This window comes from Pongo abelii, chromosome 20 (genome assembly GCF_028885655.2).
Source record: "Pongo abelii isolate AG06213 chromosome 20, NHGRI_mPonAbe1-v2.0_pri, whole genome shotgun sequence".
Classification (NCBI taxonomy): domain Eukaryota; kingdom Metazoa; phylum Chordata; class Mammalia; order Primates; family Hominidae; genus Pongo; species Pongo abelii.
The window spans coordinates 6635967-6736927 of record NC_072005.2 but is presented as its reverse complement, the minus strand read 5'-3'; the positions used below and the strand labels follow the sequence as shown (position 1 = coordinate 6736927).

Below are 100961 nucleotides of genomic sequence, written 5' to 3'. Positions count from 1 at the left end.
TATGCAGCACCTGACACATAGGCATGCCCCTTAAATACCTGTTGAATGAATAAATAATTGAAAGCTCTGTTGACTGCACCTGACATTTATCCCAAATCCATCCCTTTATCACCATGTCCATGGTCACCACCCAAATCCAAGCCACCATCATCCCTCTCCTTATAGACTACAATAGTGTCTTTTTTTTTTTTTTTTTTTTGGTTTTGCTCTATGGACCAGGCTGGAGTGCAGTGGTGCATCTCGGCTCATTGCAACCTCCGCCTCCCAGGTTCAAGCGATTCTCCTGCCTCAGCCTCCCAAGTAGCTGGGATTATAGGTGTCACCATGCGTGGCTAAATTTTTGTATTTTCAGTAGAGACAGGGTTTCGCCATGTTGCCCAGGCTGGTCTCAAACTCCTGGCCTCAAGTGATCCACCTGCCTCAGCCTCCCAAAGTGGTGGGATTACAGGCACAAGCCACTGTGCCAGGCTTACAGTGTCTTTCATTAACTCATTCAACAAACATGTACTGGCTTCCCAGCCATTACCTTATCATTAGCTGAAATCATCTTCATGAGATTAGGTCTCTGTGACCCCATCCCTAGCTTCCATCCCAGTAGAATGTAAGCAGGGCCCTCCCCCCTCCACCTAACACGTGGCCCTCGTCATGGAGTTTCTTTTTAAATTATCATTATTATTATTCTTAGGAGACAGAGTTTCACTCTGGTTGCCCAGGCTAGTGTCCAATGGTGCAATCTCTGCCCACAGCAACCTCTGCCTCCCAGGTTCAAGTGATTCTCCTTCCTCAGCCTCCCTAGTAGCTGCGATTACAGGTGCATGCCGCCACACCCAGCTAATCTGCTCACAGCAACCTCCGCCTCCCAGGTTCAAGTGATTCTCCTTCCTCAGCCTCCCCAGTAGCTGGGATTACAGGTATGTGCCACCACACCCAGCTAATTTTGTATTTAGTAGAGACGGTTTCACCATGTTGGTCAGGCTGGTCTGGAACTCCTGACCTCAGGTGATCTGCCCACCTCAGCCTCCCAAAGTGCTGGGCCCTCTTTTTAAATTATTATAACCACGAGGAGGCGCTAGACCCCTTCCCTGGACAGGCCCCTACCTTCTGACTGTACCAATGCTAGACCGGTGGGGGATAAGGAAGAGACTTTCTTCCCCTCTTGAGCCTGGAGTCTCTTTCATATTTGCCAGGGCCGGTTGGGGGAGCCCAGTCTGGAAATTCCCTGCTTTGCAACCTACAGGCATCAAAACTTTTCATCCCCAAGCATCCTTGGCCCTCTAGGCCTCAATTTCCTCATGTGCAAAATGGTGAGTGAGTAACTTTCACCGCAAAGCAGCATCGTGGAGAAAGTGGGCATCCGAAGATTGAAAGGGAGGCAGACAGGATAAAGCTCCAGAGCTCTGGGTTTGAATTTCGCCTCTACCACTTACAAGCCAGGTTAACTTGGACAAATGGTTTAGTTGCCCTGTGCCTCAGTTTCTTCATCTGGAAAATGGAAGTGATGAAAATACTACCTACCACCCTTACAGGGTGGTCTGTTTGAAAATTAAAATAGAGGCCTCATGCCTGTAACCCCAGCACTTTGGGAGGCCGAGGCAGGTGGATCACATGAGGTCAGGAGTTTGAGACCACTCTGGCCAACATGGTGAAACCCCGTCTCTACTAAAAATACAAAAATTAGCCTGTAATCCCAGCTACTTGGGTGTCTGCAGCAGGAGAATCGCTTGAACCCGGGAGGTGGAGCTTGCAGTGAGCTGAGACTGCTGCCACTGCACTCCAGTCTGGGCAACGAGAGTGAAACTCCATCTCAAAAACTAAACTAAAATAAAATATAAAATAAAAATAAAATAAAATAAAGGCAAGTTGACAGAACAGCCCTTGTGAACAGTAAGTGTTCAATAAATGTTAGCTGCTGCTACTGCTTTTAAGACTATGGTGACTGGGGCCAAGCACAGTGGCTCATGCTTGTAATCTCAGCGATCTGGGAGGCCAAGGCAGGAAGATCGTATGAGCCCAGGAGTTCCAGAGACTGGGCAGCATAGTAAGACCCCATCTCTACAAAAAATAAAATAAAATCAGCTGGGCGTGGTGGTGTGCACCTTTAGTCTCAGCTGCTTGGAAGGCTGAAGCGGGAGGATAGCTTGAGCCCAGGAGGTTAAGGCTACAGTGAGCTATGATCACGCCACTGCACTCCGGCCTGGGCAATATAGCAAGACCCTGTCTCTACAAGACAAGACTGATGTTAATATGAGGAACTCATCAATAAACGTGGCCAAAGCGTCCTCTCTCTTGCACTAGGTCCCTGTCACCTTTTCTCTTGTTCGTCTCCAGGCACCACGATGGAAGTCCCCCCCCACCCTTCTTCCCACCTGGGAAACCACCTGAATGATTTGCCTTCCACCTCCCCCAAAGTCCCGCCCCGCTCCAGCGTGCTGTCACTGAAGGAAGCTGTCGCGTTTTCCCGGACGTCTCTCCACAAAACCCGCCACCCAAATGGGGCTTCTTTCCGGAAAATCCGGGAGGGCGGTCTGGAGGAAGCGCACTCCTCCTTACGTCACAGCGGCCGCAGCTACCCCAGCCTGGCGTAAGAGCCGGAGGGAGTTGCCCTGCCCTGACCCGGAGCCTTGGCGGGGAGGGGAGAGAGACACCCCACCTCACCCCGCCCTGGTACCAAAGGGCCATGGGTGCCTGGGGCCGCCTGGGTGGAAGGGAGGGGCAGGGTTCTAAGGGGCGGGAACGTTGGGATGAAATTTGTTCTTTTTCCCTAAGGGGCGGGGCTAAGAAGGAGGTGGTTGCGGGTGGTCGTGGCTATGTACAAGGGGCGGGGCCATTGGCAGGAAAGGATGCGCGGCGCTCCCCTAGTGGGCAGGGTCTATGGAGAAAGCGGTGCGATGCAAAAGGAGGCGTGGCTAGTAGCAAAAAATTGTTTTTAAGGGGGCGGAGCAAGGGCCTGGGAAGTTAGTTTGAGGCGGGGCCCGCAGGGGGCGGGATCTGCAGGAGGTGTGGTCAGGTAACTGGTCTGGGTTCCCACTAGGTGTGGTCTGGGAAGGCTGGGGCGGTGGCAAGGTGGAGGGCGGGGGTGACAGCAACCTGGAGCCGCAGAGCCTCAGCTTCCGCCTGGACCCAGCCTCGTGGGAGCCCCGCGGGTCCTGCCCAGGTGAGTGGAGCCCCAGGACAGATCCAGAACCAGGATTATTGGGATGGGGAGTCCTCTCTTTCCAGGTGGGGCCACCGGCTGGCAGGGAGGATCTGGGGTAGAAGAAGTCGCCTCGCCAATGAGTGGGTCGCTGTGCGCTACGCGTGTCGGTGTGCCCGGGCTCACCTGGGCGTGCCTCTCTAAGTGTATTTCCTGTGCAGCACAGAAAGCCATTGTTTCCATTTTTGCCTGAGTGATCCTTTTAAACGGCGAATTAGATCGGGCCCCTCCTTCACTTAAAACCCTTGGGTCATAGAGGTTAAAATTCAAAGTCCACCAGTTTTTGCCTGGTCTCTCCTCCTAATCTCTCTAACCTCGTTGCCCTCCTATCTACCCCTTGCTCATCGTATTCCGGCTACACCAGCCGCCTTGATGATGTAAAATATAAAAAGCAAGTCCATCTCAGCTCCAGGCCTTTGCCCTTACTGTACCCCTCACCCAGGCGACTCCTCCAAATCTTTGCCTAACTGCCTCCTTTTGTACTGAGGTCTCAGTTCCAATGTCACTTTATAGGAGAGGCTGTCCTGTCTAGCCTCCTCTATCACATCTCCCTGGCTTATCACTTTCATTGATAACTCTTAGAAATGGTCTGTCTTCTCCATTCATCTTGTGCTTGTTTGCAGTCTGTCTTGCCCAGCCGACTGCAAGCTCTAGAGGGCAGGGCGGTGCCGGGCTTTAATCTCCTTAGTCACTGTATCTCTAGGTCCTAGAACAGAGCCTGGTGCACAGCAAGTGCTCCGGCAATGGTCGTCCAACATCAAAAGCGAGTCCTGCCTACATCTGTGTTTGTGTTGCCTGTGCTGGTGGTTCCCACCCTCCACGTCCTCCCCACACGTGGACACATGTTTATGATCCAACTGGAACATGAATAATCCCCTCTCGCCTCTCCCTATGCTTGGTCTGATTCCTGATTCTGCCCCCTTCTCTTCCGTGCCTGAATAAATGATCCCAAAGGACTCAGAGGCAGGAGGATGACTTAGTTGGTCTTTGGCTGACCTATGGCCACCCTGTGTCCCCAAACTAACCAGAACCTTGCCATTGACTCAACTTCACTCTCACTAAGGGAGACAGGAACCCCAAGACAGGAACTTGGGGTTGGGAGACTCTGCAACCGAGGCTAGCCCTGGTCCAGGTGACAAACAGGAAGTGCACAGGCATTCCAAAGACACACCTGGCTTCAGGTATGCGGCACTGGCAGCTGGCTCCCTGCCCAGCGCTCCTCCCCTGAAGCCACCTAGGGCTGGTCTGGGAACTTCCTGCTGACTCAGGAGGCAGGAATTTCTCTGCAGACCCTACCAGAAGACTTTGTAGGGCTGCGGGGAGAACTTACAGGAGAGTAAAAAGCAGATTATCTTCTTCTGGACCATCCAGAGAAATCTCCCCCACCAGATACCTGAGACACACTGGCCCTGAGGCCTTGTGAGATTATCAGGAAACTACCAAAATGTCTGAGATTTAATTCGATCATCATGATAACCACATGTATGGTCTCCGAAATAGAAGGATCTGCAAAGGCAACATTGCTGTTTGCTGACATTGCTACAAAATGTGACCTTTAAAAAATCTTAACCCTGGGGTTACATTCTTTTTTTTTTTTTTTTTTTTCGAGACGGAGTCTTGCTCTGTCGCCCAGGCTGGAGTGCAGTGGTGTGATCTCAGCTCACTGCAGGGTCTGCCTCCCGGATTCAAGCCATTCTCTCTCCTCAGCCTCCTGAGTAGCTGGGACTACAGGCACACGCCACCAAGCCTGGCTAATTTTTGTATTTTTAGTAGAGACGGGGTTTCACTGTGTTGACCAGGCTGGTCTCAAACTCCTGACCTCAGATGATCCACCCGCCTCTGCCTCCCAAAGTGCTAGGATTACAAGAGTGAGCCACTGCGCCTGGCCCCCAGCGTTGCATTCTAAAGCAAAGAATAGGGGTTAGATTTGCACCTATCCTGAGAACCTCTGAGTGTGAGCATAGGTTGCCGAGAAGCCATGGATGTTTGTAAGTTAAATTCCCCCTGACTGGGATGTTTTTTCACCCAGAGAGTCACCTGGCACACTCCCCAGAATTCTTTCCAGACTTTACTCAATGAGACCTTCCTGGCCACATGATCAAAAATGTTCACCCAGCCTGGGCAACACTGCAAGACCCGATCTCTACATATATATATTTAAAAATTAGCCAGGCATGGCCAGATGCAGTGGCTCATGCTGGTAATCCCAGTGCTTTGGGAGGCTGAGGCGGGTGGATCACCTGAGGTCAGGAGTTCAAGACCAGCCTGGCCAACATGGAGAAATTCCATCTCTATTAAAAATGTTTTAAAAATTAGCCGGGCATGGTGGCACACACCTGTAGTCCCAGCTACTCAGGAGGCTGAGGCACGAGAATTGCTTGAACCCAGCAGGCGGAAGTTGCAATGAACTGAGATCATGCAACTGCACTCCAGCCTGGGCAACAGAGTGAGACTCGGTCTCAAAAAAAAAAAAAAAAATCAGCCAGGTACAGTGGGCCACGCTCATAGTCCCAGCTACTCAGAAAGATGAGCTGAGAGGATCACTTGAGCCCAGGAGGTCAAGGCTGCAATGAGCTGTGATTGCACCACTGCAGTCCAGCCTGGGCAATAAAGCAAGACCGTGTCTCAAAAAAAAAAAAAAAAAAAAAGAGTGTTCACCCCAGCACCGGTACTTTCATTATATCCTATCCATGGTTTAGTTTTTTTGTCTAGCACTCACTCATGTACGCCATCATCTAGTTCTTTTCTGCGGTGCTGCTCCCCAGTAGAATGTCAGCTCCCAAGGACAGAGATTTCCATCTGTTTTGTTCAATGCTATGTCTCTAGGGCCTAGAACAGAGCCTGGGACCCCATAAGGTGCTGAATAAATAGGGGTTCAGTGAATTCATGAATTACATTTCTGCAAGATGGGGTGGCATGATGTCATCTTCAGTCCTTTTTTTTTCTTCAATTGCATTATATTTGGAACAGGCACGATGGTGACATCTGTAATCCCAACTACTTGGGAGGCTGAGGCTAGAGATTCCTTGAGCCCAGGAATTCAAGGCTAAAGTGTGCTATGATCACACCTGTGAATAGCACTGCACTCCAGCCTGGGCAACACATAAGACCTCTCTCTTTAAATGTAAAAAAAAAAAGTCTGCATGCAGTGGCTTATGCCTGTAATCCCAGCACTTTGGGAGGCTGAAGCGGGTGGATCACCTGAGATCAGGAGTTCAAGACCAGCCTGGCGAACACAGTGAAACCCTGTCTCTACTAAAAATACAAAAAAAGAAAAAAAAAATTAGCTGGGTGTGGCGGTGCATGCCTGTAATCCCAGCTACTTGGGAGGCTAAGGCAGGAGAATCGCTTGAACCTGGGAGGCAGAGGTTGCAGTGAGCCAAGATCGTACCATTGCACTCCAGCCTGGGTGATAGAATGAGACTGTCTCAAAAAACAAAAAAAATTTGATGGCACTGTCTCCAAAATTAAGAAGAGGATGGAAGGAGCTGACCCAGACACTCAAGATGCAGGGCTAATTATTCCCATTTTACAGATGTGGAAGACTGAGGCCTGTTGAAAGTGCAGAGCTCAGCCCTGGCACCTTCTGTCCTCAAGAGCTCCATGCAGGTGCCACAGGATGGAGAAGACCTTGTTGGCCAACCCTGGTACCACGGCCTCCTGTCCCGCCAGGTACCACCCACAGCAGGCCCTCAGCACCGTCTGGTAGGGAGCCTCTCCCACCCTTGCTGAGGACTCCTGGGTCCCTGGATGAGGGACTTAGTGCCAAGGTCTATTGGGACAGGTGGCAGAGGGCTGGGGACTGTCTTGAAGGTTGGCTGGCTGGGGACTGTCACTATATTTAAATTATCACTTTCTTTGGGATGATGAGATTGGTCGTGGAGCTTAAGGAGAGTCCTAATGCCCCCAAACTACTCTTGGCTCTGGCTGTCTCTCCCTCTGAACTCCATCTACCTCCTGGTATTTCCCTCTAAATGTGAGGCTCCCAAGCCAGGCATGGTGGCTCATGCCTGTAATCCCAACACTTTGAGAGGCCGAGGTGGACGGATCACTTGAAGTCAGGAGTTCAAGACCAGCCTGGCCAACATGGTGAAACCCCGTCTCTACTAAAAATACAAAAATTAGCCAGACGTGGTGGTATGTGCCTGTAGTCCCAGCTACTTGGGAGGCTGAGGCAGGAGAATCTCTTGAACCCAGTCAGCCAAAATTGTGCCACTGTACTCCAGACTGGGTGACAGAGCGAGACTCTGTCAAAAACAATAAATAAACAAACAAATAAATAAATCTGAGGCTCCCACCTCCATCTGAAACTCAGTTGTCACCCCCAAAAATTCTGGGACCCTGAGCATCTCATGAAATCATGAGAGGCAGTAGAGCTTAATAGTTAAAATCCCATAATCTAGACCCAGACACCCTAGGTTCAAATCCAAACCCTACAACTTATATTGTGTGTGACCTTGGGCAGGATATTTGACCTCTCTGGGCCTCAGTCTCCCCATCTTTAACATAGGGATAGCAGGCCAGGCATGTTGGCTCATGCCTGTAATCCCAGCACTTGGGGAGGCTGAGGCAGGAGGATCACTTGAGGCCAGGAGTTCCAAACCAGTCTGGGCAACACAGCAGAACTCTGTCTCTACAAAAAAAAAAAAAAAAAATGCAAAAATTAGCCAGGCATGGGTGGCATGTACCTGTTGTTCCAACTACTCAGGAGGCTGAGATGGGAGGATTGCTTAAGCCCAGGAGGTCAAGGCTGTGAGTAAGCCATGATTGCTCCACTGCACTCAGCCTGGGCAATCGAGAGAGACCTTGACTCAAAAAAAAAAAAAAAAAAAAAAGGCTGAAAGAAAAAAATGGGCCAGGCACGGTGACTCATGCCTGTAATCCCAGCACTTTGGGAGGCCAAGGTGGGTAGATCACCTGAGGTCAGGAGTTTGAGACCAGCCTGACCTATATGATGAAACCCCATCTCTACTAAAAATACAAAAAATTAGCCGGGCATGGTGGCATGCGCCTGTAATCCCAGCTACTCGGGAGGCTGAGACAGGAGAATTGCTTGAACCCAGGAGGCGGAGGTTGCAGTGAGCCGAGATTGTGCCATTGTACTCCAGCCTGGGCAACAAGAGTGAAACTCCGTCTCAAAGAACAACAACAACAAAAAAGGTATAATAATACCCACCACCCTTGTTACAGGAATTACAGGAGTTAATACCCTTTACATTTAAAGCAGTGCTTGACATATAGTAAGGGCTACACACGTGTGTCTGCTACATCTATTATTCAGTCCCCAGACCCCACGTTCAGCTCTACTTTGCCTCTCTCTGGGGTCCTGGCCCTTCTACCTGCCTCCCCAAGCCTTTTTTTTTTTTTTTTTGAGACATGATCTCACTCTGTCACCCATGCTGGAGTGCAATGGCTCCATCTTGGCTCACTGCAACCTCTGCCTCCTGGGTTCAAGTGATTCTCCCACCTCAGCCTTCTGAGTAGCTGGAATGACAGGTGCACACCACCACGCCCAGCTAATTTTTGTATTTTTTGGTAGAGACGGGGTTTTGCCATGTTGCCCAGGCTGGTCTCAAACTCCTGATCTCAAGTGATCTGCCTACCTCAGCCTCCCAAAGTGCTGGGATTACAGGTGTGAGCCACTGTGCCCCACCCTTCCTACCCTATTTTGACGCCAGCCACCACAGCTGGCATAAGACTGCTTGCAAATGTTTATAAAAGAGGGGGCCCCAATCTGGAAGCATCCAGCTAATGGCTTCTCTTGAAGCCACATTTGCATGACAAGCCCAGCGCATTTACCAAATTAGATGTTGCATTGGTCAGCATCAGCTAGTGGCTGTAACAAACATTCCCAAGATATCACCAGCTAAACACAGTCAACATGTTAATGTCATAGTCCAAGGTGGTTGAGAAGTGGAGATGCAAAGCTCCATAAATCAGTCGGGAGCCAAGTGCATCTTGTAGCTCTGTCATCCCTCTGGGCTTTGAGGGATATCAGCTGACAGATAGGGGACACAGCCTATAAGATTGTGCAGCAGGCTTTTATGGGCCTGGTCTGGATATTTCCCATAGCCCTTCTACCCCATATCCCATTGGCCAGTTCTCATCACATGACAACCCTAGCTGCAAGGGAGCCTGGGAAATGTAGTCTACATAGGTGCCAGGAGAAAGGAGGACAGAACTTAGTGTGAAAGTTCCCAGTCTTTGCCTGCCACAGAAGTTTCACTGGTGTAGCTTTTCTTGGGTGGTGGGGGTGATAGTGGGGGCAGCCACCATTAACCACTGCTCTGAACTCATTCCTAATTCACCGGCCCCCTGACCTCCATCCACAGAAGGCTGAAGCTCTTCTTCAGCAAGATGGCGACTTCCTGGTTCGTGCCTCTGGGTCCCGTGGGGGCAACCCCGTGGTCTCCTGCCGCTGGAGGGGCTCCGCCCTCCATTTTGAGGTGTTCCGTGTGGCCCTGCGTCCCCGGCCAGGCCGACCCACAGCCCTCTTTCAACTGGAGGATGAGCAATTCTCCAGCATACCAGCTCTGGTTCACAGTTATATGACAGGCAGGCGCCCGCTGTCCCAGGCCACAGGGGCTGTGGTCTCCAGGCCTGTGACTTGGCAGGGGCCTCTACGACGCAGCTTTAGCGAGGACACCCTGATGGATGGCCCAGCTCGGATAGAGCCTCTCAGGTACTCACAGTCTCCCTACCTCCTTGAGAACACCCAACACTCCCAGGGTTTTCCAACTCAATGGTTGACTTTTTTTTTTTTTTTTTTTTGACTGAGTCTCACTCTGTTGCCCAGGCTGGAGTGCAGTGGCATGATCTCAGCTCACTGCAACCTCCACCTCTCAGGTTCAAGCGATTCTCCTGCCTCAGCCTCCTGAGTAGCTGGGATTACAGGAGTGCACCACCACGCCCAGCTAATTTTTTTACTTTTTTATTTTTTATTTTTTTCTTGAGTCAAAGTCTCACTATGTCGCCCAGGCTGGAGTGCAAAGGCACAATCTCAGCTCACTGCAACCTCCGCCTCCCGGGTTCAAGCAATTCTCCTGTCTCAGCTTCCCGAGTAGCTGAGATTACAGGGGTGCACCACCATGCCTGGCTGATTTTTTGTATTTTTAATAGAGACAGGGTTTCACCATGTTGGCCAGGCTGGTCTCAAACTCCTGACCTCAAGTGATCCACCCACCTCAGCCTCCCAAAGTGCTGGGATTACAGGCATGAGCCACCACGCCCGGCTAATTTTTTGTATTTTTAGTAGAGACAGGGTTTCACCATGTTGGCCTGGCTGGTCTTGAACTCTTGACCTCACGTGACCGCCCGCCTCAGCCTCCCATAGTGCTGGGATTCCAGGTGTGAGCCACTGCACCCGGCCTTGGTTGACTTTTGAGGCCCGAACATTCTTAGTTGTTGGGGAGGAGGTGGAGATGTCCTGTGCATTGTAGGATGCTGAGCAGCATTCCTGAGCTGAGATGCTCAGGACTAGTCGTGACAACTAAAGATGTCTCCACACGTTGCTAAGAGTCCCCTGGACATAGGTCACCTTGGTTGGTTGAGACTCACTGGTACAGAGTAACTGGACACAGGGTTTTCCAGATATTGGTGGGGGACACTGCTTAGATGGGGACTACAGGTCTCTCCCACTTCTGTCCCCCAGGGCAAGGAAGTGGAGCAACAGTCAGCCTGCAGATTTGGCACACATGGGGCGGTCAAGAGAAGACCCCGCTGGGATGGGTGAGTGTCTGCCAGAATGGCCTGTGGCTCAGGGATTGGCTCTGCCACTCACCACCTAAGAGATCTTGGTCAGGTGCAGGAACCTCATGGAGCCTCAATTTCTTGCTTTAGAAAATGATGACAATCACGATGACTTAAAACACGCAGGGACTTTGTGGGTGCTTAAAATGTGTGTTTCCAAAGCTGAGTGCAGTGGCTCATGCCTGTAATCCCAGCACTTTGGGAGGCCGAGGCTGGTGGATCATTTGAGGTCAGGAATTCGAGACCAGCCTGACCAACATGGTGAAACCCCATCTCCACTAAAAACAAAATTAGCCGAGCATGGTGGCACGCACCTGTAATCCCAGCTACTCTGGAGGCTGCGGCAGGAGAATCACTTGAACCCGGGAGGCGGAGGTTGCAGTGAGCCGAGATGGCGCCACTACACTTCAGACTGGGTGACAGGACAAAACTCCATCTCAAAAAAAAAAAAAAAGTGTTTACAATTATTCTAAGGAGCTGTACCTGTTCTGACCACAGCTTACCTTGCTAACAACTTCTGCTACATACCCTCCTCATGCTGGTTACACAGCCCTCCTTGCAGTTGTTCGAACCCTCAGGCTTTTATTTCCTCCTCAGGGCCTTTGCATGTTACATTTCCACCAGTGACGGGAACATTCGCATTCCCCTAATTTTTTCCTGAGTGGCTCCTCTCCATCCAGGGTGAGTTCCTCAAAGCAGTTGAGTCTGACGGTCTTACCTAAAGGAGGACTCACCTGAATGCCCCCTCATGCCCCTTTTTTCCCATCCTTCTCCCAACCCCATTCAACATGAGCCCTCCCTGCATCCCAGGCCCTGCACGGAGTGCTAGGATAGATCAACGAACCAGAAAGAGACAAAGATCCCTGCCCAATGGGAGCCAACAGTCTACGAGAGGACAACAAACCATGAACCACAAAAATAAGGCAATTTTGTTTGCTTCAAGATGAAAATTAAAACAGTAAGGGAAGGCCAGGCACAGTGGCTCAGGCCTGTAATCCCAGCACTTTGGAAGGCCGAGGTGGGTGGATCACCTGAGGTCAGGAGTTTGAGACCAGCCTGGCCAACATGGTGAAACCCCGTCTCTACTAAAACTACAAAAATTAGCCAGGCGTGGTGGCACATGCCTGTAATCCCAGCTACACGGGAGGCTGAGGCATGAGAATTGCTTGAACCCAGGAGGCGGAGGTTGCCATGAGCCAAGATCGCGCCACTGCACTCCAGCCTGGACAACAGAGTGAGACTCTGTCTCAAAAAAGAGACAAACAAAAAACAGACAAACAAAAAACAGTAAGGGAAGGGTGAGGTGGCTCAGGTCTGTAATCCTAGCACTTTGGGAGGCCAAGGTGGGCAGATCACTTGAGGTCAGGAGTTCGACACCAGCCTGGCCAACATGGTGAAAACCCATCTCTACTTAAAAAAAAAAAAAAAAAAAAAAAAAAAAAAAATTAGCCAGGTGTAGTGGCATATGCCTGTAATCCCAGCTACTTGGGACGCCGAGGCAAGAGAATTGCTTGAACCCGGGAGGTGGAAGTTGCAGTAAGCCGAGATTGTGCCACTGCACTCCAGCCTGGGCGACAGAGTGAGACTCTGTCTCAAAAAAACCAAAAAAAAAAAAAACAAAACAAAACAAAAAAAACAGAGTAAGGGAGATAGAGACTATAAAGATGGAGATGTATATTGCAATTTTATTTTATTTTTATTTATTTATTTTTGAGATAGAGTTTTGCTCTTGTTGCCCAGGATGGAGTGCAATGGCGTGATATCGGCTCACTGCAACCTCCACCTTCTGGGTTCAAGCGATTTTCCTGCCTCAGCCTCCCGAGTAGCTGGGATTACAGGCATGTGCCACCATGCCCGGCTAATTTTGTATTTTTAGTAGAGACGGGGTTTCACCACGTTGGTTAGGCTGGTCTCGAACTCCTGACCTCAGGTGATCCACCCACCTCGACCTCCCAAAGTGCTGGGATTACAGGCGTGAGCCATTGTACCCGGGCAAGCAATTTTAAATAGTAGTCAGGAAAGGCCCCATTGCAGAAAAAAATAAAATAAAATTGAAAGAAATGAGGGAGGGAACAAGGTGGATAACTGGGAGATAAGCAGGCAGGAGGAAGAGGGAGTGCAAAGGCTCTTGGGTCAGAACAAGAATTTAAGCTGTTCATTCAACCAAAAAATGAGTGGGTAGCTGGGTGTGGTGTTGCACGCCTATGGTCCTAGCCACTTGGGAGGTTGAAGCAGGAGGACTCCTTGAACCCAGGAAGTCAAGGCTGCAGTGAGCTGTGATCGCACCATTGCACTCCAGCCTGGGCCACAGAGTGAGACCCTGTCTCAAATTAAAAAAAAAAAAAGAAGAAGAAGAAAAGAAAGGGCTGGGTGCAGTGGCTCAAGCCTGTAATCCCAGCACTTTGGGAGGCCGAAGCGGGCGGATCACAAGGTCAAGAGACCAAGACCATCCTGGCCAACATGGTGAAACCCCGTCTCTACTAAAAATACAAAAATTAGCCGGGTGTGGTGGTGCCTGTGGTCCCAGCTACTCGGGAGGCTGAAGCAGGAGAATCACTTGAACCCGGGAGGCAGAGGTTGCAATAAGCCGAGATGGCGCCACTGCACTCCAGCCTGGTGACAGAGTGAGACTCCGTCAAGAAAAAGAAAGAAAAGGAAGGAAGGAAGGGAGGGAGGGAGGGAGGGAAGGAGGGACAGATGAGTGTAGCTGAAGCAGAGGGAATGAGGGCAGAGTCAGAGAGAGAGACCCTGGGGCTCGGATTTTTCAGCTACTGTGAGCACTTTGGACCTTAACTCAGAGTGAGCCAGGCACTGTTGGATGATTTCAAGTTCCTAGAAAAGAGCCTATTCAAAGGCATGGTAAATACAGTCTCCCAAAAGTCTTAGTACAGTTTTAAGTACTAATAGTCCAGGAGGTCAACATGCCACCAACTTACAAAGGACATCATTTGAAAGTTTACGGTGAGGGGAGGGAACTTAGAGGAGGGGTCAGTAGGTGCAGCAAACCACCATGGCACACGGATACTCAACCTGAACATTCTGCACGTGTATCTTGTTTTTTTGTTTTTTTTTTAGAAGAAATAAAAAAGAAAAAAGAAAGTTTAATAAGCTTGGTTTCTTTGACACTTATCTGAGTGTCATACCATACATAGCTTTGTGAATTTTTTATACTTTCTGTCTCTCTATAGATATCTATATTAATTATATATATTTTATATAGGTATACCTATGGAGAGATATATATTATCACAAAAAAAGTAAAATATCTATCATATGTAAATGTAATTATATATAGGATCTAGGGCAACATACATTTAATGTTAATTTTATTTAACATATACTTAATTTAAATATATATTATATATTTATATAATATATAGATATCTATCTCTATAGATATGATATAGAGAGATATATCTATACTTAATTGTAGATAGATAGATACCTCTTTTTTTTTTTTTCGAGACAGGGTCTCACTCTGTCATCCAAGCTGGAGTGCAGTGGTGCAGTCATACCTCACTGCAGCCTCTGTCTCAAGTGATCCTCCCACCTCCGCCTCCCAAGTAGCTGGGACCACAGGTGCATGCCACCATGCCCAGCTAATTTTCTAACTTTTTGTAGAGACAAGATCTTGTTACGTTGCCCAGGCTGGTCTGGAATCCCTAGCCTCAAGCAATCCTCTCACCTTGGCCTCCCAAAATGCTGAGATCACAGGCGTCAGCCACCACGCTCATCCTTTTTTTAAAAAAATTTTTAATTTTGTTGGGTCACTGCTTACCATCTTTCGTCAGAGGGGCAAAAACAAAGAATTCAAATTTAAAATGTAGTATTCAGAATTCATAGGGTCAGGTAAGGTGGCACATGCCTGTGATCCTAGCACTTTGGGAGGCCGAGGAGGAAGGATTGCTTGAGACTAGGAATTCCAGACCAGCCTGGGCAACACAGTGAGATCCCATCTCTATAAAATAAAATAAAATTTTAAAAACATAATTTACAGAACTATAGAGATGCCAAAGTTTTCCAACCATGTGTAAGCATGTAACATTTCTACTGTCGAGGTGGTTGAAATTCAAAACTGCACCTGGATAGGTTGTTATACCCCATTATTGGAATGAGTGGATGGATCAGGTGGGGTGGTAGCCGATGAAGCTCTCACCCCCGCCCATTCAGCAATCTTCTCTGTGTATTCCCATTGACCCCTCTTGTATGACTTCTAGGAGCCTCCACCACGCCCGTATCTGCCTTGCCCCGAACGAGCAGTGACCCTGTGTTGCTGAAGGCCCCTGCTTCCCTGGGAACTGTTGCCGACAGTCTCAGGGCCTCCAATGGGCAGCTTCAAGCCAAGGCACCAACGAAGCCCCCCCGGACACCCTCCTTCGAACTGCCTGATGCCTCTGAACGTCCCCCAACGTACTGCGAGCTGGTGCCCCGAGTGCCCAGTGTCCAGGGAACATCCCCGAGCCAAAGCTGCCCAGAGCCAGAGGCCCCATGGTGGGAGGCCGAGGAAGATGAGGAGGAAGAGAATAGATGTTTTACAAGACCACAGGCTGAGATCTCTTTCTGCCCCCGAGATGCCCCCTCCTGCCTGCTGGGGCCCCAGAATCGGCCCCTGGAACCCCAAGTCCTGCATACTCTCCGTGGCCTCTTCCTGGAGCACCATCCTGGGAGCACCGCCCTTCACCTGCTATTGGTAGACTGCCAGGTGGGTCACCTCCTGGGATGCTCCTCCCCAGGCCCAGGGCAAGACCCAACCATACCTACATAATCACTCTTCACCCGACTTCCCCATTCCCTTCTGCAGGCCACAGGCCTCCTGGGAGTGACCAGGGATCAGCGGGGCAACATGGGAGTCTCATCTGGCCTGGAGCTGCTCACTCTTCCCCATGGACACCGCTTGAGGTTGGAACTGCTGGAGAGGTGAGCCAGCAGCTTGGAATCTTGGTTGGGGGAGGCCAATTCCCCCCACTTCCCAAGGTCTCCAAACAGCTCCCCACTCATTGCTCCCCATGGAAGAAGGGAGATGGGGCAATGCCACCTCCTGTCCCCCCTCACCCCTGCATTACAAACCTCCCCACTTCCCCCAGACCCTTGCCCTCCGCCTCTGCAGGCATGAGACACTGGCGCTGGCCGGGGCGCTGGCGGTGCTGGGCTGCTCGGGGCCGCTGGAGGAGCGCGCAGCCGCACTGAGGGGACTGGTAGAGCTGGCGCTGGCGCTGCGGCCAGGGGCGGCGGGGGACCTGCCCGGGCTGGCTGCGGTCATGGGCGCCCTGCTCATGCCCCAGGTTCGTGGGGAGCAGGGACTGGAGGAAGCTGGAGTGCGGGTGACTGGGAAGACTGGAGAGGAGGCATGCGCAGGTCTCTTCTCCCAGGTGTCCCGGTTGGAGCACACGTGGCGCCAGCTCCGAAGGAGCCACACGGAGGCTGCGCTGGCCTTTGAGCAGGAGCTGAAGCCGCTGATGCGGGCTCTGGATGAGGGCGCTGGTGAGTGAAGGTCTGGGGCTTGGCATCCCCTGGGGGCCCAGACCAAATTTAACAGGACTCAATCTAGTCCTATGCCCAGTCCCTGCATCTGTTCTAGGCCCGGTCCTTTCACCATAGGCCCCGCCCTCCACATGAGGGTTGGTCCTGGCCCATTCCCTAGGCCCCGCCCTCCACACGAGACTTGTTCCTAGGCCACGCCCCCCACCAGCCTTGGTCCCAGCCCCTTTCCCTAGACCACGCCCCTTCGCCACAGACCCCGCCCTCCATACGGGGCGTGTGGTCCTGGCCTCTCTCCACAGACCCCGCTGTCGCTCAGTCCTAAGCCCCGCCCCTGCATTTGTCCTAGGTTCCGTCTCCGCCCTATGCCCCATCTACTGCCCCAAACCTTGATCAGACCCTCCCCCCCCGCAGGACCCTGCGACCCCGGCGAGGTGGCGCTGCCACACGTGGCACCCATGGTGCGCCTACTGGAGGGCGAGGAAGTCGCGGGGCCGCTGGACGAGAGCTGTGAGCGGCTGTTGCGCACCCTGCACGGGGCGCGTCACATGGCCCGGGACGCACCCAAATTCCGCAAGGTGGCAGCCCAGCGCCTGCGAGGTGAGCGTTCCCTCTGCGCTGGACTGCAGACTTCAGAGCACCCTGCAGGTTCTAACCGGATCCCCCAAACCCAGCCTGTCCCAGGAGGGGAGCCTCTCGCCACGCCTCCCGGAGCCCCACCCAAACTGGGACGGCTCCACTCCAGGAAGGTTCTCACCCCAAGCAAACGCTGCATCCAGCTGTATTGATAGGAACAGGGCCGTCCACCTCAAAACGGGCTGTCCTGCCCCCAGAGCCACCTCCGGGGGTCCCCACTCCCCCTTCCCACCTAAGAACCTAAGACGATCCCACCCCCCAGGGATCTCGATCCCCAAGAACGCCCTGCTCCCTCCAAAATGACTCCTCCCTCCTATCCTAGGGCAGCCCACCCGGCAAGATCCCCCACCTTCCCCGACAAGCTGGGATCCCGTCCCCGGGGCAGCCCCACGTCCAGGCACAGCCCCTAAGGCGGGACCCCCAGGATCTGGCACCTGGAACAGGCCACCCCCTTGCACTGCGGTAGAGCCCCTCAGGCACCCCACCCCCATTCCTGCAGAGAGCTGGAAGCCCCCTCCCCTCTGACCCCGCCTAGTCATCCGGCAGGTGGGGCAGGTCCCTCCCGGGCCCCTGTTGGGTCAAAGTCCTCTGAGGAAAGGAAGGTGCGGGGAGGTTGGGAGGGGCGAGGCGGGCGCCTGGGCCCCGCCCCCAGCCCACCTGACCTTGCTTCCAGGATTCCGGCCTAACCCGGAGCTGAGGGAGGCCCTGACCACCGGCTTCGTGCGGAGGCTGCTCTGGGGTAGCCGGGGCGCGGGAGCTCCGCGCGCTGAACGCTTTGAGAAGTTCCAGCGCGTCCTCGGCGTCCTGTCGCAGCGCCTGGAGCCTGACCGCTGAGAGCGCAGACACCCTTCTTCACACCCGGGACCCCCAGGTTTTTGCGAACCCCAGAAGAGACCAAAGGAGTCGTCCCAGGCGCCTCACGCCTCGGGTGGAATCCTGCCCTGTGCCTCACAGAAGAGGTGGGGAGCGCAGTCAGGGTCACCAGGGTCTTGGTGAACATGTGACCTGCAGATCTGGCATCAGAGGCCAGAGTTCAAATGTGACTCCACCTCTTAAAAGCCGTGATTTCTAGCAGATGACTTCACCTCTCTGTGTCTGCCTTTAACAAAATCATAGCCGTACAGCAGCTCAGGCCTGTAATCTCAGCACTTTGGGAGGCCGAGGCGGAAGGAAGACTTGAGGCCAAGAGTTCAAGACCAGCCAGGGCAACATGGTGAGACCTCATCTCTACAAAAACTGAAAAATAAAAAACTTTTAAAAAATGTAAAAGTTGAGGCTGTGTACTTTCTAAGAACTGGGGCCGGGAATGAGACCGCTGGTGGAGGATGCCTGGCACACAGCAGGTCTTCAATAAGTGCTACCCATTCTCAGAAGCTGCAGTGCATTCAGAAGGAATGAAACTTGGTGTCCTGGCCAGGCGCGGTGGCTCACGCCCATAATCCCAGCACTTTAGGAGGCCGAGGCAGATGGATCACTTGAGGTCAGGAGTTCGAGACCAGCCTGGCCAACATGGCAAAACCCTGTCTCTACAAAAAATACAAAAAATTAGCCGGGCATGATGGTGTGTGCCTGTAATCCCAGCTACTTGGGAGGCTGAGGCAGAATTGCTTGAACTCGGGAGATGGAGTCTGCAGTGAGCTGAGATCACGCACGCCACTGCACTCCAGCCTGGGCAACTGGGTGAGACTATCTCAAAAAGAAAAAAAAAAAAAAGAAACTTGGTATCCTTCTCCCTACCTGAGTCACAAGCAGACACCCACTGACAATGACATAGGCCAACTTCCAGAAAGGGGCAGGGTTGACCCAAGGTGTGCCCAAGATCACCTCCCCTTCCCCCTTCCCTGTGTGGCCTGTAAGAAACGTGGTGTTAGATACTTCCAGTCCCAGTATTTAAATCCTCTAATCAGACACCGACTCCAGGAACTTTATATAATTTCTTTTTTTTTTTTTTCCATTTTTGTATAAAACAAAATGGCCGGAGCCGAGCGGCAGGAAGAAAAGATGTAAAACATGAGTATGTACATCAATGGTGGAACGATGTAGAAGGCACAGCGGGTCCGTCCGGAGTGACAGGTGGGATTGGGTTGGGGGTGGAGGGGGCAGCAGGTTACACAGGTCTCAGCCGAAGCCACGGGGTCAGAAATAAAGTGCATAGGTCCTGGGGCCCCCCGTGGCCCAGAAGCAGCAGCCGACAGCCCCCCTCTTCCCATCTCTGGCAGGGTTCAATTGAGCGTGACTCGGAGGTAGGAGGTGGGCACGTAGCCCTCGCCTCCCTCTTTCCGCCTGACCCGGGTCCAGCCGTCCCCTTTGTCTTCTTCCATAAGACTGAGGTCTTCACCCTCGGCCATAGAGATGGTGCCCTCGCTGGACCCTGTGATGGGGGTGGGGATGGGCCCAGATCTCCTTTAGGCAAATTTATTATTTTTATTTTTTATTTTTGAGACAGAGTCTCACTCTGTCGCCCAGGCTGGAGTGCAGTGGCGCGATCTCGGCTCCCTGCAACCTCCGCCTCCCAGGTTCAAGGGATTCTCCTGCCTCAGCCTCCTGAGTAGCTGGGATCACAGGCGTGCGCCACCACACCTGGCTAATTTTTGTATTTTCAGTAGAGATAGGGTTTCACCGTGTTCGCCAGGCTGGTATGGAATTCTTGACCTCAAGTGATCTGCCTGCCTCATCCTCCCAAAGTGCTGGGATCACAAGCCTGAGCCACCCGCCCGGACCTCCTTTAGGCGAATTTAAACTGAACCTAGCCAGAGACACTGCCGCCCATCCCCCGCCAAGCCCACTCTGGCCGTTCTCACCTTCAAAGTGGTAGATGGCCACACAGTGACCTATGGGGGATGTGGGTTCCTCCTCGAAATCCTCATCAAACTCCGTGTAAATGGGGGTGTCCTGGCTCTCTTCTGAGGGAGGCTCTTCAGAGCTGTTTGGGGAGAATTCGGCAGATAAAGACAGGCCCTCCTGGGACCCTGGGAACAGACCCACTCTGGCGTCACCCCTCACCTCTCCTTGGTGTCCTGTGATGCGCTGTTGCTGCTGCTGTCTGGCGGGGCGCTAGTCGGGGGGTCGGGAGGCCGGGCGTGCCGGCTCAGGCTGTCTCCCCGGTTGCTAAGGACTCGACTTTCAGCTTCTGCCAGCCACGCCTGGGAGGAGGGGACAGGAAAATCGTTCCAGGGCAGAGCTCCGGGGTCAGCCCGCTCTGGACCCAGAGGTTCCCTGAGATCACCCATGCACAGCCAAGGCTGTGATGGAAAACAGCTGGAGACCCCCCGCTCCGAACACCTCGCCTGTCCCCGAGCCCCCACCCCACCCAGCAGTGACTCAGCCAGGCCCGCTGGCTCCCGCCCCTCCCCAGGGTCTTTCCTGACCTCATACTTCTGTACTTCCAATTTCAGCCGTTCAATGTTGCTCAGGGTTTCAGTGATCTGGGGCTCCAAGCTGGCGGGGTCCCCCATCTGGGGTGTCTTCTCATAGACATCCTTCATTTTCTTTAGGGCTTCCCTATGACAAGGGAGACAGGATAGACAGGAAAACATAGTTCTGTGTGAGTTTTTTTGTTGCTGTTGTTTTGTTTTGTTTGAGTCAGGGTCTCGCTCTGACTCTTTCCCCAGGCTGGTGTGCGGTGGTGCAATCATGGCTGACTGCAACCTTAACCTCCCGGGCTCAAGCGATACTCCTGCCTCAGCCTCCTGAGTAACTGGGACTATAGACCCGCATCACCACACTTGCCTGATTTTTCAAAAATTTTTAGTAGAGATGGGGTCTCGCTATGTTGCCCAGGCTGGTCTCAAACTTCTGAGTTCAAGGGATCCTCCTGCCTCAGCCTCCAAAAGTGCTGGGATTAGAGGCATGAGCCACAGCACCGGGCTCCATGTGATTTAACAAGCAAAAAACAGGGGTTTTGCATCAAGGAGCAAATAGCAAGGCAGGACAATGGTTAAGGATGCAAATACTAGTGCCCGACTGCCTGGGTTCAAATCTCAGTTTGAATATTTCCTAATTGTGTGAGCTTGGCTTAAATCATTGAACCCCCACTGCTGTTTGCTTATTTTGGAAATGGAGATAATGATCCTAATATCTCATGTGGGTCACTGTGAGGATTAATACAATGCCTGATACCTAGTAAGTCCTCACTATTACTCATATACATATTGAGTATCTACGGCATACAGGTCCTACTCCAAGCATCAGAAATATAACACTGGGCTGGCCGTGGTGGCTCACATCTGTAATCCCAGCATTATTTTGGGAGGCTGAGGTGGAAGGATCACTTGAGGCCAGGAGTTCAAGACCAGCCTGGGCAACGGTATGAGACTTTGTCTCTAGTAAAAAATCAAAATAATTTTTAAAAAATAAAAAAAAACGGGGGGGCTGGGGAAAAAATAAATAAAGATAAATATAACACTAAACAAGACAGGATCTTAAGTCTGCATACAATCTCTCAGGAAAACTTGAAAATTCGAATAAATCCATGTACACTGTTTCAAATAGTGCCTAGAATACAGTAAGTGACTAATAAATACTGTTACCATTATCATTAGTTTCTCATCCCTGTTTCCTCTGTGTCTGTATGTACAGGTAGTCATGACTATAACGGACCTTTGGAAAAGACCAGATCTGAGCTCAACTTCCTTCCAGTTATTTTTTATCTTTTTCTGAGATACAGTCTCACTCTGTCGCCCAGGCTGGAGTGCAGTGGCGCAATCTCGGCTCACAGCAACCTGTGCCTCCCGCGGTCAAGTGATTCTTGTGCCTCAGCCTCTGGAGTAGCTGGGACTACAGGCACACGCCACCATGCCTGGCTAATTTTTATATTTTTAGTAGAGACAGGATTTCCATACGTTGGCCAAGCTGGTCTCAAACTCCTGGCCTCAAGCCATCTGCCTGCCTCGGCCTCCCAAAGTGCTTGGATTACAGGCGTAAACCACTGCACCCGGCCAACTTCATTCCAGTTCTAATACCTGATCCACTTTACAGATGGAGAAACTGAGGAATTAAAAGGTAAAACAAGCTGCCCAACACCTGAGATGAAGCTGGAAATCAAGTCCAGTTTGTCGTGACTCTAGAACATGCACCCTTAACCCCTCCACCATAGAAACTCAGGAACTAGAGAGTTCTGAATGGAACTTTACACCAATAAAAGCCATTCTGTCCAAGACGTTACATGCAAATGGCAAAATATAATTTGGCTGCCTGTTTGCAAGTGGCAAACATCATTCCTATTATGTAACAGGACTGGGAAGAGGATTTTGTTGCTTGGAAAGAGTGAGTAAAGATTTTTTTTTTTTAATCTGCCAGATTTTTTTATTGTCAATATTTTAAGTGTTTGAGCTATTAAATAGATAACCATATGCTGCTTTTTTTTCTTTTAGCCAATTACTGTGGTGAACTAGGTGGACACATTTTTTGATATTGAACTATCTTTGCATTATTGGGATAAAACCCAACCAATGGTGGATTTTTTTTTTTTTTTTTAGTTTTTAAAAAAATTTATTTGGGTGTTTCTTCTTCTTCTTTTAAGAGATGGGGTTTTACCATGTTGCCCAGGCTGGCCTTGAATTTCTAGGCTCAAGCGATCCTTCTACCCAGCCTTCCAAAGTGCTGGGCTTATAGGCATGAGCCACTGTGCTTGGCTAATGTATTATTATTATTATCGTTATTATTATTATTATTATTATTTGAGGTAGAGACTTGCTGTGTTGCCCAGGTTGGAGCGCAGTGGTGCAATCTTGACTCACTGCAACCTCCGCCTCCCAGGTTCAAGCGATTCTCCTGCCTCAGCCTCCCGAGTAGCTGGAATTACAGGTGCGTGCCACAATGCCCAGCCAGTTTTTGTATTTTTAGTAGAGACGGGGTTTCACCATGTTGGTCAGGCTGGTCTCGAACTCCTGACCTCACGTGATCTGCCCTCCTTGGCCTCCCAAAGTGATGTATTATTTTTTAAACACTGGATTTGCTTGGCTAGGATTTTGCCTCTATGATCATAAATAAGGTAAAATGAGCCCTCAATTTTATCTTATTGAATTCTTGGCCACTGATTTGGGAATCAGGATTCTTCAGCCTAAAGAGGTTGACAGCTTTCACTCTTTTTCTGTTTGCTGGAATGACTTGTATAAGACAAGAAGTAACTGTTTCTTTTTTTCTTTTTGAAACAGGGTCTCACTCTGACACCCAGGCTGAAGTGCAAGTGGTGCAGTCACAGCTCACTGCAGTCTCAATTTCCCAGGCTTAAGCCATCCTCCCACCTCAGCCTCCCAAGTGGCTGGGACTACAGACACAAACCACCACACCCAGTTAATTTTTTTATTTTTGCTAGAAATGGGGTCTCACTCTGTTGCCCAGGCAGGTCTCAAACTCCTAGGCTCAGGTGATCCTCCTGCCTCAACCTCCCAAAATGCTGGGATTGCAGGCATGAGCCACTGCACCTGGCCAAGAAGTAACTGTCTAAGTGTGGTAGGAATCACCTGTAAAACCGTCGGGGCTGTGGGATTACTGGGGAGATCTTTGAGTACCATTTAAATGTCATTCATTCACAGACCAGGGCAGTGGCTCATGCCTATAATCCCAGCACTATGGGAGGCTGAGGCAGGCAGATCAACTGAGGCCAGGAGTTCAAGACAGCCTGGTCAAGATGGGGAAACCCCGCCTCTATTAAAAATTTAAAAATTAGCTGGTGCGTGCCTGTGGTCCTAGCTAATCGGCAGGCTGAGGCACAAGAATCGCTTGAACCTGGGATGTGGAGATTGCAGTGAGCTAAGATCACGGCACTGCACTCCAGTCTGGGTGACAGAGTAAGACCCTGTCACAAAATAAAATATAATAAAAGAAATAAAAGAAAATAATAAACAAATAAATGAAATTCATTTACTATTTTATCATGTTCCTTGCCTGTCCTCCCTTACCCCACCACCTTACCTCTGGTCAACCTCCTTCTGAAGTTCACGACTGCGTTCTTCCAACTGCTGTTGAAGCCGCTTTCGCTGCTGCTCTGGGGGCAAGTGGCTAAAATCCTCGGTCACCACTGTCTGCAAGGTGGGTAGACGGCTGAATTTGGGATCAAGGGGTCTAGGCTGCCAGACTCTGCACCCTTCTGAGATATTTCACTCCCTTCCCCAGCCATGGTTCTTGGCAGCGAGGCCATGCACAGAGCAAAGCAGGTCTGGGTTGGGCAACCAGGTAAGAGGGGCCCAGCCAGCGGGAGGAAGCGAGCCCAGGGTCCCGCCACCCGCCGCTGGGCAGGCTAGGGCCACCACCTCCTCCTGCCCCGAGGCCTCACTTACCCCACGGCTGCCTCGAAGGCTGCGGAAGGATGCTAGCCTCGGTTTGACCGACTTACTGATCTCGCTCAGTATGGCCAAGGGGTCACGGCCGGAGCGGGGGGACGGGGGTCCGTTAGGCAATGCCGAGGGTACGGGGCCCCCCAGGGGGGAGAGGGGTGGGGGGCGAGGCTACCGGCAGGGGCCGGGGAGGGGGATAGGTTGAAGGGATGGGGGGGCATAGGAGGATGTAGAGAATGAGGACGAATGGACGGAGGGATGGACGCACGGATGGACGGATGGACGCAAAAAAGAAAAAAGGAAAAACAAAATGGAGAAAGAAAAAAACGGTAAGAAAACCACAACTCAAGATGCACAACCACACAGAGAAAACACATGCAGAAGCGACACAAAAAAATCTGGAAGGTGGCGGGGAGGATGTTGAACTGTAAGCCCGAAAGCCAGAACGCTCACTCCCCCGATATCTCCTAGGTCTCTGGAATGTTATGTCCGGGAGCAAGCATGGGCCCAGGAGGCAGGGAGGCCCGTGTCTCTCTGTCCACTTAACTTTCTGGGCTGACAGTCTAGAAGACGCATGCAGGAATCAAGGTCTCAGACAGGTATGAGGCCACAGAGGACAAAAATAAATAAACAAAAATAAAACCACAAGCTGAGAGGGAGTGGAAGGCAGGAAAATGAGAGGGGTTAGGGGCATCAGAGGTTTAAGCTCGGGGATCACAGGTGTAAGTCAAGGAGAGGTATGAGAGTGTAAGTCAAGAGGGACCCAAAGTATAAATCAAAGGTATAAACCAAGGGTGCTAAGGTATATTAAAATCCAAAAACCCAAGAAAACAGGACGTGCAGGGCGGCTCCCAGAGTCCCATCAGCAGGATGGAGAGAGAAACTCGGGGAGTCCCCAGGGATGGTGTCACCAGCCCTCAGGCCAGCCCTGAATTCCACCAGCAGGTTTTCTCCCAGCATCCCGAGAAGCAGCAGACAAACGCCACAGACCTCCCCACCCTGCCCCCGCCTTTGCCTCGGGGGACTCCCAGGCCAATCGGCCCGCCCACCTTCCTTCCCTCCAGCCCAGGCTGGCAGCCAAGAGGAAAATTCCTGCCCGGGACTCGGTGTTCAGGCGGCTGGGGCTGACTCAATAGGGGCCCCACTGTCCCCACTTCACTGTCCTTCTCCCCCCACCATCCCAAGGGTCCCGGCCCCCACCTTGTTCTTCTTGCCAAAAGGCCAGCGCTTGGTGCGGCTGCGGCCCGGGCCTCGGAGTTCAGGCCGTCCATCCGAGGGGGTGCCCAGACTGCTGTCCGAGGGTGCACGGTTCATGGGCTGGCTGAAGTCCTCGAATTCCACGTCGCCCGGGCGGGCAAAACCTGACTTGTGCAGCTCTATAAGGACTTGGGAGTCCTGGGGGAGGGGGACGGTGGATGAGTAGTCAAGTGCCTAGCCTATGGGGACCTCCCTCTGCCCTTCCCATAGCCCAGTGGACCCAGACCAGGCACCCACGTTCTTGGGATCCACAGCATTTGCAGCCACCTTCATGCCCTCCAAGCACTTGGCTATGATGGGCACCACCTCCAGCTCAGCCTCCGACAGGAGCCCATACCCGGCACCCAGGCGGGTGGCCCTGCGTTCATCCATGTCTTGGAGCTTCTGTAAGGATGGGGACAAGGGTGGCTCAGGGGTGCTAACAGAGGGACTAGAAGCACAGTGATTCACTCTGCAAATATGATCGCGCTCCACGCTGGCCCCAGCCCCAAGCCAGTCTGGAGGGGAAGACAGAGTCGGGAAGAGAGACTCCAGCCCAGTGTGGTTGGGGAAGAGACAGGGCCAGGGGGATCTCAGAGGGGGACACCTGCCTAGGGGGTCAGCAAAGGCTTCTCAAAGGAGGAGACAAGGGAGCAGGGATTTGAAGAAAAAGCAGAACCAGCCCTGATACTCCCAGGGCCAGGGATGGGACAGAGAGTGGAGCGCTAGATTGAAACAGTAGAGGGGAAATTCGAGACCTTTCAGAGGGGTTGTTAGAGGTGGAGTTTAGAAGAATAAGTAGAAATTTCAAAAGGAAAGAAAGGTCGCTTGAGCACAGGGGTTCCAGGCTGCAGTGAGCTGTGATTACGCCACTGCACTCCTGCCAGGGTGACAGAGCCAGGCCCCATCTCTCTATAGAAGTAAATAAACAAACAAGTAAAAGCATGCCCAGCAGGAAGAACAGCTGACTAAAAGCACAGCTCACTGTTACTATAGGTTTCTAGATTCCCTTTCAATCTAGGGACTGGGACATTGCAGCTGGGGTTTTGATGAATGTATAAGAGTTGGCTAACATTTGGAGGCTTTCGGGAAGGTAGGTCTGAGAACTGGGAGCACTCACATCGAATATCTGCGGCATCTGTGAAAAATAGAAGTGGGCTTGGTCTCGGTTGAAGCGCTGCAGTTGAGCTGCATATTCGTTTTTGCTTTCTTCAGCCATATGACTCCGAAGGTGGGCTTGCTGCTTGGCCTGAGGAATGCAGAGGTGGAAGGTACTGCCAGGTTCCGGTCACGTCCCACTCGGACCCCCCCCAAGCTTGTCCCAGACCCCGCCCTCCAACACACACCTTCTCCACATCAGCCTTGGTGGCGTTGATATCCTGGTCTAGCCGTTCAGCAGTCTGGGCTGCCTTCTCTGCCTCCCGGCAGTCCCGCTCAAATTTACGCTTACTCTGTGTAGGGGACAGAACCAGAGTGAGGGAGCCACCATCCCAAAGACAGCAGGGTGGGAAACCAAGGTTTCGGGGATTATTGGGATGTCATCCAGTAAGTAGGGGACAAGGGCATACTGGAAGCCTATGGGGGAGGGAAGGTCCAGGTCTGTCAAAGAGGGCAGCTCCCTGACTCCGGGATCCGCAACCCTGCCCCCGTGCCTCCGGGCTACAGTCACTGCCACCTCTGCAAACTCACATTCTCCAGCTGTTTGAAGCCGTTTTCCAGCTGCTGCTGGGCCCGCCGCCCTTCTTGGAAGTGCTACAGAAAGAAGAGTGATAAGGCTCACCAGGGTTCCAGCAGAAGCCCTTTGCAAAACCTGAATTGGGGGGGGGGGGGGGGGGGGGGCTCCTCACCATCTTCCTCTCCTGTTTCATCTCTTGTGAGTACTTGGTCAGCTCAAGACATACACGGACACTGAGGTTCTCGGCCACCAGCTCCCGCTGGCCTGCAAAGTCATTCACCTCCTGGAGAATCTGTACGAAGGACTGTTGCTGGCTGAACCTGGGGTTGGATGAGAATCGGGGAACAGGGAGTCAGGCCCCCCACCTGAGCAGGCTGATGCCCCAGGACGCACCTCCAGGTGGAAAAGGGTTAAGCCCCAAGAACGTAATCCTTGAAGCAATGACAAATTCTGGTCCATATTCCTTAACCCCAACCCTTGAGTAGAATTTTTTTTTTTTTTTTTTTTTTTGAGACAGGGTCTTGCTGTCACCCAGGCTGCAGTGCAGCGGCATGATCGCGTCTCACTGCAGCCTCAAACTCCTGGGCTCAAGTGATCCTCCCACCTCAGGCTCCCTAATAGCTGGGACCACAGGCACATGCCATCACACCTGGCTAATTTTTTTTTTTTTTTCCCAGATGAAGTCTCAAACTCCAATCCCCGCAAACTCCGCATCTTCCCACCTCGGCCTCCCGAAGTGCTGGGAGTACAGGTGTGAGCCACTGCATTGGACCTCGAATGTATATTGGAACACAGAATTTTCCAGTTTTTAAAGATGGTGTACAAGGCTTATACCATCTTTTATGCATCATCTCAGTGGGGTTGGGGACATCATTTTGTAATCAAACACCGTATCTATTTTTTTTTGGAGACAGAGTCTCACTCTGTCGCCCAGGCTGGAGTGCAGTGGTGCAATCTTGGCTCACTGCAACCTCCGCCTCCCGGGTTCAAGCGATTCTCATGCTTTAGCCTCCTGAGTAGCTGGGATTACAGGCACGCACCACAAGGCCTGGCTAATTTTTGTATTTTTAGAAGAGACAAGGTTTACACCATGTTGGCCAGGCTGCTCTCGAACTCCTGACCTCAAGTGATCCACCGGCTCACCCTCCCAATGTGCTGGGATTACAGGTGTGAGCCACTGCGCCCAACCCTATTTTTTTATTTTATTTTACAATGAGAGGTGTTAACATTCACACTAAGTGGGATAAAAGTCAAAACTACAATTACCAGCCTGGCTAACATGGTGAAACCCTGTCTCTATTAAAAATATAAAAATTAGCTGGGCATGGTGGCAGGTGACTGTAATCCCAGCTACTAGGGAGGCTGAGGCAGGAGAATCGCTTGAACCTGGGAGGCGGAAGTTGCAGTGAGCTGAGATGGCGCCATTGCACTCCAGCCTGGGCTGGGCAACAGAGTGAAACTCTGTCAAAAAAAAAAAAAACAACTACAATTAACAAAAAGTTCAGGTCAGAGATTGCCGCCAAACAAGTGACCAAAACAACTTGATTTCCAGGGCTTTTTTGGATTTTGGAATTGGGGACTCAAAGTCAAATGCTCCTTACGGCGTTTAACATGGACTGCACACTGTTTTAACACATTAACTCAGCTCGTGTTCATGAAAGCCCCACAAAGCTGGAGGAATCGTCGTCATTCCATTTCACAGGTGAGGAAAACAGAGGCGCACAACTTTAAGTCATCTGCCCAAAGTTACTGGTTTTGTAACTGCTGGGCCCTCTGTATGTAACCGTTAAGGAAAATAGTGGCAGAAAACCTGAGTCACAAGCCCAAGTCAATTCATCTACATAGTAGTGGACTCAGGATTCCAAACCAGATAATCCCGCATCTTGCATCCATGCTCTCATCTCTAGAAGGGGAAGTGAGAGGAGCGGTGGGGTGTCCCAGCTGAGGGAGGGGAAGTGAGACCCATGCACCGCCTTTCCCCACAAATCTAGCCCTGCAGCCCCTCTCCAACCTTACTTGGACTCAGGATCATCCTTGGCAGGTCTCTTGGGCAGATATTTTTTCACCAGGCTCCTAAGGGGAGACAGAGGTAGGAGGGCTGAGCCCGCAGCCCTCCCACCGCTCCCCGTCGCCCCAGGCGCGTCCTCCGTAGCGTCCACCCCGGGGTCTCACCGCAGTTGTTTGGCGTAAGCCTGTTCCACTTCGGTGCGTTCTTTCACGAACTTTACATATCTGTCCAACAGGTCCAGCCCCCACTGCGTGTGGCGCTCGAGCACCTCGAACTGATCCTGACATGGGAGATGGTGGGGGAGGAGGGGAGAGGGGCTGGGGTCACGATTTTGGGACCCCACAGCCCGCCGACCAGACTCCCAGGGAGCGCCAAGGCTCTGCGCTCCTAGAAGGAGTGGCTTCCCGGCGCCGCCCCGGCGTGGCGCGGGGGGAGGCAGGAAACTGGCGGGAACCCCCTCCCCTTCCCGGGAAGGGCCGGAGAACAGCGCCCAGGCCCCAGCCATCCCGGCCGGTAGATGGAGGTCTCCGACATAGGACCGCCAAGAGGGGCGTGGAAGGGGACAGGGCCACTCCCCCAGCTCGGGCTCCCCTAATCCCCCCGGATTCCGGAAAATCCGGCCGGCCCGGCGTGAGTCAAGGCCAGAGGGACAGGGTTTCTGGCAGATTGGGGGCCCCTGAGTGGCCAGGGGGCAGGCACCAGGTACCCTGAATCTCCCTGCTTCCAGGGATCCCCCGATGGGTGACTCAATTTACCCCACTGACCCCACTACACATCCAAAAGAAATCGCAGAGTTGGAGGAGGGGGTGGCAGTCTAGTTACCCCCGCTGCACTAAGAACTCAGGGATTCCACCGCCCCCAGGAAGGGGAGGGGTCAGAGGTCCGGCTAGGATAGGGGGAAATTTCTGGGGCTTCCAGGGCTGAGGTTAGGGGGCGGTCCCGCCCTGGGCCTGGGGTGAGCAGGGGGAAGCCAGGGAGGGGGATCAGGCCGAGCTTAGCATCCCCCTTCCCCTCCATAAGCGTCCCCAGCCCCTAGGTGTTGATTAAAGGCGAGGGAAAGGGCGGTCAGGACTTCTAGGTCCCACGTGGGTGGGGATGAGGATGACCAGAGGGTCCCCTCCCCCCTCCCAGCCGGACAGGCGGACGACGGGCAGGGACCCAGGGGCGGTAAGATAAGCCGCCTGCCCGGCCAGGGCGCCCAAAATAGGTGACCTCTCTCAGCCGCCCAGGCCTGGCCCCAGGATTCCTTCTGCCCGCCTCATTCGCAACCCCGTGCCTCAGTTTCCCCACGCCGGTCCGGCAAAGTCGCCCTTCGCCCCTGAGCGTGCTGAGACTCCCAGATAAACTTCGAAAGAGGGCGGGGACCCAGGGGTCGGTGGAAGGGAAAGGCGCGGAGCCCCCTCTAAGATACACTGGGGACAAAAGGGGGGTGCCTGGACCCCAGCAAAGGGGAACTTACAGGCGGGCCGATTGGACTTACCCACAGCTCAGTGCCCCAATCCATGCTGCTCCCGCTGCCGCCGCCGCCGCAGCCACCACCGCACCCGGTCACCGCCGCCCGCCGCCCTCCGCCCTCCCCGGGGAGACTCAGCCGAGGGCGGTGCGCCTGGCCCCGCCCCACCCCGCCCGGCCCCGCCCACCCCAGACTCTTCCACGCCCCGCTGCACGCTCTGCCACGCCCCCACCCGCTCGGAGCCCAAACCCTGCGCTTCGAGGGCGGGGCCCAACGGACGCTCCGCCCCCTTTTAAAGCAAAGTTGCCACTCGACGCCGCTGGACTGACCCCTTAAAGAACCCCCACCCATTTTTTCCAAATCCCCGGGGTCCCTCTCGTCCTCTCATCTTCCTTCCCTGCTCCAAACGGTTCTTCCTATCTCCTCTTCCCCTTTCCCCGCAATTATTCCTTAAAGGGCCAAGACACTAAAACCCCAAACTCAAGAAGTCCTTCCTCAACCCCATTGCAGGGGCAACCTGAGGTCACCCCGTTCTTGCGAGCCGGCCCGGCTCCAGGCGTCTAGGTTCGTCCCACTAATGGTCTGGTCCCTCCGGCCACAGGGCGGATGAGAGGGCTTCGATCCAACCCAGGACGCGCCTCCGCCAAGGCCGGGTCCATTAGCTCCCGCACCGCATCCTGCCTTCCCTCCCCCAGAGTCTCCGCTGGGAAACTGAGGACAGGCTGTCCTTGGGGCGCCAGGCCCAGGCCCTTCCCCAGCTGCCTTCCAGTTCGCGCCTGCATCTGCCCATTTTCCAGTTTAACCTGGTTTCATTCTCAGTACTGCCCCTGAGATTCCGACTCCGCCCCTCCCCCAGACATCTGGGCCATCTGGGCCCTGGAGAAGAGAAGTCTGTCACCTCTCCCATAAAAGTCTGTTCACACCTTGTAAATCCCTTTGAGGTGCTGGGATGAGAGGAGAGGAGGCACTGGGGATTCCCACTCCCACTCTCTCCGGCCTTTGGCGCTTTCTCTGCAGCCTTAGACAAGGCGGGGCGTCTTGCAGGGGGGCCCTTGGGGATACTTCCCCTTACACAGAGAACCCAGGCTCCCAGAACAGAGAGATACGGCTGAGCCCAGGAGGAGAGCTTCGGGAGCCCACACTGGGACTGATGTCTCTGCTGAGACCTGGCCCCACCTGCTGGTGGCTTCTGAGCTAGAAAATGTCTGATTGCAGTTGGGCAATTGAACCCAGTGAGTTCAGTGGCTCGTCTCAAATGGGGCTCAGCCTAAGTTCTGAGTTCACCTCTGCTCAGAGACTCAAACTGGAATTGGGGTTCAGCCCAGCTCAGCACCACCGTGGGGATAGGGTCTCAAACTGAGGCCAGAGGCTTAACCAGAAGGATTAGCAACCCGATAAGGGGTCAGGTCCAATCTGGAGTCAGGTCTAGTCCAGATTGGTGGCCTAAACCAGAGATTAAGCCTCAGTGTGTGGTGTGGGGGACAAGGGGGTGTTAGAGTTTCAGGCTGAAGTTAGGACTCAACTTGCAGAGACGGAGTTCACCTGGGGTCAGAGTTCAGCCCGGAGTCCGGTCTAGCCTGGAATCTGGGGGTGGGGCTCCAATTGCCTCACTCTGGAATAAAAGGCTTAGCCTAAGGCTGGGGTCTCAGCCTGGGGTCATAGGTCATCCTAAGGTCAAACTTTAACCTGAGGCCAGCTTTAGGCCTCTCTGTGGACCAGGAAGATTAGGAAAACAGGTCAGGCCTGAACAGATGGGTGTGTTTACCAAAAGCCTGAGCTCTGGCTGGGAGCCACATCCCTGGGGCAAGAAGAGGAAGTCCGTCCTTGGGGATACTGGGAAATGTAGTTTAGTTAATGCTTTGTGGCCCTTGTCTGCTCCCACTGCATTCTGGGTAATGTAGTCCCGGACCGTTAAGAGTGGGCGGAGAAATTCCGCTTTAAGGGCCGTATATCAGATCCATGACAATTGGTTAGATAAACTGCTCATTAAAATCACATCCGGACAATCTTTATAGCGATTGGTGAGAGTGAGCTGGGGGTTAAGCGTTATCGGCACTCCCATTCGGAATCGATGCTGTCCATCGGGTGACGTAAGCAGGCGGGCTTGCGGAGAGCAATTGCTGATTGGTTGGCGGACTGGAAACCCCGAAGCGCCGGGCCCCACCGTGCGGCGATTGGCTCATCGGTGGGCGGGCTTGGGCGCCAGAGGCGGAGTCGGGGAGGCGGTGGCTCCAGAGATGGCAGTGAGCGAGAGGAGGGGGCTCGGTCGCGGGAGCCCCGCGGAGTGGGGGCAGCGGCTACTTCTGCTGCTGCTGTTGGGTGGCTGCTCCGGGCGCATCCACCGGCTGGCGCTGACGGTGAGGCCCGCCGCGCGAGGCTCTGGGGTCGGGGGCTCAACTTTGTCTCGGAGAAGCCCCCTGGCTTGGAGTGGTCTCGTCCGCCCTCCCCCGCCCCCGACGCGGTGGAGTGGTCCGGCGCCCCCCGTTTCCGGGCCCGGAGTGGTCTCGTCCCGGGATCCCCTTCGGTCCTCCGGATGGAGTTGCCGGGCCCGCCTCGCTGGGGTCGGCCCCCTCCCTTCGGGGGCGGGGCTCCATCTCTTGGGTACTACACCCCCTCCCCCCCCACTGGGTCTTAGTCCTTTAAATTCTTGGAATCACTTTTGGGGCGTTAGAGACCCTGGAGCCGCACAGCGGGGTCCTGGGGGGCTATAGAGTGGGGTCCTCTGGGCACTTAATGAGATTTGGGGGGTTCCGTTGAAATGTTGCTGGGAGCTCAACTGGAATCTAAAAGTTCTTCGGGAAGGTGAAGGCCAGGCACGCCGAGGTGAATAACTGTTCTCCGGGTGGTGCTCACCCCAGTGGGGAGACTTCCAGGTGCCCCAGGATCTCAGTTCCTGGGCTCTCAGAACAGAGGTCGGAGAACGCAGGGCCACCCTTTCCCTGCAGGGAGGAAGTCCCTCTCAACTTTCTCTTGTCATCCTCTGGGCCTGTCCTAAATAGAGGGGTACCAGGAGGCCCTTCTGGAGGTCCTCGTGCCAGACCCCTGGGGCTGGGCAGGCGGAAAGAGGTCTGAACTGCCTCTGCCTCCTTGGTCTCCGGCAGGGGGAGAAGCGAGCGGACATCCAGCTGAACAGCTTCGGTTTCTACACCAATGGCTCCCTGGAGGTGGAGTTGAGCCTCCTGCGGCTGGGCCTCCGGGAGGCAGAAGAGAAGTCCCTGCTGGTGAGGGACCTTGAGGAGTTTGCTGGAGGAGAGCAGGGTGCAATCCCGCGGTTCTGGGTTCCCAGTTCTGCCGCTACCCATGTGATCTTGTACAAGTCCTGTGATCTCTGAGCCTGTTTCGTCATCTGTAACTGGGAGTAATGATGTCTTACACAGGATGTGCTAGGGACTTTTCTTAAGACTTGGGGGACAGGCGGGGCGCGGTGGCTCAGGCTTTGTAGTCCTAGCACTTTGGGAGGCCAAGGTGGGAGGATTGCCTGAGGCCAGGAGTTCAAGACCAGCCTGGGCAACATAGTGAGAACCCCCGCCTCTACAAAAAGTTTTTTAAATTAGCCGGGCATGGTGAGGTGTGCCTGTAGTCCCAGCCAGTCGGGAGGCCGAGGTGAGAGGATCGTTTGAACCCGGGAGTTCGAGGCTGTAGTGAGCTATGATCCTGCCACTGTATTCCAGCTTGAGAAACAGAATGAGGTCCACCCACCACCCCAACTCTAAAAAAGAAAAAGAGCGTGTGGGATCTAGCACATGTTAGGTGTTCAGTAAATGTGAGGTTAGGTTTCTATTGCTACTGAAAGGGATAGCTGGGAGGTCTCTACTGTCCCTCACACCCTCCCCTTTTTTTTTTCCACCCACCAGGTGGGGTTCAGTCTCAGCCGGGTTCGATCTGGCAGAGTTCACACCTATTCAGTGAGTGGAGGGAATGGGGAACATGGGAGAAGGGGCTGGAGGGAGGGGGTAGGGTCTGTCCTCTGCACCTGTAACCCAAGGGCCCCTGTTCTTTGTCAGAGGCAGGAGCAGGAAGATCCCGTGGGTGGACAGGGAGGGAGGCAGGGTGGAGCTGGACCAGGAGAGGAGTAACCAAGACTCCCTCCTGCTCACCCCCCAGACCCGGGATTTCCAGGACTGCCCTCTCCAGAAAAACAGTAGCAGTTTCCTGGTCCTGTTCCTCATCAACACCAAGGATCTGCAGTGAGTTGGGGACCGGGGGCTCGCTCAGATGCTTCATCTGTGTTTCCCTGGTGTGATGCCCACAGGCACCTGGGCTGATCAGATGGGATGAGAAGCAGAGAGAGAAAGCCACTTACTTTTTAGTTTTGCTTTCAAGTCTTCTGATTGTTGGAAGGAAGGAGAGAGGGACTCAGCAGGTGTTGGTGTCTCAGGGCAGAAGACCCGGATACAGAGGGTTGTTGTGAGAATGAATAACAATTATTCGCACATGTTGGGTGCTTCCGGTGTCCCGGAGCTTTAACACATTAACTCATCCATTCCTTATCCCGTGATCATCTCCGCTCTTCAGACAAGAAAACTGAGTCCCAGGAAGTGGGATTCTGGGGCCAGGGTCTGACAAAACCATGTTGCTTTTCTGTAGGTAAAATGTTTTGTTTTTAAATAATATACTTAGGGGCAGGCAGTGGCTTATGCCTGTAATCCCAGTACTTTGGGAGGCCAAGGCAAACGGATTGCTTGGGCCCAGGAATTGTAGACCAGCCTGGGCAACACGGCAAAACCTTGTCTTTACTAAAAAAGCAAAAAATGTACAGGAATTAGGCAGGCATGGTGGTGCACGCCTGTAGTCCCAGCTACTCTAGAAGCTGAGGTGAGAGGATCTCCTGAGCTGGGGAGGTGGAGGTTGCAGTGAGCCAAGTTTGCACTGCTGCACTCCAGCCTGGATGACAGATCAACAGCCTGTCTCAAAATAATAATAATAATAATAATAATAATAATAAAAGTAGGGCTGGCCATGGTGGCTCGTGCCATTAATTCCAGTGCTTTGGGAGGCTGGCTGAGCCAGGAGGATCACTTGAAGCCAGGAGTTCGAGACCAGCCTGGGCAACATAGGGAGACCCCTGTCTCTATAGAAAATTTAAAAATTAGCCAAGCATGGTGGTGTGCGCCTGTGGTCCCATCTACTCCGGAGGCTGAGGTGGGAGGATTGCCTGATCCCAGGAATTTGAGGCTGCAGTGAGCTGTGATTGCACCACAGCGCTCCAGCTTGGGCGACAGAGCAAGACCCTGTCTCTAAAGAAAAGAGAAAAAGAGTAGATTGATGTCATGGGGACTGACAAATAATTGCTGATGCAGGCAGCACAGGAAGGTGGCAGCCGCCTTGACCGGTGGGAACCAGAGGCTGAAACTCAGTGATAACTGACTCAGCTGGACCCCGCCCCTCAGGGAGGACACGCAGAGGGTCCCAGAGGCTACTGAGTCCTTTGCCGGTGCCTGAGCCAGGTTCAGCCCCCCAGCCTCATGCCCCACCCCACCCTCACCCCAGGGTCCAGGTGCGGAAGTATGGAGAGCAGAAGACGTTGTTTATCTTTCCCGGGCTCCTCCCGGAAGCACCCTCCAAACCAGGGCTCCCGAAGCCACAGGCCACAGTCCCCCGCAAGGTGGATGGCGGTGAGTCAGGCTGGCTGTGCAGACGGGTGGATGGGCAGGTCGGCCCTTTGCACCCCCGCCATCCCATTTTGCCACTGTCCCTCTATCCATCCATCTCTTAAAATCACTGCCCTGTCTCTTACAGGAGGGACCTCTGCAGCCAGCAAGCCCAAGTCAACACCCGCAGTGATTCAGGTTTCGGGGAGGCGGGGCAGGAGGGAAGACGCACACCCCAGGGCCCTGCAGGGACCCAGAACCAGCTGATGGAGGGGCTCTGTCCCTTCAGGGTCCTAGTGGGAAGGACAAGGACCTGGTGTTGGGCCTGAGCCACCTCAACAACTCCTACAACTTCAGTGTGAGTGTTTGCAGCGCCTGCGGCCCTACCGTCACCCCAGAGCATGGGACCCCCAAGCTGAACCTTCCTGTGGCCCTACCATCACCCCAGAGCACGGGACCTCCAAGCTGAGCCCTCCTGCAGTCCTACCGTTGCCCCAGAGCACAGGACCCGCAAGCTGAGCCCTCCTGCAGCCCTACCGTCACCCCAGACCACGGGACCCCCAAGCTGATTGTCGCCCCAGACCACGGGTCCCCCAGGCTGAGCCCTCCTCTCTTCCCCCCGCCCAGTTCCATGTGGTGATCGGCTCTCAGGCAGAAGAAGGCCAGTACAGCCTGAACTTCCACAACTGCAACAATTCAGTGCCGGGAAAGGAGCATCCATTCGACATCACAGTGAGCAGAGGGGAGGGCAGCAGAGCCAGGGAGCGCCCCCTGCAGGCCACTGCTGGCCCGGAGCACCTCGCCCCGCTTAGCTTCTCCCAGCCCTCCCGGGTGCGAAGTGGGAGCTGTCATACCCATTTGAGAGATGGGGCCAACTGAGGCTCAGAGTGGATGAGTGGCCTAGTAGAAAGTGAGAGAGCTGGAGACCCCCACTCGCTGCTCTCCCAGGCCAGCAGTCGGGCTGTGCCCCTGCCGCCGCCGCCCACCACTGTCCCCTCCGCAGGTGATGATCCGGGAGAAGAACCCCGATGGCTTCCTGTCGGCGGCGGAGATGCCCCTTTTCAAGCTCTACATGGTCATGTCCGCCTGCTTCCTGGCCGCCGGCATCTTCTGGGTGTCCATCCTCTGCAGGAACACGTAATGCCCCTGCCCCTGGGGGTCCCCCACGTCCCTTCACCAGACCCCCATCCCTATGTCCTGCTGCTGCCCCTCACCCCCGTCTCCCTGACCCTCCCACCAGGTACAGTGTGTTCAAGATCCACTGGCTCATGGCGGGCTTGGCCTTCACCAAGAGCATCTCTCTCCTCTTCCACAGCGTGAGAGCCTTGGACCGGGGAGCAGCGGGGGGTGGGCTGAAAGGAAGAGACCATTCGGGCCATCCCCCAAATCTCTGCAGACCCTGGGCTTGTGGGAGGGCCATCCGCCAGCTGTCCACGTGTCCACCCATTTTACCAGTGTGGCCAGCCGCCCGTCCCCTCTGTCCGCCAGTCCTGCGGGGCAGCTCTGTCCACCACTGTCCCTTGGTTCAGCTGTGACTGTCCGTCTCTGATTGTCCAACCATTCACCCCTCCAGCTGTGACTGTTCCCTCCATTTTTTCAGCCCCGATTACCAGTTTTGAGTCCCACCCACCGTCCTCATTATTCAACTTTCTGACCACCCATCTGCTGGTGACGGTCCGTGTTCCTAATTCCCCACCAGCACCACCAGCCTCCCACCCCTCTGTGCGCCTCACTGTCCGTCTGTCCGTCCACCCCCAGATCAACTACTACTTCATCAACAGCCAGGGCCACCCCATCGAAGGCCTTGCCATCATGTACTACATCGCACACCTGTGAGTGTCCCCCACTCTGCTGGGCAGCTGGGGGGAGGCGGGCAGGGGAGGGTGGGCCCCCCACCTCATCATCACGCCCTCCCCTGCTCCTTCAGGCTGAAGGGCGCCCTCCTCTTCATCACCATCGCCCTGATCGGCTCAGGCTGGGCCTTCATCAAGTACGTCCTGTCGGATAAGGAGAAGAAGGTCTTTGGGATCGTGATCCCCATGCAGGTGCGGATGGAGCAGCCTCCGGAGCAGGGCGGGGAGGGCTGCACAGGGTGGTGGGGGCAGAGGGGAGCATGCCAGGCAGTGCCCACCCACCCCCGCCGCCTGCGCAGGTCCTGGCCAACGTGGCCTACATCGTCATCGAGTCCCGCGAGGAGGGCGCCAGCGACTACGTGCTGTGGAAGGAGATTTTGTTCCTGGTGGACCTCATCTGCTGCGGCGCCATCCTGTTCCCTGTAGTCTGGTGAGGACCCTGCCCCCGGGCTGAGGTTCTGCCCTGTGCACATGGGCGATGTCTGCGCTGACCACACCCTGTGTCCTCCACTTGTCCCAGGTCCATCCGGCATCTCCAGGACGCGTCTGGCACAGATGGGAAGGGTGAGGCCCTACGCCTGCAGGCCCTCTGCTCATGGCCGCCTTCCTCCCCCCGGGCCCTTCTTTCTGCCCCTTGGATGCCCCTCCTGGCCTCTCTGCCCAGCCCCCAGGCCTCTGCCTCCCTGGACACCCCAGTCTGGCCTCTCTTTCCCCCAAATGCCTCTATCTGGCCTCTCTGCCCTGTTGGGTGGCCCTTCCCTCCTCTCTGATATCCCCCTTCGGCCTTTCTGCCCCACCTAATGTCCCCTCCAGACTTTCTGTTCCTTGGACACTCCCTCAGATGTTCTGTTTGTCGCCTCTCCCAGCCCCCGGCCCCTCCGCTCCCTCCCACCCTCAGTCTCCCCTGACCGCCCTCTGTGTCCACCCTCAGTGGCGGTGAACCTGGCCAAGCTGAAGCTGTTCCGGCATTACTATGTCATGGTAGGAGCCCACCTCACTCACAGCGGGTTTGGGGAGATTACCGGCCTGCTGCGCGCCCACCCCAGCCCCTCAGCTGCTGCCCCATCCCGAGGCCCCCATCCATGCTCTCCAGCCCGCAGTCCTGCAGTCCTGCAGTCCAGCCCCATGCCTGCCCGTGCCCTTACAGTCCTGGCCCCACGCCTGCTCGCGCCCCTGCAGGTCATCTGCTACATCTACTTCACCCGCATCATCGCCATCCTGCTGCAGGTGGCTGTGCCCTTTCAGTGGCAGTGGCTGTACCAGGTGAGCCCGAGGCCCAGGTGGGATGGGAGGGCAACCACGGTGGGGGTGGGGGTGCACCTGACGCCCCCACTCTGCCCTGTCCACCAGCTCTTGGTGGAGGGCTCCACCCTAGCCTTCTTCGTGCTCACGGGCTACAAGTTCCAGCCCACAGGGAACAACCCGTACCTGCAGCTGCCCCAGGAGGACGAGGAGGATGTTCAGATGGAGCAAGTGTGAGCGGGGCACCATGGGCAGGGCCGGCGGCTCTGGGGGTGGAGTAGGGGGTGGGCAGCTCTAAGGGCAGGGTGGGCGGGGGGAGGGACTGTAGCAGCCCTGGGGGCAGTGTTAGGGCAGAGCCTGCTGTTGAGGAGGGATGGAGGGGAGATGGGGGGCAGCCAGGGCACATGTGCAGGTGGGGACTGGACAGCTGTGGAATACCTAAGGCCAGGCTGAGCTAGGGGTGGGGTTACGGCCGCTAGGGAGACACCCAGGGCTGCTCTGGGGGCGGGGGTGGGCGGGGCCTAGGTAGTTCGGGTAGAACGGGTGGGGCCTGGGCTGCTGTGGGGGTAAGGTGGGCGGGGCCTGAGTGGTTACGGGTAGAGCGGGTGGGGCCTGGGCTGCTGTGGGGGTAAGGTGGGCGGGGCCTGAGTGGTTACGGGTAGAGCGGGTGGGGCCTGGGCTGCTGTGGGGGTAAGGTGGGCGGGGCCTGAGTGGTTACGGGTAGAGCGGGTGGGGCCAGGGCTGCTGGGGGCGGGGCCTAGGTGGTTGGGGTAGAAGGGTAGGGCCTGCGCTGCTGTGGGAGTGAGGTGGGTGCGGCCTGGGTGAGTCTGGGGTAGAGTGGGCAAGGCCAGGGCTGCTGTGGTTGGGGGGGTGGGGCGGGGCCTGAGTTGTTACGGGTAGAGTGGGTGGGGCCTGCTGCCCTGCAACGCTGGACGCCTCCTTGCTGTCTGCCCCCAGAATGACGGACTCTGGGTTCCGGGAAGGCCTCTCCAAAGTCAACAAAACAGCCAGCGGGCGGGAACTGTTATGATCACCTCCACATCTCAGACCAAAGGGTCCTCCTCCCCCAGCATTTCTCACTCCTGCCCTTCTTCCACAGCATATGTGGGGAGGTGGAGGGGGTCCATGTGGACCAGGCGCCCAGCTCCCCGGGACCCCGGCTCCCGGACAAGTCCATTTAGAAGAAGAGTCCCTTCCTCCCCCCAAATATTGGGCAGCGCTGTCCTTACCCGGGGACCACCCCTCCCTCCCAGCTATGTGTACAATAATGACCAAACTGTTTGGCTACGCCGGTGTCTTGCCTTTTTGGGGGTTGGGGTCTACACGGAGGTTGTGTTTACAATGTAGAAACCTGTTTTCGCTGTGTGTGGCGGGGGCGCGGGCACAGGGTCCGTGGCTTTGCATATTCAATAAATATTCATTCAGTAACCGCTGCATGCAGGGCCCAAAGCCAGGCGCTGGGACGGAGCGGTCACAAAGACCCACCTGCTCCCAGCCCTCAAGGGGCTCCCAGTGCCCAGGGTGGGGGTCAGGCAGAGGGACATGTTACCTGGCAGCGCCATCACTGGGCCATCAGCGCCGTGACCGGAACTGCACAGGGCTCTGACCCAGCCTTAGGGGTCAGGAAAGGTCAGTAGGAACATGGCGGAAGAGCTCATGCCCAGATGAGGGAACCGCGGGCATGAGAGCTGGGGGAGAGGGGAGAACGGGGATTTGAAGGCCCCCAAGTGGCTCAGGCTACAGAGGAAAAGAAAGAATAGGCTGGGCGTGGTGGTTCACGCCTGTAATCCCAGCACTTTGGGAGTCCAAGGCGGACGGATCGTTTGAGGTCAGGAGTTCGAGACCAGCCTGGTCAACATGGTGAAACCCCGTCTCTACTAAAAATACAAAAATTTGCCAAGTGTGGTGGCAGGTGCCTGTAATCCCAGCTACTCAGGAGGCTGAAATGGGAGAATCGCTTGAGCCAGGGAGGCAGAGGTTGCAGTGAGCAGAGATTGCACCATTGCACTCCAGCCTGGGCAACAGAGCAAGACTCCATCTCAAAAACAAATAATAATAGAAGCTAACCGGGCACAGTGACAAGTGCCTGTAGTAGTTCCAGCTACTCGGAGGCCAGTGCAGGAGTATCACTCAAGCCCAGGAGTTAAAGACCAGCCGGGGCAACAAGCGAGACCCTATCTCAAGAAAAGAAAAAATAATACGAGGTAACAGAGTGATTGCTACGCTGCGCTGTATGTTAAGGCTTCTGTGGATTTTAATTTGTTAAAAAGCCTGCGAGGCACAGAGAGGGTAAGAAACCTCCTTGAGGTCACACAGCTAATGAGTGAGTGGGAGACTCCAGGCTCAAAGCCAGACACTGACTATATGCATTGCTGCTCCGTAGCTCGACTCCCTGGGACCAAATCTCTCAGCCTGTTGCCATTTGCTGTGTGACCCTGGATCACTGGCTTACTCTCTCTGTTTCCTTGCATATAACATGGGGCCTCCTAAGTTCGTTGAGTATCACATACAATAGCAGGCACAGCACCCAGCTGCACAGCCTCGACCTGACTTCTAGGGAAGCAGCCCTGAATCTTGAGGGGCGACTGAGGAATTGGAGATCTGCTTGTGTGCACACTTAAGGGCAGGTTCCCAAGATGGGTCTCCACCCCCGACCCACCTTCCCTTCAACTAGAGCATCCAGAATGCCTTTTGGAGCTTGGAGAAACCTTCCTCACTGGAGACCACAAGCATGGGACAGCGGCAGGGAACAGGGCTGGGGTGAAGACTTCCTGTAAGCAGAAACAAATATAGCTGGGGCCCAGATGAATAAATAGCCCGGTCAGACAAAGAAGGAAGTGGGAGGTATCGCAGACTGGGGAAGTGACATGAACACGGCGGGGAAGGCTGGGATGGCCCGCGAGGCTGGAGGGGGCAGGAGGAGGGTGAGAGAAGCTGGCAGAGGCCTAAGGACAGGCAGGCATCTGGGGCTTCATCCAGGGGTCCACAGGAGGCATGGAGGAATTTAAGGCAGGGAGGAGCATGGCCAGAGAGACTGCATGTGCATGCTGCAGTCGGCTGAGTCATGTTCCCCTCAAAGATGGGCACATCCAGCCGGCGTGGTGGCTCACACCTGTCATCCCAGCACTTTGGGAGACCAAGGCAGACGGATCACTTGTCAGGAGTTCAAGACCAGCCTGGCCAAAATGGCGAAACCCCATCTCTACTAAAAATAAAAAATTAGCTGGGCGTGGTGGTGGGCACCTGTAATTCCAGCTACTCGGGAGGCTGAGGCAGGAGAATCACTTGAACCCAGGAGGTGGAGGTTGTAGTAAGCTGAGATCGCACCACTGTACTCCAGCCTTGGTGACAGAGCGAGAGACCTGTCTCAAAAAAAAAAACACATCCAAATCCTCAAGACCTGTGGATATGATATGTTCTGTCACACGGCAAAAGGGACTTTGTGCGTGGGATTAAGGCTCTTAAAATGGGGGAGATTATCTTGGATTATCTGGATATGCCCAATATTGTCACAGGGGTCTTTATAAGAGGGAGGTGGGAGGGTCAGAGTTAGAGAAGGAGACGCAGTGACAGAGGCAGAGGCTGCAGTGATTCCAAGAAAGGGGCCACCAGCCAAGTAATGCAGGCGGCTCCTAGACACTGAAAAAGGCAAGGAAATGGGTTCATCTGTTTCCTCCAGAAGGGAACACAGTCCTGTGGACACCTTGATTTTAGACGTCTGACCTCCAGAACTGTAAGATAATAAACATGCTGTTTTAACGCACCAAGTTTGCAGTCATCTTTTGCTGCAGCAGTTAAGAACTCATGCAGTTTAAGAGCACGTACTCTATAGGGCCCAGCTGTCTGAGTTCAGATTCCGGCACTTACCAGTCGCAGGATCTCGGGCAAGCGGCCAAAGCGTCTGTTTCTTCGTCTGTAAAATGGGGCAATGATAGCACCTACGGCATGTGGCATAAACAAGGGTTAAAATACGTGAAATAGATAAGTTGCCGCCACTCGCATCTCATAGGCGTTTGTGAGCGTAAGCGCGCATTCCTGTGTTATACATCATGATCGGTCAAAGGAATACAAAGGTAGGGTTTTTGTTGTTGTTGTTGTTTGAGACAGTCTCGCCCTGTCGCCCAGGCTGAAGTGCAATAGTGCGATCTCGGCTCACTGCAACCTCCACCTCCTGGGTTCAAGTGATTCTCCCGCCTCAGCCTCCTGAGTAGCTGGGATTACAGGCATGTGCCACCACGCCCGGCTAATTCTGTATTTTTAGTAGAGACGGGGTTTCACCCTGTTGGCCAGGCTGGTCTCAAAATCCTGGCCACAAGTGAGCCACCCATCTCGGCCTCCCAAAGTGCTGGGATTATAGGCGTGAGCCACCATGCCCAGCCCAAAGGTGGATTTTAGAAAGGAAGGAGTCCCCAAGCCAGGCATGGTGACGTGCACCTTGTAGTCCCAGCTACTCAGGAGGCTGAGGCGGGAGGATTGCTTGAGCCCAGTAGTTTGAGGCCAGAGTGGGCTATGATTGCACCACTGCACTCCAGCCTGGGCAACAGGGCCATACCCTGCTTTTAAAAGAATAAAATAAGGCTGGGCGCGGTGGCTCACGCCTGTAATCCCAGCACTTTGGAAGGCCCAGGTGGGCAGATCATTTGAGGTCAGGAGTTCAAGACCAGCCTGGCCAACATGGTGAAACTCCGTCTCTACTAAAAATACGAAAAATTAGCCGGGCGTGGTGGCTTGTGCCTGTAATCCCAGCTACTCGGGAGGCTGAGGCAGTAGAATTGTTTGAACCCAGGAGGCGGAGGTTGCAGTGAGCTGAGATCACACCATTGCACTCCAGCCTGGGCGACAGAGCGAGACTCCGTCTCACAAATAAATAAATAAATAAAATTAAAAAAAATAAATTAAATAAAAGTAAAGCATCCCCAGCTGCTGCAGAGTAAATGGGCTGGTAGGGAGGAGGCTGGGGCAGAGGTGAGGGCAGAGGTCACAGGTGTGGAGAGGGAGGATAAGCCGGGAGATTCTAGGCAGGGGCTTGGCCAGCAGGTGAATTCTGGGAATGAGAGGAAGGAAGGAGTCCAGCTTGGAAGCCTGGTGGGGCCGTCACCCAAGCAAGGCTGGGGTAGAAGACACGGGTGTTAGCAAAAATAAAAATACAGTTCATCAGGAGTTCGAGATCAGCCTGGCCAACATGGTGAAACCCTGTCTCTACTAAAAATATAAAAATCAGCCGGGTGCGGTGGCGGGCGCCTGTAATCTCAGCTACTTGGGAGGCTGAGGCAGAAGAATTGCTGGAACCCAGGCGGTGGAGGTTGCAGTGAGCCAAGATCGTGCCATTGCACTCCAGCCCGGGCCGACAACAGCGAGACTCTGTCTCAAAAAACAAAAACAAAAACAAAAAATACAGTTCAAGTGTACTGAGCGCTCAGTATGCGCAGGGCGCTGGGCTAAGGATTGTTTCCTGGGTGCCACTTGGGACTTCCACTCCAAGACTAGAAAGGAGGCTCTAGGCTGTGGATCTCCAGTTGACAGACTAGGAACCGAGGCTGGGAGGAGAGGTTGGACCTTCCCAGGGGCCCTGCAGAGCTGGAATCAAAACCCACTGCTCTCCATTTTCCCAGGGCGGGAGTCTACAGGGCCCCAGCTTGTTTCTGCTGAGTGTACCAGAGGGAGAGGAGGGAAAGAGCCATTGTTGCCAGGCAGATAGATTGATTCAGTCAGTCAGGTCAAGGTTAACTTGAATTAATCAGTAATAGGGTGGGAGAAGGGGATGGCCTGGCTGTGGGTCCTGGAGAAAAATTCTAGGAAAGCAGGCACTTCAACCTGGAATTAGATGATGGGACAGGGGTTTCCCAGCTGCTCCCAGGCCTGGCTGCCCCTTTGTTGGGGAAGGGGAGGGATGGGATATAGGGGACAGTGAGTGAACTCAGGCAGGTGTGAGCCGGGGGCACCTGGGTCCCCCACCCAGAAATCATTCCCACTTCCTTCCTCTCATTTTCTTTCTTTTTCCTTTGTCTTGCTCTGTCATCCAGGCTGGGGGGCAGTGGTGCAGTCATAACAGCGCAGCCTCTAACTCCTCCTGCCTCAGCCTCCCGAGGAGCTGGGACTGCAGGCACGCCACCATGCCCTGCTAATTTTTTTTTTTTTTTTCAATTGTAGAGACGAAGTCTCACTGTATTTCTCAGGCTGGTCTCGAACTCCTGGACTCAAACGGTGCTCTCACCTCGGCCTCCCGAAAGTGCTGGGATTACAAGCACGAGCCACCGCACCCTGGCCCCGTCTCATTTTCCCCTTGCACCCCAGCTAGGATTGCCAAACAGAATACAGGACGCTCAGTTACATTTGAATTTCAGATAAATAACAACTACTTTTTCAGTACATGTAGCTTCCAGATAACCCACGATTGGTCAACCCAGGTGGCCGCACTCTCCCTCCTTCATTCCGGGAATGCTGGGCTGGGTGGGCCTGCAAATGGAAAGTACCCCAACACACACCCAGACCTCCTTCTCTCCCTCCTCTGCCGGCTCATCTTTGTGCACCATCCCCCCCTCCAAACCTCTGGACACCAATGCACATCTCCCAGAAAACAGTCACGAGGTTCTGAAGAATTCCCCGTCTCATCTGCCTCCCTCCCTCCCTCCCAGCAGGCTACCATCCGTTCCAGCCTCCAACTCCCTCACTTGTCATCCTGCCCCTCCCACTGGTCACTTCTTGGAGGTCAGGGTACGGCCAGACCCTTTCCAGGTTCAAGTGATTCTCCTGCCTCAGCCTCCCGAGTAGCTGGGATTATAGGCACCTGCCACCATGCCCAGCTAATTTTTTGTTGTTGTTGTTTGTTTTGTTTTTTGTTGTTTTTTTTTTTTTTTTTTTTTTTTTTTGAGACAGAGTCTCGCTCTTGTCGCCCAGGCTAGAGTGCAGTGGCACGATCTCGGCTCACTGCAACCTCCGCCTCCCAGGTTCAAGTGATTCTCTTGCCTCGGCCTCCCCAGTAGCTGGGATTACAGGTGCCCGCCACCACGCCTGGTTAATTTTTGTATTTTTAGTAGAGATGGGGTTTCACCATGTTGGCCAGGCTGGTCTTGAACTCCTGACCTCAGGTGATCTGCCCACCTCGGCCTTCCAAGGTGCTGGGATGACAGGTGTGAGCCACCGTGCCTAGCCAGCTAATTTTTGCATTTTTTAGTAGAAACAGGGTTTCACCATGTTGGCCAGGCTGGTCTCGAACCCCTGACCTCCAGCAATCCCCCAGCCTCAGCCTCCCAAAGTCCTGGGATGACAGGCGTGAGCCACCGCACCTGGCCGCTCTGAGCCTGGTGGCTTCTAGGCATCCTGGTTTCTTTGTCACAACAACCAGAACTATCTTGTCGCATTGTTTAGTTGGATTAACCGAGGCTCAGAGAAAAGAGGAACCCAGGCTTGCCGCTAGACAGAGGCCAGACAGGAATTCCTTCTCAAGGTTGTCAAACCACAGGGCCGAATGCTTGAGTCTAGAATGAAACCAGGAAATGGGGTGGCTTGAGGAGAAAGTGGGGGATAGAAGATGGAATGGGGCAATTGGGAGATCCAGTTTCTTTCCTTTTTTTTATTTTTATTTTTTTGGGCAACAGGGTCTCTCTCTGTCACCCAGGCTGGAGTGCAGTGGTGCAATCTCAGCTCACTGCAACCTCTGCCTCCCAGGTTCAAGTGATTCTCCTGCCTCAGCCTCCCGAGTAGCTGGGATTACAGGCATGCACCACCACGCCCAGCTAATTTTTGTATTTTTAGTAAAGACGGGGTTTCACCATGTTGGCCAGGCTGGTCTCCAACTCCTGGCCTCAAGTGATCTGCCTGCCTTGGCCTCCCAAAGTGCTGGGATTACAGACGTGAGCCACTGCACCTGGCAAGGGGATGCAGTTTCAAAAGCTGAACCCCAATTCTGGAGAGCAAGCAGGTGTTTTCATTCTCTCTCCTCCTCCTCCTCCTCTTCCAAAGAGTGTGTCGCAATCAGTGCAGACAGACGCCAGGTCTGTTCTCATGCTCCACGCCTCCCCCTACCCCTGGCACGGAAAAGAATGTGGTTTACAGGAAATCAGAGAAAACTCCCCATTAACCCCTTCAGTGAGGTTTCAGAAACCGCCTCTCCAGGGATAAGGGGGCCCCACCCACAGACCCTTCTCCTGCCTTCACCATCCACCTCCTATGCCTGGACAGCAGTGCTGCAGAACATCAGAGGAATGCCAGTTAAAATGACACCGGCCACCAGAGTGTGGTGGCTCACATCTGTAATCCCAGCACTCTGGGAGGCCGAGGTGGGTTGATCACCTGAGGTCAGGAGTTTGAGACCAGCCTGGCCAACATGGCGAAACCCTTTCTGTACTAAAAATACAAAAAATAAAAAATAAAAATAAAATTAGCCAGGTGTAGTGGCGCATGCCTATGATCCCAGCTCTTTGGGAGGCTGAGGCAGGAGAATCACTTGAATCCGGGAGGCAGAGGTTGCAGTGAGCCGAGATGGCCCCACTGCACTCCACCCTGGGTGACAGCGCAAGACTCCATTTAAAAAAAACAAAACAAAACAAATGACACCAGGATACCAGTTTTCACCCATAAGGCTGGCAAAAATCTTCAAGTTTATCAACTGCCCTTGTGATGAGGCAGTGGAAGAAACTGACAGTTCATTTCATGCAGGGCTTATAAGTGTGTAAATCAATACAGTTTCTGTGCAGGGGAATCTGGCAATATCTAGCAAGATTACCAATGCATTCAGAGATTGACCCAACGTATTTCTTTTCATTGCAACAACTCTGTGAAGTAGGTGGTAAGGGTTTCCTTTTCCATGAACAAACTGAGGCTCAGGGCGGTAATCAGTAGCTTGCCCAAAGATCACAGCTAGTTGCAGAGCTAGAAAATAATGCAGGTTCAAACTTATTCACTACAGAGAGCCTGGTGTGAAGCCACAGATGTCAGTCTCTCCATCAATAAGAGGCTTGTGGCTGGACGGACACAGTGGCTCACGCCTGTAATTCCAACACTTTGGGAGGCCGAGGTAGGTGGATCACTTGAAGTCAGGAGTTCGAGACCAGCCTGGCCAACATGGTGAAACCCCGTGTCCACTAAAAATATAAAAATTGCCAGACATGGTGGTGCTCACCTATAATTTCAGCCACTCCAGAGGCTGAGGCAGGAGAATCGTTTGAACCTGGGAGGTGGAGGGTGCAGTGAGCTGAGATAGCGCCACTGCCCTCCAGCCTGGGTGACACAGCAAGACTCTAAAAAAAAACAAAACCCCAAACAAACAAAATATCCCCCAAAAAATAGCAGGCTGGTTACTTTCTCACAATATAACAAGAGGCCTGTAACCTGTAAGAATGAGGAAGTTGTTTGCGCACTGAGGTGAAATAGCCTCTGAGGTATATTGTTCATGAAAAAACAAAACAAAACAAAACCCAAGATTTAACTGAAGAGACCAGGAAGAATAGTATGTACTATGTGCTGTCCACAGGGTACGGTGATTCACACCAGCACTTTGTGAGGCTGCTACGGGAGGATCACTTGAGCCCAGGAGTTCAAGACTGGACTGGGCAACATCGTGGGACCCGCATCTCCACAAAAATAAAAAAATTATCCGGGCATGGTGGCACCCACCTGTAGTCCCGGCTACTCGGGCGGTTGAGCCAGGATGATCACTTGACCCCAGGAGGTTGAGGCTGCAGTGAGCTGTGATTGCACCACTGCGATTTAGCCTGAGTGACAGAATGAGAAAAAAATTTTAAAAAGGAAAACACAAAAAGAATATGCTGTCAACAGGAGTGGGCAGAAGACTACCTTTCCCGCTATACACATTTGTACCTTTTAGATGTTGATCAATATGAATATATTATACACACACACACACACACACACACACACAATACAATTTAATATCCTAAGAGGATGTTGACATAAGACAGGTACAAAAGCTCTAGAAATGAGGACTTTCCTCAGTGATGACTTTTTTCACCACCAAAGTCACTCAGGCATCCTGACAAGGGTAAGTGAGGGGAGCTTCCTTGGAAAATAAACTCGCTTGGATAGTGAACTCCTACACATACCTCAAAGCCCATCTGAAATGTCCCCTCCTACAGGAAGTTTTCCCTGACTCTCCAAGAAGCAGAGTTCTATTTCACTGGGGAAAACATTTCTTCTTCTTCTTTTTGTTTCCCTGCCCTGCACATGAGCTAGAAAACATTTCATGAGACTGGGAGTTTCTGTGCTGGGCTCTGTCCCTCCATCCTACTTCCCCTCCCTCAGCATGGAAGCCTCTGGAAGTGGGGCTCTGACTCCCAGCCTACAGAGACATTCCTAGGAAGGGTTCGACTGATAAACGCATGGCCAAAAGTGAACTGGGGATGAGGTCCAAGACATCTGCAGTGGGGGGTTCTCCAGACCTTAGTGTTCTTCCATTACAAAGTGGGTCCAACAGTGAAAGGTCTGTGTTCACCAGGTGGCCCTGACCCTGTGAGAGTCCAGGGCAGGGTGCAGCTGCATTCATGCTGCTGGGGAACATGCCCTCAGGTTACTCACCCCACGGACATGTTGGCCCCAGGGACTGAAAAACTTAGGAAATGGTATTGAGAAATCTGGGGCAGCCCCAAAAGGGGAGAGGCCATGGGGAGAAGGGGGGGCTGAGTGGGGGAAAGGCAGGAGCCAGATAAAAAGCCAGCTCCAGCAGGCACTGCTCACTCCTCCCCATTCTCTCCTTCTGTCCCTCTGTCCTTCTGTCCCTCTGACCCTGCACTGTCCCAGCACCATGGGACCCACCTCAGGTCTCAGCCTGCTGCTCCTGCTACTAACCCACCTCCCCCTGGCTCTGGGGAGTCCCATGTGAGTGGTTATGACTCTACCCACAAACAGGGCTGCTTCTGGGGTGGAAGCAGGCATTTGGGGGTCCAGGTCCCTAAAGAATTCAGGGTACATTTGGGTGTTTGTGGATTCAGGGGTTAGCAGGTTGGGAATGTTTATATAAATTTGGGCTGCCTGTGAGTTTGGGTGTTTATGGTTGAGTGTTTGTGGAATCCAGGTATCGTGAAATTGGAGTTTATGTACATTTGGGCTGCCTGCGAGTTTGGGTATTTGTGGTTGGGTGTTTGTGGAATCCAGGTATCGTGGAATTGGAGTTTATATACATTTGGGCTGCCTGAGAGTTTGGGTGTTTATGGGTTGGGTGTTTGTGGAATCCAGGTATGGTGGAATTGGAGTTTGGGATGTTTCTAGAATCGAGGTCATCTGTTGGTTTAGGGTGTATGTGGTGTTCATTGATGGTGCGGTTGGGGTGATTTGGAGACTCAGAGGTTTGGACTTTACAAGATTTGGGAGTTTGCAGCTTGGGGACTTACAATTTTCAGTGTGGGTTTAAAGATTGGCTACTTCGGGTTCATGTATAGTTGGGGCATTTGGAATTGGTTGTATTTATTAGGACTGGGGTGTTGGAGGTTTAGGCTGGGTTTGGGGTGCTCTAAGATTTGAGGCTTAGAGGTTTTGGTGTATGTGGGTTTGGGTATGTAGAGTTTAGGGTGTCTGGGAGTTCGAGTGTTTACATATTTGGAGTGTTTAGAGAGGTAGAGGTTTAGGGTTTGGGGCATGTGTGGGTTTAGGCGATTGTGGGTCTGGAAGTCCAGATACTTGGAGGAGTTGCTGACGCTGGTTTGGAGGTTCAGGGGTTGGTGGGATGCATGGCCCCTCGTTGCCCAGGCTTTCAAAGGCCAGGCTCAGCTGGCTGAGAGTGGGAGTCATGGTGGCTGCTGTCCTGCCCATATAGTTGAGACGGTGGCAGTGCCCAGAGAAGATATTGGCATTCGCAAGTGCGCCAGCAGTCACTGGATCCTCTCCAGGACCAGGGGCTGGGGCACACAGCCTGCCAGGCGCTGACTCCAGTGAGGACTGGCGTCTCACATCCCTGGAATAACAACCCCACTCCCGTGCCCCACTCCGACAGGTACTCTATCATCACCCCCAACATCTTGCGGCTGGAGAGTGAGGAGACCGTGGTGCTGGAGGCCCACGGCGTGCAAGGGGATGTTCCGGTCACTGTTACTGTCCACGACTTCCCAGGCAAAAAACTAGTGCTGTCCAGTGAGAAGACAGTGCTGACCCCTGCCACCAGCCACATGGGCAACGTCACCTTCACGGTAAGTGCAGACTGGCGCAGGACCCGGCTGACACCCACAGCCACGCCCACTCCCCCTCCTTCTGAGCCCCTCCTCTTCTGTCTTCTCCCTTTCTAAGCCCTGCCCTTCCCTGAGACTCCACCCCTTCGGAGTCGCCTCTCCTTCTAAGCCCCTCCTTTCTCTGAGACTCCACCCCTTCTGAGTCTCCTCCCCTTATAATCCGCTCCCTTTTCTGAGACCCCACCCCTTCTGAATCTCCTCCCCTTCTAAGCCCTGACCTTCCCTGAGACTCCACCCCTTCTGAGTCTCCTCCCCCTCTAAGTCCCTCCCACTGAATTCCTTTTCCAAGCCCCTCCCCCTCAAAGTCTCCTCTTCTGAACTCCTCCCCTCTTGGTCTCCATCACTTTCTAAGTTCCCTCACCTGAGTCCCTCCCCCTTTCTGAGCCCCTCCCACGTCAGCCCCTCCCCTTTCTGAGTCCCCGCCCCTTCTGAGCCCCTCCTCCTAGAAGCTCTGTCTTCCTTGTGAGCTCTTGTTTTTGAGTTCCCTCCCTGGTCCCCCCTCTCCCCTCGCACCTCCTTCACATGCCCTTCCCTCCCCAAAACGGCGACCCCGGGAGACCAAGAATAATGCGCAGGCAAGGAGGGACCCAGCCCAAGAACCGGAAGCTGGACCGTGGGCAGTGGGGCCTTGGAACAGACCCCTGACGATGCCCTACCCACGCCTAGATCCCAGCCAACAGGGAGTTCAAGTCAGAAAAGGGGCGCAACAAGTTCGTGACCGTGCAGGCCACCTTCGGGCCCCAAGTGGTGGAGAAGGTGGTGCTGGTCAGCCTTCAGAGCGGGTACCTCTTCATCCAGACAGACAAGACCATCTACACCCCTGGCTCCACAGGTGAGGCTGGGGGCAGTTGGAGAGGGCGGGGCACCGGCGTGGGTGGGCTAGGGTCTCAGGAGGCCTCCTTGTCTCTCCCCAGTTCTCTATCGGATCTTCACCGTCAACCACAAGCTGCTACCCGTGGGCCGGACGGTGATGGTCAACATTGAGGTACCAGCCAGAGGGGACCCCAGGGGCAGCAGGGACACAGGCTTACGAGAGGCAAAGAGATCGAGAGAGACAGAGAAAGACACACCGGAAGGGGTGCAGTGGCAGAGACACAGAGGCAAAGAGATATGCAGACACACACCCACACAACACACACACATATGGCACACAACGCGCACACACACAGCACACAACACACACACAGAGGCAAAGAGCTATGCAGACACATGTGCACATACAATGCACACACACAAGGCAACACACACAAACACACAACATACACGACCACACAACACACACAATACACACAACACAACGTGCATAACCACACCAACAACACACAACACAACACACACAACACAATACACACAACATACAGAACCATGCAATACACACAAAACACACACAACACAACACAACATACATAACCACACCACACACAACACAATCACACACAACACACACCACACACAACACACAGCACACACAAAACACAACACACACAACATACACAACCACACAACATACAACCACACAACATACACAACCACACAACACAATGCACACAAGCACAGCACACACAACACACAACCCAACACACAACCACACAATACACCATATGGCGCATGCACACACACACACACACACACACACACACACACAGGCTGAGAGACAAGATGGAGATCCAGGGAGACCCCAGGGAGCAGTGCAGGTGTCCGTGGATTCTGCTTTCAGTTAAACCCCTGATCACTTCACCTCCCTGAGCCTCAGTTACCTTATCTGAATATTGGGATCATGACAGATAATTCTATGTCATCTATTCTACCGACGGCAGCCAGAGGACTCCTGTGAGCACCTGAGTCAGGGCCCATCCCTCCTCCGCCTACAGCCCTCCATGGCTCCCACCTTCCTATGGGTGAAAGCCCAAGTCCTCCCTGCAGTCCACAAGGCCCTGCACACCCTGCCCTGTCCCTTCCCTGTCCTCCCTCCTCCCTCTCTCCCCCTCATTCACTCTGCTCCAGCCATACGGGCCTCCTCCCTGTTCCTCCAACACCCAGGTGCAGTCCTGCCTTGGAGCCTTGGCCCGGGCTGTGCCCTCTTCTCAAGAAAACCCTCTTCTTCCAAATATCCACACAGCTCATCTTCTCTCCTCCTCTAAGTCTTTGCTCAAATGTCACCAATGTCTCAATTTTACAATAAAGTCTCTCTGAGTAACCTATAAAGTCGCAAATACCCACCCTGAGCACCCCCCCTCCGCCCCCCCCCACACACCCCTCCTTCCTGCCATGTCCTGCAAATGAGATTTATTCATTTGATAATTGCTTCTCCCCTCGCCTCGCCCTCTATTGAACCTAAATCCGTCCAGGAAGGAATTGTTATGTTTGTTGAGGGTTTTGTCACCTGAACTCAGCACAATGCTGGTATATAGTTGGGCTTAATAAAAAACTTACCGGAAGAAGCGAGAAGGATGGGAGGAGAGAAGGGGAAGGAGGGTGTTCCCATAGAATTATCATGAGGATATATTGAAATCATACAAGGCTAGATGCAGTGGCTCACACTTGTAATCCCAGCTGTTTGGGAGGCCAAGGCAGGGGGATCGCTTGAGCCCAAGAGTCCGAGACCAGCCTGGGCAACATAGCCAGACCCTGTCTCTACAAAAAAGAAAAGTTAAAAACAAACAAAAAAACAGCTGTGTGTAGTGGTGCTTGCCTGTAGTAGCAGCTACCCCAGGAGGCTGAGGCAGGAGGATCACTTGAGCCCAGGAATTCCAGGCTGCAGTGAGCCGTGATCGCACCACTGCACTCCAGCCTGGGTGGCAGAGTGAGACCCTGTCTCAAAACATAATTGGGGCAAATGCCATGGCTCAAGCCTGTAATTCCAACACTTTGGAGGCAGAGGTGGGAAGACTGCTCGAGGCCAAGAGTTCAAGACCAGCCTGGGAAAGCTAGGGAGACTGCATCTCTACAAAAAAATTTTAAAATTATCTAGATTTAGGGATTGACGTGGTCTGTGGGGAACAGAGACCACACACCTCTTATAAAGGCACAACAGTTGCCCAGCTCCAATTAGATGTCTCCTGCTAACCAGAGTACACTATCCACAGAATTTCGTTGTTTCCAACAGAAGCTAGAAAAACAGACTTTTGGCCAGGCGGTGGCTCACTCCTGTAATCCCAGCACTTTGGGAGGCGGAGGCGGGCAGATCACGAGGTCAGGAGATCGAGACCATCCTAGCTAACACGGTGAAACCCCGTCTCTACTAAAAGTACAAAAAAATTAGCTGGGCGTGGTGGCAGGCGCCTGTAATCCCAGCTACTCGAGAGGCTGAGGCAGGAGAATGGTGTGAACCCGGGAGGCGGAGCTTGCAGTGAGCCGAGATCTCACCACTGCACTCCAGCCGGGGTGACAGAGCAAGACTCCGTCTCAAAAAAAAAAAAAAGAAAAACAGATTTTTATGTGTTTTAATTCCTAAAGCCAGCTCACGGCCTTCAGACATGCCACTTGCCTGATCCCTGTTACCTCTGTACAATTTCTTTTATTTATTCATTCATTCATTATTATTATTTTTGAGACAGGGTCTCTTCTGTTGCCCAGGCTAGAGTGCAGTGGCACAATCACAGCTCACTTCAGCATTGACCTCCTGGGCCCACGTGATCCTCCTGTCTCAGCCTCCAGGGTAGCTGCGACCACAGACGTGCGCCACCACATCCAGCTAATTTTAAAAATTGTTTGTAGAGATGGAGTCTCGCTGTGTTTCCCAGGCTGGTCTTGAACTCTTGACCTTGAGCAATCTTCCCACCTCTGCCTCTCAAAGTGCTGGGATTACAGGCTTGAGCCATTGCGCTCGCCCTAATAAATTATTTTTTGAGATGGGGTCTCGCTCTTTCACCCAGGCTGGAGTGCAGTGGTGCAGTGATGTCTCATGATGTTTAAATGTTGGCAGCAAATGAAATGACACTACTAGTTATTAGTATTCAGACAGACACTGAAAAAATGAGCCCCTACTCATACGAACTATATCCCAAGCCAATACAGTAGGTGCCATTATTATCTCCTGTTTCTAGATTTGCACATTGAGCACAGAGAGGTTAGGTAACTTGCCCAGGGTCACACAGCTTGTAAGTGGCACAGTAGGGATTCAAACCTAAGGTTGACTGACTCAGGTCCTTTTTTTTTTTTTTTTTTTTTTTTGAGACAGATTCTCACTCTGTCTCCCAGGCTGGAGTGCAGTGGAGTGATCTTGGCTCACTGCAATCTCCGCCTCCCGGGTTCAAGCGATTCTCCTGCCTCAGCCTCCTGAGTAGCTGGGATTACAGGTGCCCACCACCATGCCTGGCTAATTTTTGTATTTTTAGCAGAGACGGGGTTTCACCATGTTGGCCAGGCTGGTCTTGAACTCCTGACCTCAGGTGATCCGCCCACCTCAGCCTCCCAGAGTGCTGGGATGACAGGCGTGAGCCGCCGCGCCCACCCAGGTCCCTGTTCTTAACCACAGTAGACACTGTGCACAGACAATGTCCAGACACAGAGAGGTCAGGGAGAGCTGAGAGGCTAAGCCCAGCCTCTGAAGAACCACTTTATCCCCTATCCTTCCCTCCTGCCTCCCACAGAACCCGGACGGCGTCCCGGTCAAGCAGGACTCCTTGTCTTCTCAGAACCAGTTTGGCATCTTGCCCTTGTCTTGGGACATTCCAGAACTCGTCAAGTATGTCGGGTTCTTGAGGAGGGGGCTCAGGGCTCCCCTATCCCAGGAGAGGGAGCGGGGGGGGGGGCTTCGAGGCCTGAGCAGACCACTCATCCGCCCTCCTCACAGCATGGGCCAGTGGAAGATCCAAGCCTACTATGAAAATTCACCGCAGCAGGTCTTCTCCGCTGAGTTTGAGGTGAAGGAGTACGGTAAGAGGAGGAGGGGCTGGGGGGAGGCAGCGCCCAGAACGCCTGGCCCAGCGCCGGCCCCACCAACGCCGTCTCTCCCCCAGTGCTGCCGAGTTTCGAGGTCATAGTAGAGCCTACAGAGAAATTCTACTACATCTATAACGAGAAGGGCCTGGAGGTCACCATCACCGCCAGGTGAGGGACTGGGGGTGGGGCCAGGTGGGAGGCTGCAGGTGGGGTAAGGTGAGGGGCTGGGGGTGGAGTCAGGTGAGGGGCTGGGGGTGGAGTCAGCTTGGGGGCTGGGGGTGGGGCCAGGTGAGGGGCTGGGGGTGGAGTCAGGTGGGGGGCTGGGGGTGGGACCAGGTGGGGGGCTGGGGGTGGGACCAGGTGAGGGACTGGGGGTGGGGCCAGGTGGGAGGCTGCAGGTGGGGGTAAGGTGAGGGGCTGGGGGTGGAGTCAGCTGGGGGCTGGGGGTGGGGCCAGGTGAGGGGCTGGGGGTGGAGTCAGGTGGGGGGCTGGGGGTGGGACCAGGTGGGGGGCTGGGGGTGGGACCAGGTGGGGGGCTGGGGGGTGGAGTCAGGTGGGGGGCTGGGAGTGGGGAAGGTGGGGGGCTGGGGGTGGGGCCAGGTGAGGGGCTGGGGGTGGGGCCAGGTGAGAGGCCAGCAGTGGGTTGGGGGCTCCAGTCTTCAGCACAGGCAGGAGAAGCTAGGGGAGATCCCGTTCTCCAGGAGGGACAGACCTGAAGCCCTCCCTGTCTGGCCCGTAGGTTCCTCTACGGGAAGAAAGTGGAGGGAACTGCCTTTGTCATCTTCGGGATCCAGGATGGCGAACAGAGGATTTCCCTGCCTGAATCCCTCAAGCGCATTCCGGTACCACAGACAGAGGCCACTTTGATCCTTGTCCCAGTCCCCGCCTCCTCTGAGCCGGCTCCCCTCTCTGAGCCCTCCTCTCCCTTCCCAGATTGAGGATGGCTCGGGGGACGCCGTGCTGAGCCGGAAGGTACTGCTGGACGGGGTGCAGAACCCCCGAGCGGAAGACCTGGTGGGGAAATCTTTGTACGTGTCTGTCACCGTCATCTTGCACTCAGGTGAGGCTCAGTCTGAAGGCCAGGCTCAGGACCACCAAGTGGGCCGGTCTGAGAGGGGAGACCAGGTCAGAAGAGAAAGCCTAGTCTAAGGAGGGAGGCTCAGAGTGAAAGTGGGGTGCAGTCTGGTGGGGTAGGCCCAGTCTGAGAGCAGAGGCCGAGTATGAAGATGGAGTCCAGTCTGATGGGGGAGTCAGGGCCAGTATAAAGGTGGGGTCCGTGCTGATGGGGGCACAGGCCCAGTGTGAAGCCTGTGTCCAGTCTGATGAGGGAGGCAGGGCCAGTATAAAGATGGGTCCAGTCTGATGGGGGAGGGAGGGCCAGTATAAAGGTGGGGTCCAGGCCGATGGGGGCACAGGCCCAGTATGAAGTCTGTGCCCAGTCTGATGGAGGAGGCAAGGCCAGTATAAAGGTGGAGTCCAGTCTGATGGGGGCACAGGCCCAGTATGAAAGTGGACTCCACTCTGAGGGAGGAGGCCTAGTCTGACGGTGGGGTCCATTCTGAGGGAGGAGGTCTAATCCTGAGGGGTGGCCCAGGAGCCTACACTCACAGCTGGTCCCCTCAGGCAGTGACATGGTGCAGGCGGAGCGCAGCGGGATCCCCATCGTGACCTCTCCCTACCAGATCCATTTCACCAAGACACCCAAGTACTTCAAACCAGGAATGCCCTTTGACCTCATGGTGAGACCCAGGGCGGGAAGAGGTCCCACTCCTCCCTTCGGGGACACCGGCCACACCCCTGAGCCTGCCTGAACTTCCCCCACCTGCACCCCACATCACAGGTGTTCGTGACGAACCCCGATGGCTCTCCAGCCTACCGAGTCCCCGTGGCAGTCCAGGGTGAGGACGCTGTGCAGTCTCTAACCCAAGGAGACGGCATGGCCAAACTCAGCATCAACACACACCCCAGCCAGAAGCCCTTGAGCATCACGGTGCGTCTGGGCTCAGCCTCAGAACCCCATCACTGGGAAGACGGTACAGGGGTCCTGGTGTTTGCAGAGTGGGGTCCTGTCATTTGCATAGAGATATTCTCATCTGCATAGAGGGGTTCTCTCCTGCGCAGTGGGGTCCTGTCATTTGCATAGAGATATTCTCATCTGTATAGAGGTTCTCTCCTGCAGAGTGGCATCCTGCCATTTGCATAGAGATATTCTCATTTGCATAGAGGGGTTCTCTGCTGCACGGTGGGATCTTGCCATTTGCATAGAGATATTCTCATCTGCATAGAGGGGTTCTCTCCTGCACAGTGGGGTCCTGCCATTTGCATAAACATTCTCATTTGCCTAGAGGGGTTCTGTCCTGCACAGTGGGGTCCTGCTGTCTGCATAGAGGGGTCCACAGTTTGAGGAAACAGGAATCTTCCTCCTGCATGCCGTGTTCCTTCCACTTACACGGAGAGGCGCTCCATCCATGCACAATCTTTCCACTCCCACGGGGGAAGGAGTCTGAATCTCACAAGGAGGGTTGTGTAGTGTTTGGGACAGGCCCATTGTTGTGAGGTGGTCTCAGTTCTGGCTTCTGTGCACGTGGCGCTGTTGCCCCTCACTGGGAGGGAAGCAAGGCTCACGACAGCTGCGGAGGTTGCAGATGGCCTCCCAGTCCCTCTGCAGCTCCCAGGCTGCGCACCCCACTTACCCCTCACTGTGCTCAGCCTGTGCATGAATTTCCTGGGGCTGCCATGACAGATGGCCACAGCCTAGTGATCTAAAGCAACACATGTTTATGGGTCTGTAGTTTGAGAGGTCAGAAGTCCTGGCTCTGGGGGAAAGTTCGCTCCCTTGCTTTTTCCAGTGTCGCAAGGGCACCCTAAAGGCCTGGCTCATGGCCCCTTCCTCCCCCTTTAAAGGCAGCAGCATAGCATCTTCCAGTGTCTCTCTCTTTCTCTCTGTCTCTGTCTCTCCTTTCTCCCCTGCCCCTGCTTAATAAAGACCCTTATGATTACATTAGCTCCATCTACATAATCCAGGATAATGATTCCATCTCCAGATCCCTAACTTAATCCCATCTGCAAAGTCCCTTTTGTTAATAAAGGACACCAATTCCCAGGTCTCAGGGATTCGGGTGTGGGTATCCTTGGGCGGCGACCAGCATGCATCCCTCTTTCCCCACCCAGGTGCGCACGAAGAAGCAGGAGCTCTCGGAGGCAGAGCAGGCTACCAGGACCATGCAGGCTCAGCCCTACAGCACCGTGGGCAACTCCAACAATTACCTGCATCTCTCAGTGCCACGTACAGAGCTCAGACCCGGGGAGACCCTCAACGTCAACTTCCTCCTGCGAATGGACCGCGCCCACGAGGCCAAGATCGGCTACTACACCTACCTGGTCCGTGGCCACCTGGAAACCTCAGCCCCCGCCTCCTCCTTGCTTCTTCCGCACCCCCGGGACCCCTTCCCCCATCCCGGATCCCTCCCTGCATTCCCTCCCACTCACCCTCCGCAGCCTGATGCCAGCCTGTCCCCCCAGATCATGAACAAGGGCAAGCTGTTGAAGGCGGGACGCCAAGTGCGAGAGCCGGGCCAGGACCTGGTGGTGCTGCCCTTGTCCATCACCACCGACTTCATCCCTTCCTTCCGCCTGGTGGCATACTACACGCTGATCGGCGCCAGCGGCCAGAGGGAGGTGGTGGCCGACTCCGTGTGGGTGGACGTCAAGGACTCCTGCGTGGGCTCGGTAAGTGTGCCCTGGGCTCGCTCACCCCCTCTCTCCCTCTCCCTACTCCTCTCTCTCTCTCCCTGTCTCCTCTTTCTCTCTCTTTCCCTTTCTCGTTTTCTCTCTCCTTTCTCTCTCTCTTCCTCTCCCTTTCTCTCCTCCCTCTCTGTCTCTCAACTGTCTCTGTTTTTCTTTCTCTTTCCCTCTCTCTACATCTCTCTTTCCCTCTCTCTTTATTTCTCTTTCCTTCTCTCTCTCCCTCTCTCGCTCTCTCTTTCTCTCTCTTTATCTCTCTCCTTTTCTCTCTCCCTCTCTCTCCTTTTCTCTCTCCCTGTCTCTTTCCCTTTCCCTCTCTCTCCCCTCCCTCTCTCCCTTTCTCTCTCTCTCTCCCCTCCCTCTCTCCCTTTCTCTCTCTCTCTCTCTCTCCCCCACTCCCCACCCCCACGGCTCCCTCCAACCTTTCTGTCTTTCCACTCTAGTCCAGCACCCCCTCCATCCCAGGCACTCCTCTCTCCCAGGGCTGACTTCTTTCTGCGTCTCTGCCCTCCCCACAGCTGGTGGTAAAAAGCGGCCAGACAGAAGACCGGCAGCCTGTACCTGGGCAGCAGATGACCCTGAAGATAGAGGGTGACCACGGGGCCCGGGTGGGACTGGTGGCCGTGGACAAGGGCGTGTTCGTGCTGAATAAGAAGAACAAACTGACGCAGAGTAAGGTAAGGGCCAGTGACCCAAGGCTGCTGAGAAGAGACGGAGGCACAGAGCTGGGGCTGGGGGAGGTGGGTGGGACTGGAGAGGGCAGTGCAGTGGGGGGCGTGGGCTGAAAGCAGAGATCGGAGCAGACCAGACACAGGGATGGTTGAAGCTGAAGATGGGAATGAGGTTGGACATGGGTTCCAACTGCGGATGGTCATGAGAATTGGACTTTTTTTTCTGTTTGTTTGTTTTTGAGACAGAGTCTCTCTCTGTCACCAGGCTGGAGTGCAGTGGCACAATCTCGGCTCACTGCAACCTCCGCCTCCCAGGTTCAAGCGATTCTCCTGCTTCAGCTTCCCTAGTAGCTGGGAATACAGGCGCCCATCACCACGCCCAGCTAATTTTTGTATTTTTAGTGAAGACGGGGTTTCACCATGTTGGCCAGGATGGTCTCGATCTCTTGACCTTGTGATCCGCCCGCCTCGGCCTCCCAAAGTGTTGGGATTACAGGCGTGAGCCACTGCGCCCAGCTGAGAATTGGACACTTTCAACTGGGGCTTTGAGAGTCCGGTGGCAGCACGCCCAGGGTCATCCAGTGGTGAAGGTTTCCGGAGTAGGGACGAAGATGGAGATGGGGTTGGCCTGGGATCAGGAGTGAGGATGGAATCAGAGGGGGAATGGAGGTAAGATCTGGAATGGAGGCCGGGTGGGGAGGCTCACGTCTGGAATCCCAGCACTTTGGGAGGTCAAGATGGGAGGATCACTTGAGGCCAGGAGTTCCAGACCAGCTTGGGCAACATGGCAAGACCCAAACTCTACAGAAAAATTTTAAAATAGCCGGGCATGATGGCGCATGCCTGCAGTCCCATCTGCTCAGGAGGCGGAGGTGCGAGGATTGCTTAAGCCCAGGAATTTGAGGCTGCAGTGAGCTATGCTTGCACCATTGCACTCCAGCCTGGGAGACAGTGGAAAATCTCAACTTAAAAAAAAAAAAAGAATGGAAAGAAAGGAGAAAAAAAAAGAAGAGAGAGAGAAACAGAGAGAAAGGAAAGGAAAGGAGATAAAGAGGAAGGGAGGGAGGGAGGGAATGAAGAATGAAGGAAGGAAAGAAGGAAGGAGGGAAGGAGGGAAGGAGAGAAGGAGGGAAGGAAAGGAGGAGCAAAGGAAGGAGGAAAGGAGGAATGGAGGGAGGGAGAAGAAGGAAGGGAAAGAAAGAAGACAGAAAGAAAAGAAAAAGAGGGCGGGGCATGGTGGCTCACTCCTATAATCCCAGCACTTTGGGAGGCCAAGAGAGGCGAATCATTTCAGGTCAGGAGTTCGAGACCAGGCTGGCCAATATGGTGAAACCCCGTCTCTACTAAATATACAAAAATTAGCTGGGCATGGTGGCGTGCACCTGTAGTCCCAGATGCTCAGGAGGCTGAGGCAGGAGAATCGCCTGAACCTGGGAGTTGGAGGTTACAGTGAGCGGAGATCACACCACTGCACTCCAGCCTGGGTGACAGAGCAAGACTCCATCTCGAAAGAAAGAAAGAAAGAGAGAGAGAGAGAAAGACAGAAAGAAAGAAAGAGATAAAAAGAGAGAGAGAAAGAGAGAAAGAGAAAGAAAAAGAGAGAGAAGGAGAGAGAGAGAAGGAAGGAAGGAAGGAAGGAAGGAGAGAAAGAGAGAAAGGAAGGGCAGAAGCAGGAATGGGGGAGAGGAGAGCGGGACAGGGTGGGGTCATTTGGGAAGAGATACGAAGGTGCATATGTGGGGGATCCCAATTGTCAGCCTGGCCTCCCTGCGTCCTGCCACCCCTATGCCCCCCGCAGATCTGGGACGTGGTGGAGAAGGCAGACATCGGCTGCACCCCGGGCAGTGGGAAGGATTACGCCGGTGTCTTCTCGGATGCAGGGCTGACCTTCACGAGCAGCACCGGCCAGCAGACCGCCCAGAGGGCAGGTGAGGTCGCCGCCAGGGGCCAGTGCAGGCACAGACAGCTCCTCCACCTCCCAGATGCTGGGAGCAGAGCTCTGGAATCCGGGGGCCTGGGTTCAAGCCCCGCCTCCACCACCACCTAGTAAATCCCTCCCCTCTGAGCCTCAGTTTGCTCTTCCATCAAATGGGAGCAGGAACACCCCCACCTCACACGATCGTGAGGGGTGAACCGAGGACACCTAGTAGGTGCCTCATCCATCTTCTCCTCGGTCCGCCTGCCCTGCAGAACTTCAGTGCCCGCAGCCAGCCACCCGCCGACGCCGTTCGGTGCAGCTCACAGAGAAGAGAATGGACAAAGGTGGGAGCCTTTCCTACCCACTCCTGCCCCTGAGCCCCACCCTGGCCGTGCAGGAGCTACAGAGGGAGGAGGGGAGGCCCTGGCGGCGAAGTCCTCCCTGGGGTCCATCCCGCGTCCCTCCTGCTGCCGGCCCCAGGCTGAGGGTGTGGCCTGGGGGAATGTGCTCCCGCAGTCGGCAAGTACCCCAAGGAGCTGCGCAAGTGCTGCGAGGACGGCATGCGGGAGAACCGCATGAGGTTCTCGTGCCAGCGCCGGACCCGTTTCATCTCCCTGGGCGAGGCGTGCAAGAAGGCCTTCCTGGACTGCTGCAACTACATGACAGAGCTGCGGCGGCAGCACACGCGGGCCAGCCACCTGGGCCTGGCCAGGAGTAGGTCCCACGGGGTGGGGGCGGGGGGTCCATCTGATGGGGGAGGAGACTCCTGTCTGAGGAGGGAGGATGCCCTGTCTGGGGGGCGTGGTGCTGGAGGAGGCCGCTGTCTGAGAGGGGAGGAGGCCCCTGTCTGAGGAGGGAGGAAACCTCTGTCTGAGGGGGGAGGAGGCCTTGAGGGAGGAGGAGGTCCCTGTCTGAGGGGGGAGGAAGCCTCTGTCTGAGGAGGGAGGAAACCTCTGTCTGAGGGGGGAGGAGGCCTTGAGGGAGGAGTAGGTCCCTGTCTGAGGGGGGAGGAGGCCTCTGTCTGATGGGGGAGGAGGCCCCTGTCTGAGGAGGGAGGAGGCCTCTGAGGGGGGAGGATGCCCCTGTCTGATGGGGGAGGAGGCCGCTGTCTGAGGGGGGAGGAGGTCCCTGTCTGATGGGGGAGGAGGCCCCTGTCTGAGGAGGGAGGAAACCTCTGTCTGAGGGGGGAGGAGGCCTTGAGGGAGGAGGAGGTCCCTGTCTGAGGGGGGAGGAGGCCTCTGTCTGAGGAGGGAGGAAACCTCTGTCTGAGGGGGGAGGAGGCCTTGAGGGAGGAGGAGGTCCCTGTCTGAGGGGGGAGGAGGCCTCTGTCTGATGGGGGAGGAGGCCCCTGTCTGAGGGGGGAGGAGGCCTCTGTCTGATGGGGGAGGAGGTCCCTGTCTGAGGGGGGAGGAGGCCTCTGTCTGATGGGGGAGGAGGCCCCTGTCTGAGGAGGGAGGAGGCCTCTGTCTGAGGGAGGAGGATGCCCCTGTCTGAGGGGGGAGGAGGCCTCTGTCTGATGGGGGAGGAGGCCCCTGTCTGAGGAGGGAGGAGGCCTCTGTCTGATGGGGGGAGGAGGCCCCTGTCTGAGGAGGGAGGAGGCCTCTGTCTGATGGGGGAGGAGGCCCCTGTCTGAGAAGGGAGGAGGCCTCTGTCTGATGGGGGAGGAGGCCCCTGTCTGAGGAGGGAGGAGGCCTCTGTCTGATGGGGGAGGAGGCCCCTGTCTGAGGAGGGAGGAGGCCGCTGTCTGAGGGGGGAGGAGGCCTCTGTCTGATGGGGGAGGAGGCCTCTGTCTGATGGGGGAGGAGGCCGCTGTCTGAGGGGGGAGGAGGCTTCTGTCTGATGGGGGAGGAGGCGGCTGTCTGAGGGGGGAGGAAACCTCTGTCTGAGGGGGGAGGAGGCCCCTGTCTGAGGAGGGAGGAAACCTCTGTCTGAGGGGGGAGGAGGCCTTGAGGGAGGAGGAGGTCCCTGTCTGAGGGGGGAGGAGGCCTCTGTCTGATGGGGGAGGAGGCCCCTGTCTGAGGGGGGAGGAGGCCTCTGTCTGATGGGGGAGGAGGCCGCTGTCTGAGGGGGGAGGAGGCCTCTGTCTGATGGGGGAGGAGGCCGCTGTCTGAGGGGGGAGGAGGCCTCTGTCTGATGGGGGAGGAGGCCGCTGTCTGATGGGGGAGGAGGCCTCTGTCTGATGGGGGAGGAGGTCCCTCTCTGAGTAGGGAGGAGGCCTCTGTCTGAGGGGGGAGGATGCCCCTGTCTGAGGGGGTAGGAGGAGGCCTCTGTCTGTTGGGAGAGGAGGACCCTGTCTGAGGGTGATGCAGATGAGGTGATGCCCTGCCAGCGTGAGGTAGAGAAGACCCAGGTCTGAAGAGGGGAGGATCAAGTCGGAGAAGTGTAGATGCCCATCTGAGAGGGAGGAGGCTCCCGTCCGAGGGGAGGGGACACTCCTGTCTGGAAGGGACAGAGGCCTTCAGATGAGGAGCCAGGAGGCCCAGGCCTGAGGGAGGAGAAAGGCCTAGTCTGATGGGCAGAAGGGCCCTTGCCTGAAGGTACAGCAGTTTCCTGCCTGGGAAGGTCATCCCAGCCCCGCCCATCAGTCTGAATTTGACATCACCAGTGCCCAGGACATTTGAGGTCTGAGGGAAAAGTCTAGAAAGATGATGCAGCTGGTCACACACTAATTACCAATGGGAAGGCTAAGGTGAGTTCCAAGTTTGGCTTCACCAGAGAAAACTAATTTGCGTGGCCTTCCAGAAAGAACTGCCAAACTCGATGAGTTAACAGGCAGCCCTTCTTCATTCATTCACGCATTCAGTTTTTGAATAAGATGAGACTTCAGATCTCATGTCAAATAAGTCTTAAGTGAAACAAAGAGAAATTTACCTTATAATAAGAGAAAATTGGCCGGGCATGGTGGCTCACACCGGCAATCCCAGCACTTTGGGAGGCCGAGGTGGGTGGATCACTTGAGGTCAGGAGTTCAAGACCAGTCTGGCCAACATGGTAAAACCCCGTCTCTATAAAAATGCAAAAATTAGCCTGGCGAGGTGGCAGGCGCCTGTAATCCCAGCTACTCAGGAGGCTGAGCTGGGAGAATCGCTTGAACCTGGTAGGTTTAGGTTGCAGTGAGCTGAGATTGTGCCACTGCACTCCAGCCTGGGCAACAGAGCAAGACTCCGTCTCAAAAACAAAACAAAACAAAAAAAGAAAGGAAAAAGAAAATTGGCTGGGCACGGTGGCTCACACCTGTAATGCCCACACTTTGGGAGGCCGAGAAGGGTGGATTGCTTGAGTCCAGAAATTTGAGACCAGCCTGGGCAACATAGCAGAACCCCATATCTACAAAAATAAAATAAAATAATTAGCCAGGTGTGGTGGTGCACACCTGTAGTCCCAGCTACTCAGGAGGCTGAGGTGGGAGGATTGTTTGAACCCAGGAGATGGAGGCGTCAGTGAGCCAAAATCACACCACTGCACTCCAGCCTGGGCAACAGAGCAAGACCCTGTCTCAAAAAAAAAAAAGAAAAGAAAAGAAAAAGAAAACGAAAATGAAAAGAAAAAATTCAAGCAAATTTAGAATGATCTCCTTCACAAAGGGGCGATAGTGTGAGGGCCACTGGGAAAATTAGACAAAAAGTCTGGTCTGCTGAAATATGGTTTACATCCAGATGGATGGTGGGTTTTATTTTTCCCCAGAATTGTGTAATTCCTTTAGCCCATTGGGGGTCAGAAAAAGAATGGCTAAATGTTACTATCCCAAGGCACTCAGATTGATTATTCCAGAGTATGAGTAAATTCAGGTATCTCTTTTAGGAATTCCATCTACTTTGGGCTGGGCTTAGTGGCTCACGCCTGTGATCCCAGCAGCAGGATCTCTTGAGCTCTGGAGTTCGAGAGTAGTCTGGGCAACATAGTGAGACTTTGTATGGACGAAAACTTTTTTTTTTTTTTTTTTTTTTTGAGATGGAGTCTCGCTCTGTCACACAGGCTTCAGTACAGTGGCGCAATCTTGGCTCACTACAACCTCTGCCTCCTGTGTTCAAGTGATTCTCCTGCCTCAGCCTCCCAAGTAGCTGGGATTATAGGCACCTGCCACCACACCCGGCTAATTTTTGTATTTTTAGTAGAGAAGAGGTTTCACCATGTTGGCCGGGCTGGTGTCGAACTCCCAACCTTCGGGGATCCGCCCGCCTCAGCCTCCCAGAGTGCTGGGATTACAGGCATGAGCCACTGTGCCTGGCTGAAAAATATTAAAATATATATATTTTTAAAGGGATTCCACCTACTTTGTTGTTATGGAGATCCAGAACCCAATTAAAGCCTGTCTATCATGTTTGAGGAAAGTGCAATTTGAGTCAAAGCCTAGTCCAGTCTAATTTCATTTACTTGCTGGTAGTGTGAAGCTGTTTTTGTTTATTTATATATTTATTTAGAGGCAGGGTCTCGCTCTTTCGCCCAGGCTGGAGTGCAGTGGTGCGATCACAGCTCACTGCAGCATCAACCTCTTGGGCTCAAGGGGTCCTTCTGTCCTTCTGTCTCATCCTCAGCCTTCTGAGTAGCTAGATCTGCAGGTGCATGCCAGCATGCCCAGCTAATTTTTAAATTATTATTTGTAGAGAGAGGGTCTCAGTGTGTTGCCCAGGCTGGTCTCAAACTCCTGGGCTCAAGCCATCCTCCCATCTTGGCCTCTCAGAGTGCTGGGATGATAGCACCACATCCAGCCTATCGAGATTTTTTTTTTTTTTTTTTTTTTTTTTGAGAGGAAGTCTCACTCTGTCACCAGGCTGGAGTGCAGTTGCGCAGTCTCGGCTCACTGTAACCTCCGCATCCTGGGTTCAAGCGATTCTCGTCCCTTAGCCTCCCGAGTAGCTGGGATTACAGGTGCATGCCATCACACCTGGCTAATTTTTGTATTAGATGGTTTTTAAAGGCCACCGCTTCTTCAGTGTTCTGCACCAGGTCTGGGAATGTTCTCAGCTCACCTAGTCATGTTCAGAATGGACAAATTCCTCAGAGGAAGCAGACACGGTTTCTCAGGACCATGATCCTTTAGAGGCACATATGTACATGCCTGCTTTCTTTTATTATTATCTTTTTTTGAGATGGAGTCTCACTCCGTCACCGAGGCTGGAGTGCAGTGGCACAATCTTGGCTCTCTACAACCTCTGCCTCCTGGGTTCAAGCGATTCTCCTGCCTCAGCCTCCCGAGTATCTGGGACTACAGGTGCCTGCTGCCACGCCTGGCTAATTTTCATATTTTTAGTAGAGGCACGGTTTTGCCATGTTGGCCAGGCTGGTCTCAAACTCCTGACCTCAAGTGATCCACCTGCCTCGGCCTCCCAAAGTGCTGGGATTACAGATGTGAGCCACTGTGCCTGGCCAAATGCTTTCATTTCTTTAAAAATCAAAGGGAAAGGAATGACTATAATCTAGTCTGCATTGGATATGTCCTTATACCAGTACATTTGTGGGATATAATTTTTCGTTTTTTTTTTTTATGGAGAAGAAGTTCCCAAGGCAAATGTGTCTGGGGCTCATGAAAATTCATCCTGCAGTCCTCCATGTCCAGGATGTATTTCACTGCTAGGAATCCCTCCTGGGCAGAGGTAGGATCTAAAGGTGCGACTGCTGAGGAAGTAGCTCGGCTCTTTTTTTGTTTGTTTTTTGTTTTTTTGTTTGTTTGTTTTTTGTTTTTGTTTTCGGATGGAGTCTGTCTCTGTCGCCTGGGCTGGAGTGTAGTCGTGTGATCTCAGCTCACTGCAACCTCCACCTCCTGGGTTCAAGTGATTCTCCTGCCTCAGCCTCCAGAGTAGCTGGGATCACAGGCATGCGCCACCACGCCCAGCTAATTTTTGTGTTTTTAGTAGAGATGGGGTTTCACCATGTTGTCCAGGCTGGTCTCAAAGTCCTGACCTCAAGCGATCCACCCACCTCAGCCTCCCAAAGTGCTGGGATTACAGGGGTGAGCCACCGTGCCCAGCCTTAATTTTTGTATTTTTAGTAGAGATGGGTTTCACCATGTTGGCTAGGCTGGTCTCTGACTCCTGGCCTCAAGTGATCCAGCTGCCTTGGCCTCCCTAAGTGCTGGGATTTCAGGCATGAGCCATGGTGCCTGGCCTGCTCTGTTCTAAATGTAGATCTAAACCCCCTGCAGGTAACCTGGATGAGGACATCATTGCAGAAGAGAACATTGTTTCCCGAAGCGAGTTCCCAGAGAGCTGGCTGTGGAACATTGAGGACTTGAAAGAGCAACCTAAAAATGGGTAAGGCCAGGGTACCCCCGATGCAACCCACCCCAGAGTCAGACCACTTAATTTGCATGCACCTGCTATCTCTTGTCTTCTCCGGAATCACAGTGCAACCCCACAGCCCAACCTAGAAAAATCAGGAATTGGGTGACCTATATGGAGGCACCCCCAGACCCTTCCAGCCTGTCCCTCGGGGTCCCTCTGCACCAGCTCTTCCCCTCTACCACCCTGCTAGATGACATCTCCTAATGCCCCAACCTCTTCTCCATCCAGAATCTCCACGAAGCTCATGAATATATTTTTGAAAGACTCCATCACCACGTGGGAGATTCTGGCTGTGAGCATGTCGGACAAGAAAGGTGAGAGAGGATGCTGGCTGGTCCCCGGGAGGCAGGGACCCCAGGGTGTCTGAATGTCATCTCATTTTATCCAAACTCAATTAACCCTATGTTTCTTGGCACTTTATTCTCTGCCCTGGTTACCACAGAGGTGTTGTTACCAGGAACTGCCGGAATCCTTAGTTCTTGTCTAACTTGGAAGAAAGAATTCAGCCAAGAGTCACACAGCAAGGGTTAAGTAGCAGAGTTTATTGAAGGAAGAAACAGCTCTGGGCTGGTCCCCCTGGAAAAATAGTAGTAGCAATGCTTGTTTAAAGACTCAGGGCCAGCCTCGATGGCTCACACCTGTAATCCCAGCACTTTGGGAGGCCGAGGCAGGGGAATCACTTCAGGTCAGGAGTTCAAGACCAGCCTGGTCAACATGGTGAAACCCCGTCTCTACTAAAAGTACAAAACAATTAGCCAGGCAGGGGGTGGCGGGCGCCTGTAATCCCAGCTACTCGGGAGGCTGAGGCAGGAGATTCGGTTGAACCCGGGAGGTGGAGGTTGCGGTGAGCTGAGATTGTGCCACTGCACTCCAGCCTGGGCAACAAGAGCAAAACTCCTCTCTAAATAAATAAAAAGTGACAGTATGCTCTGAAAGATGACACGGACATGGCTGCTCAACAGAATGAGCCAGCAGCAGGTACTGCTGGTGGACTCTTTCTATGAGACTTTTACATGATTTTTCATGAAGGGGCGTGAGCGGGTGTCACTTGTAAGCATGTTTTGGGAGGTCTCTTTGGGCGAGCAGGCTCTGTGGCTGTATGTACTAGCATGCACGTGGCATGTCTCATTAGAGTCTAAAATCTCCACCCGGGGTGTGTTTTTTACCATGATAATGAGCAAAAGACAACTCTAGGGTGTTTTCGGAGCAGTGCACATGCTCATCATTGGGGAAAATCCCTAGCAAAGTTATTTCCAGCTAGGACCTGATAAGTCCCCTTCAGGGCCAGAGGACCCCAACCACAAGGCCACGTGTAGCCAACGTAGCCGTCGTCCTTTTCGCTGACTGCCAGTGAGCAGCGCTATCAGTAGGCAGCCTGTCTGGGACTTCTTTTCCCAGAAAGCTCCCCTGCCTGCTCATTTCCGCCTATCTGCCTACTCTAACAGTGTCAAAAGCTAGACGGGGTGGGGGTACAGTCTCTAAAATTGATGCTTTTCTTTCTTTCTTTCTTTTTTTTTGAGAAGGAGTCTCGCTTTGTCATCCAGCCATAATTCATATGGTTTATTATAATTTATAATAAATTTAATTATAATATTTATTTATATATTTATTAATTGTAATATATGTTTATAATAGTTAATTATAATATAATATATAATTATATATTACATAATATATTTCATATCTACATATTACATATTATATATAATATAGTATATATTATATATACATATTACGTATGTAATATATTATATAAACATATAATATGTATTATAATTTATAATACATTTAATTATAATATAATGAATTATAATAAACCATAATTCATTATAATTTAATACATTATATTAAACCATAATTTATTATAATTTAATTTTGTTATAATGTATAATTATAATTTACTACTAATATGTCATTTGTTATTGTTGACATATTAACATATATAATGTATATTTTATTAGATATATAATATAAATGATGTATCATTTATTATTGATTACATATCTATAATTATACCATATCATAACTTATTATAAAACATTCTATTTAATTTAAATATACCCAAAATAGTATCATTTCAACATTTTGTAAAAAGTTGCAAAACCACAACCCACTAATAATATGACTAATCTTTTAATATTTGATAATAATCTACTAGTATATCAGAATTACTGATGATATATTTTACTTCTGTTTGCACTAAGTGTTCAAAATCCAGCATGTATTTTACAATTCAGTGCATCCCATTTAGGATACTAGATTTTCTTTCATTTTTTTTTTTGAGACAGGATCTTGCTCTGTCACCTAGGCTGGAGTGCAGTGGCGTAAACAGGATGCTAAGTTTTCTTTTTTTAGTAGAGACAGGGTGTCGCCATGTTGGCCAGGCTAGTCTCAAACTCCTGGCCTCAAGCGATCTGCCTTCCTCAGCCTCCCAAAGTGCTGGGATTACAGGCGTGAGCCACCGCGCCCGGCCCAGGATGCTAGGTTTTCATTGGAAATACTTTGATCTGTATTTTAGGCTTCATAAAATTTACAGCTGAAAAGGTAGATTCTCAGGCCGGGTGCAATGGCTCAAGCCTGTAATCCCATTACTTTGAGAGGCTGAGGTGGGCAAATCATTTGAGGTCGGAGTTCGAGACCAGCCTGGGCAACTTGGCAAAGCCCCGTCTCTACAAAAAAAAAGAAAAGAAAAGAGAAAGAAAAGGTAGATCCTCATACTCAAGTTGTTGCAAAAATACTTAAACGTTTTCCACTCAATCGATCATCATTTTTTAAAAATTAAGATTTAATTCACATACTATATGTCACTCTTTTAAAATGTACAATTCAGGTCGGGCACGGTGGCTCACGCCTGTTATCCCAGCACTTTGGGAGGCCGAGGCAGGCAGATTACCTGAGGTCAGGAGGTCGAGACCAGCCTGGCTAACATGGTGAAACCCTGTCTCTACTAAAAATACAAAAAATTAGCAGGACATGGGGGTGGGTGCCTGTAATCCCAGCTACTCAGGAGGCTGAGGCAGAAGAATTGCTTGAACCCAGGATATAGAGGTTGCAGTGAGCCAAGATCGCGCCACTGCACTCCAGCCTGGGTGACAGAGCGAGACCCCATCTCAAAAAATAAATAAATAAATAAATAATAATAAAATATATAATTCAGTGGTGTTTCATATATTTAAAATGAGCATCAGTTGTTTGTTTTGTTTCATTGGGTTTGGTTTTAGAGACAGGATCTCACTCTGTTGCCCAGGCTGGAGCACAGTGGTGCGATCATAGCTCACTGCAGCCTTGAACTCCTGGGCTCAAGCAATCCTCCTGCCTCAGCCTCCCAAAGTGCTGTGATTACAGGCATGAGCCACCGCACCTTGCTAGATCATCAGGTTTAAAGTTTAAGTCTGAATTAAATTAAATACATTTAAATACAAGTACATCAAATAAAAGTACAAATCCAGTTTCTCACTCAGGCAAACCCCATTTCGAGTGCTCAGCGCTCCCCCACGGCTTGGGGCTACCATTTCAGACAAGCAGACATATTTTGGAGATTTCTCTTCCTCCCTACACATAGATCTCTGAGTCAAACTACAAACAGAATGTAAATCATTAAATAATGGTAACTCCGGCCAGGCGCAGTGGCTCACGCCTGTAGTCTCAGCACTTGGGAGGCTGAGGCGGGTGGGTCATGAGGTCAAGAGATCGAGACCATCCTGGCCAACATGGTGAAACCCCATCTCTACTAAATATACAAAAATTAGCTGGGCGTGGTGGTGCGTGCCTGCAATCCCAGCTACTCGACAGACTGAGGCAGGAGAATTGCTTGAACCCAGGAGGCGGAGGTTGCATTGAGCCGAGATGGCACCACTCACTCCAGCCTGGTGACAGAGTCTTGCTCTGTCTCAAATAATAATAATAATAATAATAAAAAATAATGGTAACTCCCAGCCACCACCATCATCATCTGTCATTTGTCACCACTGACAGCGTTTAGTTCACGGGCTTCAGCAAAGACAGGCTGAGTTTGGGAGAGCTCCTGCGGTGCGGACTAAGAGCTGAGACCCAGGAGCCTGGCCTTGTCCACTCCGCAACCTTGACACTCCGTGTTCTGTCTCTGCCCGGGCAGGGATCTGTGTGGCAGACCCCTTCGAGGTCACAGTAATGCAGGACTTCTTCATCGACCTGCGGCTACCCTACTCTGTTGTTCGAAACGAGCAGGTGGAAATCCGAGCCGTTCTCTACAATTACCGGCAGAACGAAGAGCTCAAGGTGGGTCCCGGGGTGGCAGAGGCTTCTTGGAGGCTGCAAGGGGGTAGGTAGCCTGTTGCACACACACTTGCCTGGATACTTTCTCTCCCTGGCAGGTGAGGGTGGAGCTACTCCACAATCCAGCCTTCTGCAGCCTGGCCACCACCAAGAGGCGTCACCAGCAGACTGTAACCATCCCCGCCAAGTCCTCATTGTCTGTTCCTTATGTCATCGTACCGCTAAAGACCGGCCTGCAGGAAGTGGAAGTCAAGGCTGCCGTCTACCATTATTTCATCAGTGACGGTGTCAGGAAGTCCCTGAAGGTCGTGGTGAGTGCTTGGGGCACCCACAAACCCTTGTCCTTCAGAGAGGGCTCCTGGTCTTCATACTGTTGACTCAGGTTGGAGATCCAGGCTCTGAGACACTAAGAATCATAGTGTCAAGCTTAGGAAATTTGGAAGTCCCAGAATTTCAGAAGCAAAGCCGGGATTGGGGTAAAGTGAGTGAGATGACCCCAGACATAGAATTTTAGGGGGTGCCAAAAAGCTCATCAACCATCACCAATCAATAATTTTTTTATACTCAGTTTAAAGATTTTTATTTATTTATTTATTTCTTTTTTGAGATGGAGTCCCACTCTGTTGCCCAGGCTGGAGTGCAGTGGCGCGATCTCGGTCACTGCAAGCTCCGCCTCCTGGGTTCACGCCATTCTCCTGACTCAGCCTCCCCAGTAGCTGGGACTACAGGCGCCCACCACCACACCGGGCTAAATTTTTTGTATTTTTAGTAAAGATGGGGTTTCACTGTGTTAGCCAGGATGGTCTCGATCTCCTGACCTCGTGATCCACCCACCTCGGCCTCCCAAAGTGCTGGGATCACAGGCATGAGCCACCGCGCCCAGCAATGCTAGGGTAATTCTAAGGACAGTGCCCTGCTGACCATCTCTGTGTCGGTCTGTTCTTTTATTCATCCAACGACTCCCCCCACCTCCAACACTGCGTAGCCGGAAGGAATCAGAATGAACAAAACTGTGGCTGTTCGCACCCTGGATCCAGAACGCCTGGGCCGTGGTGAGTTGGCTGCAGAGGGAGGGGCTGAGGGGCTGGCGGGGTAAGGCGGGTAAATGACCTGGGTTTAGTGAGGTAGGATAGGGCGGGAGGGAGCTAGAGCCATCGGTGTCTCTCACTCACCCTGCAGAAGGAGTGCAGAAAGAGGACATCCCACCTGCAGACCTCAGTGACCAAGTCCCGGACACCGAGTCTGAGACCAGAATTCTCCTGCAAGGTGAGACACCCTTGACCCCGACCCCATGGGTCCGAGGAGGTCATGGACGGAGCCAAATTCCATCTCATTCTGGAGGTGTTTATCCCGCACCTTTCTCTTCCCCCTCAGCTAGAACAGCCCATCTGTGATCTGTTTTCCCTCTTTTAAATTTTTTTTTTTTTTTTTCGAGACAGTCTGACTCTGTCGCCCAGGCTGGAGTGCAGTGGCGCGATCTCAGCTCACTGCAGGCTCCGCCTCCCGGGTTCACGCCATTCTCCTGCCTTAGCCTCCTGAGTAGCTGGGACTACAGGTGCCCGCCACCACGCCTGGCTAATTTTTTTGTATTTTTAGTAGAGACAGGGTTTCACCGTGTTAGCCAGGATGGTCTCGATCTCCTGACCTCGTGATCCACCCGCTTCGGCCTCCCAAAGTGCTGGGATTACAGGCGTGAGCCGTCGTGCCCGACCTAAAAATTTTTTTAACCGTACAGATATTATTTGCTATGATCGGTTTTATAGAAGCCTCCAGATAGCATTTAGTTCAGCAAAGAGCTTTCGCTGATACATCAGTTTATTTTAATTTTTTCTAGACCATCTGTGCTTCTTAGATGGGAAATCAGCTTAAATGAGAAGCAATAGCCTGTAATCCCAGCACTTTGGGAGGCCGAGGCAGGCAGACCACCTGAGGTAGGAGTTTGAGACCAGCCTGGCCAACATGGTGAAACCCTGTCTCTACTAAAAATACAAAAATTAGCCGGGCATGGTGGCACATGCCTGTAATCCCAGCTACTAGGGAGGCTGAAGCAGGATAATCGATTGAACATGGGAGGCGTAGGTTGCAGTGAGATGAGATCACGCCACTGCACTCCAGCCTGGGCAGCAGAGCAAGACATCGTCTCAAACAAAAACAAACAAACAAACAAACAAAAAGACAAGCAACATAGTACAAGAGCAGAAATTTTGGAGGTCATTTCTTGCCCCAGGAGGGAAGACTGGAGAAAGAAAGGGCCTTGCAACCTGTAAGCTATAAGGCTTTGGGGCAACAGCCTTGGTTTTTTCACCTTTGGTAGGGAAAGAATAATAGTATCTACCTCCAAGGGTTGGTGTGACGATTTTTTTTTTTTTTTTTTTTTTTTTTTTTTTTTTTTTTGAGGTGGAGTCTCACTCTGTCTCCAGGCTAGAGTGCAGTGGCGCGATCTCGGCTCACTGCAACCCCTGCCTCCCGGGTTCAAGTGATTCTCGTGCCTCAGCCTCCCGAGTAGCTGGGACTACAGGCCCCCACCACCATCCCCACTAATTTTTGTATTTTTAGTAGAGATGGTGTTTCACCATGTTGGTCAGGCTGGTCTCCACCTCCTGAGCTCAGATGATCCACCCACCCCGGCCTCCCAAAGTGCTGAGATTACAGGCTTCAGCCACCGCGCCCAGCCTGGTGTGACGATTAAATGAGATACTCTATGGTGTTCTCTTAGAACAGCCTGGGAAGTAACATTAAGCGCTATATAAGTATTCCTGAATATTGTTACTGGAATTATTTTACTGCTGGTGAAACGGGACCCAATGACCAGGGTGCCCCTGTGAAGCACGTCCCACTCCTAACAGTGCAGATCCCCGAACAGCCACTCAGCCATGCAGCCTCCCCTCCCCGCAGTCACATCCTCCCAGCCCTCGCCTGTCCCTGACCCCTTGGCCCTGGCTGGTTGGGAGACTGGAACCCTTTTCACCCCACCCCAAGGTGGGTCACCCACCTGGCTTGAGCAACGTCCTCTTCCCACCTGCTGCAGGGACCCCAGTGGCCCAGATGACAGAGGATGCCATCGACGCGGAACGGCTGAAGCACCTCATTGTGACCCCCTCGGGCTGCGGGGAACAGAACATGATCAGCATGACGCCCACGGTCATCGCTGTGCATTACCTGGATGAAACGGAGCAGTGGGAGAAGTTCGGCCCAGAGAAGCGGCAGGGGGCCTTGGAGCTCATCAAGAAGGGTGGGCTCCCTGCCCCTCTTGGAGACCCCAGGGACCCCTTTCCGAGCGCCCCCCTCCCCTAAGATCCCACCTCATCTCAAGACCACGCCCTCCCCTGAGGCTCCACCTCCTCTCCTAGCCACACCCCTCATTTGAGGCCCCACCTCTTCTCAAGGCTACGCCCTCTGAGGCCCTGACTCCTCCCAGGCCAGGCTCTTCATGAGACCCCGCCTCTCCTCAAGGCCACGCCCATCCCCTGAGGGGCCCCCCCCACCTCTTCTCAAGGCGACGCCCTCTGAGGCTCTGTCTCTTCCCAGGCCAGAATCATGAGACCCTGCCTCTTTTCAAGGCCACGCCCATCCCCTGAGTCCCCACATCTTCTGAAGGCCACACCCTCCTGTGAGGCCCCACCTCCTCTCCCAGCCACTCTCATCTGAGGCCCCACGTCCTCTCCAGGCCATGCCTCTTCCCTGAGACTCCACCCCCTCTCTGAGAGCCCTCCCCTCCCTGAAAGCCCCCCACCCTCAAGATCCTTCCCCTCTCTGAATCCCTTGTCCTCTGAGAACTCTTCCACCTCCTCGTTCTGATCCCCCACCCTCTTTGAGTCCTTCCCTCTTTAAGGTCCCCTCCTCCCAGAGCCCCTCCACCACCCTAAGCCCCTGTCTCCTCTCTGCACCCCGCCCCTGCCCTTTCTGGCGTGCCCCCTCTGCTCAGCCCCGGCTCTTTTGGGGGTTCCTCTCTCTTCCCTGCAGGGTACACCCAGCAACTGGCCTTCAGACAACCCAGCTCTGCCTATGCGGCCTTCGTGAAACGGGCACCCAGCACCTGGTGAGTCCCAACAGCCAGCTCAGGCCATGCATACTCCCCACCCTCAACACCCAGCAGGGCCCGGACCCTGTCCAGGGGTGGTCCCCTAGGCCAGCCTTGCCCAAACAGCCCTGGAGCTGCAGAGTCCAGGCAAGCACTGGCTGAGTGGCCAGCGGTCATTAAGCATCCTTAAGCACGGACTGCATGCAACAGCAGGGTCCTGGGGCCTGGGAAGGCAAACCAGGCAAACTGGGCCAGGCCCTGGTCCCTCCCCCCCCTCCCCCCCACTCATTGGCTGGTTGACATGGCATTCTCTGGATCTCAGAGCCGATTGGCTCATGCTCTGTGCCCACTCCAGGCTGACCGCCTACGTGGTCAAGGTCTTCTCTCTGGCTGTCAACCTCATTGCCATCGACTCCCAAGTCCTCTGCGGGGCTGTTAAATGGCTGATCCTAGAGAAGCAGAAGCCCGACGGGGTCTTCCAGGAGGATGCGCCCGTGATACACCAAGAAATGATTGTAAGAGCTGGGATTTAGGGCAAAATGGAAGAGAGAGGCTCCTGAGTCTCACAGGATGAACACGAGAGAGACCCCCACCTCCATGTGCCCACTGCCTAATTCCCTTTGCAAAGATTGGGATGGGGGGTGAGGGCAGGGAGATAAATGAGCCAGAGGGGTCACTCCAGCATTGCAAAACCAGAGACCTGCGAAGCCCAGTGCAAAATGAAGATGCACGGCCCCTCGCTCAGAAATTATTAAGAATTTCATTAAACCAAGTGCAGGGGTCCTGCCTGGGAATCCCTTTCTCACATTCAATCCATCAACACCTGCATTCTTCCATGATGTTACAAGAATCACCTCCTTCTCTCCATCCTCATGGCCAGCCCCTGGTCCAAGCAACACTCTCCCCGCCCCTCCTTATTTGGAGACCTTGTAGAAGCCACCTCCTGATCATCATCCTGGTGGCCTGCCACTTTTATTGGCTCTCAGACACTCACCACATAGCAGCTGGGGTGATTTTTTCAAATCCAGCTGGATCAGTTCTTAGAAAGTCCCGTGGCTCCCCCCTGTGGCTCTTAAACGCAAAACTCCTTTGAGCACTGGTTCTCCAAGTGTCATCCTCAGACCAGCAGCAGCAGCAGCACCCATGACTTACTAGAAATGCACACTCTGTGGCTGGGCTCGACGGCCCATGCCTGTAATCCCAGCGCTTTGGGAGGCCGAGACAGGAGGATGGCTTGAGCCCAGGAGGTCGAGGCTGCAGTGAGCCATGATCGTGACACTGCGCTCCAGGCTGATAACAGAGTGAGACCCTGTCTCAAAAACAAAACATATTCTGAGACCGGACCCCAGATTCACTGAATCAGAAATTCTAGGGGCAGGACCCAGGAATCTGAGGGGGGTGTGTGTGTGTGTGTGTGTGTGTGTGTGTGTGTGTGTGTGTGTGATGGAGTTTTGCTCTTGTCACCCAGGCTGGAGTGCAATGGCCCGATCTTGGCTCACTGCAACCTTCACCTCCCAGGTTCAAGCAATTCTCCTACCTCAGCCTCCTCAGTAGCTGGGATTACAGGCGCCCGCTCCACCATGCCCGGTTAATTTTTGTATTTTTAGTAGAGACGGGGTTTCACCATGTTGGCCAGGCTGGTCTCGAACTCCTGACCTCAGGTGATCCGCCCACCTTGGCCTCGCAAAGTGCTGGGATTACAGGCATGAGCCACCGCGCCTGGCCTAGGAATCTGAGTTTTTAAAAGTGCCCCTATTCCTCAAGGTGATGCTAATGTGTGCTTGAGATGGAGAATCACTGCCTCAGTCTCACCTTTCAGGCTTCCAGACTTCCAGCCTTTCTTTTCTTTCCAGGCTCCATCCATTGATAGGAGCCTTGCTCTATTGTTCTACAGGGCCTTTGCACATGCTGTTTCTGCCACCTAGTATGCTAATCCCTGCCCTCTGTGAGAGTTGACTCCCTCAGGGACACTTTTTCTGACCTCCCCAACTGGGTCATATTCCCACAGTTCATTCTCGCTGCTACGTCCCATTCCTCTGCACAGAACTCATCCACTTATAAGTATATATCTCTTGGCTGGGTGCAGTGGCTCATGCCTGTAATCCCAGCACTGTGGGAGGCCGAGGCAGGTGGATCACCTGAGGTCAGGAGTTCGAGACCAGCCTGAGCAACATGGGAAACCGCATCTCTACTAAATACAAAAAAATTATCCAGGTGTGGTGGTACATGCCTGTAATCCCAGCTACTTCTGAGGCTGAGGCAGGAGAATTGCTTGAACAGAGGAGGCGGAGGTTGCAGGGAGCTGAGATCATGCCATTGCGCTCCAGCCTGGGCAACAAGAGCAAAACTGTCTCAGAAAAAAAAAAAAAGTGTATATCTTTTGAGGAGCTGGATGGACCATATCCATCTTCCCTACTAGACAAAAGCTCTGTGAGGGCTAGAGCCCATGTCTGGTTTTACAATGGATCAAACCATTGTACCCATTGTACATTGCACATTGTACATTGACATTTGCAGAAGGAATAAATTATTGCATGAATTAATACTAAGAAGTTTGACCTTCCTAGGGTAGCGGGGTGACACCTAGAAGAGACTCAGCCCTGCCCAGACCCCCTGATTCTGAATCTGCAGGGGGCATGACTGGCATGTGTGGACACACCGGTGACCCCATCCTTGCTTTCTGCTCTCCATCCCAGGGTGGATTACGGAACAACAACGAGAAAGACATGGCCCTCACAGCCTTTGTTCTCATCTCGCTGCAGGAGGCTAAAGATATTTGCGAGGAGCAGGTCAACGTAAGTGCCCTCCGTCTTCCCACCCTACCCTACCTTACCCGATGCAGAGCACAGCCACCTTGGAGAGTGAGAGGTTGCCTTCGGGGAATTTGCAGCTCTCCCAGTGCAATAGCAGACATCACTGCAGTCATGATAATACCTAACATGTATTGAGCACTTAACTCATCTAATACAGACCCCCCTCTAATAGTTTCAAATGTTAAGTTTCATAATCCTTTTAGCAGCCTGAAAGGTAAGTCATTCTTATTATCCCCAGTTTGCAGATGAGAAAACCGAGGCACAAAGAGATCAAAGGTGGGGATTCTTTCTGTCTGCCTTACAATTTTCAGAGGGTTTTTAGCCCATTTCCAAAAGTGCTTTCTACATCATTGCTACATGATCAGTACAGTTGCGTCCTTGCCGCTTCCTTAAAGAAAACTTGGGATACAGAGCTAAGACTATTTCCTTAGTCCAAAGGATCTTTCAGGTGATTTTCAAAGGGATCCGTGACTCCAAACAGGAAATGGTGAAAACCGTTGGCTCATCACTGTCTCTTTTTCCTCTGGTTTTGATTCTGAAGCAGAGAAGCTTGGAAAGATGGGCCGCTGAGAGTTTGGAATGCCTTTGTCTGCTTTATTGTGTTTTTTTTGTTTGTTTGTTTGTTTGTTTGTTTTTTGTGATGGAGTCTCACTCTGTCACCCAGGCCGCAATGCAGTGGCATGATCTCAGCTCACTGCACCCTTCGCCTCCCGGGTTCAAGGGACTCTACTGCTTCAGCCTCCAGAGCAGCTGGGATTACAGGCACCTGCCACCACACCCGGCTAATTTTTGTCCTTTTAGTAGACATGAGGTTTCACCGTACTGGCCAGGCTGGTCTCGAACTCCTGACCTCAGGTGATCTGCCAGGCGTGGCATCCCAAAGTGCTGGGATTACAGGCATGCCACTGCACCCAGCCTAATATTTGTATTTTTAGTAGAGACAGGGTTTCGCCATGTTGGCCAGGCTGGTCTCGAACTCCTGACCTCAAGTGATCCACCCACCTTAGCCTCCCAAAGTGCTCGGATTACAGGCGTGAGTCACTGAACCTAGCTGACCGTGGGGTTTTGAGCAGGTTCTTTAACGTTTCGCTTTCCAAGTGGGAAGCCCAGGATTCCACCCCCAGCTAGTGGCTTCTCCCCGCTTAGGAAAAGAGATGGAGGGGAGGGGCCAGTGAAGAGAAAAACAAACACAGGTCTGTTACCTCTAACACCCAAGAGGGACCAAGGCCTAGAGAGAGAGAGAGAGAGAGAGAGAGAGCGAGAAGGGTGGGGGACTGTGGGGTCAGAGAAGTCTGACTTCAAATCCTGACTCACGGGCACTTCCACCCTTGAGCCTCACTCAGGATGTGCATCTGTAAAATGGGGATAATAACGATCTCTGTATTTTTAGGCCTCTGAGTTGTCCCAGATATAACACACATGTGACCCAGATTATACAAAAATTGATGGGGAATTTATGTTCAGGCACCAAGGCATCAAATAGAGATGAAGGTGGCCTCAGGGACTCTGCCAGGATGCTTTGCTCCTCTCTGCCGTGATCTTCATTCCGTTCTTGGCCAATAATTCAGCTCGGGCAGAATATGGCTGCCTTCCTTAGAGACAATATCAGATCAAGGTTAGGGCCTCCATATTCCCAGGGAAGGACTCTGATTGGCTCAGCCTGGGTCAGATGACTACATCTGGACCAATCAGCTAAGGACAGGAAGTAGGTCTCAGTGGGCAGACATGGCTGCTTCCACTGAGGCCACGTGAATGGAAGGGAGAAGAAGTTCTTACAAAAGGAGTGGATGTCAGAGAGGCAAGTGGGCAGGAATAAAAGAGATTTGTTTCTGCTACAACATAGCAACATTATAGCAGAGTATAGCGCAGGCTGTGAAACCAGACTCCTGAGGTCAAGAGTGTGCTGTAATCCCAACTACTCAAGAGGCTGAGGCAGGAGAATTGCTTGAACCAGGGAGGTGGAGGTTGCAGTGCGCCGAGATTGTGCCACTGCACTCCAGCCTGGGCAACACAGCAAGACTCCTTTCTCAAAAAAAAAAAAAAAAAAAAAAAAAGTGTACTATAACCAGCTTGCTAGAGCCCAGTGTTAAATTTCCAGGAATTTTTCAAGCTGGTCATTAAATACAATTATTATTAAAAACTAAGTATTAGGCCAGGCGCAGTGAGCCTGTAATCCCAGTACTTTGGGAGGCCAAGGCCGGCAGATCACCTGAGGTCAGGAGTTCAAAACCAGCCTGGCCAACATGGCAAAACACCGTCTCTACTAAAAATACAAAAATTAGCCGGGCATGGTGGAGGGGGCACCTGTAATCCCAGCTACGCAGGAGGCTAAGGCACAAGAATCGCTTGAACCCGAGAGGCGGAGGTTGCAGTGAGCTGAGATTGTGCCATGCACTCCAGCCTGGGCCAGAGCGAGACTCCATCTCAAAAAAAAAAAAAACCAACCAACCAAACAAACAAAAAAACTAAGTTATAAAACTTACAGTTAAATAAATTATATTAAACACAAAGGTTAGAAACACTCAAACTCATCACTTCCTAAATGCCTTACTCCCATAATCTATACTCTTGGGGTTACTTATGTCTATTGGATCTGTATAGTGAAAATACTCTATAATACTGTGCTACTGCAAAGCTCTTCCCGACTCTACATTCAATGATGCCATATTGGTAGGTTGATATCAGTGATGGAAGTATTTACATCATGGAAATGAGAAAACAGTACAAATCATGTCTTCCTCCATCCCCAGAAGGCTGTGTTTGGATCCTAACTCTGCCACTTACTTCCTAGGTGGTCTTTGCAAAATTACTGCATCTCTCAGGGCTCAGTATTCTCATCAGGTTTTATGAGATTCAATGTGTGGCTATCTGAATGACACAAAGTAAGTGTGAGCTATGATGACGAAGAAGATAAAGATGATGATGATGATGATGATGACTGGATGAGGTGTTCACAGTGGTGTACTGAATCTGGCCCATACTAGTTTATGAGTAACAATTTGGAGAATGTCTCACCAACAGTTTGTTCAGTGATGTCACACTGACACCGTGAAACTGGCCCTGGTGGGAGTATTTACACCACGGAAATTGTCAATCATTATAAAACAAGGATCTCTCAACCCTCCCACTGGAGAACTGGTTGTTAAACGTTTACCAGCACACCATGGGGTACATGGATTTCTCCAGATACATCATAGATATGCAGCAACAAGGCAGCTCATGGTGGCTAAAATATCTGGGAAATCCTCAAAAATGGACAAATCTAAGACAGGTGTATCCCAAGGACAGAAATCCCTGCTGCTCAGGAAGTGCTGCTCGTATGATCCTTACTAATGTGACAGCAATGCTCACATGACCAGAGAATCTGATCCTCTTTCTCATAGAGCCTGCCAGGCAGCATCACTAAAGCAGGAGACTTCCTTGAAGCCAACTACATGAACCTACAGAGATCCTACACTGTGGCCATTGCTGGCTATGCTCTGGCCCAGATGGACAGGCTGAAGGGGCCTCTTCTCAACAAATTTCTGACCACAGCCAAAGGTGAGGGTTGGCCTGGAGGGGTGAAGGGAGATGCATGGCTGAAGTTTAGGGCAGGAGATACTGAGTTGGGATGCATGGCTTTTAGCTGAGCTGGGACGGATGACCCTAAGCCAAGCTGAGATGGATAGTCGTAAGGTGTCAAGCTGGGATGCATAACCCTGAGCTGAGCTGGGATGCATGGCTCTAAGTTTTAGCAGGTCCTCATTGTAAACCACACAAGAAGGTGTTGCGTCATTTATTCAACAAATGCGTATTAAGCATTCATTTCAAAGGGCGAAGTGAGAGTTGATGAAACAAGAGAGTTAAGGCAGGAGCCCAGTAATTGAGAGCCTCGAATGTCAGCCAGGACACCCGAACACCAGGAAGTCTAGCATGCATCTCTTTCTGAGCTTTCTCTGAGCCATCCCCAGGCTGGACAGAGCAGTGAGCACTGGGGATGGGGTATCTTCTTTGCAGATAAGAACCGCTGGGAGGACCCTGGTAAGCAGCTCTACAACGTGGAGGCCACATCCTATGCCCTCTTGGCCCTACTGCAGCTAAAAGACTTTGACTTTGTGCCTCCCGTCGTGCGTTGGCTCAATGAACAGAGATACTACGGTGGTGGCTATGGCAGTACCCAGGCAAGTGGGCCCACAGCCCCTAGGCACATGTATCGCTGTCTCCTGTGGCTTCCCACTGGCCTCCTAGAGAAGACACTGAGGCCCAGTGAGGCAGTTCTTCTTTCCTACGAGCCAGTGTGATTGGAGTGGAGTTGAGAATCAGTTTTTCTTAGTTGCAAACCCATCTATAAGTTCTAGAATACAATCTGGATACTCCAAGCTGTGTGTTGAGCCTTCTTCTTGCCCCAGGTGTCTAGATCATGTTCTCAGGGCCCAGGTTCAGGTCTAAGCCTTTCTCTCCACCTGGTGGGTTCTAGACCAGTTTTCCAGTTCTACCAGGCTCACAATCTTACTCTGTCTCACTGGTGGGTTCTAGACTAGGTTCCCAGTTCTACCAGGCTCCCAATGTCACATTGCCTCACTGGCAGGCTCTGTACTATGTTCCCAGTTACCCTGGGGCATTATGCAAACCCTCTTCTAGGCCATGGTTTCAGTAACTTCAGGCTTCAGCAACTTCAGGCTCCAGTTGACCTCCTTTCTTTCTGGTGGTCTGTCAATCACGTTCTCAGTGTTACACTGTCACTCTTGGGTTGTAGATTATATGCTCAGTATCCTCTGGCTACAGTTTTATTCTGTTTTTCATGAGTGGGTTCTAGATATATTCTCAGTGTCTCCAAGCCGTGGTCTAAGACTCTATGCTCTTGATGGGTCTAGACCACATCTTCAGGGTCGCTAGAACTTCAGTCTTACATTTGGACTTTCTGATGGATTCTAGACATGTTCTCAGCATCTCCAAGTCCTGGTGTAAGTTTCTGTCCCTTGGAGAGTTCTGAACACATCCTCAGAGTCCAGTGACCTCCAATTATTACCCCTGCACTCTCTAGTAGGTTCTAGGCCACACTTTGATGTCCCAGCTCTGATTTGAACCTCTTTATCCCCCATTGGATTCTAGCCACTTTTCCAGGCTCCCAGATCACCATCTTTCTCTCTTGTGGGTTCTAGGCCACCTTCATGGTGTTCCAAGCCTTGGCTCAATACCAAAAGGACGTCCCTGACCACAAGGAACTGAACCTGGATGTGTCCCTCCAACTGCCCAGCCGCAGCTCCAAGATCACCCACCGTATCCACTGGGAATCTGCCAGCCTCCTGCGATCAGAAGAGGTACAGTCACCCAGGCAAGCCCTCCTCACTCTGGCTGTCTCCCCCTACACTAGCCAGGGTTTACTGGGAAGCAAGAGGGAGGGCCAGGTGACCATCACAGGCAGCAGAAGGCTTAATTCCCAACATGCTGTCTTCTCTCTTTTCACTCTGCAGACAAAGGAAAATGAGGGTTTCACAGTCACAGCTGAAGGAAAAGGCCAAGGCACCTTGTCGGTAAGGAACAGAAACCCACACCTGCCTGGCCCATGCCCCTCTGCCCCAGAGGGACCATCTCCTCTTGTCCCCAGCAGTCCTAGTCCTGTGGGCTGACATTGTGTCTCCTCTCCCATCTTACCAGGTGGTGACAATGTACCATGCTAAGGCCAAAGATCAACTCACCTGTAATAAATTCGACCTCAAGGTCACCATAAAACCAGCACCAGAAACAGGTAAAAGGAATCAAGGCCTTATCTGTCACCTTCCTTCTACCCCACTTCTAATGTCCTCCCCCCTCCTGAATCAACACACAGGTATACCCTCTCCCATCTTTCTCTCTTCTGTGTTTCTAGAAAAGAGGCCTCAGGATGCCAAGAACACTATGATCCTTGAGATCTGTACCAGGTAAGAAGCTAGGTCACCGGGGTTGATCTTGGCCATCCCTCTATCTCTAGCAAGAATTCTTGCAAATAATATCCATGATATTCAATACTTTCCAAGTACACTGTGTATCTGATGCTGTTCTAAGTATCCACCACGAGGCAGACAACACAGACAGTCCTTGCTTTGCATGTTAATGTAAGACCACAGCAATGACCATGTAAGTTGAGACTGTCAAAGCATCTTAGCAATCAATGGAGAAAAGTACACAATCATTCCACGACCTTTAAAGTTTTCTTTTTTTCTTTTTAGAGAGATAGGGTCTTGCTCTGTCAGCCATGCTGGAGTGCAGTGGCACAATCATAGCTCACTGTAACCTCAAACTCCCTGGCTCAAGCGATCCTCCTGCCTCAGCCACTCAAGTAGCTGGGACTACAGGCGTGTGCCATGACACCTGGCTAATTTTTATTTTTTATTCTTTCTAGAGGCAGGGCCTCACTGTGTTGCCCAGGCTGGTCTCGAACTCCTAGCCTTGAGCATTCCTCTGTCTTGGGCTGCCAAAGTTTTGGGATTACAGGCATGAGCCACTATGCCCAGCCTAAATGTTTCCATTACAACATTTAAAATTATCATACTGCCAGTTATAAAGATACAGGGAAATGGCCGGGTGCGGTGGCTCGCGCCTGTAATCTCAGCACTTTGGGAGCCTGAGGTGGGCGGATCACGAGGTCAGGAGATCGAGACCATCCTGGCTAACACGGTGAAACACTGTCTCTACTAAAAATACAAAAAAATTAGCCAGGCATGGTGGCGGGCGCCTGTAGTCCCAGCTACTTGGGAGGCTGAGGCTGGAGAATGGCATGAACCCAGGAGGCGGAGCTTGCAGTGAGCTGAGTTCGCACCACTGCACTGCAGCCTGGGCGAAAGAGCGAGCTCCGTCTCAAAAAAAAAAAAATAGAATAAAATAAGATAAAGATACAGGGAAATGAAAGACATAGTAAGATGAGTATTTGACTACACTGTAATTTAAAACATTAGAACATTGAGATGCAAGGTGTATTTGTTTTTGTTTTTTTTTCCTTTGTATGACACTTACGGAGAGTACTTTAGTTCAAAAAATGCTTGCCTTCTTCTCCTTGTATAATTTACAACATGGAGTAAACATCTTTTCTATGCCTTAGTACATTGTCTTGCTCCTTTCTAAGTTTGGATCAGCTTCCAATATTTTATCCTTTCAGCTTTCCATGTCACAAAATTCCTCCAAGAGTTCCTTTAAAGTGACTTTGTATTCTATAACGTCCCTTCCTCTGGGACATCTTCATCCTTTTTGTCCCCATGACCTTCCTTGTTTATGCTAATACATTTGCCTTCCCTGAGTTCCTCTATGCCACCTATCTCTCAAATGGCAGCAGGGTCAACATCCCCATAGTCTGCTATTCTTCGATAACTCCATTTATGCTGTCTTTGAAGTTCACTTCTGGCATTATCACTTTTCATTTCTTTGCTGCATTTTTATATTTGTTGGCCAGTTCCCTCTTTTCGTGATACATTGTTGTAAAATCTCATGGGAGTTAGCCACCTGGAGACAGGGAGTCAACACAACTACACACTTTGCTGTCTGTGCATAAATTGAAGAGCAGAAGCTCAGTAACCAATCACTGATGGACTTTGAAAGGAGTGACAGTAATTTGCCCTCAATTATGATGCTTATCTTTTATTTACGTCGTGATTTCTAGACTGAAGAGTTAGCAACAAAGTTTATACCATATGTAACTACTCATGATCAATATACCAGGGTACTGAAAGTGAACCATGTCACTGGGCTACTAGTGTTATTTAACTGAATCATGCAAAGTGAGGGCTGCCTGTATTCTTGCCTTTGTTTTCTAGAACTGAAGTAGGGAGGGAGTCAAATAATGCATCCAATGTTATTTACAGCTGGAATTTGAATCCATGCAGTTGGGTGCAGAGTCTGAGCTCTTAATCACCTTGACCATTACATTACCTCGCTTTATATTTCCTTTGGGAAAATGTTTCCTAAAAAATTGTAATGCCCCTCTGTGCTGCTATGTGGGAATCGGAAGTCTCAGTGCCCAATCAGACCTCCTTGTCCAGGAACAGACCCTTGGGGCTGACCCCTCCTTGGGACCCAATGCCCTTCTTTCTGCACTATCCAGGTACCGGGGAGACCAGGATGCCACTATGTCTATACTGGACATATCCATGATGACTGGCTTTGCTCCAGACACAGATGACCTCAAGCAGGTATGAAGGGCTCAGGAGCTGGGATAAGTGGAAAGGAGCCTGGGTTCTGGAAGAGGCTGCAGGGAGAGAGGGGTCCAGGAGGGATTTTTCACAGGCTCCACCTTTTCCCAGCTGGCCAACGGTGTTGACAGATACATCTCCAAGTATGAGCTGGACAAAGCCTTCTCCGATAGGAACACCCTCATCATCTACCTGGACAAGGTAAGGCTGCATCATCCTCCCCTGGGAGGCTTCCAGGGGCATCTTGACCTCTATCTGGCTGGTCTTTTCTTTTCCTTTCAGCTTTTGTCTCTGGGTCAGACTAGCCCTGGGCTAGAGGAGACAGGGTCTGTGCTGCTGAGTTGTAGGGGAAGGAGCTTGTAAAATAAGGGGGTCAACCCAGCATCTTCTATAAGCATCTCATCTTCTGACCATTTGCCTCCTCCAGCTTCTTATCAGAGTCTTAAACAACCATTGAAAAAAAGCCCCTTTGTTTTTTTTTTTTTTAAGTGCTTTGTAGAGAGCAAGGTCTCGCCTCGTTCCCTAACCCAATCCTGAGCTTTGTTTGTTTCTTTGCATCTGTTTCTCTCTTCTGTTGTTTTCTTTCTTTCAAGAGACAGGGTCTTGCTCTGTCACCCAGACTGGAGTGCAGTGTCTTGATACTAGCTCACTGCAAAGTCAAATTCCTGGGCTCAAGGGATCCTCCTGCCTCAGCCACCTGAGGAGCTGGAACTGCAGGCCTGCGACACTGCGCCCAGCTAATTTTTGTTTTCATAAATATTATGCTTTTGTACCCAGCTTTTTTTTTTTTTTTTTTACTGCGGCCTTGACCTCCCAGGCATACATGATCCTCCCACCTCTGCTTCCTGCGTAGCTGGGATTACAGGTGCGTGCTACCATGCTGGGTGAATTAAAAAAAAAAAAAGTTTGTAGATATGGGGTCCCACTGCACTGCCCAGGCTGGTCTTAAACTCCTGAGCTCAAGTGATCCTCCAACCTCAGCCTCCTAAAGTGCTGAGATTACAGGCACAAGCCCCTGGTGCCTGGCCCCAGCTGAATTTTTGTTCTTGTTTCTTCATAAATATTCTGTGTAAGTACCCAGCTGGTTGTTTTATTTTTTGTAGAGATGGGGGTCTTGATATGTTGCTCAAGTTGGTCTCAAACTACTGGCCTCAAGCGATCTTCCTGCCACAGCCTCCCAAAGGGCTGGGATTCCAAGCATGAGCCACCACATCTGCCCCCTCTTCTGTTATTTTCTCTCCATCTGGCATTCTCTGACGCTTTCATCTCTACCATGATTTGGGCTTTCTCCTCTCGCTTCTCTATTTCTTCCCATTCTCCTATCCTCATATCCTCCGTGCTAACTCCTGATATCCACAGGGCCCCTCAATCCCATTTTAGTCAGCTTAAGTAACAATAGCTACTAAAACAAAACCCCTAAGAATATGGAGTCTTAACACAACAGACTTGTATTTCTCACTCACGTAAAGTCCAGTTGGCATGGGAGGTAAGGAAAGGTCCCTCTGCTCCACGTAGTCACTCAGGGATCCAAGCACCTTCCATCCTGTAGCTCTGCAATCCTTAGGATCTTTTGTAGTTCTCTGCAGGATTCATTCATTCTAGATGAAAATAAGATTGTGCATGGGTTGTTTTTATGGGCATAGATAGCAATCTGTTCAGCCACCTGGCCACACCTAATTGAAAGAGGAGCTGAGAAAGGTAGTCTCACTGTGCGCCTAGGAAGAAAAGTAAATGGATTTGCTGAATTGCTCATTCATCTTTGCCACTTCCTCCTCGATCCTTCAATTTCTCCACCACTGCCTCAACTCCCAAGACAATGCTGGACTCCCTCCCACATCACCCCACTGACCAAGCTCCTCCTTCCCCCTCAGGTCTCACACTCTGAGGATGACTGTCTAGCTTTCAAAGTTCACCAATACTTTAATGTAGAGCTTATCCAGCCTGGTGCAGTCAAGGTCTATGCCTATTACAACCTGGGTAAGCAGCCAACCTAGAGCATGGGGTCTGATGGTTCCAGGGACCTGAGAGTCCCAGGTATATATGAATTGTGGGGATCTGAGAATGAAGGTCTAAGGAGTCCAGGGATTTGAGCATTAGTAGTATGAAGGTCCCACGGGTCTGAGGGTCCCAAGGATGTATGAGTTGAGGTTCTGAGGTTCTGAGGGGACCTGAGAATGACAGTCTAAGCAGGCCAGGGATTTCAGGATTAGTAATCTGAAGGTCCTAGGGGTCTGAGAGTCCCAATGATCTATGAGTTGGTTCTAGGGATCTGAGAGTTGGGGATCTGATGGGTTCAGGGGTCTTAGGGTCCTAGGAATATGTGAGTTGCAGTGGGTTCTGAAAATAAGGGTCTAAGGATTCCAGGGATGAGGGTTGGAGGTCTGAGTGTCCCAGGAATCTATGAATTTGGGGTCTGGGGGTCCCAGGTTTCTGTGAGTTGAGAGTCTAAGAGACTCAAGGGTCTGAGAATCCCAAAGATCAGAAAGTAGAGGGCATCTCGGGGTCCAAGGGATCTAAGGGGTTGAAGACCTAGCATCTCCAGGTCTGAAGACTGAGAATTGGGGATCTGGGCCTCCCAGGCCTGGTCTTTGGAGGGAGTCCCTTATCCTCTCATCTTCACATCACATCTGCCTGCAGCGGAAAGCTGTACCCGGTTTTACCATCCGGAAAAGGAGGATGGAAAGCTGGACAAGCTCTGCCGTGATGAACTGTGCCGCTGTGCTGAGGGTGAGTTCCCTGGAGCCGGGAACAGGTGGGCCTGAGCAAGCCACACTTCCCCAGGTCGTCCACCCCATGGCCAGGGACCCCCAAAGCCATACCTAGGGGATACCAAGAGGGGTAGGCTCCCAGGGCTGGCCACACCCATGGGCAATAGGCCCCAGATAAGGAGTGGGACTTAGACCCTGTCTCCACCCCCACCCTGCAGAGAATTGCTTCATACAAAAGTTGGATGACAAGATCACCCTGGAAGAACGGCTGGACAAGGCCTGTGAGCCAGGAGTGGACTATGGTGAGTGGGTGATGGGCGGGGGTCACGCATGTTTAGCTGTGTGTGTCCAATTGTGTGGTGGGTGGTAGGTATGGTTGTCATGGTGTGGCTTCAGGCTGTGGGTGTGGGTGACTGTGGTGTGTGTGTGAGCATGTATCATGAGGCACCATGATTGTGTGGGGAACCATGACTGTGAGTGGCCTAGGTATGCTCATGTGAGAAAAGGTGGATGTGGTTGTGCGCATCATTGCATGGGTGGCTGTGAGGTTGTAGTTGTGTGTGGCTGTGGTTGTGTGAGGCTGTGGTTGTGGATGGCAGTGAGTGTGAGGTCCTGAAGTTACGTATATGACCATAGTTTTCGGTGGCTATGGTTGTGTGCATGGTTATGCCTGTGGCCATGAGGCTACAGTATTTTGTGCATATGAGTCGCTGTCAATGCATAGTATGAATAGTATGTTACTATACATTGTGGGTGGCTGTGACCTCTGTGCCTACGAGCACGAGTGTGTGTGGATGGTGACATGGGACCCTCTATGGTTGTGTGTGTAATGAGGGGTGGGCCATAGTGTGACTGGCTGTGATTCTGCAACTTTCTGCTTGGGAGAGAGAGCCACGTGCCCGGGTGCACTTGCAAACCAGGGTGCCCCTCATGGTCAACCAAGCCCACCACCCACTCTGTCCACCTCTCCCCCACAGTGTACAAGACCCGACTGGTCAAGGCCCAGCTGTCCAATGACTTTGACGAGTACATCATGGCCATTGAGCAGATCATCAAGTCAGGTCAGGCTCAGCACGCTGCCTCCCGTGGCTCTTCCCTGGCTTCCTGCCCACGGCTCAGCTTCTTCCCTCTCCCCTCCACTCCAGGCTCCGATGAGGTGCAGGTTGGGCAGCAGCGCACTTTCATCAGCCCCATCAAGTGTAGAGAAGCCCTGAAGCTGGAGGAGAGGAAACACTACCTCATGTGGGGTCTCTCCTCCGATTTCTGGGGAGAGAAACCCAAGTGAGTGCTTTCCCTGCGCGTGCGCGCGCCCTCCCGACTGCCCCGCCCACGCCACGCCCACACCATTGCCACGCCCATGCGCCACGCCCAATCCACGCCCCTTCCTGACCCGCCGTTCCTCCCTGCAGCCTCAGCTACATCATCGGGAAGGACACTTGGGTGGAGCACTGGCCCGAGGAGGACGAATGCCAAGACGAAGAGAACCAGAAACAATGCCAGGACCTCGGCACCTTCACTGAGAACATGATTGTCTTTGGGTGCCCCAACTGACCACAGCCCCATTCCCCCACTCCCAATAAAGCTTCAGTTATATTTCACGTGTCTGGAGTTCTTTGCCAAGAGCGAGAGGCTGAAATCCCCAGCCGCCTCACCTGCCGCTCAGCTCCATCCTACTTGAAACCTCACCTGTTCCCACCGCATTTTCTCCTGGCGTTCACCTGCGAGTGTGCTGACTTCTTTAGCCAAGGAGCATGCACCTGCCTCACCTGCACGTAGCATGCACCTGCACCTCACCTCCATTTCACCTGCACACTCACCGGCAGCTCACAGCCCCTTCACCTGAGTTCTCACCTCTTCGCTTAACGGCATTCTCACCTGTTAATCTTACCAATTTTTTTTCTTTTATTATTATTACTATTTTAAGTTCCAGGGTACACGTGCAGGTTGTGCAGGTTTGTTACATAGGTCAAGTGTGCCATGGTGGTTTCCTGCACCTGTCAACCTATCACCTAGGTTTTTTGTTTGTTTGTGTGTTTGAGTGTTTTGAGGCAGAGTCTTGCTCTGTCGCCCAGGCTGGAGTGCAGTGGCACTATCTCGGCTCACTGCAACCTCCACCTCCCGGGTTCAAGTGATTCTTCTGCCTTAGCCTCCTGAGTAGCTGGGATTACAGGCGCCCACCACCTTGCCTGGCTAATTTTTGTATTTTTGGTAGAGACGGGGTTTCACCACGTTGGCCAGAACTCCTGTTGGTCTTGAACTCCTGATCTCAAGTGATCCACCCGCCTCGGCCTCCCAAACTGCTGGGATTACAGGCGTGAGCCACCGCACCCAGCCCCCTATTACCTAGTTATTAAGTCCAGGATGCATTAGGTCTTTTCCCTAATGTTCTCCCCACTCCCAATGTTCCCAATATTTTCATCTGAATCTTTACCGGCTCGCTCCTCTGCACCCTCAGCTGAATCCATGTATGGGTTTTTGTTGTTGTTGTTTTGTTTTTGTGGGTTTTTTTTTTTTTTTTTTGAGATGGAGTTTCACTCTTGTCGCCCAGGCTGGAGTGCAGTGGCGCGATTTCAGCTCACTGTGATCCCGCCTCCTGGGTTCAAGCGATTCTCCTGCCTCAGCCTCCCGAGTAGCTGTGGTTACAGGCACACGCCACCACACCTGGCTAATTTTTGTATTTTTATTAGAGACGGGGTTTCACCATGTCGGCCAGACCGGTCTCGAACTCCTGACCTCAGGTGATCTGCCCGCCTCGGCCTCCCAAAGTGCTGGGATTGCAGGCGTGAGCCTCCGTGCCATGCCAGGGTTTTTTGTTTTTGTTTTTGTTTTTTAGCATCCTCACCTGGCCCGAACACCTACATCTCTATCTTAAGCTTACCTGTATCTTTACCTTAACAGCATTCTTAGCTATTTCTCTCCTTTTTCCACCTACATCCTCTCCGGTGAGTGTATTTTCTCTGCATCTTCATCTGGGTCCTCACCTGCGTGCTTTTCTAGATATTTTCTTGTGTTCTTGCCCGCATTCTCACCTACATTCTCATCTGCAGATTTACCTGTGTTCTTACTGTAACTGCCCAATGGCTTCATCTTGCCCGCTGCCTAGACAGAACCGATTTATCAGACAGGGGGGTTGCAGTGGAGAAAGAGTAATTCATGCAGAACCAGCTGTGCAGGAGACCGGAGTTTTATTATTACTCAAATCAGTTTCCTCGAGCGTTTGGGGATCAGTGGTTTTAAAGATAGTTTGGTGGGCCAGACGCAGTGGCTCATGCCTGTAATCCCAGCACTTTGGGAGGCTGAGGCAGGCAGATCACCTGAGATCAGCAGTTCGAGACCAGCCTGGCCAACATGATGAAACCCTTTCTCTACTAAAAATACAAAAATTAGCCAGGCATGGTGATGCACACCTGTAGTCCCAGCTACTCGAGAGGCTGAGGCAGGAGAATCGCTTGAACCCGGGAGGCGGAGGTTGCAGTGAGCTGAGATCGCACCAATGCACTCCAGCCTGGGTGACAGAGCAAGACTTCATCTTAAAATAATAATAATAGTTTGGCAGGTAGAGGTTTGGGAAGTGAGGAGTGTTGATTGGTGAGGTTGAAGTTGGAATCATAGGGGGTCGAGGTGAGGTTTTCTGTCTTCGAGGTGGGTGGGATCACAGAACTGGAGGGGTCAGATTACTGGTCTGGGTGGTGTCAGCTGGTCCATTGAGTTCAGGGTCTGCAAAATATCTGGAGCACTGATCTTAGGTTTTACAAGAGTGATGTTGTCCCCAGGAGAAATTTGGGGAGGTTCAGACTCTTGGAGCCAGAGGCTGTATGGCCCCTAAACTGTAATTTCTAATCTTGTAGCTAATTTGTTAGTCCTGCAAAGGCAGACTGGTCCCCAGGCAAAAAGGGGGTCTTTTCGGGAAAGGGCTGTTACCAATTTTGTTTCACAGCCAAACCATGAACTGAATTCCTTCCCAAAGTTAGTTCGGCCTATGCCCAGGAATGAACAAGGACAGCTTGAATCTTAGAAGCAAGATGGAGTCGCTTAGGTCTGATTTCTTTCAGTGTCACAATTTCCTCAGTTATGATTTTGCAAAAGCGGTTTCATTACCTGCACCTCCCCCGGCATCTGTCCTTGTAGATTCGCCAGCACCATCAACCTGCAGGCCTGCTCTGCCCTCTCACCTGCATCCTCACCTGTCCTCATTTGCATCCCTTCTGCCCTCCTGCAGCCTCACCTTACTCTCCCAGACCCCGTTTCTAGATGGGCCTGAGCCAGGAGTCCATGCTTTGGGGTGAGCTGTGTCTGGTGACTGCACCCGAGAGGGGGCAGTAGGGGCTGGCAGGCAAGGCAGTGTTTCCGGCTGGAGCCCCAGGGAGGGGAAGACATGAGTCAGCAGTTAGGGAGGGAGTGTGGGGGCTCTGTGGTCACAGCATCACCAGCACTGCGTGGGGAGCAGCAGCCTTGGGTGTGGAGAGCGGGGGCACTGTTGCTAAAGGGGACTGGGGCCCCGAGCACCTCCTCTCACTGCACCTCTGGTCCTTTGGGGACTGGGAGGGTGTCTGTATGGAGGGTGGGACGCAGCCTCCCAGCTCTGCACCAAGTCATCACAAAACACCCACTGAGGCTGAAAGTCACGCCTCCACAGCCTCTTTTCCTAAGACGCCCCACAACTCGAGGGGTATGGGCGAAATAGATGCACAGCCTACCCTACTCCATCCAGCTCCTAAATGACAAAGCCTCCTGTCAAACGCCTTGCAACTCACTGGCTATCCCAGCTGACATCTGCCAAGACCACCACTCTACTTCACATCCTTCTCATTTCTTTTTTCTTTTCTTATTCATTCCTCCTTTCTTTTCTTTCTTTTTTTTTTTTTTCTGTCCCCCAGGCTACAGTGCAGTGGCACGATCTCGGCTCACTGCAACCTCTGCCTCCCAGCTTCAAGCAATTCTCCTGCCTCAGCCTCCCAAGTAGCTGAGATTACAGGTGCCCACCACCACGCCCGGTTAATTTTTGTATTTTTAGTAGAGATGGGATTCCACCATGTTGGCCAGGCTGGTCTCAAACTCCTGACCTCAGGTGATCCACCCGCCTCAGCCTCCCAAAGTGTTGGGATTACGGGCGTGAGCCACTGCACCTGGGCTTCACTCCCCCTTTCTCCTGTTTGGGATTCATTTGATTCCTTTCTTCAACATATGGGGGTATTTGGTGCTTTTGTTTGTGTTTGCTTTTATTTAGAGCTAAAACCTATCACTTGAGGCTGTGAACGGTGCAGATAGGATCTTATGAAACTTACATTCTAAAACGGGGAGCAGGATAGGACCCAAGAAGACAGCATGGGGCCAGGTGTGGTGGCTCACCCCTGTAAGCCCAGCACTTTGGGAGGCCGAGGTGGGCGGATCCTTTGAGGTCAGGAGTTCGAGACCAGCCTGGCCAACATGGAGAAACCTCGTCTCTACTAAAAATACAAAAAAGTAGCCAGGCATGGTGGCGGACACCTATAATCCCAGCTATTCGGGAGGCTGAGGCAGGAGAATCACATGAACCCGGGAGGCGGAGGTTGCAGTGCACTGCAATGGCACCACTGCACTACAGCCTGGACAACAAAGCGAGACTCCATCCCCCACACCCACTCCCCAAAAAAGAAGACAGTGTGGAATGGATTTTGGATGGTGAGGATGTCCAAAAAGGAAAGTTCACCCACGCAGTGGGTCCAGCAGTTAAGAAGATCACTTAGATTGAGTGGCATGAGGGCTAACGTGTGTGATAACATAGCTAGGCTATATGACCAGTCATTTGGTAAAACACTAGTCTAAATGTTGCTAGAAAGGTATTTTAGCCGGGCGCAGTGACTCACGCCTGTAATCCCAGCACTTTGGGAGGCCAAGGTGGGCGGATTACCTGAGGTCAGGAGTTCGAGACCAGCCTCACCAACATGGAGAAACCCCATCTCTACTAAAAATACAAAATTAGCCAGGCATGGTGATGCATGCCTGTAATCCCAGCTACTCGGGAGGGTGAGGCAGGAGAATCGCTTGAACCTGGGAGGCTGAGGTTGCAGTGAGCCAAGATCGCGCCGTTGCACTCTAGCTTGGGCAACAACAGCAAAACTCTGTCTCAAAAAAAAATAAATAAGGAAAGAAAGGTATTTTATATTTCTTTACTTTTTTGTCTTTTTTCTTTTTTTCCTTTTTGTTGAGAACAGGGTCTCACTATATTGCCCAGGCAGGTCTCAAACTCGTGGGCTCAAGCAATCCTCCCGCCTCTGCCTCCCTAAGTGCTGGGATTACAGGTGTGAGCCACAGCACCTGGCTAGAAAGGTAATTTTCAGATCACATCAACAACCACAGTTGACTTTCAGGACAGGAGATGAGCCTAGGTAATGTGAGTGGGCTGCACCTGATCAGTTGAAGGACTGAGGAGTAAACACCGAAGTTTCCTGAAGAAGGAATTCTGCCTCAAGGTTGCAACTTAGAAATTCTGCCTGAGTTTCCAGGCTTTAGGCTTTAAGACTGTAGTGTCACCTCTTACCTGAGCCTCCAGCCTGACTGGCTTGTCCTATGGACTTCAAACTTGCCAACTCCCAGGACTGTGTGAGCTAATTTCTTAAAATAAATGTGTTACACACTCTCTGTCTGACTCTATACTTCTCTCTCTCTCTCTCTCTTTCTCCGTCTGTCTTTGTATCTCTGTGTCCCTGTCTCTCTAGTTTTCCATGTCTGTCTCTTCTCTGACTCTGTACCTTTGTCTGTCTCTACAGATCTCTTTTTTTTTTTTTTTTTTTTTTTTTGAGACAGTCTCATGCCATTGCCCAGCCTGGAGTGCAGTGGCACAATCTCAGTTCATTGCAACTTCTGCCTCCCGGGTTCAAGTGATTCTTAGGCCTCAGCCTCCCAAGTAGCTGGGATCACAGGAGTGTGCCACAACACCCAGCTAATTTTTTTTTTTTTTTTTTTTTTTTGTATTTTTGATAGAGACAGGGTTTCCCCATATTGGCCAGGCTGGTCTCGAACTCCCGACCTCAGGTGATCCACATGCCTCAGCCTCCCAGAGTGCTGGGATTACAGGCGTGAGCCACCGCACCCAGCCTATAGATCCTATCTCTATCTCTCTGTCTATCTTCTATTGGTTCTGTCTCTCGGGAGACACCTGACCAATTCAGGGAAGGCTCCTGTGAGGAGAAGTTTCTTGAGTCAAGACGCAGATGAGCAGGGGGAGCTGGCTTTGGAGATCTAGGGAAGATGGTTCCCAGAAGCAGGAAGAGGAAATGCAAAGACCCAGGATGTCTGCCTGGGGCAGAGTGAGCAAAAGCACGAGGGTCCAACCACAGAGGCCCCAGTGAAGGTCACTTGGTGTCTTAGCCTAAGCTCAGGGGCAAGCTGGCAGCAAACTGTATCTATAAAGGGCCAGATAAGTGTTTTTGGCTTTCAGGGCCAAGAGGTAAAATCAAGGATATTACAAAGATACTTATGAAACAAGACAGAAGCCAGGTGCAGTGGCTCACGCCTGTAATTCTAGCATTTTGGGAGGCTGAGGTGGGCAGATCACCTGAGGTCAGGAGTTCGAGACCAGCCTGGCCAACATATATACAACATATATGTTACAACATATATAATGGCCAACGTATAATACAAAAATTAGCTATGCATGGTGGTGGGCGCCTGTAATCCCAGCTACTCAGGAGGCTGAGGCAGGAAAATTGCTTGAATCCGGGAGGCAGAGGTTGCAGTGAGCCAAAATGGCACCACTGCACTCCAGCCTGGGTGACAGAGTGAGACTGTGCCTCAAAAAAAAAAGAAATAAAAAGGCCGGGTGCGGTGGCTCATGCCTGTAATCCCAGCACTTTGGGAGGCCAAGGCAGGTGGATCACGAGGTCAGGAGATTGAGACCATCCTGGCTAACACGGTGAAACCCCGTCTCTACTGAAAATACAAAAAATTAGCTGGGCGCAGTGGCGGGCACCTGTAGTCCCACCTACTCAGGAGGCTGAGGCAGGAGAATGGCATGAACCTGGGAGGCGGAGCTTGCAGTGAGCCGAGATCGCGCCACTGCACTCCAGCCTGGGCAACAGAGCGAGACTCCGTCTCAAAAAAAAAAAAATCCACTCATGAATGCATGCACACTCATACATGGACCTCCCCACACACATGAACACACCCGTGCAAGCGTGCACACACACACACGCACCAATGCACACACCTGCACACAGCACATATATGCACACCCACTTGCACATGTGATGCATGTTCACACATACACACACGTGCACATGCATGCACGTACATGGACCACATGCACACAGATGCACCACATACATATGCATGCACCTGCCCACATATGCATGCACGTTTACACACCAGCACATGTATGATACACAGGCACCTGCACACATGTGTACATGAGACACACTTGCATGCACACAACTGAATACACACACCCACATGCACACACTGCACACATACATGCATGCAGACTCAGGCACACACACAGAGCACACATCCACTCCTTTATTCCACTCTCGTATTTTTCACTGCACTTGTCACATCAAAACACAACAGAAGGCCGGGCACGGTGGCTCACGTTTGTAATCCCAGCACTTTGGGAGGCTGAGGTGGGTGGATCTCTTGAGGTCAGGAGTTCGAGACTAGCCTGACCAACACGGTGAAACCCCATCTCTACTAAAAATGCAAAAAGCAGCCAGGCGTGGTGGCACGTGCCTGTAATCTCCGCTACTTGGGAGGCTGAGGCAGGAGAATTGCTTGAACCCAGGAGGTGGAGGTTGTAGTAAGCTGAGATCATGCCATTGCACTCCAGCCTGGACAACAGAGCGAGATTCCATCTCAAAAACAAAAACAAATAAGCAAACAAACAAAAAACCCACAACATATTATTTTCTTGTTTATGAGGTTTCTTGTCTCTTGGCTCCACCAGAAAAGGAGCACCATCAGAGCAGGGACCCTTCTCACTGTTGTTCACTGCTGCATCCCCCACACCTAGAGCAGAGCCTGGCATGGGCAGAAAGTCCTCAGTAAATATTTGGTGGCCCCAAGCGAATGAAGCATCCAAGAAGGGAAAGCTGGGGGCTCCCCACTGCACTTGCCACCTGAGTCACATTTTCAGAAGCCTCTGGAAAGTGTGAGAGTCTGCATGAGTGAGAGTGAGACAGGGCCAACGCCGGGGGCGGCGGGGACAGGAAGAAGAGGAGGGTGAGTGGGGGAAGGGGTGGGGCTGAACCCCAGCTCTAAAGGCGGCCCACGGGTGCCTGTCCGCAGCGTGCACAGCCCAGGAGTGTTGAGCAATTTCGGTTTCCTCTGAGGTTGAAGGACCCAGGCGTGTCAGCCCTGCTCCAGACACCTTGGGCATGGAGGAGAGTGTCGTACGGCCCTCAGTGTTTGTGGTGGATGGACAGACTGACATCCCATTCACGAGGCTGGGACGAAGCCGCCGGAGACAGTCGTGCAGTGTGGCCCGGGTGGGTCTGGGTCTCTTGCTGTTGCTGATGGGGGCCGGGCTGGCCGTCCAAGGCTGGTTCCTCCTGCAGCTGCACTGGCGTCTAGGAGAGATGGTCACCCGCCTGCCTGTGAGTGGGACCGGGGGGCTGACAGTAGGTGGAGGCGAGGGGGGCTCTCCTGTGTCATCGTGGGTCACTTTGTGTCTGTGTGTCTGTGTGTGTGCAGGACAGGGCACAGGCCGAGAGCAGCTGGCTTGACTGGTTGCTGCTCCCAGCCTTGGGCAAGCGAATTCACCTCTCTGAACCTCAGGGTCTTCATCTACAAAATAAGGGCAGTCTCTTCATAGGGGACGAAGTATGCTATGGCGTGTGTAGTACCAAACGGTGCCAGCTCCACCCGTCGGAACTGACACCCCAACACTGCCATGCACACCCCTGTGCACACACACGTGCATTTTCTCTGTACTTTTTTATTTTTGAGATGGAGTTTCACTCTTGTTGCCCAAGCTGGAGTGCAAT

At 52.6% G+C, this 100961-nt stretch overlaps 5 protein-coding genes across 16 annotated transcripts in view; 4 read left to right on the top strand and 1 right to left on the bottom strand.

Annotated features, from left to right (window-relative positions):
• The first annotated feature begins 2648 nt into the window (after window positions 1-2648).
• SH2D3A (SH2 domain containing 3A) lies at window positions 2649-18325 on the top strand. 5 transcript variants are annotated; one of them, XM_054539473.2, is made up of 10 exons: window positions 2690-3154; window positions 6729-6898; window positions 9526-9875; window positions 10845-10921; window positions 15160-15644; window positions 15744-15859; window positions 16050-16224; window positions 16312-16423; window positions 16835-17020; window positions 17730-18325. In XM_054539473.2, exons 2-10 carry the CDS (start codon window positions 6797-6799, stop codon window positions 17888-17890), a joined length of 1764 nt encoding a protein of 587 aa, XP_054395448.2. In that variant the 5' UTR covers window positions 2690-3154; window positions 6729-6796; the 3' UTR covers window positions 17891-18325. The 5 variants fall into 5 exon arrangements, with proteins under 5 accessions (XP_054395446.2, XP_054395447.2, XP_054395448.2 ...); XM_002828529.3 differs by having other exon boundaries at window positions 2692-3154; window positions 6729-6865; XM_054539471.2 differs by having other exon boundaries at window positions 2649-3154; window positions 16050-16423.
• A 641-nt stretch (window positions 18326-18966) lies between these two features.
• On the bottom strand, window positions 18967-32486 carry TRIP10 (thyroid hormone receptor interactor 10). Of its 4 annotated transcripts, XM_063719115.1 has the most exons (16): window positions 32471-32486; window positions 32248-32317; window positions 29417-29532; window positions 29261-29317; window positions 27417-27564; window positions 27259-27321; window positions 26916-27020; window positions 26690-26818; window positions 25828-25974; window positions 25534-25728; window positions 24337-24504; window positions 23972-24081; window positions 20425-20557; window positions 20060-20199; window positions 19858-19979; window positions 18981-19427 (listed from the first exon to the last, which is right to left on the bottom strand). In XM_063719115.1, the coding sequence occupies exons 5-16, from the start codon at window positions 27435-27437 to the stop codon at window positions 19279-19281; spliced, it is 1482 nt and encodes a 493-aa protein (XP_063575185.1). In that variant the 5' UTR covers window positions 27438-27564; window positions 29261-29317; window positions 29417-29532; window positions 32248-32317; window positions 32471-32486; the 3' UTR covers window positions 18981-19278.
• A 406-nt stretch (window positions 32487-32892) lies between these two features.
• GPR108 (G protein-coupled receptor 108) lies at window positions 32893-40819 on the top strand. 4 transcript variants are annotated; one of them, XM_024236764.3, is made up of 18 exons: window positions 32893-33062; window positions 33807-33926; window positions 34560-34610; window positions 34810-34892; window positions 36196-36320; window positions 36445-36494; window positions 36586-36654; window positions 36924-37028; window positions 37300-37433; window positions 37537-37612; window positions 38055-38128; window positions 38224-38341; window positions 38449-38579; window positions 38670-38713; window positions 39081-39130; window positions 39329-39412; window positions 39500-39624; window positions 40349-40678. In XM_024236764.3, exons 1-18 carry the CDS (start codon window positions 32943-32945, stop codon window positions 40419-40421), a joined length of 1632 nt encoding a protein of 543 aa, XP_024092532.3. In that variant the 5' UTR covers window positions 32893-32942; the 3' UTR covers window positions 40422-40678. The 4 variants fall into 4 exon arrangements, 2 of the variants coding, with proteins under 2 accessions (XP_024092532.3, XP_054395445.2); XR_002912388.3 differs by having other exon boundaries at window positions 32904-33062; window positions 39297-39412; window positions 40349-40547; XR_008516366.2 differs by having other exon boundaries at window positions 32904-33062; window positions 39243-39412; window positions 40349-40547.
• A 9229-nt stretch (window positions 40820-50048) lies between these two features.
• C3 (complement C3) lies at window positions 50049-92600 on the top strand. Of its 2 annotated transcripts, XM_024236762.3 has the most exons (41): window positions 50049-50224; window positions 51336-51528; window positions 52234-52399; window positions 52482-52552; window positions 56160-56254; window positions 56363-56445; window positions 56529-56619; window positions 57191-57293; window positions 57385-57511; window positions 58075-58190; window positions 58292-58441; window positions 59623-59832; window positions 59974-60180; window positions 60714-60872; window positions 62665-62794; window positions 63057-63128; window positions 63301-63498; window positions 68927-69035; window positions 69294-69379; window positions 73180-73322; window positions 73418-73630; window positions 74305-74371; window positions 74499-74585; window positions 76348-76551; window positions 77283-77358; window positions 77696-77855; window positions 80037-80135; window positions 83537-83693; window positions 84150-84313; window positions 85295-85453; window positions 85607-85666; window positions 85791-85881; window positions 86002-86053; window positions 88207-88294; window positions 88406-88495; window positions 90166-90271; window positions 90932-91021; window positions 91221-91304; window positions 91980-92063; window positions 92148-92283; window positions 92412-92600. In XM_024236762.3, exons 1-41 carry the CDS (start codon window positions 50151-50153, stop codon window positions 92551-92553), a joined length of 4992 nt encoding a protein of 1663 aa, XP_024092530.3. In that variant the 5' UTR covers window positions 50049-50150; the 3' UTR covers window positions 92554-92600. The 2 variants fall into 2 exon arrangements, with proteins under 2 accessions (XP_024092530.3, XP_024092531.3); XM_024236763.3 differs by lacking the exon at window positions 63301-63498.
• A 7670-nt stretch (window positions 92601-100270) lies between these two features.
• Window positions 100271-100961, top strand: part of TNFSF14 (TNF superfamily member 14) — an 8983-nt gene continuing 8292 nt past the window's right edge. The window contains exon 1 of the mRNA XM_024237616.3: window positions 100271-100571. Coding sequence (XP_024093384.1) covers window positions 100353-100571 — 219 coding nt within the window. The 5' untranslated portion in view covers window positions 100271-100352. The remainder of the gene's footprint in view (window positions 100572-100961) is intronic.

Excerpts from the sequence above, each read along its gene's own strand:
- SH2D3A (XM_054539471.2), top strand. The coding sequence starts at position 6,797 with ATGCAGGTGCCACAGGATGGAGAAGACCTTGTTGGCCAACCCTGGTAC. Across the intron at positions 10,922-15,159 it reads AGAAGACCCCGCTGGGATGG|GAGCCTCCACCACGCCCGTA; the intron begins GTGAGTGTCTGC and ends TATGACTTCTAG. Across the intron at positions 15,860-16,049 it reads AGGTTGGAACTGCTGGAGAG|GCATGAGACACTGGCGCTGG; the intron begins GTGAGCCAGCAG and ends CCGCCTCTGCAG.
- TRIP10 (XM_024236282.3), bottom strand. The coding sequence starts at position 30,756 with ATGGATTGGGGCACTGAGCTGTGG. Across the intron at positions 27,565-29,260 it reads AAGGATGATCCTGAGTCCAA|GTTCAGCCAGCAACAGTCCT; the intron begins GTAAGGTTGGAG and ends ATCCAACCCCAG. Across the intron at positions 25,729-25,827 it reads ATGCTGTGGATCCCAAGAAC|GACTCCCAAGTCCTTATAGA; the intron begins GTGGGTGCCTGG and ends CCCCTCCCCCAG.
- GPR108 (XM_054539470.2), top strand. The coding sequence starts at position 32,943 with ATGGCAGTGAGCGAGAGGAGGGGGCTCGGTCGCGGGAGCCCCGCGGAG. Across the intron at positions 33,927-34,559 it reads CAGAAGAGAAGTCCCTGCTG|GTGGGGTTCAGTCTCAGCCG; the intron begins GTGAGGGACCTT and ends TCCACCCACCAG. Across the intron at positions 36,495-36,585 it reads CAACACCCGCAGTGATTCAG|GGTCCTAGTGGGAAGGACAA; the intron begins GTTTCGGGGAGG and ends CTGTCCCTTCAG.
- C3 (XM_024236762.3), top strand. The coding sequence starts at position 50,151 with ATGGGACCCACCTCAGGTCTCAGCCTGCTGCTCCTGCTACTAACCCAC. Across the intron at positions 56,446-56,528 it reads GTTTGAGGTGAAGGAGTACG|TGCTGCCGAGTTTCGAGGTC; the intron begins GTAAGAGGAGGA and ends TCTCTCCCCCAG. Across the intron at positions 73,631-74,304 it reads GGAAGTCCCTGAAGGTCGTG|CCGGAAGGAATCAGAATGAA; the intron begins GTGAGTGCTTGG and ends AACACTGCGTAG.